This window comes from Callorhinus ursinus, unplaced genomic scaffold, assembly GCF_003265705.2.
Source record: "Callorhinus ursinus isolate GAN/ISIS: 27379988/994484 unplaced genomic scaffold, GSC_fseal_2.0 scaffold40, whole genome shotgun sequence".
Taxonomy (NCBI): domain Eukaryota; kingdom Metazoa; phylum Chordata; class Mammalia; order Carnivora; family Otariidae; genus Callorhinus; species Callorhinus ursinus.
In genome coordinates, this window is record NW_027397102.1 from 11,474,854 (window position 1) to 11,619,032 (window position 144,179).

Below are 144,179 nucleotides of genomic sequence, written 5' to 3' on the forward strand. Positions count from 1 at the left end.
TTTTAACTAGGTGTGCTCTGCTAGTTAAATGAGACCTGATACTACTTCTACTAGAACTGAAACCCTGCAGAACTCTTTGGTTGGTAGATGTGCCGTGGGCAGGGGTTTCTTCTGGTCTTCTGTGGAAGGGGCCCACCACATTAAGATTGAGGCAAGTATAACTGAGAAGGTCAGTCCCACCAGAGAACAGGGGTTTGGGACCTGGTGTAAGCAAGCCAGTCAGCCATTGTCATCACTGCAGTGCTTCCTACGGGTTGCTCTGTGTTTATGTTGAGGAACCAAGGCGGGAGATGGTGCTGGCCAGCTCCTTTGTCCCCAGATAGACATCTCCATGAATGCTGACTCTCAAGGACATGCTCCATGGAAAACGAATAATCTCTCCTCTGTGTGTCCCAGATGTTATTCAAATTGCTGTCACCATCATCTTTCCCCTGCATTGTTTGCCTGCCTTCTCTCCAGGAACAGGACCGTGCCCTTAGGGCTCTATCCCAGCCAAGCCTGCTGACCTTGAGAACCATCCTTATAGATTGGAAGAGAAAATACTGTTAAAATGTCTATACTACCAAAAGCAATGTATACATTTAACACAATTCATATCAAAATACCAGCAACATTTTTCACAGAGCTAGAACAAACAACCCTAAAATTTGTATGGAACAACAAAAGACCCTGAATAGCCAAAGCAGTCTTGAGAAAGAAAAGCAAAGTTGGAGGCATCACAATTCTGAACTTCAAGCTGTATTACAAAGTTGTCATCATCAAGACAACATGGTACTGGCACAAAAACAGACACATAGATCAATGGAATGGAATGGAAAACCCAGAAATGGACCCACAACTGTATGGTCAAGTAACCTTTGACAAAGGAGGAAAGAATATCCAATGGAAAAAAAGACAGCCTTTTCAACAAATGGTGTTGGGAAACCTGGACAGCAACATGCAGAAGAATGAAACTGGACCACTTTCTTACACCATAAACAAAAATAAATTCAAAATGGATGAAAAACTTAAATGTGAGACAGGAAACCATCAAAATCATAGAGGAGAACATAGACAGCAACCTCTTTGGCCTCATAGCAACTTCTCACTAAACGTGTCACTGGAGTCATGAGAAATAAAAGCAAAAATTACTCAGAATTTATTAAGATAAAAAGCTGCACAGCAAAGGAAACAACAGCAAAGTTGAAAATCAGTCTATGGCATGGGAGAAGATATTTTTAAATGACATATCTGATAAAGAGTTAGTATCCAAAATCTATAAAGAACTTATCAAACTCAACACCCAAAAAATAAATAATCCAATTAAGAAATGGGCAGAAGACATGAACAAACATTTTTCCAAAAAAGACATTCAGCTCACTAAAAGACACATGAAAAAATGCTCAACATCACTCATCATCAGGTAAATCCAAATCAAAACTACAATGAGGTATTACCTCACACCTGTCAGAATATCTAAAATTAACAATGCAGGAAACAACAGATGTTGGTGAGGATGCAGAGAAAGGGGAACCCTCTTACACTGTTGGTGGGAATGCAAACTGATGCAGCCACTCTGGAAAACAGTATGGAGTTTCCTCAGAAAGATAAAAATAAAACTACACTATAATCCAGCAATTGAAGTAGTAAGTATTTACCCAAAGGATACAAATTACAGATTTGATGGGGTACATTCACTCCAATGTTTATAGCAGCATTATCAACAAAAGCAAAACAAAAGAAAGACCCCAAGTGTTGACTGACTAATCAATGGATAAAGAAGAAATGGTGTATATATATACAATGGAATGTTACTCAGCCATCAAAAAAAGAAATCTTTCCATTTGCAATGACATGAGTGAACTAAGTGTATTATGCTAAGCAAAATAAGTCAGTCAGAGAAAGACAAAATACCATATGATTTCACTCATATGTGGAATTTAGGAAACAAAACAGATGAACATATGGGAAGAGAAAAAAAGAGAGGGAGATGGAAGCAAAGCATAAGAGACTCAAGGATAGATGACAAAATGAGTGTTGGTGGAGTGAGGTAGGTGGGGGATTGGCTAAAATGGTGTTGGGTATTGAAGAGGGCACTTGTGATAATGAGCACTGTGTGTCATGTATAAGTGATCAATCACTAAATTCTACTCTTGTTACAATATTACACTATATGTTAACTAACTAGAATTTAAATAAAAATTTGGAAAAAAAAGAAATTGTACTATTCCAGATTTTTTTGATAACCATTTGCATGATGGACAATTCTCCATCTCCTCACTTTGAATCCGTAGGTGTTGTTAGGTCTAAAATGAGTCTCTTGTTGGCAGCATATAGTCTGGTCTTATTTTTTATCCATTATGACACCCTATGTCTTCTTTTTTAAAGATTTATTTATTCATTATATAAAGAGAGAGAGCGGGGGAAGGGCAGAGGGAGATAAGAGAGAATCTCAAGCAGACACCCCACTGAGCACAGAGCTGGATGTGGGGCTCCCTCTCAGGACCCTGAGATCATAAGTTGAAATCAAAAGTTGGATGCTTAACCGACTGAGACATCCAGGTGCCCCAGACACCCTATGTCTTTTGTTTGGAGCATTATTCCATTTACATTCAGTGTAATTATTGGTGGATATGTATTTTTGCCATTTTATTACTTGTTTTGTGGTTGTTTCTGGAGATATTCTCTGATTCTTTCTTGTCTTCCTCTCTTTCATGTTTTGCTGACTTTCTTTAGTGATATATTCATATTTTTATCTTCTTATTCTTTGCCTGTTTATTAGAGGTTTTTGATGTATGGTTACCATTAGGTTTATATATAACCTCTTCTGCATATAGTGGTCCATATTAAGTTGAGGGTTGCTGAAGTTTTAACCCATTCTTTACTCTTCTCCCCCTCCCACATTTTAGGTATGTGTTATTATATTTTATATCATTTTATTTTGTTATTTTCTTGACTGATTTTTTACCAAAATATTCATTTTTACTACTTTTGTGTTTCCTACCTTCATACTGTCAATTTTGTTCTGTCCTTTTCACTCAAGTTGTGCTCTTTAATATTTCTTGCAGGGCTGGTTTAGTGGTTATAAACTCCTTTAATTTTTCTTTGTCTAGGAAATCTTTATTTCTCCTTCTATTCTGAATGATAGCCTTGCTGGATAGAGTATTCTTGGGTGCAAATTTTTCTCATTTAGCCCTTTGAATATATCATGCCACTCCTTCTGGCTAGCAAACTTTCTGTTGAAAAATCTGGCAGCTTTGTGGGCTTTTCTTTGTAAATTACTGACTTTTTTTGTCTTGCTGCTTTTAAGGTTTTTTTTTTGCTTTATCACCATATTTTTGGAATTTTAATTACAATATGTCTTGTGGATCTGTTTTTGTTGATTTTCATGGGAGTTCCCTGTGCCTTCTGGATCTGGATATCTCTTTCCTTCTCCAGATTAGGGAAATTTTCAGCTATGATTTCTTCAAATAAATTTTCTGCCTCCCTTTTTTCTCTCTTATTCTTCTAGGACTCCGATAATATGAATGTTATTATGTTTGATAAAGTCACTGAGTTCTCTATGTATATTCTCGTTTTATATAATTCTTTTTTCTCTCTTTTGTTCAGCTTGATTGCTTTCCATTACTCTCTCATCTAAGTCATTAATTTATTCCTCTGCTTCTTCTAGCTTGCTGTTCATTGCCTCAAGCATGTTTCTCATTTCATTTAATGAGCTCTTATCGCTGCTATGTTATTCTTCATCTCTGAGCTCATGGTCTCACTGTCTTTCACTCTTTTCTCAAGTCCAGTGAGTATCCTTATGATCATTACTTTAAATACTCTATCAGGCATGTTATTTATATCTGTTTCACTTAGATCTCTGGCTGTGGTCTTGTCCTCTTCTTTCATCTGTGATCAATTTCTCTGTCTCCTCATTTTTTCTGCCTCTCTGTGTCTATTCCTCTGTGTTAAGAAAGTCACCTATATCTTATATTATTGAAAATAGTGACTCTATGAAGAGTATGTCCTGGACTGATCTACAGAGCTCTGTCTCCTGTTCACCAGAACCTGGCAATTCAGGAGTATTCCATATGAGTTGCTTTTTCCTTTCAATGCATTCTTCTGCACTGACACTCTGCCTTTTTTGATCTGTGCTGGTTCTCTGTGGTGTTAGTGAGACCCAGGCAGGCCAGCTAAGGAGAGAGAGTTCCTACCAGGGAACTTGGGAGTGGGTCAGTGGTGTTAGCAAAATTGCACTGTGCCAGTAGTACTATGCTGGATCCCCCAAAGTGCTGCTGCAGCTGGGGTTGCACACAGGGGTGGCTGGGGACAAGAGGCTGAGTGTGGCATAGGACAGTGGCTGAGAGCATGCAGCTAGGCACTATGCTGTGGCTGGGTGGGGCAAACAGCAGGAGCTGTGCACCTGGTGCACAAACAAAATTTGCTCTGAGTCTTGGACCAAGGCTATAAGTGACTGTGTGCCCTGCTTCCCGCAGGTGGTTCTGTGTTTATGTTGGAACAACTCCCTCATTTTCAGACTCCCAACATGCTCTGAAATCAGTATGAACAGATCTCTCTCCCATTTGCCCCCACTGTTGTATAAACTGACATTTTTATGTTGACATTCCATGCAGGCTGGAGTTTCTTTAAGAGCAGCAACTCACTATCTCTTGTCTTCTTTGGCGAAGTGTCTGTTCATGTTTTCTGCCCATTTCTTGACTGTTTTTTGTTTGTTTGTTTGTTTGTTTTTTGGGTGTTGAGTTTGATAAGTTCTTTGTAGATCTTGGATACTAGCCCTTTATTTGATATGTTATTTGCAAATATCTTCTCCCATTCTCCCAGTTGCCTTTTGATTTTGCTGACTGTTTCCTTTGCTGTGCAAAAGCTTTTTATATTGATGAAGTCCCAATAGTTCATTATTTGTTTTTCTTTCCCTTGCCTTTAGAGGGAAAGATTTGTCTAGCAAGACAAATCAGAACAAGATTTGCTGCAGGCAAGGTCAAAGAAGTTGCTGCCTGTGTTCGTCTCTAGGATTTTGATGGATTTCTGTTTCACATTTTGGTATTACATCCATTTGGAGTTTATCTTTGTGTATGGTATAAGAAAATAGTCCAGTTTCATTCTTCTACATGTGGCTGTCCAATTTTCCCAACACCATTTGTAGAAGAGACTATTTCCATTGGATATTCTTTCCTGTTTTGTTGAAGATTAGTTGACTACAGAATTGACAGTCTAGATGTGCTTGGGTGGCTCAGTCAGTTAAGCATCTGCCTTTGGCTCAGGTCATAATCTTGGGGTCTTACGATCGAGCCCTGCAATGGGGTCCCAGCTCAGCAGGGTGTGAGGGTCCATTGCTGGGTTCTCTATTCTATTCCATTTATCTAAGTGTCTGTTTTTTTTGCCATTACCATAATGTCTTGATGATTACAGCTTTGTAATATAGCTTGGATGCCACAAGCTTTGATTTTCTTTTTTAACATTTCTCTGGTTATCCGGGGTCTTTTCTTGTTCCATACAAATTTTAGGATTATTTGTTCCAGCTCTGTGAAACATATGATGCTATTTTGATAGAGATTGCACTGAATGTGTAGATTGTTCTAGGCAGCACAAACATTTTAACAATATTTAGTCTTCCAATCCATGAGCATGGAGTGTTTTTCCATCTCTTTGTGTCTTCCTCATTTTATTTCATAAGTGTTCTGTAGTTTTTAGTGTACAGATCCTTTTCCTCTTTGATTAGGTTTATTCCTAGGTATCTTATGGTTTGGGTGCAATTGTAAATGGTTCAATTGTAAATTCTTTAATTTCTCTTTCTTCTGTCTCATTGTTAGTGTATAGAAATGCAACTGATTTCTGTGCATTGATTTTGTATCCTGCCATGTTCCTGAATTGCTGTATGAGTTCTAGTTATTTATGGGTGGAGTCTTTTTGGGTTTTCCACATAAACTATCTTATCATCTGTGAAGAGCGAGGATTTGACTTCCTTGCCAATTTGAATGACTTTTATTTCTTTTTGTTATCTGATTGCTAAGGCTAGGACTTGAGTACTATGTTGAACAACAGTGGTGAGAGTGGGCATCCCTGTTCTGTTCCTGACCTTAGGGAAAAGCTCTCACTGTTTTCCTATTGAGAATGATATTCACTGTGAGATTATCATAGATGGCTTTTATGATATTGAGATATGTTACCTCTATCCCTACACTGTGGAGTGTTTTAATCAAGAAAAGATGCTGTATTTTGCCAATGATTTTTCTGCACCAATTGAGTGGATCATATGCTTCTTGTCATTTCTTTTATTAATTTGATGTATCTTATTATTGATTTGTGGATGTTGAACAACCTTTGTAGCCCAGGAATAAGTCCCACTTGGTCGTGGTGATTGATTCTTTTAATGTATTGTTGGATCCTATTGGCTAGTATCTTGATAAGAATTTTGGCATTCATGTTCATCAAGGATGTTGGTCTGTAATACTCTTTTTTGGTGGCATCTTTGTCTGGTTTGGGGATCAAAGTACACTGGCCTCATAGAATGAATTTGGAAGTTTTCCTTCCATTTCTATTTTTTGAAACAGCTTCACAAGAATAGGTATTATTTCTTCTTTAAATGTTTGGTAGAACTTCCCTGGGAACCCATCTGGCCCTGGACTCTTGTTTTTTGGAGATTTTTGATTACTTCTTCAATTTCCTTGCCGGTTTTAGGTCTGTTTGGTTTTCTATTTCTTCCTGCTTCAGTTTTAGTAGTTTATAACTTTCTGGGAATACATCACTTTCTTCCAGATTGCCTAAGTTGTTGGCATGTAGTTGCTCATAATATTTTCTTAAAATTGTCTGTATTTCCTTGGTGTTGGTTGTGATCTCTCCTCTTTCTTTCATGATTTTATTTATTTGGGTCATTTCTCTTTTCTTTTTCATAAGTCTGGCTATGGGTTTATAAATCTTATTAATTCTATCAAAGAATCAGCTTCTAGTTTCATTGATGTCTTCTACTGTTCTTTTGGTTTCTGTTTCATTGATTTCTGCTCTAATCTTTATTATTTCTCTTCTCCTGCTTGGTTTAAGCTTATTTCCTCTTCTTTCTCCAGCTCCTTTAGGTGTAGTGTTAACTTGTGTCTCTGAGACTTTTCTAATTTCATGAGAAAGGCTTGTATTGCTATGTACTTTCCTTTTAGGACCACCTTTGCTACATCCCACAGGTTTTTTGAACAGTCGTGTTTTCATTTTCATTTGCTTCCATGACATTTTTAAAATTCCTCTTTAATTTCCTAGTGGACCCATTCATTCTTTAGTTGGATGGTCTTTAACCTCCAAGTATTTGAATTTCTTCCAAATTTCCTCTTGTGATTGAGTTCAGGATTCCCTGAGAATATGCAAGGAATAAACCCAATCTTTTGGTACTGGTGGAGACCTGATTTCTGACGCAGCATGTGATCTCTTCTGGAGAATGTTCCATGTGCACTCGAGAAAGATGTGTGTTCTGTTCCTTTAGGATGGAATGCTCTGAATGTCTGTGAAATCCATCTGGTCCAGCATGTCATTCAAAGCCTTGTTTCCTTGTTGATCTCAGATGATCTGTCCATTGCTGTGAGTGGGTTGTTAAAGTCCACCACTATTATTGTATTATTATCAATGTGTTTATTCAATTTTGTTATTAATTAATTGAAATAATTAGTTGCTCCCAAGGTAAGGGCATAAATACTTTTAATTGTTAGATCTTCTTCTTGGACAGACGCTTTAAGTATGATATAGTGTCCCTCTTCATCTCTTACTACAGGCTGTGGTTTAAAATATAATTTGTAGGGATAGAGGAACATTCCTCAATTTCATAAAAACCATCTTTGAAAAGCCCACAGTGAATATCGTTCTCAATGGGGAAAAGCTGAGAGCATTTCCCTTAAGATCGGGAACAGGACAAGGATGCCCACTCTCAAGACTATTGTTCAACATAGTACTAGAAGTCTTAGCAACAGCAAACAGACAACAAAAAGAAATAAACTGTATTCAAATTGGCCAAGAAGTCAAACTCTCTCTTTGCAGGTGACATGATACTTTATGTGGAATACCCAAAAGACTCCACCCCCAAGTTACTAGAACTCATACAGCAATTCAGGAATGTGGCAGGATATAAAAGCAATGCACAGAAATCAGTTGCTTTCCTATACACTAACAATGTAACTGTAGAAAGAGAAATTAGAGAATTGATTCCATTTACAATAGCACCAAAAACCATAAGACACCTTGGAATAAACCTAACCATAGAGGTAAAGGATCTGTACTCTAAAAACTACAGAACAGTTATGAAAGAAATTGAAGAAGACACAAAAAGATGGAAAAACATTCCATGCTCATGGATCGGAAGAATAAATATTGTTAAAATGTCTATGCTGGGGGGTCGGAGCAAAATGGCAGAGGAGTAGGAGACCTAGATTTCGTCTGGTCTCAGGATTTCAGCTGAATAGGAATCAAACCATTCTGAACACCTACGAACTCAACAGGAGATCGAAGAGGAGAGTAGCAACAACTCTCTGAACAGAGAAGCGACCACTTACTGGAAGATAGGATGTGCGGAGAAGTGAATCTGAGGTGATATTCGGGAGAATAGACGGCGGGGGAGGGAGCCTCCGTCGGCCGCTTCTGGCAAGTGATAGAGCCGGGGAGCACAAAATCGGACCTTTTAGAATTTGGCTCCGCTGAGCGACGTCACTGCAGTGGCTAAGCGGAGGGTGGAATCCTCCCGGGACAGTGTGGTCTCAGGACCCTTGGGGTCACAGAAAGACCAGGGGTGCCTGAGTGCAGCAGAGCTCCCAGGTATTGGAGCGGGGAAGCCGGCTGCAGAAACAGAGCTGACGCGCGGGCTCTCAGCTCGGGGTTGCCATAAACTATGATCCGTGGCCCAGTCGGGCCACTGCTCCTCCAGCAGGGACACAACAAGCGGCAGAGCTGGGAAGACTCCCCTTTTTCCCCCGGGAGGAGCAGTGCGGGAACGCACCACAGGGATCTGGGTTTGGAGACTACAAACAGGGTTGGGTGCCAGAGATACAAACACTCAGTCACAGGCCGGGTGAGCATGGAGTGCGGCCAGAGACCAGGGAGACGGGAGTGACTGCTTTTCTCTGGGGGCGCACTGAGGATCGGGGCCCCGAGTTCTCAGCTCCTCCCGGTGGAGATTGGGAGGCCACCATTTTCGCCCTGGTCCTCCAAAGCTGTACCAAGAGCTTGCAGGGAACAAAAGCTCCTGAGAGCAAACCCCAGCAGCTTGCTTAGCCCAGACCGACAAGGGCGGGGCAATTCAGCCTCCGGCAAAGACATTTGGAAACCACAGCAAAAGGCCCCTCCCCCAGAAGATCAGCACGAACAGCCAGCAAGCCAAGACCAAGTTTACCGATCAAGGAGAACGGGAGAACTCCAGCGCTAGGGGAATACTGCACATAGAATTCATGGCTTTTTTTTACCGTGATTCAATAGTTCATCAAAGTTAATTTTTTAACCGTTTTTTTTTAATTTTTCTTTTTCTCTTTTTCAACCAACATCTTATCAATCCCTTTTTAAAAAGAAACATTTTTTATTTCTCATTTTTAGAGTCATATTTTATCCCTTCAGAGTAGTTGCCCTTATTTTTGGCATATATATATAAGTTGTTATCTCTTTAAAATTTTGAGATACAGTTTCTTCTAACAGATCAAAATATACCCTAAATCACTAGTGTATGGCTTTGTTCTAGTCTCCTGCCTGATCACATTCTCTCCCTTTTTTTAAAAAATCTTCTTTCTTTTTTCAAAAAACTTATCAATTCCTTTTATAAAATCTTTTATAATTTTCATCTTTACAGTCATCTTCCATCCCTTCATTGTATCAACCTTTATTTTGTACATATATGTCTTTCTTCCTTTAAAATTTTAGGAGGCACGTTTTACTAACAGACCAAAATACGACCAAAATCTAGTCTGTGGCACTGATCTATGCACTAATCTGATCATATGTGATCATAATCTGCTTTCTTTGTATTGTTCTGTTTTTGTTTTTATCTTTTTTTTTTCTCTTTCTTTTTTCTTTCCTTCCCTTTCTTTTCCACCGGTTTCAGGTCTTTTCTGATTTGTATACAGTATATTTGCTGGGGACGTTGTTAACCTGTTAGCATTTTGTTCTCTCATTCATCTATTCTTCTCTGGACAAAATGACAAGACGAAAAAAATCACCTCAGCAAAAAGAACAAGAGGTAGTACCGTCAGCCAGGGACCTACTCAATACGGACATTAGTACGATGTCGGACCTAGAGTTCAGAATCATGACTTTAAAGATACTAGCTGGGCTGGAAAAAAGCATGGAAGTTATTAAAGAAACCCTTTCTGGAGAAATAAAAGAACTAAAATCTAACCAACTCGAAATCAAAGAGGCTATTGATGAGGTGCAATCAAAAATGGGGACACTAACTGCTAGGATAAATGAGGCAGAAGAGAGAATCAGCGATATAGAAGACCAAATGATGGAAAATAAAGAGGCTGAGGAAAAGAGAGATAAACAACCACAAGTTCATGAGGGCAGAATTCAAGAGATAAGTGATACGATAAGACGAAACAACATTAGAATAATTGGGATCCCAGAAGAAGAAGAGAGAGAGGGGCAGAAGGTATATTGGAGCGAATAATAGCAGAGAACTTCCCTAATGTGAGGAAGGAAACAGGCATCAAAATCCAGGAGGCACAGAGAACCCCTCTCAAAATCAATAATAATAGGTCAACACCCCAACATCGAATAGTAAAACTTACGAGTCTCAGAGACAAAGAGAAAATCCTGAAGGCAGCTCAGGAGAAGAGATATGTAACCCACAATGGTACAAATATTAGATTGGCAACAGCCCGATCCACAGGGACCTGGCAGGCCAGAAAGGACTGGCAAGATATCTTCAGAGCACTAAACGAGAAAAATATGCAGCCAAGAATACTATATCCGGCTAGGCTCTCATTGAAAATTGAAGGAGAGATAAAAAGCTCCAGGACAAACGAAAACTAAAGGAATTTGCAAACACGAAACCAGCCCTCCAAGAAATATTGAAAGGGGTCCTCTAAGCAAAAAGAGAGTCTATAAGCAGCATAGATCAGAAAGGAACACAGACAATATACAGTAACAGTCACCTTACAGGCGATACAATGGCACTAAATTCATACCTTTCAATAGTTACCCTGAATGTAAATGGGCTAAATGCCCCAATCAAAAGACACAGGCTATCAGATTGGATTAAAAAACAAGACCCATCGATATGCTGTCTGCAAGAGACTCATTTTAGACCCAAAGACAGTCCCAGATTGAAAGTGAGGGGGTGGAAAACCATTTACCATGGGAATGGACACCAAAAGAAAGCTGGGGTGGCAATCCTTATATCAGACAAATTAGATTTTAAAACAAAGACTGTAATAAGAGATGAGGAAGGACACTATATGCTACTTAAAGGGTCTATCCAACAAGAAGATCTAACAATTGTAAATATCTATGCCCCTAACATGGGAGCAGCCAATTATATAAGGCAATTAATAACAAAAGCGACGAAACACATTAACAACAATACAATAATAGTGGGGGACTTTAACACCCCCTGACTGAAATGGACAGATCATCTAAGCAAAAGATCAACAAGGAAATAAAGACTTTAAATGACACACTGGACCAAATGGACTTCACAGACATATTCAGAACATTCCATCCCAAAGCAACAGAATACACATTCTTCTCTAGTGCCCATGGAACATTCTCCAGAATTGATCACATCCTAGGTCACAAATCAGGTCTCAACCGGTACCAAAAGACTGGGATTATTCCCTGCATATTTTTAGACCACAAAGCTTTGAAACTAGAACTCAATCACAAGAGGAAAGTCGGAAAGAACTGAAATACATGGAGGCTAAAGAGCATCCTACTAAAGAATGAATGGGTCAACCAGGAAATTAAAGAAGAATTAAAAATATTCATGGAAAACAATGAAAATGAAAACACAACTGTTCAAAATCTTTGGGATACAGCAAAGGCAGTCCTGAGAGGAAAGTATATAGTAATACAAGCCTTTCTCAAGAAACAAGAAAGGTCTCAAATACACAACCTAACACTACACCTAAAGGAGCTGGAGAAAGAACAGCAAATAGGCCTAAACATAGCAGGAGAAGAGAAATAATAAAGATCAGAGCAGAAATCAATGAACTAGAAACCAAAAAACAGTAGAACAGAACAACGAAACTAGGAGCTGATTCTTTGAAAGAATTAACAAGATTAATAAACCCCTGGCCAGACATATCAAAAAGAAAAGAGAAATGACCCAAATCAACAAAATCATGAATGAAAGAGGAGAGATCACAACCAACACCAAAGAAATAAAAACAATTATAAGAACATATTATGAGCAACTCTATGCCAGCAAATTAGATAACCTGGAAGAAACGGATGCATTCCTAGAGATGTATCAACTACCAAAATTGAACGAGGAAGAAATAGAAAACCTGAACAGACCTATAGCCACTAAGGAAATTGAAGCAGTCATCAAAAATCTCCCAAGAAACAAAAGCCCAGGGCCAGATGGCTTCCCAGGGGATTTCTATCAGACATTTAAAGAAGAATTAATACCTATTCTCCTGAAACTGTTCCAAAAAATAGAAATGGAAGGAAAACTTCCAAACTCATTTTATGAGGCCAGGATTACCTTGATCCCAAAACCAGACAAAGACCCCATCAAAAAGGAGAATTACAGATCAAAATCCTTGATGAACATAGATGCAAAAATTCTCACCAAAATACTAGCCAATAGGATCCAACAGTACATTAAAAGGATTATTCACCACGACCAAGTGGGATTTATCCGTGGGCTGCAAGGATGGTTCAACATCCGCAAATCAATCAACGTGATACCATATATTAAGAAAAGAAAGAACAAGAATCATATGATCCTCTCAATAGATGCAGAAAAAGCATTTGACAAAGTACAGCATCCTTTCTTGATCAAAACTCTTCAGAGTATAGGGATAGAGGGTACATACCTCAATATCATAAAAGCCATCTATGAAAAACCCACAGCGAATATCATTCTCAACGGGGAAAAGCTGAGAGCTTTTCCCCTAAGGTCAGGAACGCGGCAGGGATGTCCACTATCACCACTGCTATTCAACATAGTATTAGAAGTCCTAGCCACAGCAATCAGACAACAAAAAGAAATCAAAGGCATCCAAATCGGCAAAGAGGAAGTCAAACTCTCACTCTTTGCAGATGATATGATACTGTACGTGGAAAACCGAAAGGACCCCACCCCAATACTGCTAGGACTCATACAGGAATTCAGTAAAGTAGCAGGATATAAAATCAATGCACAGAAATCAGTGGCATTCCTATACACCAACAACAAGACAGAAGAGAGACAAATCAAGGAGTCGATCCCATTTACAATTGCACCCAAAACCATAAGATACCTAGGAATAAATTTAACCAAAGAGGCAAAGGATCTGTACTCAGAAAACTATAAAATACTCATGAAAGAAATTGAAGAAGACACAAAGAAATGGAAAAACGTTCCATGCTCATGGATTGGGAGAATCAACATTGTGAAGATGTCAATGCTACCTAGAGCAATCTACACATTCAATGCAATCCCCATCAAAATACCATCCACTTTTTTCAAAGAAATGGAACAAATAATCCTAAAATTTGTATGGAACCAGAAGAGACCCCGAATAGCCAGAGGAATATTGAAAAAGAAAAGCAAAGCTGGCGGCATCACAATTCCGGACTTCCAGCTCTATTACAAAGCTGTCATCATCAAGACAGTATGGTACTGGCACAAAAACAGACGCATAGATCAATGGAACAGAATCGAGAGCCCAGAAATGGACCCTCAACTCTATGGTCAACTTATTTTTGACAAAGCAGGAAAGAATATCCAATGGCAAAAAGACAGTTTCTTCAACAAATGGTGTTGGGAAAATTGGACAGCCACATGCAGAAGAATGAAAGTGGACCATTTCCTTACACCACACACAAAAATAAACTCCAAATGGTTGAAAGACCTAAACGTGAGACAGGAGTCCATCAAAATCCTAAAGGAGAACACAGGTAGCAACCTTTTCGACCTTAGCCACAGCAACTTCTTCTTAGAAACATCGCCAAAGGCACGGGAAGCCCGGGCAAAAATGAACTATTGGGATTTCATCAAGATAAAAAGCTTTTGCACAGCAAAAGAAACAGTCCACAAAACCAAAAGACAACCGACAGAATGGGAGAAAATATTTGCAAATGACATATCAGATAAAGGGATAGTATCCAAAATCTATAAAGAACTTATCAAACTCAACACCCAAAGAACAAATAATCCAATCAAGAAATGGGCAGAAGACATGAACAGACATTTTTCCAAAGAAGACATCCAAATGGCCAACAGACACATGAAAAAGTGCTTAACGTCGCTCGGCATCAGGAAAATCCAAATCAAAACCTCAATGAGATACCACCTCACACCAGTCAGAATGGCTAAAATTAACAAGTCAGGAAAAGACAGATGTTGGCGGGGATGTGGAGAAAGGGGAACCCCCTACACTGTTGGTGGGAATGCAAGCTGGTGCAACCCCTCTGGAAAACAGTATGGAGGTTCCTCAAACAGTTGAAAATAGAGCTACCATACGATCCAGCAATTGCACTACTGGGTATTTACCACAAAGATACAAATGTAGTGATCCGAAGGGGCATGTGCACCCCAATGTTTATAGCAGCAATTTCCACAATAGCCAAAGTGTGGAAAGAGCCAAGATGTCCATCGACAGATGAATGGATAAAGAAGATGTGGTATATATACACAATGGAATATTATGCAGCCATCAAAAGGAATGAGATCTTGCCATTTGCAATGACGTGGATGGAAATGGAGGGTGTTATGCTGAGTGAAATAAGTCAATCTGAGAGAGACATGTATCATATGACCTCACTAATATGAGGAATTCTTAATCTCAGGAAACAAACTGAGTGTTACTGGAGTGTTTGGGGGTTGGAGGGATGGGGTGGCTGGGTGATAGACATTGGGTAGGGTATGTGTTATGGTGAACGCTGTGAATTGTGCAAGACTGTTGAATCACAGATCTGTACTTCTGAAACAAATAACGCAACATATGTTAAGAAAAAAGAAAAAGAAGATAGCAGGAGGGGAAGAATGAAGGGGAGTAAGTCGGAGGGGGAGACGAACGATGAGAGACGATGGACTCTGAAAAACAAACTGAGGGTTCTAGAGGGGAGGAGGGTAGGGGGATGGGCTAGCCTGGTGATGGGTATTAAAGAGCGCACATTCTGCATGGAGCACTGTGTGTTATGCAGAAACAATGAATCATGGAACACTACATCAAAAACTAATGATGTAATAATGGTGATTAACATAACAATAAAAAAATAAAAAATAAAGAAAAATAACATGTCTATGCTGCCCAGAGCAATCTATACTTTCAATTCCATCCCAATCATAATTTGTCTGATATAAGGATTGTTACCCCAGCTTTCTTTTGATGTCCATTAGCATGATAGATGTTTCTCCCCCAGCTTTCTTTTGATGTCCATTAGCATGATAGATGTTTCTCCACCCCCTCTCTTTCAGTCTGGAGGTGGCTTTTGGTCTAAAATGAGTCTCCCGTAGACAGCATGTGGTTGGGTCTTGCTTTTTTGTCCAATCTGATACATTGTGTCTTTTGATTAGAGCATTTAACCCATTTACATTCAGAGTAACTATTGAAAGATATGAATTTAGTGCCATTATATTACCTGTAAAATCACTCTTTCTGTGTATTGTCTCTGTTCCTTTCTGGTCTATGTTACTTTTGGATTCTCTCTTTGCTTACAGGATCCCCTTTAATATTTCTCGCAGTGCTGTTTTAGTGATCACAAATTCTTTTAGTTTTTGTTCGTCCTGGAAGCTCTTTATCTCTCCTTCATTCTGAATGACAGTCTTGCTGGATAAAGTATTCTTGGCTGCATGTTTTTCTCATTTGGTACCCTGAATATATCATGCCAGCCCTTTCTGACCTGCCAGGTCCCTGTGGATAGGTCTGCTGCCAGTCAAATGTTCCTGTTTTTGTAGGTCAAGGACCTTTTGTCTTGAGCTGCTTTCAAGATTTTCTCTTTATTTCTGAAATTTGCAGGATCCACTATTATATGTCAGAGTTTTGATCTATTTTTATTGATTTTGATGGGGGTTCTCTGTGCTTCCTGGACTTGAATGCCTATTTCCTTCCCCAGATTAGGGAAGTTCTCAGCTATAATTTGCTCAAATATACCTTCTGCCCCTCTCTCTCTTTCTTCTTCCTCTGCAACCCCAATAATTCTAATACGGTTTTGCTTTTTGGTATTGCTGATCTCTCAAATCATCCTCTCATGGTCCAATAATTGATTATCTCTCTTTTGCTCACTTCTTTATTCTCCATAATTTTATCTTTTATATCACTTATTCTCTCTTCTGCATCATTTATCCTAGCAGTAAGAACTTTCATTGTTGATTGCATCTCAGCAATACCCTTTTTGATTTTAACCTGATTAGATCTTAGTTCTTTTATTTCTCAAGAAAGTGATTCTCTAGTGTCTTCTATGCTTTTTTTGACCCCAGCTAGTGTCTTTATAATTGTTTTTCTGAATTCTAGCTCTGACATTTCACCAATGTCCATATTTATTAAGTCTCTGGCAGTGATTACTGTCTGTTGTCCTTTTTTCTGGGAATTTTTCCTTCTGGTTTTGTCCAGAGAAGAATAGATGAACAAGAGAACAAAAAGAAATAAAAAATAAAAATATCAACCATGACCCCAGCAAAATGTATATTAGGCAAATCAGAAGAGATCAGAAACCAAAAAAGAAAAACGAAGTAGGGGGGTAGGGAGACTATAATGAAAGAGGTAGACAGAACAGGGTGATACACGTGGTCCTGGGTGTATTTTGGTCTGTTTGTTAGAAGACACTTGATCTCAAAAGTGTAAATAAAGAAAAACTTATATATATACAAAATAAAATTGAATACAGTGAAAGGAAGCCAAAAATAAAGAATATATCTATAAATGTAAATATAAAAATGAAAATTCAAAAAAGACTTTAAAAAAGAGTTGATAAAATAAGAAATTAGTCAAAAAGGAAAAAAGAAAGAGAAAATTTTAAACTGGAAGACTAAAGAATCATGAGAAAAAAAAACAAATTCTGTATACTATTTTCCCATAGTGCAGAAAATTTTCAGTTCTGTGTGATCAATAGACTTGGTATCAGCCTGATGTTACTGTTAGTCTTCTTGGGAAGGAGACTGTTGCACGGATTCTCAGGTGTCTTTGCCTAGGTGGAGTTGCCTTGCCCCTTCCCAGGGGGCCAGGCTCCAGTGTAAGCTGATTGGGGTTGTTCTATGTGGCTTTTGTTCGCTGAAGGCTTTTTGTGTTGCTTTAGAAGATGAAAAAAAAAAATGGATATGCCCCGATCTCCAGCCCTGGAGCCAACTGATCACAGCCTGCACTCTTCAGTGCCCCCTCAGGGAAAAGCTGTTAAGCACATTTGTGTGCGCCAAACTCTGTAGACTCCTGCGGTGCACACCACACCAATCTTCCCAGGGGAGGGACAGGTGTCTCACCATGGTCAGCTGCTTCCTGGGTCCCTGCTCCGGGACTGGTTGCCTGATCCTGCATGAAACTGACCTGCTCTTCCCGGGGGGGGAGGGGGGTCTCACAGAGGGGATCTCACAGAGCTTTTGCTGCTTGCTGGGCCCCTGTTTGGAGAGCTGTGGCCTGTTCCTCCTGTGGTTTGCGGTGTATGGCAACACCTCACTTAAAGCTCACTCCTGGGCTCACTGATTGCAGCAGGCTTTCCCACTCTGATGCTTGGGAACTCTGCTGCACTCAGTCACCCCTGTTCTTTCTGTGACTCTGAGGATCCTGAGACCACCCTGTCCTACCTAGAATTCTGCCCCAATTTGCCACCTGAGCATCCTTCAGGCAGGGATATCCTTCACAGGAGCAGACTTCTAAAAGTTCCAATTTTGCAGTCCACTGCTATATGACTTTCCAGTAGCCAGCTTTCAAAGGCTCCCTCCCCTCATGTTTTATCTTCTGATATATCCCTTCAGATTCACTTCTTCACACCTCCTACCTTGCAAAAAGTGGTCAATTTTCTATTTGTAGAATTACAGCAATTCTTTTCTTAGATCTCATGTTGAATTCACAGGTATTCAGAATGATTTGATAGATATCTAGCTCAATTCAAGGGACCAGATGATATGAGGGTCCCCTACTCTTCCACCATCTTCCCTCCTTCCCAGCCACTATTGCTTTAAATATGCTTTCTGTCCCTTTCTCTGTCTTTTCTCTTCTGGAAGTCCCATAATGCAAATATTGCTTCTTCTCAGTGTGCTCTGTAAGTCTCATAAGCTTTCTTCACTCTTTTTTCATTCTTTTTTCTTTTTGATCTTCTGATCAGGTAATGTCTAATGCCCTATTTTCCAGGTCACTGATTCTCACTTCTGCATGGTCCAAATATACTTGTGAACTTTTTCTTAATTCTTCAGTTCAGTTATTGTATGTTTTCAATTCTAGGATTTGTTTGTTTTTGATGACTTCTATTGTATTGTTGAACTAATTTTGTTCATACAGTTTTCCTAATTTCATTTAGTTGTCTATGTTCTTGTAGTTCCCTAAAATTCTTTAAGAGGATTCTGAGTTCTTTGTGTCAGTTCATATATCTTTATTTCTTTAGGATCATTTATTAAAGCTTTATTATTTTCCTTTGGTGCTGTTATATTTACTTGGTTCTTCATGATCCTTCATTCCATATTGTAGTCTGTGCATTTGAGTAATTGAACTCCTCTTAAGGACTTTACAGGCTTGCTTTAGCAGAAAGAGATCTTCATCAGTCAGCTCAACTTGGATTTCTTGGTATGTCTGCTGGTAATGTACTTGTGCACATGGGACCTGCTATTAGGGTGTATTTTTGGTGAGGCCACCGTTCAAACTCTGAGGTCAGGGATGGGGGCATGTGCCACTGGCTGAGAATAGTTATATAAGATGCTGGCTGTGTTCCCAACCCAAGTGAGTCTGTAGGATTGTCTCCATGGTTGCCTGGATTTTCTGCTCAGGCTTACTGGATGGTCAGAACTAGATACTGTATTTATTAGTAAATGGGACTATGAATTCCCTGCCAAGGGAAGCCAGGGCTTGTATGGCTTATTGTTTTGGGACCTGGATCTGGCAAAAGTGTGCACTGGACTCCCTGGTCAAGTGAGGCCATCATTTGTGCTCAGCAGATGGGGAAAGACTTTGTCCACACTCTCTGATCAAGTGCTACTCTAAGCATACTGTGGGATGGGCTGTGTAGCTTCTCATGCTTAAGTTCCCTGGTTGAAGAGCCTGCAGGCTGCATTCAGCAATAAGTGGGGCTATGAATTAGTTTCTTTGCTTGAGTGTAGTGGGAGAAGCAGCTCTAAAGCTGGTAAAGCTTTTTTTTTTTTTTTTGCCTTAATACCAGCTGACCCATGTCCCAAGTTTCCCAACCAGACAGGTCCACTGGCTTTCTATGCAAGCTCTTAGCTCTGCTTGCCCTTCTCTTGGCTTGATTGCCACTTGGCCACACAGTTTCCAAGTGTTCTTTCCAGCCCTTCTGGTCAGATGGGACTAGGAGCCTCTGCCAGTGGGATTATGTCTCAACTCTCTTGTTTGGGCAGGAAAGAGAGGGGTCATTCTAGGTAACTCTCAATTAACCAAAAAGCATCTGTTGGGAGGGGTCAGGAGCTACCTTCAGCTCTGGTTATGAATTAATTTCCCTGCCCCTGCATAGCCAGGGAACCCTCCATGCCCAACACTGGCTTTGCTCTGGAGGTGATAAGCTCTCTCTACCCACCTCTTGACCTCAGCATTGCTGGTCTACACAGCTTTCAGGTATTCTTACCAGCGCCTTTGTTTAGATGTGTCTGAGAGACACTCTTTACAACAGGTGGGGCTGTGGATCAGCCCCTTGCCTGGGCTTGGACAAACCAGGCTCTAGGGTCAGCAAATCTCCTGATTTGAGGATCCAAATCAGGCAGATATGCACCCTGCCAAGTTCTCTGATCACAGTGCACCACTGACAGGCACTGAAGGTATGAACTTTGTCTGCCAAGATCCATATGCTGATTGTTGCAAGCCCCTGTCCTGCTTCTCCATCACAGTCAGATTCCTAGTGGTTGAGCCCTGCAGATACTCTTGCAATCCCTGTGGGGCAGGATCAGAGTAGGGACTCCCACAAAGCAACCTAAACTGCTGGGGAGCACCGGTTGTCCACCCCCCAGGTACTTTTTGTTTTAAATAAAAAACCAGAGTTTCAGGGGAGACCTGTCTGCATGGTGCTCTGCTCACATGGAAGAAGGATATTGCAGTCAACATGTAGCTGTTTCTCTTATCCCCTAATGCAGTCTGTTTTGGTCTCAACGCTGCAGGGGGAGAGCTTTAGCCTCACTCCTGTGTTCTAGGATTCTCTCAATGGTTTATTGTTCTTAAATAGCTGTTAGTTCTTGTAGGGAGGGGGTAAAATCAGGAACAACCATTGTCACCATCTTGGTGACATTACTCCCCTTAAATTAGTATGTCTTGTTCTGTGAAGTCATAAAGACTCCATTTATTTTTATTTTCATGTTCCATCATCTTTAGGATGCTCTCCTCATCCATATAGTCCAAAATGACCCAACTTACATCTGCATTCCATCTAGTACCTGCTTGAAAGGGATAAAGGAAGGTAAAGTCATACCTTTTCTCTTTAAAGACGCAACTTGGAATTTGTGTGCATCACTTCTGTTCACATTTCAGTCAGAACAGTCATGTGGCCATACCTTGTTGTTTTATTCTAAGTATCCATGTATCAAGTTAAAATCATGGGTTCTATTACTGTAGAAAAAGGGGAGAGTGGGTATTGGGGGAACACCAGCACCCTCTGCCACACTAATTTCAAGTTGTGGATGATGCTTACCATTCACTTTTACTTCTTAGGCACAGAGCTTTGGTGAAAAAGTTGCTAAACCATGATGATTATGTGATTTGACCTCAGCTAGGTTTTTGCTGCTGATTACCAGTCCCTTTAAGTATCTTTAATAACTCTTTATGGTCTTCTCCATTGTAATTGTCCCAAACTTTCTTAATTTTATTCAAAATGTTCAACCCTAGCCTTATTCTTTTCTTGGCTCTTTATTTTTGAAAATAAATATTTCCAACATGAAATCTCTCTCAATATTCATTCTATCCACCTTAAAAATTATTTTGCATCCCTGATTTGTTTATTCTGTCTTTAATAAGGTGTACTTTCTTTGCCAAGGCTACAACTCTACTCATCCACCCCTACCTTCATCCTCTATACTTTATTCCAACAATGAGTTATTGATTCTGAAATTTGACCTTCAATCTTTGTTTTTTTAATCCCTTGCAAATATTCTCAGGTTTCTCCCTCTCCCCAAACATACTTCCTGGACCAACGAATTCTATCAAGTTACTATCATCCTCTATCCTTTACTTAATGTCAGTTTTTAAAAGCACTATTTTTTGCCTGCACATTTAGCCATTTTATTTATCTAAAAACTTCCTTTTCTCTTCACAAATAGGATTCTTTCTTTCTTATTTTTTTTATTTGAGTACAGTTGACACACAATGTTCCATTACTTTCAGGGGTATGATGTAGTGATTCAACAAGTTTACACATTATGCTAAGTTCACCACAAGTATAGCTACCATCTGTCCCCACACATTGCTATGATAATATCATTGACCATATTCCTTATGCTGTGACTTTTATTCCTGTGACTTATTCATTCCATAAGAAGTCTGTATCTCCCAATCTCCTTCACCCATTTTGTCCACCCTCCACCTACCTTCCCTCTGGCAATCATCAGTTTGTTCTATTTATAGGTCTGATTCTGCATTTTGTTTCTTTATTCATTTGTTTTTATTTTAGATTCCACATATGAGTGAGATAATATGGTATTTCTCTTTCTCAGTCTGAATTATTTCACTTAGCATTATACCTTCTAGGTCCAACTATGTTCTCTCAAATGGCACAATTTCATCTTTTTTTATGCCTGCATAATATTCCATTGACTATATACACCACATCTTTCTTATCCATTTGTATATTGATGAATACAGGTTGTTTTCATATCTTGACAGTGGCATATAATGTTGCAATAAACATAGGGGTGCATATTTCTTTTCAAAATGGTGGGTTTTTTTCCCCTTTGGGTAAATACCCAATAGTGGAGTTATTGGATCATATGGTATTTCTATTTTTAATTTTTGCAGGAATATTGTATTGCTTTCCCCATTGCCTATACCAGCTAACATTCCCACCAACAGTGTACAAGGGTTCCTTTTCCTCCACACCCTCACAAACGCTTGTTGTTTCTTCTGCTTTTGATTTTGATTTTAGCCATTTACAGGTGTAAAGTGATAATCTCTTTCTGATTTTGATTTGTTTTCCCCTAATGATGAGTGACATTGAGCATCTTTTCATGTGTCTGTTGGCCATCTCTATGTCTTCTTTGGAAAGACATCTATTCAGGTCTTCTGCCCATTTTTAATCAGATTATTTGGGTTTTGTTGTTATTGTTGTTGAGTTGTATCAGTTCTTTATATATTTTGGATATTAACCTTTTATGAGATACATCATTTGCAAATATCTTCTCCCATTCAGTAGGTTGCCTTTTTTTTTGTTTTGTTTATGGTTTCCTTTGCGGTAAAAAGCTTTTTAGTTTGAGGTAGTCCCAATAGTTTATTTTTGCTTTTGTTTCCTTTGTCTTATCTACAAAAATGTCAAAACTACAAATATCAGAGAAATTACTGCCTGCGTCCTCTTCTAACATTGTTATAGCTTCAGGTCTCACATTTAGGTCTTTAATCCATTCTGAGTTTATTTTTGTGTATGGTTTTAAAAAGTGGTGCAGTTTCATTCTTAAACAGGTAGCTGTACAATTTTCCAGTACCATTTACAGAAGACTGCCTTTTCCCCATTGTATATTCTTGCCTCCTTTGTCTTAGGTTAATTGACCATGTAATTGTCAGTTTATTTTTAGGTTCTCTATCTGTTCTATTGATCTATGTGTCTATTTTTGCACCAGTACCATACTGTTTTGATAATTACAGCTGTGCAGTAATAAATTTTGAAATCTGGAATTGTGATACCTCCAACATTGTTTTCATTTCTCAAGATTGTTTTGGCTATTCAAGGTCTTTTGTGGCTCTCTACAAATTTTAGTATTATTTGTTCTAGTTTTGTAAAACATTCTGCTGGTATTTTAATAGGGATTGCATTGAATCTGTAGATTGTTTTGGTTAATGTGGACATTTAAAAAATATTAATTCTTCCAATCCATGAGCATGGAATATTTTTCCATTTGTTTGTGTCATCTTCAGTCTATTTCATCAGTGTTTTATAGTTTTCATAGTACAGGTCTTTCACCCCTTTGCTTAGTTAAAAGCACATTTCTTGCAATTAACTTTCCTAAACACATCCTGTGTTTGTCATCTCCTTGCCCATTACTCCACATTCACCTGTGGAAACCTCACCCTTTCTTCTGATCTTCTCAAATGCTACCTTCCTTATCTCTGCAACTAAATAAAATTATTTCTCTTCTGACTTATTAACTCTATGACTGAAACAGCTATTATCAAAAGTCTACTATCTGGCAGAGGCTTCATGTTTATTATTCACATAATCTTCACAGCAACTCTGTGAAGTAGATATTATTGCTCCAATAAAATGAATTTTGTTCATGCTACAAAAGTAAAAAAAAGTGAAAAACATAAGCAACCATTATCCATAACTTAGAGAAAATCACTATAGTATTATGCTGTTTGTTCTAATTTTTAAAGACATTACTAAGTAATTTTTTAATTACAAAATTAATGTGTGATCATTATAATATGTATCAAAAATATAAACAATAAAGAATAATTGTCCCCAACTCCTCTCTATGTGTGCTCCACTGAGATAACTAATGTCTTCTGTCTTATATTTATATCTAATCTTTTCCATACCCTTGTCTTTAAAACATGAGATAATGTTATACACATTGTTGTTTAAATTGCATTTGCAATTAATAAAGTATCTCAGATAACCATCTAGGTCAAGATATAAAGATATAATGCACTCCTTTTACTAGAAAAACAAAAATCTGTAGTTTGTATACATGATGATGTATTCTTCTATTGATGATTATTCAGATCACTTCCAATTTTTGTACTATTAGAAGTCATGCTGCATATAACATCCTGATATAGGCATCCTTATGTAGTAGTACTCTTTCTCTATACTAACAAGTTAGTAATTTAATTGAGTTCCAGTCATAATCCAAATGTGAATGTCCTTAGGACTGAACTAAATGAGTTTTAAAATTCATATGGAAGAGAAGGTATCTGGGTATAACCACAGTTTCCTTATCTGTAAACTGAGTGTAATAAGGATAAATGATATTCTGACATCATAGGGCTATCAGGAAAATTAAATGTTATACTAATGTGATCACATTTACTGATCACTTGCTTTCTTACTATAATAAAATATATTAAATAGTTCCTTCCTTTTAAGGATTTTCAACAAACTCATTATACTTCTGACCTTATCATGGTTCTTTGCTTGCTTTCTCTTCATATCCTGCTCCATGCTGGTCTAAAGTATAGCTATTTTAGAAGAGTATTACTAGTAAGAAAATGGAATTTTATAGAAGATTATTACCTAAAAAGATGATAGAGCCCTGGAAGCAAGAAGAAATACGATTAGTTTATTTGGAATTGAGAGAAAGAGATACAGAAAACATTCTATATATATTCAAAAATTGCTATTAAATTACATTAATTTGGGATAACAAGCTTAGTCAAGTGACAAAGTGCTTAAATATTATATAATTAATTTGTAAAATTTGTTGGTGTATAGTCAACTTTTTGTTGGTGTAATAATGTCCTGAATTTTTTTTATGTTTCTGAATTTATTCATGCTCTGAAGAATCTCACTTCACAATAATCTTTAAATGGTATGCTCAGCCCAGTTTGCATTGAAATGATGTATTTGTTCTTGCTTAAAAAAAAGTGTCCAAATTAAATATTTGACATATTTAATGTTGACAAGTTGACATATATGGCATAAAATGAATCATTCTTGAATAACTTTTGTGTCCAAAGTAATCAAATACATAAATTTTCTCACGCATGTCATGACACAATTAAAATTTCTACTTGGAAATCAAAAGAAGGATGAATTTACTACAAATACCTATACTTTCATATATTTACACTGGAGGTTAACTTGAGCATTTTTAACAGCTATCCTGTTAAGTTTGAAAGAGTTATCTCCTGGTCTGTTCAAACTAATACCCATATATGAATATCAATTACAGTGATGGTTTCTATGGAGATGGTCTTTCCAAAGCTGTCAAATAAAGAATGAACATTTTATGGATTTCAGTATGGATTTAAATAGAAATAGAGAGTGTGGTTTTGTCTGTGTGAGCTGTGAAATGAACATATGTTCCTGCCATTATCTAGCTACTTAAAATAGTGCCTGTCTTTTGAAAGGACACAACACAGCAGTTAGACTAAATTGAATGAAAGTGAAGTCCTAAACCCAACTTTTTGACTGGTTCCTAGTATGCTACCCTGGGAAGACTGAGTGATATGGACTCTTAATGCTGAAAATAAATATGATTCATTCTGAGACACAAAACCCACTGGTATATTATTTGTGTGCTGCCAAGTGATTCACTGAGGGAGCCAAAAATTTGCACTTTTCAGGATTAATTTCATTTCCAGGGCTGGAGATGATGGATGTAATTTTTCATGGTTAGCATAGGATTTTATTCTTTCCTGCTACAGTGACATAGTAAAGAAAAAGTAAATTATTTTTGATCCCCCTGGGGTGTGCAAACATTGGAACTTATAAATCTTTGCTACCAAACACCATGAGGTTAATGGACATCCTCTAAAACCTGGTGATTCTCACACCAATGTCTTTTCAGTCCACATTGCTAAAATCCAAAATGATTCATAGCCTCCAAAACCACCAAAGACCATTTAAACCCTGAACAGTTGGGATCTGGGAGACTTACTCTAAGAAAGCCCTTCAGGAACCAGTCAGAGATCCTGAAGAAATGCTAAATGTCTGCTCAATTTTTTTCTAAACACTTGAAACCCCAGTACTCTCATTTTATAATGAACTACATGATCTCTATCCCTTCCAGTGCCAATGAAACCATAGCTATATGACTTTACACTCATAATATCTATAATAACTAATAGTTGTATAACACACTCATCATTTCTAACAAAAGGGGATATCAAAACACAAGGCCTCCTTGAGGCAATTATTAACCTTGCCAGGAGACTTTTCTCCTTAGAACATTCAGGCCGCTGCTAGAAATCTTCACCAAACTTAATAACAAACAGCCTAATTGTACAATTTTTAATCATGAAAGCATATATAGAAATATCACAAATTACTTAAATATTTTTACTGATTTTTTATTTACATTCTAGTAAGTAAACATATAGTGTAATATTGGTTTCAGGAGTGGAGTTTAGTGATTCTTCACTAAATATTTAATACATAATATATATACTCATCACTAAATATATAGTACATTATATATTATATTAATATATTAATATATCTTAATATATCATATGTTAATATAATATGTAATTCATCCGTAAATATGTAATAAATATAATTTTACATATTATATATAATGTCCAGTGCTCTTCACAAGTTTCCTCCTTAATACCCATCACCCATTTAGCTCATCTCCCTTCTATCAATCTTCTGTTTGTTCCCTATACTTAAAGTGTATTATGGTTTGCCTCCCTCTATTTTTTTCTATCCCTTATGTTCAGCTGTTTTGTTTCTTAAATTCTACATATGAGTGAAATCATATGGTATTTTTCTTTCTCTGACCGACTTATTTTGCTTAGCATAAGACTCTCTAGTTCCATCCATGCTGTTGCAAATGGCAGGATTAAATTCTTTTTTATGGCTAATACTCCATTGTTTATATATACTACTTCTTCTTCATCCATTCATCAATCTATGGACATTTGGGCTCTTTCCATAATTAGGTTACTATTGATAATGCTGCTATAAATCAGGGTGCATGTACCTCTTTGAATCAGTATGTTTGTATCCTTTGGGTAAATACCTAGTAGTGCAAACTGGATCATAGGGTAGTTCTATTTTTAGCTTTTGAGGAACTTACATACTGTTTTCCAGAGTGGTGGCACCAATTTACATTCCCACCAACAGTGTAAGAGGGTTTTCCTTTCTCTGCATCCCGGTCAACACCTGTGATTTCCTGCGTTGTTCATTTTAGCCATTCTGACTGGTATGAGTTGATATCTAATCATGGTTTTTATTTGTATTCTCCTGATAATGAGTGATATTGAGCATCTTTTCATGTGTCTGTTAGCCATCCATATGTCTTCTTTGAAAAAAAAAATCTTTATTCATGTCTTCTGCCCATTTCTTAACTGAATTATTTGTTTTGGGGTGTTGAGTTTGATAAGTATTTTATAGATTTTGGATACTAACCCTGTATCAGATATGTCACTGCAAATATCTTCTCCCACTCTGAAGGTTGCCTTTTAGCTTTATTGTTTCCTTCACTATACAGAAGCTTTTTATCTTGATGAAGTCCCAATAGTTTATTTTTGCTTTTGTTTCCCTTGCCTCCAGAGATGTGCCTAGTAAGAAGTTGCTATGGCTGATTTCAAAGAGGTTGCTGCCATATGTGTTTTCTTCTATAATTTTGGTGGTTTCCTGTCTCACATTTAGATTTTTCATTCATTTTGAATTTATTTCTGCGTATGGTGTAAGAATATGGTCCAGTACCATTATTTTTCATGTTGCTGTCCAGTTTTCCCAACATCATTTGTTGAAGAGATTGTCTTTTTTATATTGGATATTCTTTTCTGCTTTGTCAGAGATTATTTGACCATATGGTTATAGGTCCATTTCTGGGTTTTCTATTCTAGTCCATTGATCTTTTTGTTTGTTTTTGTGCCAGTACCATACTGTCTTCCTGACTACAGTTTTTCAATATAGCTTGAAGTCCAGATATGTGATGCCTCCAGCCTTGGTTTTCTGTTTTAAGATTGCTTTGATAATTCGGGGTCTTTTTTGGTTCCATACAAATTTCAGGATTGTTTGTTAGAGCTCTATCAAAAATGCTGGTCGTATTTTGATAGAAATTGCCTTATATGTGTGGATTGCTTTGGGCAGTATAGACATTTTAACAATATTTTTTCTTCCAATTCATGAGCATGGAATGTTTTTCCATTTATTTGTGTCATCACCAGTTTCTTTCATGGATTCTATAATTTTCAGAGTACAGATATTTTACCTCTTTGGTTAGGTTTATTCCTAAGTATCTTTTGGTTTTAGGTGCAATTGTAAATGGGATTGATTTCTTCATTTCCTTTTCTGCTTCTTCATTATTGCTGTATAGAAATGCAAACATTTCTGTACATTGATTATACATCCTGTGACTTTGTTGAATTTGTGTATCAGTTCTAGCTATTTTCTGGTGGAGTCTTTCAGGTTTTCTACACAGAGTATCATGGTGTCTGTGAATAGTGAAAGTTTGACTTCTTCCTTGCCTATTTGGATGCATTTTATTTCTTTTTGTTGTTTGATTATTGAGGCTAAGATTTTCAGTACTATGTTAAAAAACATTGGTGAGAGTTGACATCCTTTTCTTGTTCCTGACCTTAGAGGAAAAGCTTTCACTGTTTCACCATTGAGGATGATATTAGCTGTGGGTCTTTTGTATATGGCCTTTATGATGTTTAGGGATGTTTCCTCAATCCCTACTTTATTGAGGATTTTTTTTTATTAAGAATGGATGTTGTACTCTGTCAAATGATTTTTCTGCATTTATTGAAAGGATCATACGGTTCTTATCCTTTCTTTTATTAACGTGGTGTATCATATTGATTGATTTGTGAGTATTGAACCACTCTTGCAGGAATAAATCCTACTTGATCTTGAATAATTTTTTTAATGTACTGTTGGGTTTGATTTTCTAGTATCTTCTTGAGAATTTTTTGCATCCATGTTCATCAGGGAAATTGGCCTCTAATTCTCTTTTTTAGGGGGTCTTTGTCTGGTTTTGGAATCAAGGTAATGCTGACCTTGTAGAATTAGTTTGGACGTTTTCCTTCCATTTCTATTCTTTGGGACATTTTGAGAAGAATAGGTATTAACTCTTCTTCAACTGTTTGGTAAAATTCCCTTGGAAAACCAACTGGCCCTGAACTTTTATTTGTTGGGAGATCTTTGATTACCAATTCAATTTCATAGCTGGTTATCGGTCTATTCAAATTTTCTATTCTTGTTTCAGTTTTGGTAGTTTATATGTTTCTAAGAATTTGTCAGTTTCTTCCAGGTTGCCCAACTTGTTGGCATACAATTTGTTATAATATTCTCTTATAATTATATTTCTGTTGGTTGGTTTGTATTTCTGTGGTGTATGTCTCCTCTTTCATTCATGATTTTATTTGTTTGGGTCCTTTCTCTTTTGTTTTTGATAAGTCTGGCTAGGGTGTTATCAATTTTATTAATTATTACAGAGAACAACCTCCTAGTTTCACTGATCTGTTCTTCTGGGTTTTTATTTCTTGTTTCTATGTCATTTATTTCTGCTCTGATCTTTATTATTTCCCTTCTTCTGCTGGCTGTAGGCTTTATTTACTCTTCTTTTTCTAGCTCCCCTCAGTGTAAGGTTGGGTTGTATATCTGAGACTTTTCTTGCTTCTTGAGGTAGGCATGTATTGCTACATACTTCCCTCTTATGAGCACTTTTTCTGCATCCCAAAAGTTTTGGACTGTCATTTTTTTTTTCATTTTCATTTGCATCCATCTATTTTTAAAATTTATTTCTAATTTCCTGGTTCTTTCGTAGGATGTTCTTTAAATTCCAAGTGTTTGTGGTCTTTCCACATTTTTTCTTGTAGCTGACTTCAAGGTTTGTAGGGTTGTGATCTGAAAATATGCATGGTATGATCTCAATCTTTTTCTACTTGTTGAGGCTTGATTTGTGACCTGGTATGTGATCTGTTCTGGGTAATGTGCCATGTGTACTAAAAAAAATGTATATTCATCTGCTTTAGGATGAAGTATTCTGAATATATCTGTTAAGTCCATCTGGTCCAGTTTTCATTCAAAACCATTGTTTCCTTATTGATTTTCTGCTTAGATGATCCATTGCTGTAAGTGGAGTCTTAAAATCCCCTGATATTATTGTATTATTATCAATGACTTTATTTATGTTTGTTATTAATTGTTTTATATATTTGGGTGCTCCTGAGTTGGCGGCATGAATATTTACAATTGTTTGATCTTCTTGTTAGATAGACCCCTTTATTATTATATAGTGCCTTTCCTCACCTCTTGTTACAGTCTTTGGTTTAAAATTTAGTTTGTCTGATATAAGTATGGCTACTCTGGCTTTCTTTTGGTGTCCATTAGCATGGTTCTCCATCCCCTCACTTTCAATTGGCAGATGTCTTTAGGTCTAAAATGAGTCTCTTGTAGGAAGCATACACGTGGGTCTTGTTTTTGTTTGTTTGTTTGTTTTGTTTATCCATTGTGATACCCTATGTCTTTTCATTGGAACATTTAGTCCATTTACACCCAGAGTGATTTTTGATAGATATGTATTTAGTGTCATTGTATTACCTGTAAAATCAGTATTTCTGGAGTTTTTCTCTGTTCCTTTCTAGTCTTTGTTGCTTTTGTTTTTTCTTTCCCACTCAAAGAGTCTTCTTTAATATTTTTTTTGCAGGGCTGGTTTAGTGGTCATGACCTCCTTTAGTTTTTGTTTGTCTGGGAAACTCTTTACCTTTCCTTCTATTCTGAATGACAGCCTTGTTGGATAAAGTATTCTTGGCTGCATATTTTTCCCATTGCACATGTTGAATATATCATACCATTCTCTTTTGGCCTGTCACGTTTCTGTTGACAGATCTGCTGCTAACGTTTTTTGTGTTTTCTTGTAAGTTTAGGGATTTCTTTTCCATAGATGTTTCCAGGATTCTTTCCTTATCTCTGTATTTTGCAAATTTTTTAATGATGTATCTTGGTGTTGGACTGCTTTTGTTGATTTTGATGGGAGTTCTCTGTCCCTCTTGTATTTGTATGTCTGTTTCCTTCCCAAGATTAGGGATGTTTTCAGCTATAATTTGCTCAAATAATCCTTCTACCCCTTTATCCCTCTCTTCTTCTTCTGGGAGTCCTGTGATATGAATGTTATTGTGTTTTATGGAGTCACTGAGTTCACTAAGTCTACATAACTTGATCTTCTATATCACTTATTTGATCCTCTGTTTCTTCCATCCTTGTGGTCACTACATCCAGTCCATTTGCACCTGTTATAGCATTTTTTATTTTGGACTGACTAGTTTTAAGTCTTTATCTCTGTGGTAAAGGACTCCCTGGTGTTTTCTATGCTTTTTTCTCAAGCTCAGCTAGTATCCTTATGATTGTCATTTGAAAATCTGGTTCAGGCATATTACTTATATCTTTTTAAATTAGATCCCTGGCCATGACCTCTTCTTATTCTTTCTTTCAGGATGAATTCCTCCATCTTGGAATTTTGTCTATGCATCTGCCTTCTGTCTGTTAGAAAAGCCTGTTATATTTCCTGTTCCTGAGAGTAATGCCAGTATTAAGAGGTTCTATACTGTCCAAGGCACGCTGCTTCATGACGTGTTTCTGGTGTATGCTGTGTGCACTCTGTTGTTTTGTTTTGGCTGGTCTTTCCCTCAGGTGAGTCCTCTGCAGAGTTTCACCTTGACTGCAGTGGGGATTGTTTGAAACTTGTCTTCTGTGTGGCAAGTTTTAACTAGGTGCATTTTGGTCTGCTTGTTAAAAGATGCTAGGTCTTATTTCCCCTAGACCTGAAGCTTTGAAGCATTCTATGGTCAGTAGACTTGGTGCAAGTGGGGGTTTGTACTGGTCTTCTGGGGGGGATGGGCCTGCTGCTGCTTTGACTCTCAGGCACACTTGTCCTACTTTAAAAGCACCTACAGAGCACAAGTGGGGCAGGGCTGGTGTAAGCAGCTCAAGCTTCCATTGTGAGCACTGCACTGCTCACTGAAGTCCATCAGTGCTGATGGGCAGGGGTAAAAATGCCATCAGCTGGCTTTCTTGGCCCCAGAGAGGGGAGTTTTTGCCTGCTGCTATTCAGGAAGCCTTCACATAAGAGGAAACAATCTGCCCTCCTTTTCCCCAAGAATCCCTCAGATTCCTGCTTTCATCCTGTCTGTGACCACTCACCAGGACAGTGCTCCTGTGTTTTATTTCAGGAACATTGTCTGGGTTTCAAAACTCCAAGTTTTAGGGACTGGGAACAGCACAGACCACACTGAACCTCTGGGAGAGGGTCTCACTGCACTGTGGCTCGTGCTGTTTGTCCCAGAAGGGCAGTCATATGAACACGCAGGGGCTTAGAGTTTTGGGTAAAGTACAGCAAAAAGCCAGCATCCAGGGTAGCTGCTCTCAGCAGGCATCTCTGCTTGTTTGCTAATGAATGGGGCAGCTCAATGGCGCTTGCCTGCTCTTTCGTCCCTGGAGAGGCAGTGCCACCTCTCCCAAGTGTCAAAGAAGGGGAAGTGTTTCTCGCAGTGTCACCCAGGGGATCCTCAGCCTGCACTGTCTGCTCCTGGGCCTCTGCCCTCCTTCTCCACATGAGAACCTCTATGCCCACCAGGCTCCACCTGGTTATGGTGTGGACTTCTAAAACGTCAGACTTTGAGCTCCACTCCTTGTAAAACTTGCAACAATCATCCCCCTTTTTTTCCCCATCAGTGGTTTTGGGGAAGTATTTTTCTTGTACAATGCCCTGCACTCTGTTCTCTCTTTCTCTCTCTTTCTCCTCTGTCCCTGATTAGAACTCCCTTCCCTCTGCAGCACCAGTGATTTTTTTCTTCCCCAGATCATATCTCCACACATCCTACCTTCCATGATGAGTTCTCTTTTCTCCCTCTAATTCTGAAGTTTGTTCTCTCAGTCCTCAGAAAGATTTCCTGGGTGTTCCGAATGATTTGATATTTATTTAGCTGTGTTTAAGGGACAAGGCAAACATAGGGTCCTCCTACTACTCCATCTTAACTCCTCCCCATCATTCATCAATGTTTTATAGTTTTCAGTATACAGGCCTTTCACCTCTTTGGTTAAGTTTATTCCTAGTTATTTTATGGTTTTTCATGTAATTGTAAATGGGATTGATTCCTTAATTTATTTTTCTAATGCATCATTATTAGTGTTAGAAAAGCAATAGATTTCTGTACGTTGATTTTGTATCCTGCAACTTAACTGAATTCATGTATCGGTTCTAGCAAATTTTTGGTGGAGTCTATCAGGTGTTCTATAGAGAGTATCATGTCATTTGTAAATGGTGAAAGTTTGACTTCTTCCTTGCTGATTAGAATTCCTTCTATTTCTTTTTGTTGTCCGATTATTGTAGCTAGAACTTCCAGTACTATGTTAAATAACAGTAGTGACTGCACATCCCTGTCTTGCTCTTGGGGTTAAAGAAAAAGCTCTCAGTTTTTCCTCTTTGATGATGACATTAGCTGTCATTTTTTTTTATATGTCCCTGGTGGTCTAGTGGTTAGGATTCGGTGCTCTCTATATGCCCTTTATGATGTTGAAATATATTCCCCTCAGACCTTAATTTGTTGAGGATTTTTATCGTGAATGGATGTTATACTTTGTCATATGTTTTTTCTTCATCTATTGGAAAGATCATATGGCTCTTATCCTTTCTGTTATTAATGTGATGTGTCATGTTGATTGATTTGCAAATATTGAACCACCCTTGGAGCCCAGGAATAAATCCCATTTGATTGTGCTGAATGATTCTTTTAATGTACTGTTGGATTCGGTTTGGTAAAATCTCTTTGAGAACTTTTGCATCCATGTTTATAAGGGATATTGTCCTGTAGTTTTCTTTTTTAGTGGAGTCTTTATCTGATTTTTGGTATCAGGGTATTTCTGACCTCGTATAATGAGTTCAGAAGTTTTCTTTCCTTTTCTATTTTTTGGAATAGTTTGAGAATAGGTATTAACTCTTCTTTAAATGTTTGCTAGAAATCACCTCTGAAGCCATTTGGTCCTGGACTTTTGTTTGTTAGGAGATTTTTTTATTACCAATTCCATTTCTTTACTAGTTATAAGTTTGTTAAAGTTTTCTATTTCTCCCTTTTTGAGTTTTGCTGGTTTATATGTTTCTAAGAATTTATTCATTTCTTCCAGGCTGTCCAATTTGTTGGCATATAATTTTTCATAATATTCTTTCATAATTGTGTCTCTGTGGTGTTGATTGTTATTTCTGCATTCTCATTTTTTTAAATTTTACTTACTTTGGTCCTCTCTCTTTTCTTTTTGATAAGTCTGACTGAGGATTTATCAACTTTATTAATTTATCAGTGAACCAGCTCCTGGTTTCGTTGATCTGTTCTATTGTTTTAAAAGTTTCTGTATCATTTATTTCTGCTTTAATCTTTATTTCCTTCCTCCTGCTGGCTTTAGGCTTCATTCATTGTTCTTTCCTATCTCCTTTTGGTGTAAGGTTAGGTTATTTGTTTGAGATTTTTCTTGCTTCTTAAGGTAGACCTGTAATGTTATATATTTCCCTCTTTGGGCCAATTTTGCTGCAACCCAAAGGTTTTAGATCACTGTGTTTTCATTTACATTTGTTTCCATGTATTTTTTTTTTATTTCTTCTTTGATTTCCTGGTTAATCCATTCATTGCTTAGTAGCATGCTGCTTAACCTCAATCTATTTGTGTTCTTTCCAGATTTTTTTCTTGTGGTTGACATCTAGTTTCACAATGTTGTGGTCAGAAAAAGTGCATAGTAAGACTTCAATTTTTTTCTATTTTTTGAGGCCTGATTTGTGACCCAGTATGTGATCTATTCTGGAGAATGTGCCATGTGCTCTCAAGTAAAAATGTATATTCAGCTGCTTTAGGGTGAAATGTTCTGAATATATCTGCTAAGTCCATCTAGTCCAGTGTGTCATTCAAAGCTATTGTTTCCTTGTTGATTTTCTGTTTAGATGATCAGTCTATTGAGGTAAGTATGGTGTTAAAGTCCTCTACTATTATTGTATTGCTATCAATTAATTCCTTTATCTTTGCCATTAACTGCTCTATGTATTGGGTGTTCACATGCTGGGTGCATAAATATTTACAATTGTTAGATCTCCTTGTTGGATTGTCCCCTTTATTATTATATAATGCCCTTCTATGTCCCTTGTTACAGTCTTTGTTTTAAAGTTTAGCTTGTCCGATATATGTATTGCCACTCAGCTTTCTTTTGACGTTCATTTGTTTGATAAACATTTCTCTATCTCCTCACTTTCAGTCTGCAGGGTTCCTTAGGTCCAAAATGTGTCTCTTGTAAACAGCATATAGATGGGTCTTTTTTTTTTTAAAGATTTTATTTATGTATTTTATTTATTTATTTGAGTGTGTATGTTGGGGGAGGTGCAGAGGGAGACGGAGAGACAGAATCTCAAGCAGACTCTGTGCTGAGTGTGGAGCCCAACACAGGGCTTGATTCTATGACTCTGAGATCATGAACTGAGCCAAAATCAGGAGTTGGATGCATTACCAACTGAGCCACTCAGGTGCCCCAGGTCTTGTTTTTTATCCATTATGATACCCTATATCTTTTTATTGGTGTGTTTAGTGCATTTACATTCATAGTAATTATTGATAGATAGAAATTGATTGCCAAGTCATTACTTGTTTTGTTGTTCTTTCTGGAGATTTTCTCTGATATTTTCTTGTCTTTGTAACTTTTGGTCTGCCCCTTCCACTCAAACTGTCCCCTTTAATATTTCTTGCAGGGCTGGATTAGTGGTCATGGAATCCTTTCATTTCTGTTTATCTGGGAAATTTTATCTCTCCTATTCTGAACAATACCTTGGCTGAATAGAGTAACCTTGGATGCAAATTTTTCTCATTCAGCACATTGAATATGTCATACCACTCACTTGTGGTTTGCCAGATTTCACTTGTGATGAGCACTGGGTGTTATATGTTGTACTGATCAATCACTAAATTCTACTCCTGAACCTAATATTACACTATATGTTAACTAACTGGAAATTAAATAAAAACTTGAAACTAAAAAGAATTAATTAATTAATTAAAATTTTTCTCTATTTAAAAAAGAAAGAAAGAAAAATCTCCACCTAACCTTATGGGTTTTCCCTTGTAATTTAAGGACATCTTCCAAAGTGGCTGTACCAACTTGCATTCCCACCAACAGTGTAAGAGGGTTCCCCTTTCTCCACAACCTCTCCAACATTTGTTGTTTCTTGCCTTGTCAATTTTTGCCATTCTAACTGGTGTAAGGTGATATCTCAATATGGTTTTAATTTGAATTTCCCTGATGGAAAACAGTCTGGAGTTTCCTCAAAAAATTAAAAATACAGCTACATTATGACCCAGCAATTACACTACTGGGTATTTACCCCAAAGACACAGATGTAGTGAAAAGAAGGGCCATATGCACCCTAATGTTCATAGCAGCAATGTCCACAGTAGCCAAACTGTAGAAAGAGCTGAGATGCCCTTCAACAGATGAGTGGATAAAGAAGGTGTGGTCCATATATACAATGTAATATTAGTCAGCCATCAGAAGGAATGAATACCCACCATTTGCATTGACATGGGAGGGACTGGAGATTATGCTATGTGAAATAAGTAAAGCAGAGAAAGTCAATTATCATATCTTTTCACTTATTTGTGGAACATAAGGAATAGCATGGAGGACATTAGGAAAAGGAAGGGAAAATGAAGGGGAGGAAATTGGAGGGGGAGACAGAACCATGAGAGACTGTGGACTCTGAGAAACAAACTGAGGGTTTTAGATGGGAGAAGGGTGGGGGAATGGGTGAGCCCAGTGATGGGTATTAAGGAGGACCTGTATTTCATGGAGCACTGGGTGTTATACACAATGAATCATGGAACACTACATCAAAAACTAATGATGTATTTATGGTGACTAACATAACATAATAATAAAAAAAATTAAGGACATCTTTTGTGTTGCTGCATTTGGGACTTTTTCTTTATCACTCTATTGCACAAATTTAATTTGGTATTGGTATTGGCCCGCTTTTTTTCATTTTGATGAGATTTCTTTAAGCCTCCTGTATCTGGAGCCTCTGTTTCTTTCCCCAAATCAAGGAAGTTTTGAGCTATTATTTCTTCAAATAAATTTTTGCCCCCTTTTCCCTCTTCTTCTTCTGGAACTCCTATAATATGGATGCTATTACATTTGATGGAGTCACTGAGTTTCCTGCATCTATTCCCATGTTCTGTAATTCTTCTTTCTCTCTTTTGTTCAGCTTTATTAATTTCAATTACTTTGTCTTCTAGGTCACTAATTCATTCCTCTGTTTTTTCCAGCCTGCTGTTTATTGCATCAAACCTCTTTCTAATCTCGTTTATTGCAATCATTATCTCTGACTGCATCTTTTTAAACTCTTTTATCTCTGTGGTGAGAGTCTCACTGATGTCTTCTATTCTTTTCTCAAGGCCAGTGAAAATCTTTATGATTGTTACTTCAACTTCTCAATCAGGCATGTTACTTGTATTCATTTCACTTAGACCTCTGGCCATGGCTTTATCCCATTCTTTCACTTGGGATAAATTACCCTGTCATTGCATTTTCTCTATGTCCCTGCCTTCTTCTCTGTGTTAGAAAAGACAGTTATGTCTCCTGTTCCTGAAGGTAATTGCCATCTGAAGAGGTCATATAGTGCCCAGGGCTTTGTGATTCAAGAAGTGTCTCCAGTGTATGCTGCATGTGCTCTGCTATTGTGTTTTGGCTGCTTGGTCCTTCAGGTCCGTTATCTACAGAGGCCCTACTTGCCTGTTGTGAGCAGTGTTTGGTCCCTGGTCTTAATGTGGTGATTTTCAAGTAGGTGTGCTCTGATCTGCTTGTGAAATGATATCTGTCACCACTGCCACCAGAACTGAGGCCCTGCAGAACTCTCTGGTTAAGAAATGTGCTATAGGCAAGGGTTTGTGCTGGTCTTCTGCAGGAGTAGCCCACTTCACTGGGACTGCAACATTTATGACTGAGAAAGGTAGATCCACTATAGCACAGGGTGGTGGGACTTGGTGTAACCAAGTTAGGAAGCGAGTATTGGCACTGCACTGCTTCCAGCAGGTGGCTCTGTTTTTATGTTGAGAGGCAGGGGACTGAAAATGGTGTCACCAGCTCCTTTGTTCCCAGAGAGGTGTCTCCACTAATGCTTGCCTCTGGGGTATGCACTCCAAAAGAACAAATAATCTCTCCACTGTTTTTCCCAGGCACTCTTCAGATGGCTGTTTCCACACTGTCTGCCTCCGAGTTGTTTGCCTACCTTCTCTCCAGGAGCAACACAGTGCCCTCCAGGCCTTATCTTAGCCAAGCCCACTGACCTTTAAAACCCCAGGCTTTAAGCCTTATTGATTGGTTGCAAGAATTCTTGTTTTCCAATTCATAAGTTTTGGGTAGATGTTCTCCTTTTGTGCTCCCCTGTGTGCTCCTGTCTCTCTTTCTCTTCTCTGAGTCAATGCCTTCCTCCCCTCTGCAGCACCCATGATCCATTTCTCCCCTAAACCCTGTCTCTTCACTTCCTACCTCTTCAGTGTGGCCTCTTCTCTCCTTTAGTTGTGGAGTTTGTTCTATCAGTTTTATGTCTCTTTCTGGGGTATTTAGAATGATCTGATCATTATCTAATTTTGTTTGTGTAATGAGGCCAGTCTAGGGTCCTCCTGCTCCACTGCCATCTTCCTCTACTACCTCATAGGCTAATTCTAAAAAATATTTAACTAAGAGTTAATATCTATTCTTCTCAAACCATTCCAAAGCACAGGAAAGAAGGAAAAATTCCCAATTAATTCTATGAGGCTAGCATTACCCTGATACCAAAACCAGATAAAGACGCCCCCAAAAAGAGAACTACTGGCCAATATCCATGATGAACATAGTTTCAAAAATCCTCAAAAAAATACTAACAAACTGAATTCAACAATACATTAAAAAAATTATTTCCCACAATCAAGTGGGATTTATTCCTGGGCTGCAAATGTGGTTCAATATTTACAAATCAATCAATATGATACATCACATCAATAAGAAAAAGGATAAGAACCATACGATCCCTTCAATAGATAAAGAAAAAGTATTTGCCAAAGTATATGTCCATAAAATAAACATCCATTAATTTTAACACCCTCAACAAAGTAGATTTAGGGGAACATGCCTCAACATAATAAATGATATATGAAAAACCCACAGCTAATACTATCTTCAATGGGGAAAAAGAGCCTTTTCCCTAAGGTCAAGAACATGACAGACATGCCCATCTTACCACTTTTATTCAACATAGGTCTGGAATTCCTAGCCAAAGAAATCAGACAATGAAAAGAAATAAAATGCAGGGGCGCCTGGCTGGCTCAGTTGGTTAGGCGACTGCCTTTGGCTCAGGTCATGATCCTGGAGTCCTGGGATCGAGTCCCGCATCGGGCTCCCTGCTCGGCAGGGAGTCTGCTTCTCCCTCTGACCCTCTCTCTCTCTCATTCTCTCTCTCAAATAAATAAATAAAATCTTTAAAAAAAAGAAAAGAAATAAAATGCATCCAAATTGATAAGGTAGAAGTAAAATTTTCGCTATTTGTATATGACATAACATTACAGATAGAAAACCCAAAAGATTCCACCAAAAATCTGCTAAGATTGATAAACAAATTCATAAATTTGCAGGATACAAAATAATTGTATAGAAATCTATAGCATTTCTATAAACCAATAATGGTGCAGTAGAAAAAGAAATTAAGAAAATAATCCCATTTACAATTGCATCCCAAATAATAAGATACCTAGGAATAGAGGTAACCAAAGATGTGAATACTTGTGCTCCAAAAACTATAAAACACTGATGAAAGATATTCAAGATTGTGCAAAGAAATGGGAAGACATTCCATGCTCATGGATTAGAATAAAAAATATTGTTGAAATGTTTATACTACCCAAAGCAATCTACACAATTAATGCAATCCCAGTCAAAATACCAACATTTTTTTCAGAGCTGGAACTAACAATACTAAAATTTGTATGGAACCATAAAAGACCTCAAATAGCCAAAGCAATGTTGAAAAAGAAGAACAGAGCTGTAGGCTCAGTTGGTTAAGCATCTGCCTTCAGCCCAGGTCATGATCCTAAGGTCATGGGAGCCTGCTTTACTCAGCAGGGAGCTTGCTTCTCCCTCTGCCTACTTCTCCTTCTGTTTGTGCTCTCTCTCTCTGACAACCAAATATATAAAATCTTTTTTAACAAAAGAACAAAACTTTAGATATAACAATTCCAGATTTTAAGTTATATTGCAAAGCAGTAGTAATTAAAACAGTACGGTATTGGCATAAAAATAGACACATAAATCAGTAGAATAGAACAGGAAACCCAGAAAGAAGCCCACAATTATATGGTCAGTTCATCTTTGACAAAGCTGGAAAGAATATCCAATGAGAAAAAGACAGTCTCTTCAACAAATGGTGTTGAGAAAACTCGACAGTCATATGCAAAAGAATGAACCTGGATCACTTTCTTTCACCATACACAAAAATAAACTCAAAATGGATTAAAGACATAAATGTGAGACATGAAGCCATAAAAATCCTTGAAGAGAGCACAGGCAGTAATCCTGATCAGCCATAGCAACATTTTTCCAGATGTCTCCTGAGGCAAGGGAAATAAAAGTAAAAATGAACTATTGGGACTATATCAAAATAAAAAGTTTCTGCACAGCAAAGGGAACAATCAACACAATTAAAAGGAAACTTACAGAATAGGAGAAGATATTTGCAAATGAAATATCCAACTTATATCCAAAATATATAAAGACTTGATACACCTCAATATCCCAAAACCAAATAACCCAATTAAAAATAGGCAGATGTGAAGGGATATTTCTCCAAGGAAGACCCACAGATGACCAACAGAAACATAAAAGGATGTTTGACATCACTGATTATCAGGGAAATGCAAATCAAAACTACAATTACATATGTACCTCACACCTATCAGAATGGCTAAAATCAGCAACACAAGAAACAACAGGTGTCGGTGAAGATGTGGAGAAAAAGGAACCCTCTTGCACAGTTGGGAATGCAAACTGGTGTAGCCACTCCAGAAAACAGTATGGAGATTTCTCAAAAGTTAAAGAAAAAACTACCCTATGATCCAGCAATTGCAATACTGGGTATTTACCTAAATAAAACAAAAACACTAAATTAAAGGGATACATGCACCCCTATATTTAGAGTAACATTATTACAATAGCCAAGATATGGAAGCAGTCCAAGTGTCCATGAATTGATGAATGGGTAAAGAAGATATGGTATATATATTCAATGGAATATTATCCAGCCATATAAAAGAATGAAATCTTGCCATTTGCAAAGACATGGATAGAGCCTGAGAGTGTAATGCAAAGTGAAATAAGTCAGTCAGTGATAGACAAATACCATATGATTCCATTCATATGTGATACTTAAGAAACAAAAGAGATGAGCAAAGGGATAAAAAGTGTGAGAGAAGCAAGAAAGAACTATAAAGAACAAATTGAGAAAAAAAAAGAACTATAAAGAACAATTTGATGGTTACCAGAAGGGAGTTGTGTAGGGGATGGGTGAAATAGGTGATGAGGATTATGGAGTACATTACTGGGTGATTAAAATAAAACTTAAAAAAATCATTTCATATATCCATCAATTATATATTATCCATGAAAAGCAAAACTAAAATTAAAGCTCCACCAAGATTACAGTTTTACCATCCCTACTTATTCTAATGTCACCGTTCCCTAATATAACTTGTACAATCTGCAAATTAGGCCTGGGCCTTGTGGGGAGGGGAGGTTGTCAAAATTTCCTGTACCTCCATAGTGACTTCATGGAAAAATAAAATTTCTTTTAAATTGGGGTAAAAATGGAACATAAAATTTACTATCTAACCATTTTTAAGTGCATAATTCAGCAATGTTAAGTATATTCACATTGTTTTGAAATAAATCTCCATGTATTTTCTATCTCACAAAACTGAAAGTCTGTACCCATTAAAAAAGAACTCCCCATTTCCCACTCCCCACAGCCTCTGGAAAAAAACCAGGGACTTTTGTTTACTTTATTTCTGTGAATTTGACTACTTTACATGTCTCACATAAGTGATATCATACAGTATTTTTCTTTTCATGAGGATTATTGCACTTAGCATAATGTCTTCAAGGTTCATCCATATTGTACATATGACAAGATTTCTGTTTTCTTGAAAGATTGAATGATATTCCATTGCATATATATAATATATTTTTCTTATATATTCATCTGCCAGTGGACTTTTGGGAGGCTTCCACCTCTTAGCTATAACATTGCAATGATCATGGATGTCCAAGTACCTCTTTGAGATCCTGCTTTCAATTATTTTGTTTAAATACCCGAACATGTGATTGATGTATCATATGGCAGTTTTACTTTTATTTTTATTACATATTTTATTAATTTTTAATTTTGTTGGATTATATGGCAGTTTTATTTTTTTAAGATTTTATTTATTTATTTGAGAGAAAGAGAGAGCACAAGCAGGAGGAAGGGCAGAGGGAGAGGGAGAAGCAGGATCCCCAGTGAGCAGGGAGCCTGATGCAGGGCTTGATCACAGAACCCTGAGATTATGACCTGAGCTAAAGGCAAATGCTTAAACAACTGAGGCACCCAGGTGTCCCTGCAGTTTTAATTTTAATTTATTTTTTAATAGCAGCTGCACCATTTTACATTCCCATCAATAGTCTACAAAGTTTCCAATTTCTCTATATCCTTGCCAACGCTTGTTATTTTTTTATTTGTTTGTTTGGTTTTGGTAGTGACCATTCTAATGAGATGATATCTCATTGTGATTTTAATTTGCATTTTATATGATTAGTGATGTTGAATATTTTTTCATATGTTTATTGGACATATGAATATCTTTAGAAAAATGTGTATTTTAAATCGATTGTTTGTTGTTGAGTCACAGGTGTTCTGCATAGTACTAACTAGTACTATTCTAGATACTAACCATTTATCAGATATATGATTTACAAATATGTTCTTCCATTCCACATTTTGCCTTTTCATTCTGTTGTTTCCTTTAATAAGCACTCTTTAAGGTTGATGTAGTCCCATTTGTCTATTTTTTCTTTTGTTTTTCATGCTTTTGGTGTCACATCTAAGAAATAACTCCCATATCCAATATCACGAAGTATACCCCTATGTTTTCTTATAGGAGTTTTATATTTTTAGGTCTTGTGCTTAGTTTTTTAAACAATTTTGAGTTATATTTTTTGTGTATAATGCAAGGTAAGTGTTCAACTTCATTCTTTTGCATGTGCATATCCAGTTTCCCAACACCATTTGTTGAAAACATTGTACATTACCCATTGTATCTTGACACTCTTGTCAAAGACCATTTTTTTTATTAACATATACTGTATTATTTGTTTCAGGGGTACAAGTCTGTGATACTTCAGTCTTACACAATTCACAGCACTCACCATAGCACATACCCTCCCCAATGTCCATCACCCAGCCACCCCATCCCTCCCACCCCATAACTTTCCAGCAACCTTCAGTTTGTTTCCTGAGATTAAAAGTCTCTTATGATTTGTCTCCTTCTCTGGTTTCATCTTGTTTCATTTTTCATCCCTTCCCTCATGATCCTCTGCCTTGTTTCTCAAATTTCTCATATTGGTGAGATCATATGATACTTATCTTTTTCTGATTGACTTATTTCACTTAGCATAATACACTCCAGCTCCAACCACGTTGTTGCAAATAGCAAGATTTCATTTTGTGATGGTTGCATAATATTCTATTGTGTATATATGCCACACTTTCTTTATTCATTCATCTGTTGATAGACATCTAGACTCTTTCCATAGTTTGGCTATTGTAGAAATTGCTGCTATAAATATTGGCGGGCACGTGCCCCTTCAGATCACTACATTTGTATCTTTTGGGTAAATACCCAACAATTGCTGGGTCATAGCATAGCTCTGTTTTCAACTTTTTGAGGAACTTCCATACTGTTTTCCAGAGTGTCTCCATCAGCTTGCACTCCCAACAAGAGTGTAGGAGGGTTCCCCTTTCTCCGCATCCCTGCCAACATCTGTCATTTCCTGACTTGTTAATTTTAGCCATTCCAACATCATTGAAGTTTGATTTGTATTTCCTTGATGCCAAGTGATGTTGAGCCCGTTTTCATGTTTCTGTTGGCCATTTGGATGTCTTTTTTTTTTAAGATTTTTTATTTATTTGACACACAGAGAGAGAGAGCTAGAGAGGGAAAACAAGCAGGGGGAGTGGGAGAGGGAGAAGCAGGCTCCCAGATGAGGAAGGAGCCCGATGAGGGGCTCAATCCCAGGACCCTGGGATCACGACCTGGACTGAAGGAAGATGCTTAACGACTGAGCCACTCAGACGCCCCCACTTGGATGTCTTCTTTGCAGAAAGGTCTCTTCATGTCTTCTGTCCATTTCTTGATTGGATTAGTTGTTCTTTGGGTATTGAGTTTGATAAGTATTTTATAGATGTTGGATACTAGCCCTTTATCTGATATGTCATTTGCAAATATCTTCTCCCATTCTGTCGGTTGTCTTTTGGTTTTCTTGACTGTCTTGATGAAGTCCCAATAGTTCATTTTTGCCCTTGCTTCCCTTGCCTTTGGTGATGATTCTAGGAAGAACTTGCTGTCGCTGAGGTGGAAGAGGTTGCTGCTCTGTTCTCTTCAAGGATTTTGATGGATTCTTGTCTCACCTTTAGGTCTTTCATCCATTTTGAGTCTATTTTTGTGTGTGGTGAAAGGAAATGGCCCGGTTTCATTCTTCTGCATGTGGCTATCCAATTTTCCCAACACCATTTGTTGAAAAGACTGTCTTTTTTCCACTGGACATTCTTTCCTGCTTTGTTGAAGATTAGTTGACCATAGAGTTGAGGATCCATTTCTGGGCTCTCTATTCTTTTCCACTGATCTAAGTGTCTGTTTTTGTGCTAGTACCATACTGTCTTGATGATTACAACTTTATAATAGAGCTTGAAGTCCGAAATTGTGTGTGATGCTGCCAGCTTTGCTTTTCTTTTTCAACATTCCTCTGGCTATTTGGGGTCTTTTCTGGTTCCATACAAATTTTAGGATTATTTGTTCCATTTCTTTGAAACAAGTAGATGGTATTTTGATACCATCAAAATTAAAAATTAAATGTGTAGATTGCTCTAGGTGATATAGATGATTTCACAATATTTGTTCTTCCAATCCATGAGCATGGAACATAGGTATCTTATAGTTTTGGGTGCAATTGTAAATGGGATCGACTCCTTAATTTCTCTTTCTTCTGTCTTGGTTGGTGTATAGAAATGCCACGGATTTCTGTGCATGGATTTTATATCCTGCCACTTTACTGAATTCCTGCATGAGTTCTAGCAGTTTTGGGATGGAGTCTTTTGGGTTTTCCACATAAAGTATCATGTCATCTGTGAAGAAAGAGAGTCCGACTTCTTTGCCAATCTGAACACATTTTATTTGTTTTTGTTGTCTGATTGCTGAGGCTAGGACTTCTAGTACTCTGTTGAATAACAGTGGTGATAGTGGATATCCCTGCCGTGTTACTGACCTTAGGGGAAAAGCTCTCAGTTTTCCCCCATGGAGAATGATATTCGCTGTGGGTTTTTCATAGATGGCTTTATGATATTGAGGTATGTGCCCTCTATCCTTACACTCTGAATAGTTTTAATCAAGAAAGGATGCTGTACGTTGTCAAATGCTTTTTCTGTACCTATTGAGAGTATCATATGGTTCTTATGCTTTCTTTTATTAATGTATTGTATCACATTGATTGATTTGCGGATGTTGAACCAAACCTGCAACCCAGGAATAAATCCCACTTGGTCATGGTGAATAATCCTTTTAATGTACTGTTGGATCCTATTGGCTAGTATTTTGGTGAGGATTTTTGCATCCATGTTCATCAGGGATATTGGTCTGTAATTCTCCTTTTTGATAGGATCTTTGTGTGGTTTTAGAATCAAAGTAATGCTGGCCTCATAAAATTTGGAAGTTTTCATTCCATTACTATTTTTTGGAACAGTTTCAGAAGAAAAGCTATTAATTCTTCTTTAAATGTTTGGTAGAATTCCCCTGGGAAACCATGTGCCCTGGGCTCTTGTTTGTTGGGAGATTTTTGATGACCGCCTCAATTTCCTTGCTGGTTATGGGTCTGTTTATGTTTTCTATTTCTTCTTAGTTCAGTTTTGGTAGTTGATACATCTCTAGGAATGCATCTCTTTCAGATTATCTAATTTGCTGGCATATCGTTGCTCATCATATGTTCTTATATTTGTTTGTATTACTTTTGTGTTGGTTCTGATCTCTCCTCTTTCTTCATCATTTTATTTGTTTGGGTCCCTTCTCTTTTCTTTTTGATAAGTCTCGCCAGGGGTTTATCAATCTTACTAATTCTTTCTAAGAGCCAGAAATCTATTTCATTGATTTCTCCTCTAATCTTTATTATTTCTCTTCTCCTGCTGAGTTTAGGCTTTATTTACTGTTCTTTCTCCAGCTCCTTTAGGTGTAGGGCTCGGTTGTGTATTTGAGAACTTTCTTGTTTCTTGAGAAAAGCTTGTATTGCTATACCCTCCTAGGACTGTCTTTGCTGCATCCCAAAGATTTTGAACATCATTTTCATTTGTTTCCTTGAATTTTTGAAATTGTTCTTTAATTTAGTAGGATGCTCTTTAACCTCTATGTATTTGAGTCTTTCCGACTTTCCCCTTATGACTGAGTTCTAGTTTCAAAGCACTGTGGTCCAAAAATATGCGAAGAATGATCCCAATCTTCTGGTACCAGTTGAGACCTGATTTGTCACCAAGGATGTGATCAATTCTGTAGAATATTCCACTAGAGAAGAATGTGTATTCTGTTGCTTTGGGAAGGAATGTTCTGAATATATCTGTGAGGTCCATCTTGTCCAGTTTGTCATTTAAAGCCTTTATTTCCTTTTTGAACATTTGCTTAGATGATCTGTCCATTTCAGTGAGGGGGGTGTTAAAGTCCCCTACTATTATTGTATTATTGTCAATGTGTTTTTTTATCTTATTATTAATTGGCTTATATAATTGGCTGCTCTCTTGTTAGGGGCACAGGTATTTAAAATTGTTAGAGCTTGATGGATACTTTAAGTATGATATAGTGTCCTTCCTCATCTCTTATTATAGTCTTTGGTTTAAATCTAATTTGTCTTATATAAAGATTGCCACCGAACTTTCTTTTGATGTCCATTAGCATGGTAAATGGTTTTCCACCCCCTCACTTTAAATCTGGATGTGTCTTTGGGTCTCAAATGAGTCTCTTGCAGACAGGATGTCAGTGGATCTTTTTTTTTTTTAATCCAATCTGATATCCTGTGTCTTTTGATTGGGGCATTTAGCCCATTTACATTCAGGGTAACTATTGCAAGATATTAATTCAGTGCCATTGTATTGCCTATAAGGTGACTGTTACTGTATATTGCCTCTGTTCCTTTCTGGTCTATGTTACTTGGAGGCTCTCTTTGCTTAGAGGACCCCTTTCAGTATTTCTTGTAGGGCTGGTTTGGTGTTCACAAATTCTTTTAGTTTTTTTTGTTTGTTTGTTTGTTTGTTTGTTTTTTGTCGTGGAAGCTTTTTATCAATCCTTTTATTTTCAGTGACAGCCTAGCTGGATATAATATTCTTGCCTGCATATTTTTCTCGTTTAGTGCTCTGAACATATCATGCCCATCCTTTCTGGCCTGCCAGGTCTCAGTGGATGGGTCTGCTGCCAATCTAATGTTTCTACCCTTGTAGGTTACAGATCTCTTTTCCCGAGCTGCTCTCAGGATTTTCTCTTTGTCTCTGAGACTCGTAAGTTTTACTATTAGATGTCGGGGTGTTGACCTATTTTTATTAATTTTGAGGAGGGTTCTCTGTGCCTCCTGGATTTTGATGAGTGTTTCCTTCCTCAAATTAGGGACGTTCTCCACTATAATTTGCTCCAATATACCTTCTGTCCCTATCTCTCTTCTTCTTCTGGGATCCCAATTATTCTAATATTGTTTCATGTATGGTATTATTTATCTCTCGAATTCTCCTTTTGTGATCCAGTAGTTGTTTATCTCTTTTTCTCAGCTTCTTTATTCTCCATAATTTGGTCTTCTATATCACTAACTCTCTCTTCTGCCTCATTTATCCTAACAGTTACAGCCTCCATTTTCGATTGCACCTCACTAATAGCCTTTTTGATTTCAACTTGGTTAGATTTAAGTTATTTTTATTTCTCCAGAAAGGGGTTCTCTAGTATCTTCTATGCTTTTTTCAATCCCAGTTGGATCTTTATAATCGTCATTCTGAACTCTAGTTCTGACATCTTACTAATGTCCATATTGATTGTTCCCTGGCAGTCGGTACTGCCTCTTGTGCTTTTTTTTTTTTTTTTTTGAGGTGGGTTTTTCTGTTTGGTCATTTTATCCATAGAATAGATTAATGGGAGAACAAAATGCTAAAAGGGTAACAATGACCCCAGAAAAATATACACTAAAAAAATCAGAAGAGACCCAATACCATGGGGAAAAGAAAGGGAAAAAATAGATTATAATAAGGCTAGTGTATAGAACAGAGACACACACTAGATTTTGGGTGTATTTTGATCTGTTAGCAGAAACTGCATCCCAAATTTTTTAAAAAAGAAAAACATATATATACAAAAATAAGGGTAAATATGATGAAGAGATGGGATATGACTCTAAAGAATAACATTTAAAAAGATTTTTAAAAAGAATTGATAAGAAGTTGGTTGAAAAGAGAAAGAAGAAAATTAAAAAAAGAAAAGGAGAGAATATGATCAGGCAGGAGACTAGAACAAAGCCATACACTAGATTTATGGTATATTTTAGTCTGTTAGAAGTACCTGTATCACAGAATTTTATTTTTTTAATTTTTTTATTATGTGATGTTAGTCACCATACAATACATCATTAAATTTGATGGATTTATTGTTTTTGTTTAACTCCCAGTGCTCCATGCAGTACATGCCCTGCTTAATACCTATAACTGGGCTAAACCATCTCCCCACCCTCCTCCCCTCAAAAACCCTCAGTTTATTTCTCAGACTACATAGTCTCTCATGGTTCATCTCTCCCTCCCATTTCCCCCCCTTCATTTTTCCCTTCCTTCTCCTAATGTCCTCCATGCTATTCCTTATGTTCCACAAATAAGTAAAAGGATATGATAATTGCCTTTCTCTGCTTTACTTATTTCGCTTAGCATAATCTTCTCCAGTCCCACCAATGTCAATGCAAAAGGTGGGTATTCATTCCTTCTGATGGTTGACTAATATTCCATTGTATATATGGACCACATCTTCTTTATCCATTCATCTGTTGAAGGGCATCTCAGCTCTTTCCACAGTTTGGCTACTGTGGGTATTGCTGCTATGAACATTGGGGTACATATGGCCCTTCTTCTCACTACATCTGTGTCTTTGGAGTAAATACCCAGGAGTGCAATTCCTGGGTCATAAGGTAGCTCTATTTTTAATTTTCTGAGGCACCTCCACACTGTTTTCCAAAGTGGCTGTACCAAGAAACATTCCCACCAACAGTGTAAGAGGGTTTCCCTTTCTCCACAACCTCTCCAACATTTGTTGTTTTTTCCCTTGTCAATTTTTGCCATCCTAACTGGTGTAAGGTGGTATCTCAATGTGGTTTTGATTTGAATTTCCCTGATGGCTAATGATGATGAACATTTTCTCATGTGTCAGTTAGCCATTTATATGTCTTCTTCAGAGAAGTGTCTGTTCATGTCTTCTGCCCATTTTTTGACTTGATTATTTGTTTTTTGGGGGTTGAGTTTGTGAAGTTCTTTATAGATTTTGGAAATCAGAGCTTTCTCTCCAGTGTCATTTGCAAATATCTTCTCCCATTCTGTGGTTTGCCTCTTTGTTTTGTTGACTGTTTCCTTTGCTGTGCAGAAGCTTCTTATCTTGATGAAGTCCCAAAAGTTAATTTTCCCTTTTGTTTCACTAGCCTTTGGAAATATATCTTGAAAGAAGTGGCTGTGGCTGATGTCAAAGAAGTTACTGCCTAAGTTCTCCTCTAGGATTTTGATGGATTCCTGTCTCACATTGAGGTCTTTCATCCATTTTGAGTTTATCTTTGTGTATAGTGTTAGAGAATGTTTGAGTTTCATTCTTCTGCATTTGGCTGACTAACTTTCCCAGGATCATTTATTGAAGAGACTGTCTTTTTCCCATTGTATATATTTTCCTGCTTTGTCGAAGGTTATTTAACCATAGCATTGAGGGTCCATATCTGGGCTCTCTATTCTGCTCCATTGGTTTATATGTCCCTTCCTGTGCCAATACCACACTCTCTTGGTGATCACTGCTTTGTAATAAAGCTTTAAATCGGGCAACGTGATGCCCCCAACTTTGTTTTTCTTTTTCAACACTTCCTTGGAGATTCGGGGTCTTTTCTTATTCCATACAAATTTTAGGATTGTTTGTTCCAGCACTTTGTCATTGGAATTTTGATCAGGATGGCATTGAAGGTGTACATTGCTCTGAGTAGCATAGACATTTTAACAATGTTTATTCTTCCGATTCATGAGCATGGAATGTTTTTCCATCTTTTTGTGTCTTCTTCAATTTCTTTCATGAGTGTTCTGTATTTCCTAGAGTATAGATCCTTTACCTCTTTGGTTCGGTTTATTCCAAGGTATCCTATGGTTTTTGGTGCTATTGTAAATGGAATCATTTCTCTAATTTCTCTTTCTACAGCTGCATTTTTAGTGTATAAGAAAGCAACTAATTTCTGTGCATTGATTTTGTATCCTGCCACATTACTGAATTGCTGTATGAGTTCTATAATTTGGGGGTGGAGTCTTTTGGGTTTTCCACATAAAGTGTCATGTCATCCATGAAGAGAGAGAGTTTGACTTCTTCTCTGCCAATTTGAATAACTTTTATTTCTTTTTGTTGTCTGATATCTGTTGTAGGATTTCTAGTACTATGTTGAACAATAGTGGCAAGAGTGGGCATCCTTGACATGTTCCTGATCTTAAGAGAAAAGCTCTCAGCTTTTCCCCATTGTGGATGATATTTGCTGTGGGTTTTTCATAGATGGATTTTATGAACTTGAGGAATGTTCCCTATATCCCTGTACTCTGAAGAGTTTTAATCAGGAAAGGATGCTGTATTTTGTCAAATGCTTTCTCTGCATTAGTGAGAGGAACGTATGGTTCTTCTCTCTCCTCTTATTAATGTGTCTGTCACATCCATTGATTTGCAAATGTTGAACCACCCTTGCATCCGGGGGATAATTCCCACTTGGTCGTGGATGATGATCCTTTTAATTTATTGTTGGCTCCTATTAGCTAGGATTTTGTTGAGAATTTTGGAATCCATATTCATGAGGGATATCAGTCTGAAATCCTCCTTTTTGATGTGGCTTTGCCTGGTTTGGGGATTAAGGTAATGCTGGCCTCAAAGAATGAGTCTGGAAGATTTCCTTCTTTTTCTATTTTTTGAAAGAGCTTCAGGAGAATAGATATTATTTCTTCTTTGAATGTGTGGTAGAATTCCCCAGGGAATCCATCAGACCCTGGACTCTTGTTTTTTGGGAGGTTTTGATCACTGTTTCAATCTCGATACTGCTTATTGGCCTATTCAGGTTGTCAATTTCTTCCTGTTTCAGTCTTAGCAGTTTATATGTTGCCAGGAAGGCATCCCTTTCTTCCAGGTTTTTCAATTTACTGGCATATAGTTGCTGATAATGATTTCTAATAATTGTTCCCATTTCCTTGGTGTTAGTCATGATCTCTCCCCTTTCATTCATAATTTTATTAATTTGGGTCCTTTCTCTTCTGCCTCGCTTACCCTAGCTGTTAGATTATCTAGATTAGATTAGATTAGATCTCATTGACAGTATTTTTAGGTTCTGCCAATTCAGCTTTCATTTCTGCTTAGAGGCTCTATGTTGCCATTAATTGATTTCTCCATTCTAGCGATTGTCTTCACAATTGTTAACCTGAATTCCATCTCCATCTCCAACATCTTGGTTATATCTGAATCCATTTGTAAATCTGTGGCATAAGTCATAGTCTCTGAGTCTTTCCTATTTTGGGGGTTACTCCTCCCAGTCATTCTGTTGAGGGGTGGCTGAGAGGATATATAGAGTCCAAATGATTAAACACAACCAAGCAAGATGCACCTGTTTTCTAGGGACCTTAGGGTTGTTGGCCTCTTGTTCTCCCAGCCTGTCTTCTGAGTGGAGGGGCCTGCTGCACTGTTACTCAGGCAACCCTGTTTGGGCAGAGTTGCCCTGACCCTTGTGGTGGGTGGTTGGCTCAGTGAAAACCAGATTTTGGGGACTTTTGTTCTCTGGTGGCTCTCCCTGGTAGCTTTTTGCATCTCTTCCAAGAGTCAGAGCTGAAGAGATCGTTTCCAACCCTCTGCCTCAGAGCAGAGAGATTGCAGTCTGTTCTTCAGTGAGCTCTCCAGACCACACTATCACCATTTCTATCCATGCTGCTATAAACTGTAGTCTCCTGGGTTGTGCACCCTTCAGCAATGCTCCCAGTCCTCACCTCCAGGTAGGGGCACATCTTTGCCCTTTGTGCTTCTAAAACCACCAGCTGCCCCCAGTTCACACATGTGGACCCGCTGCTCAGGTTTCCGTTTGGGGGCTGCTCTAAAGTCCTTTCTCCACCACTACTGGTCTATGAGTCTGTGCCCCATCCCCAGCACAGGAGGCTCTCACTCACCAGTGGTGTAGGATCCCGATGGTTGGCTCCCTCCCCCTTCCATTTATCCTCTGATATCTGCCCGTGAAATCACAGCTCCCTGCTTTGTACCTCAAAACCAACCGCCTGCGATTTTCTGTTTGTAGAGATCCAGATCTATCTTCTTACATCTCAGGCTGATTTCATGGGTGTTAGAGTGGTCTGGTAGATATCCAGTTCAATAACGGGGACCAGTTGGAATAGGGTCCCCTACTCCTCCGCCATCTTCCCCCCTTCCTGTTTCCCAAAATTTTAAAGAAAGAAAGAAAATATATATATATATGAAATAAGGTTAAATACAATGGAGAGATAAAATATGACTGTAAAAGTTAAAAATAAAAAAGATTTTAAAAAAGGAATTGATAAAATAATATGTTGGTTGAAAAAGGAAAGAAGAAAAATTAAAAAATAGAAAATGAAAAAAAAGAAAATTTAAAAAATTCACTTTGAAAGACTAAAGAATCATGGGAAAAAGGCCATGAATTCTATGTGCTATATTCCCCTAGCACTGGAGTTTTGTATGTCTCATTGATCAGTAAACTTGTTCTTGGCTGACTGTTCTTGCTGATCTTCTGGGAGAGGGGCCTGTTGCTGTGATTCTCAAATGTCTTTGCCCGAGGCAGAACTGCACTGCCCTTGCCAAGGGCCAGGCTAAGTAATCTGCTTGGGTTGCTCTCCATAGCTTTTCTTCCCTGATAGCTTTCCATACAGCTTTAGAGGACGAGAATGAAAATGGCAGCCTCCCAATCTCTAGCCCCAGAGGAGTAAAGAACTCAGGGCCCCACTCCTCAGTGTGCCTTCAAAGAAAAGCAGTCAATCACTCCTATCCCCCTGGTCTCTGGCCGACTCCATGCTCACCCAGCCTATGAACAAGCATTTCTATCTCTGGCACACAACCCCGTTTGGAGTTTCCAAACCCAGCAGATTCCTGCAGTGTACTCCCGTGCCACTCCTCCCGAAGGAAAAAGGGGAGTATCCCCAGATCTGCCACTTGTTGGGTCCCTGCTCGAAGAGTAGTGGCCCGACTTTCCCGCAGATCACGGTTTATGGCAACCCTGAGCTGAGAGCCCACTCCTCGGCTCTGTCTTGGCAGCCAGCTTCCCCATTCTGATATCTGGGAGCTCTGCCACTCTCTGTGTTTTTCTGTGACCCTGAGGGTCCTGAGACCATACTGTCCCAGGGAGGGTTCCACCCCCCGCTTAGCTACTGGAGCAACATCCCTCAGCAGAGCAGATTTTAAAAGTTCTGATTTTGTGCTTCTCTGTTCTATCACTTGCTGGTAGCTGGCTGACGGAGGTTCCTTCCCCCTGAGGTCTATCTTCCCAAATGTTGCCTTGGATTCACTTCTCCACACATTCTACCTTCCATAAATTGGTCGCTTTTCTGTTCATAGGATTGCTGCTATTCATTTTTTTGATCTCCTGTTGAGTTTGTAGGTGTTCAGAGTGGTTTGATAACTATCTAGTTGAATTCCTGGGACCAGACAAAATTTAGGTTTCCTACTCCTCTGCCATCTTCCTCCTCCCACGCTAAGTCCATTTGATTATGTATATGAAAATTTATTTCTGAGCTCTTAGCTCTCTATTCTGTTTCACTGGTGTGTATGTCTGTCTCTGTGCCAATAAAACACTGTTTTGATTACTGTAGTTTTGTAGTATGTTTTGAAATCAAGAATTGTGAGTCCTCCAACTTTCTTCTTTTTTCAATTTGTTTTGGCCATCTTGGATCCACTGAGATTCCATATGTATTTTAGGAGTTTCTCTATATTTGCATAAAATGTCATTGAGATTTCGGTAAGGATGGTATTAAATTTATAGATTTATTTGTGTAGTGTGATGGTTATTATTGCGTGTCAGCTTGACTCGGCCTCAGGTGCTCAGATATTTGATTTTTACCCATTATTCTGGGTGCATCTTTGAAGTTGTTTGTGGATGACATTAACATTTGAATTGGTAGACTGAGTAGAGCAGATTGCCCTCCCTAATGTGGAAGGGCCTCACCCAATCTGTTGAAGACCTGAATAGAACAAAAGCCCGAGTAAGAAAGAACTCCTCCTCCTTGAATCCCTTTGAGCTAAGGCTTTTTTTTTCCCTCTACCTTCAGACTCTAACTAAAATTTTGGTTCTTTTTGGGTCTAGATCTTGTTGGACTCAAGTTTCCAGCTTGTTGATTATAAATCTTGGGACTTGTCAGTCTCTACAATCACATAAGCCAATTTCTTATAATGATTTTTTTAAGTATCTATCATCTATATCTATCTACATCTATACAGATAGGTAAATATAGAGATGAAAATGATAGATAGATACAGATATATATATCTTATTGGTTCTGCTTTCCTGAAGAACCCTGACTAATACAGGTAGTATGGACATTTCAACAATATGAAGTCTACCAATACATGAACACAAGATATCTTTCCATTTATTTGTGTCTTATTTACTTTTTTGCAGCAATGTTTTTTAGTTTTCAGTACACAAGTCTTATGCCTCCTTGGTTAATTTTATTTCTAAACATTTTATTCTTTTTTATGCTGTTATAAATGGGATTTTTTTAAATGTCTTTTTTGAATGTTCGTTGTTAGTGAATAGAAATGCAACTGATTTTTATGTGTCAATTTTGTATACTGTAACTTTGCTGAATTCACTTATTAGTTCAAACAGGGTTTTTTTGTGGAATCTTTAGGGTTATCTACAGTATAAGTTTCTTTTGAACTTATATTACCTACTAATTTTGGGATAATTGGAGCTGCTCTTGGTGTTCATACCATCCAACAGCAAAGTAGAATTATTAAAGCCAATGAAGAAATGTCCAAATCCTCTATTAAAATCATTCAATAAATGAAAGAAAAATTAAAGTAGTCAACAAAATTTACTAGGATATTTAAACAAATGTCATGGTCTCCACTGAGTTATTTTCTTGGTTATCTCATTTAACCTGAGGTGATTTGACTAGAAATTGATTTCAAGTTTTATTCATATTAATTATAATATGATATTTAGTTATCAGGCTCTTATAATGCTTAATCAATTAAATCCAATTAAATAAAACTTGGAACATTTCAGTCATTGGTTAACGATCACAGATGAATTTTGACAAATCAGAAGACTGCAACTTAGATATTTGACCAATGACAGCTTTCAAGTCCCTAACCCTCCCTTTCCCATTTTGCCCCACATCTAAGCAGTCTGATAAGCCTGCCTACACTCTCTGTCCCTTAGCACTGGCAGAAATTTCAAACCTGGTCCTTCTGCAGTCTCACTCCCTAACCACAATAAAAACCCAAAGATACCTGTTTCACTCCTTGCTTTTGTTTCATTCCACATTGAACCTCAACCCTTCTCTTTGGAGAATCTTCTTGCTTTTTACTATGTGAGTAATAACCATTTCATATTCATAGATGCCTATGTGTCACTTGTCCTGCCAAACATAATTCCTGGACAGGGGCTGCCCAGAATCCAACACTGGATGGTAGACACCAAAATATAACAGATAGATTCAGACTTCCTGTGTGGTAATAAAGCCTCCTTAGAGTCCTCTGAAAGAGTAGATTTACATCTCTTCAGATTCTTCAGACATCCTTAGAGCAAAACATTCTCTCTCTAATATTGATCATGTCTCAAGCTTAATTTTTTGTGCAAGTTTAATACGCTCATTCTTTACTTATTGATGAGGATGGGGAATAGCTAAATGAATGGAGGAAACAGAATCTTATTCTGACACACCAAGAAGACCATCCTGTGAATCTCTTGTGAAATAGTTTTGCTGGTCTTTCTTCCCAGAGGCAATACCTTAATATCACCATGTAATATAGAGAGCATGATCTATATTTCTGTGGGGAATTTTTTGGGGGGATTTCATAATATTTTATCATCCTCTGAGTTTTGTGGGGTATAAAGGGAGTGGGTATCAACTTAAGAGCATGGGGCACAAGAGTAGGTTAGTATGAAATTTATATTTGGGAGAGGTATTTATTCACAGATAAAGTGGTAATACCTGAGCCAATTTGATGACAATGGGGACTAAAAGCATGAGTTGAGTTTTTAAGACACTATAAAGGAAGAATCCCCAGAATGTGTATCTGAGCTTGTGGTTTAAAGAAGAGTCAAAGATGACACTGAAATGTTGAAGCTCATAAACTCAGGAGTAGTTCAGAAGAATAAGTATGCTTTAGTAGGAAGATGAGTTCATTTTTGGACTTACTGAGTATGAGGTATCTGAGGAACATCCAAATGGAGACACTCAGCAGGTAAGTGGAAATGCTGTGGGGCCTGAAAACACAGTCTGTGGTTATGAAATGTTAGTTCACAAAATAGGTGTCTATAAATCCCACCATGTAAGACTTGCTTTCTTTTATGCCAATTCCTAAGGCAGATCCTAACTAAGACATGGTTGCTTAATTAATGCTCCAAGGAAGAAAATGATGAGGGTAAAGATTTGCTGTCCTGAACAAAAAGATTTATTATGGAAATTAACATAGAATATAGCTTTCATATGAAGCTCACAGAGCCAGCTACTAGATTTCTATGATTATTCAGGACCTATGTAGTAGGTGCTATGTCACAGTCTGATATCCTAGCTAATGCTGAAGTTATTCTTTAGATTTGGTTTGCACATGGTATAACTTCTTAGATTTGAAGTTGCTTTAAGAGATATTGCTGTCTTTCATAGGTCAAAGGCAGATGCTGGTACCAAAAAAAATAACACTATCAAATGTTGCAGGGTTTTTTTCTATGAATTTCATCTAGCATTGTTTTACACAAGAAGTCCTGAACCAAAAAAAGGGAAATTAATAGTGAAAATATTCTTAGCTAGATGGCAATAGTCTTTTTTGATTGAATCAAGAACTCTACTATACAGCTAAATTCATCCCTTGAAATTTTCATTTTCTGTGAATGACACTGCACTCCTCCCCAAGATTAGAGAGGGCTGGCTGCAGCTAGAGCATACATCAGCGTGCATGCAACTTTCAAACATTCCCTTTTTCATTGCTTTCTGAATAGCCTGGCTGTTCTCTTCCAAGACAGAGAAAAATGATTCCTTAGAAGTGGAACCTCCTCATCTCTATGTGGCAAAGAGCTCATATTCATCTTCTCAGCTTCTTTAGCTTCAGAAAAGATAGTTATTGTTAGCATGGACTATTCTTGGAGCCAAAAATGCTATGGTTGGGGCATTTCATCAACCAAATCACAGTTGTTCTGCCTTCCCATAAGTGATGCACTGTCATCCTCACCTTCTATTAGATTGCCCCAGGAAAAAAGCGTTTGCCATAACTAAATGGTTTCATATAGAATCTTTACTTGTCTAGGGCTTTGACTTGTAACAAGTCTTTCTCTTCCAGTATGGTGATGCACAATACACCTGAAGCCCCAGGCAGTACCACAAAACATCCAGGTTATGTATATATGTTTGTATGTAAGAGTTGCACTAAATCTTTTTAAACATTGAAAATTACACTTTTCCTGCAATGACGTGGATGGAGGTAGAAAGTATAATGCTAAGTGAAATAAGTAAGTCAGAGAAAGACAAATACATGATTTCTCTCATATGTGGAATTAAAAAAAATGAGCAAAGAAAGAGTGAGAGAGAAGCCAAGAAACAGACTCTTAACTATTGAGAACAAAATGATGGTTACCAGAGGGAAGGGGATAGGTGGATGGGTTAAATAGGTGATGGGAATTAAGGAATGCACTTGTGATTAGCACTAACTGATGTATGGAACTGTTGAATCATTATATTGTACACCTGAAACTAGTATAACACTGTATGTTAATTATACTGGAATTGAAAAAAAATTGATGAGTTCAGTCTCCTGCTCCTACAGAGTGGTTTTTTTTTTTCAAGTGACACATAGTCCAGTGTTCTATATTGTGTCCTTTAAATGATCAAGGGCATAAATTTGATACTTCTAATGAGTTTAATAAACCTCCTGTCTGGGACATTCTTCCTAATAGCTAGGCTAAATGTGTCATTAAAAAAAAAAAAGACATAGTAAGTTTGAATAAGTGTAGCTATTTCTTTGTTAGTCATAATAAATTTTATTTTTAAAAATTTATAATAGTAAGTCTTTCTAACAGTGGTTAAGAGTTGTACATAGTCAAGAAGGTCTCAGTTAAAATTTCATTCTGCCACTTACCAGTTCTGAAACCTTGGACAAATCTTTAACTACACCTAAGCTTCATTTTGCTCAATTATAAGTAGGAACAACTGCCACAATAACAAAACATCACATCTTTTAAAGAGGTTCATTTTGAGAATTAAATGAGAAAATAAAATAAGTACCAGTACAGCACCTGGAATAAACACTAAATAAATGGTAGTTATTTTTGTGGCAATGTAAAATTTTGTGATAACTAAAGTTTTCCTTTCCTGCATTTTTCTGCTTCTGTGAAACCCTCCACCCACTGAATTGTTGGCTTTCAAAAAATTTGTAGACATTTTTCACCCAAAGGAATGAGAACACAAAGGAATCCCACCAAAATAGTCATTTGAATGTCTAAATAATTTTTTAAAGATTTTATTTATTTATTATTTATTTATTTATTTATTTATTTATTTATTTATTTATTAGAGAGAGAAAGAGCACACGATAGAGAGAGATAGAGAGCAAGAGCAGGGGAGGAGGGAGAAGCAAACTCCCTGCTGAGCAGATGTGGGGCCCGATCCCAGGACTCTGGGATCATGACCTGAGCTGAAGGCAGATGCTTAACTGACAGAGCCACACAGGTGTTCTTGAGTTTCTAAATAATATTTTAAAAACTTAGCAGAGGAGCACCTGGCTTCTTAGTAAGACGAGTGTGCAACTCTTGACCTCACGGTCATGAGTTCAAGCCCCATGTTGGGTGTAGAGATTACTTAAATAAATAAAACTTAAAAAATAAAAACTCCTAGCAGAGATTATAGCTTTGAAAATCAAGGCACTTTTGAATTGCAAAAGCTAAGCCTTCTGATGAACAAGAGTTTCCTTATTTTGTTTGTTTTACTCTCAAAAGCTTGATTTTCAATCAAGAGTCTGGCAGAAGACATGAACAGACACTTTTCCAAAAAAGACATACACATGGCTAACAGACACATGAAAAATGCTCAACATCACTAACTATCAGGGAAATACAAATCAAAACCACAATGAGATACCACCTTACACCAGTTATAATGGTAAAAATTAACAAAACAAGAAACAGCAAATGTTGGAGAGGATGTGGAGAAAGGGTAACCCTCTTACACCGTTGGTGGGAATGCAAGTTGATACACTTGGAAAACAGTATGGAGGTTCCTCAAGATGTTAAGAATAGAGTTACCCTATGACCCAGTAATTGCACTACTAGGTATTTATCCCAAAAATACAGATGTAGTGAAAATAAGGCACATGCACCCCAATGTTCATAGCAGCAATGTCCACAATAGCCAAACTGTGGAAGAAGCTGAGGTGCCCTTCAACAGATGAATGGATAAAGAATATGTGGTCCATATACACAATGGAATATTATTCAGCCATCAGAAAGGATGACTATCCACCATTTGCATTGACATGGATGGAACTAGAGGGGATTATGTTAAGTGAATTAAGTCAAACAGAGAAAGACAATTATCATATGGTTTTACTCAAATGTGGAATATAAGGAATAGCACGGAGGACCATAGGGGAAAGGAGGGAAATCCTAAAGGGGAGAAATCAAAGAGGGAGATGAACCACGAGAGACTGTGGACCCCGAGAAACAATCTAGGGGTTTGAGTGGGAAGGGAAGTGGGGGTAGGGGATAGCAGGGTGATGGGTATTGAGGAGCGCACATGCTGTGATGAGCACTGTTATACTTAACTAATGAATCATTGAACACTGCATCAAGGACTAATTATGTACTATACAGTGGCTAACTGAACATAATAAAAAAAAAGAGGCTAAGGACTTTTGCAGTCTAAAGGACTGCTATTAAAGTTTATCTTAAAGTGTAAGTGTTTATACAATAATATATTGTAGTTTACAGCCATGGTTCTGAGAGTGCCCTGGACCAGCAGTAACAACATCATTTCGGGACTTGTTATAAGTATAAAGCCTTGGGACCCATTGCAGACCTACTGAATCAGAAATTCTGGGGTGCAAACAAGCACTGTGTTTTAAGAAGCCCTCCAAGTAATTCTGATTCATGCTCAAGTTTGAGATGCTGGCATATAGTATTTGTATGGATTAGGGAAGCTTACATGATGAAGTTAGAAGTAGCTTTCCCACGCAAAATAAGCCAAAACCAATGGGCAAGGAACAAAAAGAGAATTGGGTTGCCATAACAAAATATCACGGACTGTGTGGCATACCCAACAGAAAGTTATTTTCTCACAGTTCTAGAGGCTGTAAAGTCTAAGATAAGGTTCCACAGGGTTTGGTTTTTGGTGAGGACTCTTCCTGGATATTAGAAAGAATTCCCCAGCCAGGAGATCTTTTGAAACCTTGTTTAATTTCATGCCCTTGATCATTGAAAGTGAACAATATAGAACATTGGACTATGTGTCACTTGAAAAAAAAAGAAAACTCTGTATGTGTAGGAAATTGAACTCATCAGTTTTTTTAAAATTCCAGTATAATTAACATACAATTTATATTAGTTCCAGGTGTACAATATGATTTATACATTACTCAGTGCTCATCACAATAACTGTACTCTTAATCCCCTTCACCTATTTCACCCATCTACCAACCCACCTCCCCTCTGGCAACCATTAGTTTGTTATCTATATTAAGAGTCTGGTTTTTGTGTGCCTCTTTGTTCATTTGTTTTGTTTCTCAAATTCCACATATGAGTTAAATCATATATTTATCTTTCTCTAAATGATTTATTTCAGTTAGTATTATACCCTCTAGATCCATCTATGTTGTTACAAATGGCAAAATTTCATTCTCTTTCATGCCTGAGTAATGCATTATATACATATATACCACATCTTCATAATCCATTCATCTATCAATAAATGATTGGTTTGCTTCCACATCTTGACTATTATAAATAATGCTATAATAAATATAGGGGTGCATATATCTTTTTGAATTAGAGTTTTTTCCCTTTGGATAAATACCCAGTAGTAGAATTACTAGATCATATGGCAATTCCAATCTTAATTATTTTTTCAATTTTATTTTAATTCCAGTATAGTTAACATACAGTGCTATATGAGTTTCAGGTATACAATATAGTGATTCAATAATTAAATATATTACACAGTACTCATCAAGATAGGTGTACTTTTAATCTTTTTCACTTATTTCACCCCTTCCCCCCTCCACCTCCTTTCTGGTTACCATCTGTTTGGTCTCTATAGTTAAGTCTATTTTTTGGTTTGTCTTTTTTTTTCCTTTGTTCATTTATTTCTTAAATTCCACATATGAGTGAAATCATAAAGCATTTGTCTTTCTCTGACTTATTTAGCTTAGCATTACAGTCCATTCATGTTGCTGCAAATGGCAAGATTTCATTCTTTTTTATGCCTGAATAATATTTCATTATTCATTTATATATATATATATATATATATACACCATATATTCTTCATCCATTCATCTATCAAAGGACATTTGGGCTGTTTCCATAATTGGCTATTGTAAATAATGCTGCAATAAGCATAGGGGTACATATATCCTTTAAAATTTGTGTCTTTATATTCTATGGGTAAATACCCAGTAGTGCAATTACTGGATCATATATGGCAGTTCTATCTTTAATTGTTTGAGGAACCTCCATACTGTGGCTGCACCACCTTGCATTCCCACCAAAAGTGCATGAGGGTTCCTCTTTCTCCAGATGCTCACTAACACTTGTTATTTCTTGTCTTTTTGATTTTAGACATTCTGACAGGTGAGAGGTGACATGTCAATGTGGGTTTGACTTGCATTTCCTTGATGATTAGAGATGTTGAGCATCTTTTCATGTGTGTTCTGGCCATCTGTATGTCTTTGGAAAAATGTCTATTCAGGTCCTCTGCCCATTTTTAATTGGATTTTTTAATTGGTGTTGAGTTGTATAAGTTCTTTATATATTTTGAGTATTAACCCCTTATCAGATATATCAATTGCAAGTATCTTCTACCATTCAGTACATTGCCTTTTTGTTTTGTTGATGATTTCCTTTTCTGGGAAAAGCTTTTTATTTTGGTGTGGTCCCAATCGTTTAATTTTGTTTTTGTTTCCATTGAGAAAGGAGACATATCTAAAAAAATATTTTCATGGCTGATGTCAAGGAGATTACTTCTTATAATTTTTTAAGGAATTTTATGGATTCAGGTCTCACATTTAGGCCTTTAATCCATTTTGAGTTTATTTTTGTGTATAGTGTAAGAAAATGGTGCATTCTTTTGCATGAAGCTGTCCAGTTTTCCCAACACCATTTGTTGAAAAGATTGTCTTTCCCCATTGCATATTATTGCTCCCTTTGTCATAGATTAATTGATCATAAAAGTATAGGTTTATTTCAGGTGTCCTTATTTTGCTCTATTGATGTATATGTCTATTTTTGTGTCAGTACCATGTTGTTTGGATTATTATAGCTTTGTAGTTTATTTTGGAATCTGGGACTGTGATACCTCCAGATTTGTTCTTCTTTCTCAAGATTGCTTTGGCTGTTCAGGATCTTTTATGGTTACATACAAGTTTCAGGTTATTTGCTCTAGTTCTGTCAAAAATGCTATTGGTGTTTTGATAGGGATTGTATTAAATCTATAGATTTCTTTGGGTATTATGGACATTTTAACAATATTGGCTTTCCCGATCCATGAGCATAGATAACTTTCCATTTGTGTCATCTTCAATTTCTTTCATCAGTGTTTTATATTTTTCAGAGTACAGGTCTTTCACCTCTTTGGTTAAATTTATTCTTAAGTATTTTACTCTTTTTGGTGCAATCGTAAATGGGATTGTTTTTGTAATTCAGTTTATGCTACTTTATTATTAGTGTATAAAATGCAACTGATTTATATACATTAATTTTGTATCCTATGACTTTGCTGAATTAATTTATCATTTCTACTAGGTTTTTTGTGGAGTTATTAGGGGTTTCTATATATGGTAACATGTCATCTGCAAATAGTAACAGTTTTACTTCTTCCTTACCAATTTGGATGCCTTTTATTTTTTTCTTGCTTGATTGCTGTGGCTAAGTCTACCAATAGTAAGTGGAAACAAAGTGGTGAGAGTGGATATCCTTGTCTTGTTCCTGATCATAGAGGGAAAGCTGTCATTTTTCACCATTTAGTATGATGTTAGTTATGGGTGTTTCATATATGGCCTTTATTATGTTGAGTTATTTCCTCTAAACCTACTTTGTTGGGGGTTTATATTATGAACGGATGTTGTATTTTGTAAAGTGCTTTTTGTGCATCTATTGAGATGATCATATGTTTTGTATATTTTTCTCTGATTATTGTGATATATCAAGTGATTGATTTGCAAATATTGAACCACACTATATCTCTGGAACAAGTCCCATGTGATTGTTGTGAGTGTTTTATTTTTATTTTTTTATTTAAATTCAATTTAATTAACATATACTGTATTATTAGTTTCAGAGGTAGAATTCAGTGAATCATCAGTTGCATATGACACCCAGTGCTCATTACTTAAAGTGCCCTCCCTAATACCCATCACCCAGTTATCCCATCCCCTCATGTGAATGACTTTTTAAAAGTATTATTAGATTTGGCTTGTTAATATTTTGTTGAGGATTTTTGCATCTATGTTCATCAAAGATATTGGCCTGTAGTTTTCTTTTTCTTTTCTTTTCTTTTTTTTTTTTTTTTTTTTTTTTGGTAGTGCCTTTATCTGTTTTTGGTGTCAGGGTGATATTGGCCTTGCAGAATGAATTTGGAAGCTTTCTTTTATCTTCTGCTTTTTGGAATAGTTTGAGAAGAGTAAGTACTGACTCTTCTTTATTCACTTGCGAAGCCAGATGGTCCTGGACTTTTGTTCATTGGGAGTTTTTTGATTACTGATTCAATTTCCTTGTTAGTAATCAGTCTGTTTAGATCTTCTATTTCTTCCTGATTAAGTTTTGGCAGGTTATGCATTCCTAGAAATGTATTCATTTCCTTGAGGTTCCCCAGTTAGTTGGCATATAATTTTTCACAATATTTTCTTATCATCTTTTGTATTTCTGTGGTGTCAGTTGTTATCTTTCTTCTTTCATTTCTGATTTTATTTATTTTAGTCCTCTCTCCTTTTTTTATCAGTCCAGTTAAAGGTTTATCAATTTTGTTGATATTTCCAAAGAACTAGCTCCTGGTTTTATTGATCTGTTCTATTGTTATTTTAGTCTATTTCATATATTTCTGTTGTTTTTTTAGAGAGAGGGAGGGGCAAAGGGAGAGAGAGAATCTTAAGCAGCCTCCATGCTGAGCATGGAGGTCTCAACTGAGGGCTCAATCTCAATCTCATGACCTTGAGGTCATGATCTGAGCCCAAACCAAAAGTCAGACAGTTAACTAACTGCACCACACAGGAACCTCTCATATATTTCTTTTCTAATCCTTATTTCCTTCCTTCCACTGACTTTTGGTTTTGTTTTTTTCCTTTTCTTTCAAATTCAAGTTGTTTATTTGAGATTATTCTAGTGCTTTGTGTGTGTGTGTGTGTGTTTGAGGTAGGCCTGTATTGCTATAAACTCTTCTTGTAGAACAGCTTTTACTGCATTCCCCAAATTTTGGTTCATTATGTTTTCATGTCCATATGTCTCCAACTGTTTTTTTTTTATTTCCTCTTTGATTTTTGGTTGACTTGTTTATTTTTTAGTAGCATGCTATTTAATTTCCATATATTTTTGTACTTGTCAGATTTTTTTCTTGTAATTGATTTCTAGTTTTATACCATCATGGTCAGAAAAGATGCATGATTCAATTTAAATCTTTTTGAATTTTTTCAGACTTGTTTTGTGGCCTAACATGTGATTTATTCTGGAGAATGTTCCATGTGCACTTGAAAAGAATGTGTATTCTGATGTTTGGGGAATGGAATGTTCTGTATATATCTGTAAGGTCTATCTGAGCTAATGTTTTGTTCAAAACCAGTGTTTCCTTGTTAACCTTCTGTCTGGATGGTTTATCCATTGATGTAAGTGGGGTGTTAAAGTCCCCTAGTATTATTGTATTACTATAAATTTTTTTCTTTATGTCTGTTAATAGTTGCTTTATGCATTTGGGTACTCCCATGTTGGGTGCATAAATATTTACAATTATTGCAGCTACTTGTTGAATTGTTCCCTTTATAATTATATAGTGTCCCTCTTTGTCTCTTGTTACACTCTTGGCTTTAAAGACTTTTTTGTCCAGTATAAGTATTACTACACCAGGTGTCTTTTCACTTCTATTTGCATGATACATGTTTTTCCATCCCTTCACTTTCAATCTGCCTGTGTCTTTAGGTCTAAAATGAGCCTCTTGTAGGCAGCATAAAATTAGTCTTTCATTTTTATCCAATCACCCTATGTATTTTGATTGGAGCATTTAGTTCTTTCAATGTAATTATTGATAGGTATGTATATACTGCCATTTATTGATAGGTATGTATATACTGTCATTTGCCAGTATGTATATACTGCCAAAACATGCTTGTTTTACCATTGTTTTTGCCATTCTTCTCTGTTCCTTTCCTCGTTTGCTCTCTTCCCTTGTGGTTTGATGGCTTTCTTTTGTGATGTTTGGATTCCTTTCTCTTTATTTTTGCATATCTATTATAGTGTTTTGATTTGTGGTTTCCATTATGTTTCTATATAACATCCTTGGCATGTAGCAAATTATATTAACACCTACAGCAGTTGATGGTTTCTTAAGTTTGAATCCATTGTAAAAGCATTAAATTTTTACTTCATGCCCCATGTTTTACGTGCATAATGTCATACTTTATATTCTTTTATTTTGGGAATACCTTGACTAATTTTTATAGATATACTTAATTTTACTGCTTTAGTGTTTTAACCTCTATACTTGCTTTATAAGTGATTAATTTACTATTTTATTATGTTTATATTTACCTGTGAATTTTTCCCTTTCCTAATTGTCTTATTTCTGATTATAGCCTTCTCTTTCCATTCAAAGAATTGTCTTCAACTTTTATTTTTTCATGGCTAGTTTAGTTGTGATGAACTCCTTTAACTTTAGTTTGATAGGAAACTCTATCACCGTCTATTCTAAATGACAGCCTTGTTTGGTAGAGTGTTGTTGGTTGCAGGTTTTTTTCCTTTCAGCTTTTTGAATATATCATGCTGTTCCATTTCCACCTGTATGTTATTTTTTAAATCTTTTTTTTTTATTTTAATTCCAGCTAGTAAACATAGTGTTGTATTAGTTTCAGGTACACAGTATAGTAATTCAACACTTCCATACATCATCCTGTCCTCATATGACAAGCTGCACTGCTTCTGCTGAAAAATTTCAGCCGATAACCTTATGGGGTTTCCCTTGTATGCAACTCTTTTCTCTTGCTATTTTTAAAATTCTCTTTATTACTACTTTTGCCATTTTCATTATGTATCTTGGTTTGGACCACTTTGGGTCAATTTTGTTGGAAGCTCTCTGTGCCTCCTGGATGTTGGTTTCCTTTCCCAGATTAGAGAAGATTTCAGCTATTATTTCTTTAAAAACTTTTTCTGTCCCCTTTCTCTCTGTTCTCTTTCCGGGATCCCTATAATGTGAATATTATTACATTTGACAATGTCACTGTATTCCTTTAACCTGTTCTCATTTCTTTTGTTTTTGTTTTATTTTTTCTTTTTCCTGTTCAGGCTTGGTTGATTGTCATTACTCTGTCTTCCATCTCACTGGTCCATTCTTCTGCTTCCTCTAGTCCACTACTTATTCTCATGTATTTAATTTTAGTTATTGAGTTCTTCATCTCTAATTGCTTCTTTTTTATATTTTCTATCTCTTTGTTGAATGTCTCACTGAAATCCTCCACTCTTTTCTCAAGTCCAATAGGTATTTTTATGACTGCTACTTTGAATTCTTTATCAGGCACATTACTTATTTCCATTTCATTTGACTCTTTTGCTGTGATTTTGTTTCATTCTTTGATTTGAGACCTATTCCTCTTTCTCTCCTCATTTTACCTAACTGTCTGTGTTGGTATTTATGTTAAAAAAGTGAGGTACATATCCTGATCTTGAAAGTAGTGGCCTTATTAAGAAGAGGTCCTGTAATGAATGCCCTGTCACACAATGTCCCCTATTCACCAGAACGAGGTACTTCAGGGGTATCTCCTATGTGTGTTGTGTATGCCCTACACATGTGGTTAAGCCATGTTTGGCCTCAGTCCAGTTAGCTGTAATAGTTCTCTTTGCCTGTTGTGTACAGGATTTGGTTCCTGGCCAAGTCTGGAGCCACCTGGTCTTGTAATTGGGTCAGATTAGATGCCTCTCCTCAGCCCATTTTTTGAGACTATGACAGCACTGAAATGCAGGACACTGTCCCTGCATTGTCCCTTGAGAGGCTTTCATTGCAGGTTAGGCCTGCAGTCAGACCAGATTTCTGACCCCAGTCTGTCTGTTATAGTTGCAGTGAGCCAGAACTACAGGGATCTCTTCTTGTGCTGCTCCTTATAAAATTTTTGTTGGTGGGTGGGGCCATCAGATCAGATGTCTGCCCCCAGCCCATTACCTGGGCTGCAATTGAACTGTGTGTGTGGTTTTCTTCCCCTCTTCCCAGAACAAGAATCACTTTGGAATAGTGGTGGTCATTTTTGGGACTGCTTGCCGAATGAGATGTGTGAGACACTGCTTTGGAAGGACTCCTGCTGGGTGGGGTGGGGTGGATGGGGTAGTCCACAGAAGAATGTGGGGATGGGGTGCAGGGTTCCTGCAGGTGTCTGTGTATCTGGGCTGAAAGTGGAAGGGAAATGGCACCTACCAGTTCTTTTTGTTCTTGGAGAAGTCTCCTAAAGATGCCAGCCCAGCTGGTGCAAATTCTGAGGTTAGTAAATAAATCTCTTTCATGTACACCCCAGACGTTTTTCAAACTGCTACTCTATGTTGTATCTTCCTGGGATTGTTATGCTGGCTCTTTAAAGGCAATGATTCAGTTTCCTGTTGCCTTCCAGTTCTCCCAGAGCCAAGCCCACACTAATTTTTAAAGTTCCTGGTATTAAGCCCTGATGATTTTACAAACTCCCAAAGTTAAGCCAATCTGGTTCTCAAAACCAAACGTCTTGGGGACTCATCTTCCCACTGCAGGTCTCCTGTGTCTGGGGTGTCTTGGTGTGGGGTTTATTCCTCTCCATTGTTCATGGTCATGGTGTCCCTCCCATTTGTGGTTAGTCTCACTAGATAATTTGGTTCTGGACGGGGTCTCTGCCCTTCCTACCATTTTCAGTGTGTCCTCCATTTTACATTTAGCTGCAGAGTCTGGTCTGCTACTCTTCAGGTCATCTTCTGAGTTAGTTGCACTAATGTGGCTTTTATCTAGGTGTATCTGTGGGTCAAGATGAACTTAGGATCTTTCTACTCTGCCATCTTCACAGACTCCTTCTGAATTCATCAGTTTTTTAAGTTTTTAAATTTTTTAATAATGTACCTTGAAATCTAGTCCTCATGTTTTTTTAATCAAGTTACTCATTTATTTGGGCACTGCACAGGATTTTTTCAAAGGGGGAAAAGATGCTTACTTCAGTCTGACCCATTATTCATGGGCGATTCACACTAGTAAGTGGGGTTATCTGAGCCCCACCCAGATGCCAATATTATGTAGCTGTGTATCTTTCTCATTCTCCTTGATGAGCACTATGCACACAACAGCCATCTGGCAGTGGGGATAGAAACAGTGTAAAATTGAGATATGCGTGTGTAAATTAAATATTGATGAATGAAACTCTGAGAGCTGAGATAAAAGTGAAGTAGAACAGGTAAATCATTCTGATACTTGTGTTAGTGCTGAAATTATATTCTTCACTTTCTATTTTTTTTCTGCTGACAGCAGTGCAGGTGACAAAAAATACTTTCAATGTTGCTGCTGACACAGTTCTGAAGCACAAGAAGCAGTTTCTATTTTGCTGCTGAGAAAGCAAACTGCCCTCCACAGAAAGAGAAAGATATAATGTTATTGGTCTATTTATGGTGTAATATCTAATTTATGCACAAACTAGAGTAAGGTGCTGTGGAAAGCAACTGGATATAAATGCAATTAGTAAAATGTGGGTACTGTGAACTTTATTCCATTCTTTTGTTGAATTTTCTATCCCTTTACACTGATTTTGATCCCTAAATTGAGTGTAAGGATGGGAGAAGAATATGCTTGAACTTCTTGTTACTAACCTTCATTAATATATATATAGCTAATAACTATTGAGTTATTTACCACATACCAAACACTGTGCTGTTTTCTGATTATTTCTCATAACCATCTTATGAAACAGATATCAGTATTGTCTCCACTTTTACATATAAAGACACAGGCTTAGGGAAGTTTAGTGACTTAGGTCACACAGCCAGTACATTTTGGAACTAGGATTCAAGCAGATAATCTTATTTCAGAGCCTATGCATTTTTTTCAGTATCACTTTTTCCAGCTTTGTGGAAGTGTAATTGAAAATGTTTAATTGCACCTATTTAATATGTACAGCTTGATGATTTGATATATGTATACATATATCAAATATATGTATTGATCAAGCCAATTAACATATCCATCACCTCACATAGTTACGATTTACTATTGTGTATGTGTGTGATGAGAACTCTTAAGATCTACTCTCAGAAAATTTCAAATACACAAAATGGTATTGCTAACTATAGTCACAATGTTGTATGTTAGATCTCTAGAATTTATTTATTTGAAGAAGTGAAATTTTTTTTAAAGATTTTATTTATTTATTTGAGAGAGAATGAGAGACAGAGAGCACGAGAGGGAAGAGGGTCAGAGAGAGAAGCAGACGCCCCACTGAGCAGGGAGCCCAATGTGGGACTCGATCCCAGGACTCCAGGATCACGACCTGAGCCGAAGGCAGTCGCTCAACCAACTGAGCCACCCAGGCACCCTGAAGAAGTGAAATTTTGTACTTCTTGACCAACATCTCCCAATTTCCTCCACCCCTAGTCCATGGCAACCACTATTCTATTCCCTGTTTCTATGATTTGGACTATTTTAGATTCCACATATAAGTGAGATTGTGCAATATTTCTCTTTTTGTATCTGGCTTATTTCAGTAAACATACTGCCCCTTAGTTTCATGTTGTCACAAATGGCAGAATTTCTTTCTTTTTTAAGGCTGAATAATATAATATTCCATTTTTTATATATGCATATATTATGCATGTTATGGTGGATAGATAAAGATTTTACATATATATATAATATATATATATGTAAAGTCTTTATCCACCCATCCATTGGATGAGCAATTATATTGTTTCCTTATCCTGGCTACTATGAATAATTCTGCAGTGAATATAAGTGGACAGATATCTCTTTGAAAGAACATTGATTTAAAAAAATTATCTTCCCATGAGAGAGCCTTTATGGGAGCCCAAGAATCCAGCAGCAGAGGAGTTACAGAATATCATGGGTATAAAAGAATGTGATATAAAGTGCTTTGGAAAGGGTAAGAAAAAGAGTTTGACTTTACCTATATCACCCCTCCCCCAAGGCAACACAGAACACAGCTCAGTACCAAGAGAGTCAATATCAACCTGTGACTTCTCCCACAGGAAAATATGACAACATGCAAGTAAAGTGAGGGCTTGGCTTCTCCAGGTGTGTGGAATCCTGTCAAAGGGGTCCATTTCTCTTCTGCCATATCCAGAATACAAAGTTATGAGCTACAAGAATACAGGGTTTCTACTAGGTGGGAGAACAGCAGCCAGGGCTCAGAATGGAACATATCAAAGGGACACCAACTTTTACTAACCATATAACAGACTCTATCAGAAGGCCTCCCACAAGACACCAAGGATGCTTTGCCTATGGATCCTTCCAACTAACTCACAGGCAACCCCAGTGTTACAGGTGCCTCACTCACACACTCACAAACCCATAGCCAGCTATGTACATGGTTCCAACAGTAAGAGTGAGCTTTGGAAGACAGGCAATGAGTACACACAAAAATCCAGCCCAAATCTATGAGCAAGAGAGAAGCTGTTAGCACTTGATTTGGTTTTGCAGGATAAACAGAAAACACACAAGCTCAAGAATCCTGTTGCAAGAGGGAGCAAAAAGTATAGAGCAGGTATATCCATAGAAAAGGTCTGAGAAAGCCTCAGAATTCCTAGCAGGACTAATGGAAGTTATTTCTCTCCCAAAGTCAGTCAGTAAAGACTGGAGGAGGTAACCCTACATCAAATGCAAACACATAAAGGCAAGATTTCAAGGAACAAGAAAAATCAAGTAAACATGACACCACCAAAAGAACACAATAATTTTCTATTAATTGAACCCAAAGATATGAAGATGTGTGATTTACCCAATGAAAAATTCAGAACTGATGTTCTAAGGAAGTTCAATGAGCTACAAGAAACAAAGAAAGACAAAGCAACAAATCAGAAAAACCATACACACGCAAAATGAAGTTTAACATAGAGATAAAAATCAAATAAAAAAAAAGCCAAACTGAAATTCTGGAGATGAGGAATACAATGAATGAAATGAAAAATGCAATAGAGACTTTCAGTAATAGGATGGATCAGGTGGAAGAAAGAATCTATGAAGCAGAAGACAGGACCTTTGAAATTATCTGGTCAGGGGAAAACAAAGAGAAAGGACTTTTAAAAAGTAAAGAAAGTCTATATGAATTATAGGATCCTATTTTAAAAATCCGCAAACTTAGGTGTCCCAGAAAAAGAGAGGGTAAAAAACGCAGAAAGCTTATTTAAAGAAATGTCTGAGAACTATCCAAATATGGGGATATTTAGGCATTCAAATTCATGAAGAAAACAAGTCACACCAAAATTTCAAATGAAAGAGATTTCATCCAAGACACATAATAAAACTGTCTAAAATCAGATGAAAACTTTTACAAGCAGAAAGAGGAAAAAGATGAATCACAGCTTTCAGCAGATTTCTTAGCAGAAGTCTTGTGGGCCAGGAGAAAGTGGGATGATAAATTGAAAGTGCCAAAAAGAAAAAAGTGTCAACCAAGAATACTATATTGGGCAAAGGTGTCCATCAGAAATCAAGACAAGATAAAGACTTTCCCACACAAATAAAAACTGAAAGAATTCGGGGCACCTGGGTGGCTCAGTCATTAGGCATCTGCCTTCAGCTCAGGTCGTGATTCTGGGGTCCTGGGATCGAGCCCTGCATCGGGCTCCCTGCTCAGTGGGAACCCTGCTTCTCCCTCTCCCACTCCCCCTGCTTATGTTCTCTCTCTTGTTGTGTCTCTCTCTGCCAAATAAATAAATTAAAAAAAAAACTGAGAGAATTCATCACCACTAGACCTACTTTGCAAGGAATGTTGAAAGGAGCTTTTCAAGTTGAAACAAAAGTTTACTAGTTAATAACATGAAGACATCTTAAAATAACCACACTAGTGAAAGTAAGTAAAGTAAGTATACAGTCAAATTCAGAACACTTTAATACGGAATATAGTGATGTGTTAAACACAACACTAATGCAATGATTAGGGAATAAAAATATTAAAAATAACTATAGCTACAATAATTTGTTAATGAGTACACAATATAAAAAGAGGCATATTGTGACATTAAAAACATAAAAGGAAAGGGGAGTAAAATGGTAAAGAATTTATATGCGGTAGAAGTGAAATTGTAATCAGTGTAAAATTGTTATATCTAAAAGATGCTTTATATAAGCTGCCTGATAAAGAACAAAAACCTGTGGTAGATACACAAAAGATAAAGAGAAGGAAATTAAAGCATACTGCTATGAAAAATTATCATTCACAGAGGAAGCCAGAACAAGAAGAAGGATAAGGGAACAAAAGAGCCAGATAATAAGATGGCATTAGTAACATCTTTCCAATCAATAATTACTTTAAATATAAATGGGTTGAAATCTCCAATCAAAAGACATAGAGTGACTAGATGGATTTTTAAAAACAGGACCCAACTATTTGCTGCCTCCAAGAGACTCATTTCAACACGAAACACACATAAAAACTCAAATTGAAGGGATATAAAAAGGTATTCCAAGGTGCCTGGGTGGCTCAGTCGTTAAATGGCTTCCTTCAGCTCAGGTCATGATCCCAGAGTCTTGGGATTGAGCCCTGCATCAGGCATCCTTCTCAGCGGGGAGCCTGCTTCTCCCTCTCCCTCTGCCTGCTGTTTCCCCTACTTGTGCTCCCTCTCTCTGTGTCAAATAAATAAATAAAATCTTAAAAAATAAATAAAAATAAAAAGGTATTCCATTCAAGTGGAAACCAGAAGAGAACAGGATTAAATATATCAGACAAAATAGACTTTAAGCCAAAAATGATAATAAGAGAAAAAGAAGGTCTTTATATAATAATAAAGGGGTAAATACTTCAAAAAATATAACAACTGTAAGTATATATACACCCAACATTAAAGAAGCTAAATATGTTAATCAAATACTAAGAGATCTGAAGGGAGAAACAGACAGCAATACAAGAATCATAAGGGACTTCAAAACCCATTTTCAGCAATGGATAGATAATCCAAACAGAAAATTAATTAAGAAACACTGGACTTGAGCTATACCTTAGACTGAAGGGACCTAACAAACACACACAGAAATTCCATCCAACAGTTGCATCATACACATTCATCTCAAGAGCATGGAATATTCGCCAGGATAGATATTACTTATTAAGTCACAAAAAAAGCTTAACAAATTGAAGAGAATTGAGATGATATCAAATATCTTTTCTGACCACAAAGATAGTAAATTAGAAATAAATAATAGGAGGAAAGCTGGAAAATTCACAAAAATGTGAAAAGTAAGCAACATACTCCTGAACAACCAATGGGCCAAAGAAGAAATTAAAGGGCAAACCAAAAATATTTTGAGTCAAACAAAAATGAAAACATAACATACCAAAACTTATGGAATGCAGCAAAAAGTTTTAAGAGAGGGATGTTAATAATTATGAATGGCTACATTTAAAAAAAGACATCCCTCTAATGAACAATTTAACTTTACACCTCACAGAATTAGAGGAAAGAGAACAAACTAAACCCAAAGTTAGCAGAAAGGAAGAAATAACTAAGATCAGAGCAGAAAAAAAAATAACCTAGAGACCAGGAAATCTATAGGACAGATCAGTGAAACCAAAAGCTGATTTTTTTGAAAAGATAAATAAAATTGACAAATCTTTAGATAAACTAATTAGGAAAAAAGAGAAAAGAGTCAAGTAAATTAAATCAAAATGAAAAAGGAGACATTACAACTATTACTGAAGAAATACAAAATATCATAAGATTGCCATGATCTACCAATACACTAGCAATTTGGGTAATTTAATAGAGATGAGCAAATACCTCAAAACACACAACCTACCAAGACTGAAGAATGAATGTTGGAGAGCTTGTGGAGAAAGGGGAACCCTCTTACACTGTTGGTGGGAAAGCAGATTGGTACAGCCACTTTGGAAAACAGTGTGAAGATTCCTCAAAAAGTTAAAAATAGAGCTACCTTATGACCCAACAATTGCACTATTGGGTATTTACCCCAAAGATAGAGATATAGTGAAAAGAAGGGCCACATGAACCCCAATGTTCATAGCAGCAATGTCCCCAATAGCCAAACTGTAGAAAGAGCAAAGATGCCCTTCAACAGACGAATGGATAAAGAAGATGTGGTCCATATATACAATGGAATATTACTCAGCCATCAGAAAAGATGAATACCCAACTTTTGCATCAACACGGATAAACTGGAGGAGAGATTATGCTAAGTGAAATAAGTCAAGCAGAGAAAGTCAATTATCATATGGTTTCACTTATTTGTGGAACATAAGGAATAACATGGAGGACATTAGAAGAAGGAAAGGAAAAATGAAGGGGGGATATCAGAGGGGGAGATGAACCATGAGAGACTATGGACTTTGAGAAACAAACTGAGGGTTTTAGAGGGAGGGGGGAAGGGAGATGGGTTAGCCCAGTGATAGGTATTAATGAGGGCATGTATTGCATGGAGCACTGGGTGTTATACACAAACAATGAATCATGGAACACTATATCAAAAACTAATGATGTACTGTATGGTGACTAACATAACATAAAAAAAAAGACTGAAGAATGAAGAAACAAAAAATCTAAATAGACCAATAATGAGTAAGGCGATTTCATCATTTATCAAAACTTTCAACACAGAAAAGCCTAGAAGAAGATGTTTTAATTGGTGGATTCTACCAAACATTTAAGAATTAATGCCAATCTTCTTCAAACTCTTCCAAAAAATTAAAGAGGAGGGAATACTCCAAAACTCATTAACAAAACCCTGATACTAAAACCAAATAAGAACACTACAAGAAAATAAAATTACAGGCCAATATACCTAATAAATACAGATGTAAAATTTTTCAACATTAATACTTAAACTGAATTCAACAGTACAGTGAAATGATCATACACAACGGTCAAATAGGATTTATTCCTAGGATGCAAGAATGGTTCAACATATGCAAATCAATACACACGATAAACCATATTAATAGAATGAAACATTTAAAAATACGATTATCTAAATAGACGCTGAAAAAGCATTTGACAAAATACAAGTCCCTCATGATAAAATTGTGTACTGAAGAAATCTACCTGAATATAATAAAGACCAGATGATAAAGCCATAGCTAATATCATACTCAATAGTCAAAAATTGAGATTTTCCTCTAAAATTAGGAACAAAATAAGTATGCCCATTCTCACCACTCCTATTCAACATAGTACTGGACCTCATAGTCAGAGTAATTAGGCAAGACAAGGAAATAAAAAGCATCCAAATCAGAAAAGAAAAAGGGGGGTACCTCTTTTTGTTGAGTATCTGATTATTTGTTTCAGCTCAGTTCATGATCTCAGGGCCTTGATCTCAGGGTCTGGGGTTGAGCCTCATGTTGCGCTCCATGCTTGGCATGTAGTCTGCTTCGGATTGTTTCTACCTCTCCCTCTACCCCTCCCTCTCTCTCTCTCAAAAAAATAAAATTAAATAAATAAATAAATAAATAAATAAATAAATAGAAATTTAAAAAAGAAAAATTAAAATTGTCTGTTCCCAGATGATGTGATCATTCACATATATAAAAAATCCAAAAACTCACATCAAAAAGTTGTTGGAACTAATTAATGAATTCAGTTACATTGCAGGATACAAGATTAACATGCAGAAATTAGCTGCATATCTATATATTAATAAATACCTGAAAAAGAGATATAAAATACTATCCCATTCACAATAGTATCAAAAGCAATGAAATATGTAGTAATAAATCTAACCAAGGAAGTGAAAGATCTGTACATTAGAAACTACAGATTTTTATGAAAGAAAATCGAAAAAGACATAAATAAATGGAAATATCCAATGTTCATGGATTGGATGAATTATTATTGTTAAAATTTCCATATTATCCAAAGCTGTCTATAGATTCAATGAAACTACAACAAAAGAAACAATCAACAAAAAGAAAAGGCAGCATATAGAATGGTAGAAAATACATGCAAGCCATCTATTATAAGGGACCAATATCTAAAATATAAAAGGAACTCATATAACTTATTAGCAAATAAATATTCTGATTTTCAAAAAAATGGGCAGAGGAACTGAGCAGGCATTTCTCCAAGGAAGATATATAAATTGCCAAAAGGCACATGACAGGATGCTCAAAATTATTAATCATCAGGGAAATAGATATATAAAAGTGAGCTATCACCTCATACATGTTAGATTGGCTATTATAACAAGTCACAAAATAAGTTTTGGTAAGAATGTGGAGAAAAAAGAACACACTGCCTTTTTGGTGGGAATGTAAATTAGTGCAGCCACTGTGAAAACCAGTATGAAGATCCCTCTAAGAGAAAAAAAATTGAACTACCATATCATCTAGCATTCCCACTTCTCAATATATATATATAACCAAAGGAAATAAAATCAGGATTTTTAAGAGATGCCTGCACTCACATGTTTATTACAACATAAACACATATTCACAACAGCCAAGATACAAACACCACCTAAGTATCCATCTATGAATGAAGAAAGAAGATTAATTATATATGTACAATGAAATACTATTCATAGATGAGAAAGAGGGAAATCTTGCCATTTGTGACAACAAGGATGGAACTTGGGGGCATTATGCTAATTGAAATCAGTAAGACAGAACAAAACCAAACACTCATAGATGGAATCTTAAAAAACCCAATTCATAGAAATAGAGTAGAATGATGGTTGCCAGATTTCGTGGGACTGGGGAAATGGGAAGGTGTAGGTCAAAGGTTACAGACTTCCACCCAGAGTAGTAATACTTATATCAGACACACTAAACATTACAACAAAGACTGAAACAAGAATAAAGAAAGGCAAATATAAAAATAAATTGAACAATCCAACAAGAAGATGAAATATTTGTAAATATTTATGCACCCAACATGAGAGCACCCAAATGTATATAAAACAATTACTAACAAACATAAAGGAACAAATGTATAATAATACAGTAACAGTATTGGACTTTAACACCACTTACACCAATGAACAGATCATCCAAACAGATAGATTCAACAGATATATTCAGAGCGTTCCATCCTAAAACAGCAGAATACACATTCTTTTCAAGTGTACATGGAATATCCTCCAGATTGGATTACATATTAGGTCACAAAACAGAGCTCAACAAATACAAAAAGATTGAAATCATACCATGCATCCTTTCTGACAACAACACTATAAAACTAGAAGTGAACCACAAGAAAAAGTTTTAAAAGAACACAAATAAATGGAGGTTGAAAAACATGCTACTAAATAATAAATGGGTCAACCAAGAAATCAAAAAAGAAATAAAAAAATGCATGCAAACAAATGAAAACACAATGGTCCAAAACACTTGAGATACAGCAAAAGCTGTTCTAAAAGGAAAGTGTATGGCAATACATGCCTACCTTAAGAAGCAAAAAAAAAAAAAAAAAAAAAACCCTCAAATAAACAACCTAAACTTACACCTAAAGGAGCTACAAAAAGAACAACAAACAAAATTTAAAACCAGCAGTAGAGAAAATTAAAAAAAAAAAAAAGAACAGAAAGGAAGGATACAGAAACTAAAAAAGAACAATAGAGCAAATTAGTGAAACAAGGAGTGGGTTCTTTGAAAAGATCCAAATAAACAATAAACTTGCAGCCAAACTCATCAAAAAAAGGGGGGACAGACAGAACCCAAATAAATAAAATCACAAGTGAGAGAGGAGAAATAACAACTAACACCACAGAAATACAAAAAAATTATAGAGAATATTATGAAAAAGTATACGCCCACAAATTAGACAACCTGGAAGAAATGGATAAATTTCTAGAGACACGTTAACTACCAAAACTAAGACAGGAAGAAATCAAAAACTTGAATAGACCAATAATCAGCAAAGAAATTTAATCAGGAATTTAAAAACACCCAACAAATGAAACCCTGGGCCAGATGCATTCACAAGTGAATTCTACCAAACATTTAAAGAAGAAAAACGCAATTCATTCTATGAAGCCAGCATTACCCTGATACCAAAACCAGATAAAATCTCTACTAAAAAAAAAAAGAGAGAGAAATACACGCCAGGAGACGCCTGGGTGGATCAGTTGGTTAAGTGTCTGACTCTCAATTTCAGCTCAGGTCATGATCTCAGGGTATGAGATTGAGCCCCACATTGGGCTCTGTGCTCAGCAGGGAGTCTCCTTGAGCATTTCTCCCTCTCCCACTGCTCCCTGCCCCCACACTCTCTCTGTCTCTCAAATAAAAAAATAAAGACAGGAGAGAACTGCAGGCCAATATCCCTGATGAAATGAAAAAAAAATTCTCAAGAAAATACTAGTAAATGGAATATATTTTAAAAATCACACACAGTTAATATCATCCTCAATGGGAAAAAATTGAGAGCTTTTCCTCTAGTTCAGGAATAAGACAGGAATGTCCGCTCTCATTACTGTTATTTCACATAGTACTGGAAGACCTAGCCGCAGCAATCACACAACACAAAGACATAAAAGGCATCCATATCATCAAGGAATAAGTAAAACTTCCACTATTTACAGATGACATGATACTCTATAAAGAAAATGAAAAAGACTACACCAAAAAATTGCTAGAACTGAAACACAAATTCAGTAATGTTGCAGGATACAGAATCAACAAAAAAAATTCTATTGCAGTTCTTTACACCAGTGAAGCAGCAGAAAGAGCAATTAAGGAATCCATCACATTTCCATTTGCACCAAAAGCAATAAGATACCTAGGAACAAACCTAACCAAAGAGGTGAAAGACCTGTACTCTGAAAATTAAAAAAAAAAAAAACAGGGATGAAAGAAATTGAAAATGAAACACAAAAGAATGGAAAGACATTCTATGCTCATGGATGAGAAGAATAAATATTGTTAAAATGTCTATACTACAGAGGGATCTACACATTTAATTCAATCCCTATCAAAATACCAATAGCACTTTTCACAGAGGTAGAACAAACAGTCCTAAAATTTGTATGGAACCACAAAAGACCCTGAACACTCAAAGAAACCTTGAAAGAAAAAAGCAAAGCTGGAGGCATCACATTTCCAGACTTCAAGTAATATTACAAAGCCATAGGTATCAAAAAAGCATGGTGCTGGCACAGAAACAGACATATAGATCAATAGAACAGAATAGAAAACCCAGAAATAAGCCCACAACTATATAATCAATTAATATTTGAGAAAGTAGGAAAAAAATATCTAATGGGAAAAAAGTCTCTTCAACAAATGGTGTTGGGACAATTGGACAGCAACATGCAAAAGAATGATACTGAACCAGAAGGCCTGGGTGGCTCAATCGGTTAAGCATTTGCCTTCAGCTCAGGTCATGATCCCAGGGTCCTGGGATCAAGTCCCACATCAGGCTCCTTGCTCAGCAGGGAGCCTGCTTCTCCTTCTCCCTGCTGCTCCCCCTGCTTGTGCTCTCATTCTTTCTTTCTCTCTCTCTGACAAATAAATAAGTAAAGTATTTTTTAAAAATGAATGATACTGGACCACTGGAAAATAAATTCAAAATGGATGAAAAGACCTAAATGTGAGATAGAAAACCATCAAAATCCAAGAAACGAACACTGGCAGTAACCTCTCTGATATCAGCCACAGCAACTTCTTTCTAGATATATCTCCTGAGGCAAGAGAAACAAAGCAAAGATAAACTATTGGGACTTTATCAAAATAAAAACTGTCTGCAAAGTGAAGGAAACAATGAAGAAAATTAAAGGCAACCTTCACAATGGAAGAAGATGTTTGCAAATAGCATATCTGATAAAGGATTAGTATCCAAAATATATAAATAACATGTAAAACTAAACACTCAAAAATGAATAATCCAATTTAAAAATGGGAAGAAGACATGAACAGACATTTTTCCAAAGAAGACATACAGACGGCCAACAGACACGTCAGAAAAGTGACTCAACATCACTCATCATCAGGGAAATACTAATCAAAGCTACAATGAGATACCACCTTACACATGTCACAATGACTAACAAAAATATCACAAAAAACACAGGTGTTGTCGAGAGTGTGGAGAAAGGGGAACCCTCTTGCAATGTTAGTGGGAATGTAAACTGTTGCAGGCACTCTGGAAAAGAGTTTGAAGGCCCCTCAAATAGCTAAAAATGGAACTACCTATGATCCAGTAATTGCACTAAAAGGTATTTACCCAAAGAATAAAAAAAAATGCTAATTCAGAGGAATACATGCACCCTGATGTTTATTGCAGCATTATCTACAGTAGCCAAACTATGAAAACAGCCCAAGTGTCCACTGACTGATAAATGGTTAAAGATTTGGGGTGTGTGTGTGTGTGTGTGTGTGTGTGTGTGTGTGTACACAATGGAATATTAACCATAAAAAAGAAAGAAAGATTGTTATTTGCACTGACATGGATGGAACTAGAGAATATTATGCAAAGTGAAATGTCAGTCAGAGAAAAACAAATACCATATAATTTCACTCATATGTGGAATTTAAGAAACAAAACAAACAACAGAGAAAAAGAGAGAGAGAGGCCAACCATGAAATACATTCTTAACTATAGAGAGCAAGACGATGGCTACCAGAGGGGAGGTGGGTGGGTGGATGGGTTAAATAGGTGATGGGAATTAAGGAGTGCACTTGTGATGAGCACTGGGTATGAAAGTTTGGAATCATTATTGTACATCTATTGTACATCTAAAACTAATATATTACACTGGATGTTAACAAACTGGAGTTTACATAAAAGCTTAAAACTATAAAAGCATATATGAATACTAAATAAAATATCATGTGATCATCTGAATAGGTGCATAAAAACATCTGGCAAAGTACAATATCTATTCATAATAAAAACTCAACAAAATGGACTTAAAGGGAATATACCTCAAGATACTAAAAGCCTTATGTGAAAACCTCACAACTAACATCATACTCAATGGTGAACACCTAAGAGCATTTCCTCTAAGGTTAGGAAAAAGAGAAGGAAGTCCACTATCAACACTATTATTCAACATAAAACTGGAAGTCCTAGTCACAGCAATCAGAAAATAAAAAGAAATAAGAGGCACTTATATAGGTAAAGAAGTTAAACTCTCACTAATTATAGATGAAATGATACTCTACATAGAAAATCCTAGATACTCCAGCAAAAAGTTACTAGAATTAATAAGTAAATATCATACTCAACTGGGAAAAAAATGAGAGCTCTTCCCCTAAGGTCAGGAACACAGCAGGAAGTCCACTATGACCACTGCTATTCAACATAGTACTAGAAGTCCTAGCCTCAGCAATCAGAAAACAAAAAGAAATAAAAGGCATCTGAATCAGCAAAGAAGTCAAACTCTCATTCTTTGCAGATGACATGATACTTTATGTGGAAAACCCAAAAGACTCCACCCCAAAACTGCTAGAACTCATACAGGAATTCAGTTAAGTGGCAAGATATAAAATCAATGTACAGAAATCAGTTGCATTTCTATACACCAACAAGACAGAAGAAAGAGAAATTAAGGAGTCAATCTCATTTACAATTGCACCCAAAACTATAAGATACCTAGAAATAAATCTAACCAAAGAGGCAAAGAATCTGTACTCAGAAAACTATACAATACTCATGAAAGAAATTGAGGAAGACACAAAGAAATGGAAAAACGTTCCATGCTCATGGATTGGGAGAACAAATATTGTGAAAATGTCTATGCCACCTAGAGCAATCTACACATTTAATGCAATCCCCATCAAAATATCATCAAATTTTTTCAGAGAAATGGATCAAATAATCCTAAAATTTGTATGGAACAACCAGAAAGACCCCGAATAGTCAGAGGAATGTTGAAAAAGAAAAGCAAAGCTGGTGGCATCACACACAATTTCGGACTTCAAGCTCTATTATAAAGTTGTAATCATCAAGACAGTATGGTGCTAGCACAAAAACAGACACATAGATCAATGGAAGAGAATAGAGAGCCCAGAAATGGATCCTCAACTCTATGGTCAACTAATCTTCAACAAAGCAGGAAAGAATGTCCAATGGAAAAAAGACAGTCTCTTCAACAAATGGTGTTGGGAAAATTGGACAGCCACATGCAGAAGAATGAAACTGGACCATTTCCTTACACCACACACCAAAAAAGACATAAAATGGATGAAAGACATAAATGTGAGATAGGAATCCAACAAAATCCTAGAGGAGAACACAGGCAGCAACCTCTTCGACCTCAGCCACAGCAACTTCATCCTAGACACATCGCCAAAAGCAATGGAAGCCAGGGCAAAAATGAACTATTGGGACTTCATCAAGATAAAAAGCTTTTGCACAGCAAAGGAAACATCAACAAAATCAAAAGACAACCGACAGAATGGGAGAAGATATTTGCAAATGACATATCAGATAAAGGGCTAGTATCCAAAATCCATAAAGAACTCATCAAACTCAGCACCCAAAGAACAAATAATCCAATCAAGAAATGGGCAGAAGACATGAACAGACATACCTGCAAAGAAGACATGTGGCCAACAGACACATGAAAAAATGCTCAACATCACTCGGCATCAGGGAAATCCAAATCAAAACCTCAATGAGATACCATCTCACACCAGTCAGAATGGCTAAAATTAATAAGTCAGGAAATGACAGATGTTGGCAAAGATGCAGAGAAAGGAGAACTCTCCTACACTGTTGGTGGGAATGCAGCTGGTGAAGCCACTCTGGAAAACAGTATGGAGGTTCCTCAAAAAGTTGAAAATAGAGCTACCGTATGACCCAGCAATTGCACTACTGAGTATTTACCCCAAAGATACAAATGTAGTGATCCGAAGGGGCATGTGCACCCCAATGTTTATAGTAGCAATGTCCACAATAGCCAAACTATGGCAAGAGCCTAGATGTCCATCAACAGATGAATGGATAAAGAAGAAGTGGTATATATATAAAATGGAATATTATGCAGCTATCAAAAAATGAAATCTTGCCATTTGCAATGACGTGGATGGAATTAGAGAGTATTATGCTAAGTGAAATAAGTCAATCAGAGAAATATAAGTATCATATGATCTTACTGATCTGAGGAATTTGAGAAACAAGACAGAGGATCATAGGGGAAGGGAGGGAAAAAATGAAACAAGATGAAACCAAAGAGGTAGACAAACCATAAGAGACTCTTAATCTCAGGAAACAAACTGAGGGTTGCTGGAGTGAAGGGGGGTGGGAAGGATGGGGTGGCTGGGTGGTGGACATTGGGGAGCATATGTGCTATGGGGAGCATATGTGCTATAATGAGCACTGTGAATTGTGCAAGACTGATGAATTGCAGACCTGTACCCCTGAAACAAATAATATATTATATGTTAAAAAAAGAAAGAAATAAAAATAAATAAATAAATGTGATGTGAAAACTAAGATAGCATATAAATCAGGAGATGCCATTAGGAATATATAGACTGATTCTTTCATGACTATATGTTAGTGTGCTAAATCTCAAGTCACTGCAAGTAGAGACATGATAAGGCTGCTCTTATGAATCAAAAGTAGTAAGCAAATCAGCTAAAATACAAAAGCCACTTCTGGCAACATATTTTTGTTTTGTTTTGTTTATATTTATTTGGCTGAAGTCATCTCTATAAAAACACTTGAGAGGATTCCAAACAGTGTAATTAATGGGGAAAGTTGAAACTTAACTAAGGAAGATGTTGTGTAAATGCAGAATATAATGAAATAAAGTTCTGTGATCTACCCCCCAAAAAAGGATTCAATAAAATGATGGGATACAAAATGAACACTCAGAAATAGGTAGTGTTTGTACACTAAGAACAAATTCACAGAAAAAGAAATTTTAAGAAAACAACATTATTTAAAATTCCATGAAAAAGAATAAAACCTTAATGAAAGAGGTGAAACTCTTGTACTCTGAAAACTGTAAAACACCGATGAAACAATGTGAAGATGATATTATCAAGTGGAAAGATATTCCATGCTCTTGGATTGGAAGAATTAATATTGTCAAAATGTCCATACTACCCAAAACAATCTACACATTCAGTGCAATCTTTATCAAAATATAAACAGCTTTTTTTCACAAAACTATATTAAATAATACCAAAATTTGAATGCAACCTCAGAAGACCCCCAAGTAGCTAAAGCATTCCTGAGAAAGAAGAACAAAGCTGAAGTTATCACAATTCCAGATTTCAAGATATATTACAAAGGTATAATAATCAAAACAGTATGGTATGGTACATAAACAGATGCATAGATCAATGGAACAGAATAGAAGCCCCAGAAATAAATGCACAAGTATATGATCAATTAATCTATGACAAAGCAGTCAAGAATAAAAAGGGAAAAAACAGTCTTTTAAATAAATGGTTTTGGGAATACTAGACTGCTACATGTAAAAGAATGAAACTGGACTACATTAAGCACCATACACAAAAGTACACTCAAAATAAATTAAAGACCTAAATATGAAATGCATAACCATAAAAATCGTAGAAAAGAACACAGGCAGTAATTTTTCTGGCATGAGTCATAAAAGCATTTTTCTAGATCTGTCCCTAAGGCAAGGGAAACAAAAGGAAAAATAAACTATTGGGAACTTTTATCAAAATAAAAAGCTTCTGGTTTTGCTGGAAGATGGCAGAAGTGTAGGGGACCCTCATTTCATCTGGTCCTTTGAATTCAGCTAGATACCTATCAAATCATTCTGAACACCTGTGAATTCAACCTAAGATCTAAGAAAAGAATTGCTGCGATTTTACAAATAGAAAAGCAACAACTTTTTGCAAGTAGGACGTTCAGAGAAGTGAATCTGAGGGGATATATTGGAAAATAACCCATAGAGGGAGGGAACCTCTGTAAGCCAGCTACCAGAGAGTGATATAGCAGCGGAGTGCAAAATTGGAACTTTTAGAAGTCTGCTCCTGTGGGGGATGTCCCTGTTTGAAATGTGCTAATGTGAACCGGGGCAGAAGCCTACATGGGAATGTGGTCTCAGGATCCCTAGGGTCACAGAAAGAATGGGGGTGCCTGAGTGCAGCAGAGATCCCAAGCATTGGAGTGGGGAAGCTGGCTACAATTAGTGAGCCCTGGAGTGGCCTCTCAGGTAGGTGTTGCCATAAACTGTGAAATGCAGCATGATCCAGCAGCCACTCGCAGAGCAGGGGCCCAACAAGCGGCAGAACCACAGCAACCCTCCAACCCTGGGAATATTGCCATGGGTGTGCACCGCAAAAGTCTAAGGAGTTTGGCACACACAAATGTGATTGACTACTTTTCTCTAAGGGTGCACTGAAGAGTGGTGGCTGCTATTAATCAGCTCCGGGGCTGGAGATCAGGGCACCACCATTTTTATTTAATTTGTTCCATCCTCTCAAGCAGCACGGAAAGCCTTCAGGAACAAAAGCCACATAGAGCAAACTGAAGCAGCTTACACTGAGCCTGGCCCCCTGGCAAGAGGCAATGTAACTCCACCCAGGCAAAGACACCTGAGAATAAGTACATCAGGACCCTCCTCCAGAAGGCCAGCAGGAACAACAGGCTAATACCAAATTTATGGATCACACAGAACTGAAAAACTCCTGCACTAGGGGAAAATAGCATATAGAATTTGAGGTTTTTTGATTATGAGTCTGTAATCTTTCAATTTAAAATTTCCTTTTTCTGGGGCCCCAGGGTGGCTCAGTCAGTTAGGTGTCTGCCTTTGACTCAGGTCATGATCCCAGGGTGCTGGAATCAAGCCCTGCATCAGGCTCCCTGCTCGGTGGGGAGCCTGCTTCTCCCTCTCCCTGATGCTTGTGCTTTTTCTCCCTCAAATAAATAAATAAAATCTTTAAAAAAATTTACTTTTTCTTTTTTTCCTTTACAACTAGTTTTTTATTTTATCAACTCTTTGCTTTTAAGTATTTTTTAAATTTCATTTTTACATTTTATAGATATAGTCTTCATTTTGGATTCCTTTCACTGTATTCAATTTTATAGATAGGTGATAGATGATAGATTCATAGATGATAGATAGATGATAGATAATAGATAGTTTTTTCTTGTTACAATTTTGGGATTTAGTGTCGTCTAACAAACAGACCAAAATACACACAGGACCAAGTGGATCACCATGTTTTGTTCAGCTATGAGATTATATTCTCTCTTTTTTCCTTTTTTTCTTTTCTTCTTTTTTTTTGGTTTCAGATCTCTTTGGATTTGTCTAGTGTGCATTTTGCTGGGATCATGGTTGATTTTTTTATTTTATTTTCATATTTATCTATTCTTCTCTGGACAAAATGACTGATAGGAGAAATTCACAACAAAAGGAAGAACCAGAGGTAATACTCTCTGCTATAGATTAAATTGATATGGATATAAGTAAAATGTCAGACCTAGAATTCAGGATAATGTTTATAAAGATACTAACGAGGGTTAAAAAAAAAAGCATAAAAGACACTAGAGAATCCCTTAGTGCAGAAATAAAAGAACAAATCTAATCAGGCCTAACTTAAAAATGCTTTAATTGAGATGCAGTCTAAAATGCACATTCTATCAGCTAGGGTAAATGAAGGAGATGAGAGAGTCAGTGACATAGAAGACAAAATGATGGAAAGTAAAGAAGCTGAGGAAAATAGAGAAAAACAGCTAATGGATCATGAGGATAGGTTTTGAGAAATCAGTGATACTATAAAGTGAAACAGTATCAGAATTATTGGGGTTCCAGAGGAAGAAGAAAGAGGGGGACAGAAGGTATATTTGAACAAATTATAGCTGAGAAGTTCCCTAACCTGGGGAAGGAAATAGGCATTCAAGTCCAGAAGGCAAAGAGAAACACCATCAAAATCAATAAAAATAAACCAACACTGCAACATATAATAGTGAAGTTTGCAAATCTCACAGATAAAGAGCAAATCCTGAAAGTAGTGTGAGACAAGAGGTCCTTAGCCTACAAGTGCATGAACATTACACTGGCAGAAGACCTATCCACAGAGACCTGGCAGACCAGAATGGGCTGGCATGATATATTCATGAATTACCTTACACCAGCATTACCTTGATCCCAAAAATCAAAGACCCTACCAAAATGGAGAATTACAGATGAATATCCCTGATGAACATGAATGCCAAAATTCTAAGATACTAACCAATAGGATCTAACAGTACATTAAAAACGTTATTCACTTAAACCAGGTGGGATTATTTCCTGGGCTGCAAGAAACATATGCAAATCAATCAATGTGGTACATCACATTAATAAAAGAAAGGAGAAGAACCATATGATCCTCTCAATTGGTGCAAAAAAATAATTTGACAAAAAGAACATCCTTTCTTGATTAAAACTCTCCACAGTGTAGGGGTAGAGGGAACATACCACAAAATCATAAAAGCCATCTATGAAAAGCCCACAGCAAATATCATTCTCAGTGGATAAAAACTGAGAGCTTTTCCCATAAGGGCTGGAACACAACATGGATATCCATCCACTCTCACTATTGTTATTTAACAAAGTATTGGAAGTCCTTCTCTCAACAATCACACAACAAAAAGAAATAAAAGGCATTCAAATTGGCAAAGAAGTCAAACTTTCACTATTCACAGACAATGATATTTTGTGTGGAAAACCCAAAAGACTCCATCCCTAAATTGCTAGAACTCATACAGCAATTCAGCAACATAGCAGGATACAAAATCATTGCACAGAAATTAATTGCATTTCTATACACTAACACAATGAGACAGAAGAAAGAGAAATTAAGGAATTGATCCCATTTGAAATTGCACCAAAAACCATAAGATACCTAGGAATAAACCTAACTGAAGAGGTAAAGGATCTGTACTCTAAAAACTACAGAACTCCTATGAAAAAATTTGAGGAAGACAGAAAGAAATGGAACAACATTCCATATTCATGAATTGGAAGAATAAATATTCTTCAGATGTCTATGCTACCCAGAGCAATCTACATATTTAATGCAACCCCTATCACAATACCATTGACATTTTTCACAAAGCTAGAACAAATAATCCTAAAATGTATATGGAACCAAAAAAGAACCCCCCTAATAGCCAGAGGAATGTTGAAAAAGAAAACCAAAGCTTGTGGCATCACAATGCCAAACTCCAAGCTATATTACAAAGCTGTAATCATCAAAACGGTATGGTATTGGCACAAAAACAGACACATAGGGTGCCTGGGTGGCTTAGTTGGTTAAGCGACTGCCTTCGGCTCAGATCATGATCCTGGAGTCCCGGGATCGAGTCCCACATCGGGCTCCTTGCTCAGCAGGGAGTCTGCTTCTCCCTCTGACCCTCTTCCCTCTCGTGTTCTCTATCTCTCATTCTGCCTCTCTCGAATAAATAAAATCTTTTAAAAAAAACCCAGACACATAGATCAGAATATAGAACCCAGAAATGGACCCTCAGCTCTATGGTTAATAACTTTCAACAAAGCAGGAAAGAATAGCCAAGGAAAAAAGGATAGGCTCTTCAACAAATGGTGCTGGGAAAAATGGACAATCACATGTAGAAGAATGAAACTGTATCATTTTCTTACACCATACACAAAGATAAATTCAAAATGGATGAAAGAGCTAAATGTGAGACAGGAATCCATCAAGGTCCTAGAAGAGAACCCAGGCATCAACTTCTTTGATCTCACCTGCAGCAACTTCTTGCTAGACACATCTCCAATGGCAAAGGAAACAAATGCAAAACTTAACCATTGGGACTTCATCAAGATAAAAAAGTTTCTGCATAGCAAAGAAAACAGTCAACAAAACTAAAAGGTAACCTATAGAATTGGAGAAAATATTTTCAAATGATATATCAGATAAAGGACTAGTATCCAAGATCTATAAGGAACATATCAAACTCAACACCCAAAAAACAAATAATCCAGTCAAGAAATGAACAGATATTTCTCCAAGGAAGACCTACTAATGGCCAAGAGACACATGAAAAAAAGCTCCAGATCCCTTGGCATCAGGGAAATACAAATCAAAACCACAATGAGATACCACCTCACACCAGTCAGAATGGCTAAAATTAACAAGACAGCAAACATCGAATTTGGTGAGGATGTGGAGAAAGGGGAACCCTCTTAAACTGTTGATGAGAATGCAAGTTGGTATAGCCACTCTGGAAAACAACATGAAGGTTCCTTAAAAAGTTCAAAATAGAGCTACTCTATGACCCAGCCATTGCACTACTGAGTATTTACCCCAAATATATAAATGTAGTGATCTGAAGGGGCAGATGCACCCCAATGTTTATAGCAGTAATGTCCACAATAGCCAAACTATGGAAAGAGACAATATGTCCATTAACAGATGAATGGATAAAGAAGATGTGAGATATATATATATATATATATGTATACATATATATATACATATATATATAATATATATGTAATAATGTAGTATTACTCAGCCATCAGAAAGGATGAATCCTTACCACTTACATCGACCTGGGTAGAACTGGAGGGTATTATGCTGAGCAAAATAAGTCAATCAGAGAAAGACAATTATCATATGGTTTCACTCATATGTGGAATATAGGAAGCAGTGCAGAGGATCATAGGGGAAGGGAGGGAAAACTGAATGGGAAGTAATCAGAGAGGGAGACAAATCATGAGAGACTCAACTATAGGAAACAACTGAGGGTTGCTGGAGGGAAGGTGGGTGGGGAAATGGGGTAATTGGGTGATGGGAATTAAGGATGACACGTGATGTGATGAGCACTGACTGTTGTTTTTTTAATATTTTATTTATTTATTTGACAGAGAGAGAGAGAGAGAGACAGAGAGAGAGGGAACACAAGCTAGGGGGAGTGGGAGAGGGAGAAGCAGGTTTCCCCGTGAGCAGGGAGCCTGATGCGGGGCTTGATCTCAGGACCCTGGGATCATGACCTGAGCCAAAGGCAGATGCTTAACCAACTGAGCCACCCAGGCGCCCCAGAGCACTGGCTGTTAAATGCAACTCTTGAATTATTGAACTCCACATCTTAAACTAATGATGTACTATATGCAGGCTAATTGAATCTAAATTAAAAAAATAAAAATAAATAAATATATGCTTATGTACAGTGAAGAAACCATCAACAAACAAAAAGACAACCTGCTGAATGGGAGAAGACACTTGCAAATGATATATCAAATAAGGGGTTAATATCCAAAATATATAAAGAACTTGTACAACTCGACACTAATAAAACTATCCCTTTAAGAAATGGACAGAAGACCTGAATAGTTATTTCTCCAAAGAAGACATATAGATGGTTAAGTGACACATGAAAAATGCTCAACATCATTAATCATCAGTGAAGTGCCCATCAAAACCACAATGATGTGTCACCTCACACCTGTCAGATTGTCTAAAATCAAGAAGACAAAAAACAAGTGTTGGTGAGGATGTGGAGGAAAAGGAACACCCATGCCCTGTTAGTAGGAATGCAAACTGGTACACTCACTGTGGGAAACATTATGGAGGGTCCTGAATAAGTTAAAATAGAACTACTCTATGATCTAGTAATCACATTATTGGGTATTTGAACCCAAAAAATGACCATGGGGATATATTCTTTGGAGAAATGTCTGTTCAAGTCTTCTGCCCATTTTTAATTGGATTATTTGTGTTTTCATTGTTGAGTTGTATAAGTTCGTTATACATTGTGGATACTGATTATTGGATAAGTCATTTGCAAATATCCTCTCCCATTCAGTAGATTGCCTTTGAGATATGTTGATTATTTCCTTTGCTGTGCAGGTTTGTTTTTTATTTAGCTAGTTAGTTAGTTAGATAGTTTTAAGAAGTTTTTTTTTATTTTATTGTAGTCCCAATAGTGTATTTTTGCTTTTGTTTGCCTTACATCAGGAGACATAACTAGAAAGATGATACTATCACTAATATCAGAGAAATAACTGCCTATGCTCTCTTCTAGGACATTTATGGTTTCAGGTCTGAAATTTAGGTCTTTAATCCATTTTAAATTTGTTTTTGAGTATAATTTAAGAAAGTGGTCCAGTTTCATTCTTTTGAATGCAGCTATCCAGTTTTCCCCACATAATCTGTTGAAGACACTGTCTTTTTCCCATTGGATATTCTTTCTACTTTTGTCAATGATTAATTGACCATATAATTGTGGGTTTATTTATGAGTATTCTATTCTGTTCCATTGATCTATGTGTCTATTTTTGTGCCAGTACCATACTGGTTTCTTTCAAAATTTTATTTAAATTCTAGTTTTTTAACATATAGTGTAATATTGTTTTCAGCAGTAGAATTTATGGATTCATCACTTATGTATAACACCCACTTCTCAATACAACAAATACTCCTTAAAACCCATCACCCAGGGTATCTAGGTGGCTCAGTCATTTAATTATCTGCCTTTGGCTCAGATCCCGGGGTCCTGGGATCGACCCCCATATGGGACTCCTTAGGCTCCCTCCTGAGCAGGGAGCCTGCTTCTTCCTCTCCCTCACCACCTTCCTTGTGCTGTCTCTTGCTCTCTCTCTCAAATAAATAAATAAAATCTTTAAAAAAAAATTCCCATCACCCATTTACCCATCCACCACCCACCTCCTGTCCAGAAACCCTTATTTTGCTCTATGTAGTTAAGGGTCTTTTATGGTGGGGTGCCTGGGTGTCTCAGTCAATTAAGTGTCTGCCTTTGGCTCAGGTCATGATCCCAGGGTCCTGGGGTGTAGCGCCACATCGGGCTCCCTGCTCAGCGAGGAGACTGCCTCTCCCTCTGCCTGTTGCTCCCCTTGTTTGTGCTCTCTCTGTCTCAAATAAATAAAATCTTAAAAATATATATATATATTTTAAAAGGTCTCTTATGATTTGTTTCCCTCTCTTTTTTTTCCTTTCCCTATGTTCATCTTGTTTTGTTTCTTATATTCCACATATGAGTGGTGTTTGTCTTTGACTGACTTATTTCACTTAGCATAATACTCTCTAGCTCTATGCACGTCCTTGCAATTGCCAAGATTTCATTCTTTTTGATGGCTAATATTCCATTATATATCATATATTTCATTAAATATTATATATTCCATTATATAATTAACATATTATTAATAATAAATAATATAATAATTAATTTATATTATAATTTTGATATATAAGATTTTTAAAATACTATATATGTATATATATCTTTAACCGTTCATTAGTTAGTGGACATTTGGGCTCTTTCCATAATTTGGCTATTGTTGATAATGCTACTATAAACATTAGGGGGCATGTGCCCCCTTCAAATCTGTATTTTTATATCCTTTGGGTAAATACCAGTACTGCAATTACTCAGTCATAGGGTACTTCTATTTTTAACTATTTGAGGAAACTGACCTGTTTTCCAGAGTGGTTGCAACAGTTTGCATTCCCACCAACAGTGAAAGAAGATTCCCCTTTCTCCACACCCTCACCAACACCTGTGTTTCTTGTGTTGTTGATTTTAGTCATTCTGACACATGTGAGGTGAAATTTCATCATGGTTTTGATTTGTTTTTCCTGATGATGAGTGATATTGAGCAACTTTTCATAAGGCTGTTAGCCATCTGGATGTCTTTGGAAAAATGTCTATTCATATGTCCTGCCCATTTCTTAACTGCATTATTTGTGTTTTGGGTGTTGAGTTTGAAAAGTTCTTCATAGATTTTGGATACTAATCCTTTATCAGATATGCCATTTGCAAATATCTTCTCCCATTCAGTAGGTTGCCTTTTAGTTTGTTGATTTTTTTCCTATTCTGTGAGGGAGGTTTTTAACTTGATGAAGTCCCAAGAGTTCATTTTTGCTTTTGTTTCCCGTGCCTCCGGTGACATATCTAATAAGAACTTGTTAGGGCTGAGGTCAAAAAGGATTCTTCCTGTGTTTTCCTCTAGAATTTTGATGGTTTCCTGTCTCACATTTAGGTATTTCATTCATTTTGAGTTTTTCTTTGTGTATGGTGGGAGAGAATGGTTCATTCCTGATGGTCCTCTGCATGTGGCTGTCCAATTTTCCCAACACCGTTTGTTGAAGGCATTGCCTTTTTTCCATTGGATATTCTTTCCTGCTTTGTTGAAGATTAGCTGACCATATAGTTGTGTGCATTTCTGGGTTTTTTATTCTGTTCCATTGATCAATGTGTCTATTTTTCTGCGAGTACCATACTGCCTTGATGACTACAGATTTGCAATATAGCTTGAAGTCTGGACATGTAATGGCTCCAGCTTTGCTTTTCTTTTTCAAAGTTCCTTTGGCTATTCAGGGTCTTTTGTGGTTCCATAGAAATTTTAGGCTTGTTTGCTCTTCCTCTGTGAAAAATGCTGGTGGTATTTTGATAAGGTTTGCATTAAATATGTTGATTGCTTTGGGTAGTATAGACATTTTAACAATGTTTGCTCTTCCAATTCATGAGCATGGAATGTTTTTCCATTTCTTTGTGTCTTCTCCAATTTTTTTCATAAATGTTGTATACATTTCAGAGTACAAAATGTTTACCTCTGGTTAGGTTTATTCCTAGCTATATTATGGTTTTTGTGCAATTGTAAATGGGATCAATTCCTCAATTTCTCTTTCTACTTCTTCCTTAATTGTAAATAGAAACACAACAGATTTCTGTGTGTTGATTTTACCTTGTGTGACTTTGCTGAATTTGTGAATCAATTTTAGCATTTTTTGGTGGCATCTTTTGGGTTTTCTACATGAAGTATCATGTCATCTGTGAATAATGGACATTAGACTTCTTCCTTGCTGATTTGGATGCTTTTTATTTCTTTTTGTTGTCTGACTGCTGAGAGAAGGACTTCCAATACTTTGTTAAATAACACTGGTGAGAGTGGACATCCCTGTCTTGTTCCTGACCTTAGAGGAAAAGCTCTCAGTTTTTCCCCATTGAGGATGAGATTAGCTGTGGATCTTTTGTATATGGCCTTTATGATGTTGAGGTATGTTCCCTCTATCTCAACTTTGCTGTGGGTTTTTTATCAAGAATGGATGCAGTGTTTTGTCAAATGCTTTTTTTGCATCTATTGAAAAGATTATATGGTTCTCATTCTTTTATCAATGAGATGTATCATGTTGATTGATTTGTAAATACTGAACCACTCCTGCAGCCCAGGAAGTAATCCCACTTGATTGAGGTGAATAGTTCTTTAATGTACTGTTGCATTTGATTTCCTAGTATTTTGTTGAGAATTTTTGCATACATGATCATCAGGGATATTGGCCTGTAATTCTCCTTTTTAGTGGGGTCTTTGTCTGGTTTTATAATCAAGGTAATGCTGGCCTTGTGGACTGAGTTTGTAAGTTTTCCTTCCATTTCCTTTTTTTGGAACATTTTGAGAAGAATTATTAACTTTTCTTCAAATGTCTGGTAGAATTCCCCTGGGATGCCATCTGGCCCTGGACTTGTTTGTTGGGAAATTTTTCTATTACTTACTCAATTTCTTTGCTGGCTATAGGACTCTTCAAAATTTCTACTTCTTTTTATTTCAGTTTTGGTAGTTTGTATGTTTCTAAGAATTTGTCCATTTTTTCCAGATTGCCCGCTTTGTTGACATATAATTTTTCGTAATATTCTTATTTTCTTTTTGTATTTCTGTGACGTTGGTTGTGATCTCTCCTCTTTATTTGTGATGTTATTTATTTGGATCCTCCTTCTTTTCTTTTTGATAAGTCTAGTTAGGGGTTTATCAATGTTATTAATTCTTTCAAAGAACCAGCTTTTACTTTCCTTGATCTGTTCTATGTTTTCTGTTGTTGTTGTTGTTGTTGTTTTCTGTTTCAATATCATTTATTTCTGCTCTAATCTTTATTATTTCCTTTCTTCTACCGGCTTTAATCTTTATTTGGTGTTCCTTTTCTAGCTCCTTTAGGTGTAATACTAGGCTGTGTATTTGAGACTGTTTTTGCTTCTTGAGGTAGACCGGTATTACAATACTTTCCTCTTAGTATCAGCTTTGCTGTATCCCAAAGGTTTTGGACTGTTATGTTTTCATTTTCATTTGCTTCCATGTATTTTTTTTGTTTTTCCTCTTTTCTTAAGAGGGGGAGGCAGAAGGAGAGGGATTGAGAATCTCAAACAAGCTCCATGTGCATGGAGCCTGATGTGGGACTTGAACTCACAACCCTGAGATCATGACCCGAAATGAAATCAAGAATCATACTGTTTAAATGACTGAGCCACTCAGGTGCCCCTAGTTTTCCTCTTTAATTTCCTGGTTAATCCATTCATTATTTAGTAGGATGTTCTTTATCCTCCATATATTTGTGGTTTTTCCAAATTTTTTCTTGTGGTTGACTTCAAGTTTCATAGCGTTGTGGTCTGAAAATATGCATGGTATGATCTCAATCGTTTTCTATTTGTTGAGGCCTAATTTATGACCCAGTGTGTGATTTATTCTGGAGAGTGTTCCATGTGCACTCAAAAAGAATGTGCTTTATTTTGTTTCAGGCTGAAATGTTCTGAATATATCTCTTAAGTCCATCTGGTCCAGTGTGTCATTCAAAGTCATTGTTTCCTTATTGATTTTCTGATTAGATGATGTGTCCATTACTGTAAGTGGGTTGTTAACGTCCCCTGCTATTATTGTATTATTATCAATGAGTTTCTTTATGTTTGCTATTAATTGATTTATATATTTGGGTGCTCTTGCGTTGGGGACATAAATATTTACAATTGTTCAATTTTCGTGATAGAGAGACCCTTAATTATGATATAGTGTCCTTCATCTCTTGTTACAGTCTTTGGATTAAAACTTAGTGTGTCTGATATAAGTATGGCTACTCTGGCTTTCCTTTGCTATCTGTAAACATGATAGATGGTTCTCCATCCCCTCATTTTCAGTCGGCTGTTAGTTCTAAAATTAGTCTCTTTTAGGCAGCATATGCATGGGTCTTGTTTTTTTCATCCATTCTGATACCCTATATCTTTTGATTAGAGCATTTATCCCAATTATATTCAGAGTGATTATTGAGAGATATGAATTTAGTGGTATTGTGTTACTTGTAAAGTTGTTGTTTTTTGGTTATGTTGTCTGTTCCTTTCCAGTCTTTGTTGCTTTTGGTCTTTCTTGCCTACTTAAATACTATTTCTTAATATTTCTTGCAGGGCTGGTTTAGTGGTCATGATCTCCTTTAGTTTTTCTTTGTCTGGGAAACTATCTCTCCTTATATTCTGAATGACAGCCTTGCTGGATAAAGTATCTTGGCTGCATATTTTTCCCATTTAGCACGTTGAATAGATCATGCCACTGTGTTCTGGCCTGCAAAATTTCTGTGCACAGATTGGTAACCTGATTCATCTTCCCTTGTAGGTTAGAGATTTCTTTTCCCTGGTTGCTTTCAGAATTCTTTCCTTTTCTATTTTATTTCATCATAGTATTTTTCACCACTTGATACTTCGTTGTTTATTTTTATATATGATACTTTGTTGTTTATTTTTACATAGGTTTATTTCCGATGTAATCACAACTCCTACAAGAGTAGGGACCTTGTCTATTTTTTAACACTTTTTCTCAACACATGAAACTATCTAGCACATATAATATACTTAGTTTTTTTATTTTTGTTGATGAAAGGACTGACTGACTACCATGTAAATGTATGAATGAATACTTCACACAGAAAAAAATCATTTTTGCAGAGTAATCTTACTCCTACCAATTGCAGTTTTCCTGAGCTACATACTTTTGAGTGTACAACAAAATTCTGGAAAATATCCACTTAACATATAGCAGAAATCTTCTAGAAAAGATTCATATGTCTTATATTGGGTTGGCTTATATTAGAGTGTTTGGGGAAGAGACAACAAAAAGTACCTCTTCCCTTTCCCACAGGTTTCTAAATCTATTGAGGCATAAGTCAAAAGACAGGAATCTAAAATATTGCCTGCACCACTGATAAGCTGATCCCGAAGCATGTGACTACTATGTATCTATGGACAAGTTGGTTTCTTAATACTCACACTAGAAAGAAAATTAGCAGTCCATTCACTAACAACAAGCATGAGGAAGATTTCCTCTAATAGAGGAACCTGTAAATTTTAGAGAATGAATTTGCAGGGCAGGACACAGTGGTTCTCAAAGTATACCTTCCTACCTCTTCACATGAGCAAAAGAATCATCAGCAACACTTGAGAATCTGTTACAAATGCTAATTCTCAGACCTCACCCCAAAATTAATCAATCAGAAACTCTGGGGCTGGGGCCCAGCAATCTGTTTCAACACTCCCTCCAGTGATTCTGATGCACACATAAGTTGAGAATCACTGGCCTAGGACTTAGGGGAAAGGAATGTTTCCTTTCTCTTAGAGCTAAGCTTACTTCATGGTCAATGCCAGAGCCAATACTAAGATGGAGCAATCATGGTGCCTGGTGCACAAAATTTTAAAAAGCAGTTATTTTTGTGGTGTTCAAATACTCCAATACATTTGCTTGTTGAATGAGTAAACTATATTGTTTTATTTAACAAAGTGATAGTTAATTTCAATTGAATTAATTGCAAATACATTGATAATATAGAACTTTGGATGTATTTTAAATGTGGTTTTATTGAAATATGTTTAAATTGGCACAAAATTGGCAAAAATCAAACAACTAAGATTGTGATTGGCTTAATCTTTTATGTTAAAATCTTGTTTACAGATGTGGTATCTCTATGATGGAATTAGGAATCAAGACAAAGTTAGAACTGGATGGTACATTAGAGATCATCTAATCAACAGCCAGCTTTTGAAGGCAAAGAGTTACCAATAAACAGAATAAGAGTTTGTCTAATGAATTTAAAATATGCTGAGAACATAACCCTTAGGGTACTTGTATCTATCTCACATCGTTTGATTTATTTACATTAATTTGTCATTTAAATCCCTGGAGATTCGTCTCTGAATTTTTAAAGTCTTCTTTTAAATGCAATTCATTTAGAGGATTAAAAGATGATGTATCATTGATTATTTACACATTAGTGTGATTTGGTTAGTCAGATTGTTTTCCTTCTGAAACATAGTCACAAATATAAGCGATTTGAAATAAACCAGTATTTATGGAGCACATTGTAATAGATGCTATACTATAAATGGTAATTGTGAAATCAGGAGGAAACATGTTCCTATCAATCATGGATCAATTAAGGGAAGGAAATGAAGGACTTAGAGCATCCAGAGAGCCGCAAGAAGGCATTGAATACCTTAGGGTCCAAGAAGATGGAAGCAGAAAAGTAAAGTCTCTACAATATGACTTTTTTGAATGAAGCTTAGCTATTTATCATTAAAGGCACTGGTTAAATAAATTGTAATAGATCCATACAATGAAATATCATGCAACCATAAAAAAATTGAAGCAGCTCTCTACCAATATTGAACAATCCTCATGGTAGTTTAAGGTAAACAAGTGAGGTTTTATATTATCTTGTAATTTGTATGAAAAAATTATATATAGGACATGTAGGGAAATATATTCAAGAGAGGAGGAGTTAAAATAGTAGAGGAGTAGTGGGACCTTATGCTTGCCTCATCACTTGAACACAGCTAGATAATTATCAAATAATTATAAATATCCAGGAAATTGATCTGAGGACTGAGAGAACAAACTGCACAACTAGAAGGAGAAAAGAGACCACATCATGGAAGGTAAGATGTGCAGAGACATGATTAGGGAGAGAAAAGAATTATAGGTGCTGCACAGGGGAGGAGCCCTGATCACAGAGAGAGGGGGGAGAGAGAGAGTGAGATAAGGCAGCATGCAGTAGATTGTATAAGGAAAAAAAAAGAAAAAAGAAAAACACTTCCCTAAAACCATTGACGGGGAAAATGAGAGGGGCTGATTATGGCAAGTTTTTACAAGCAGCAAAGCTAAAAGCCTGAAGGTTTAGAAGTCTGTGCCATCATCTAGGTAGAGCATGGTGGGCATACCAGTGCTCCTGTGGAAAAGGAGGGCAGAGGCCTGGGAACAAACAGCATGTTCTGGGTATCTCCCTGGTCATGCTGGAAGAGATAGTTCCCCTTCTTGGAGTACATTTGCGAGAGGTGGTACTGCCTCTCAGGGGACAAAAGAGCCAGGAGATTCCACTGAGCTGCCCTGTTCATTAGCATAGGAGCAGAGATGCCTGCTGAGGGCAGCTAACATGGATGCCAGCCTTTTGCTATGATTTACCATAAACTCAAAGCCTTGCATGTTCATGTGACTGCTTTTCTGGAACAAACCAGTACCAGTCACAGTACAGTGAGACCCTCCCCCAGAGGATCAGTGTGGATCTGTACCATACTAGGTATCTAAATTTGGAGTTTTGAACCCAGCTGTTCACCTGAGATAAAACACAGGAGCTCTGCACTGTCAGGTGGGTGGACAGGTTGGACACAGACAGCGTGAAGGCAAGGATCTGATGGAAGACTGAGACACAAAAGGGGAGATTGTTTGCTCTTTTATGAGGGCTTCCTGAATAGCAGTGGGCATAAACTCCCCCTCTCTGGGGAAGAGAGCAGGGTGGTGCCATTTTTACCCCCCCAACAGCACAGACTAACTTCAGCCAGTGGCACAACACCCCACAGTGGAGGTTTGAGCTGCTTACACAAAGCCCTGCTCCCCAGCACTCTGCAGGTGTCTTCTTTTTTTCATCAGGACAAGTGTGATTGAAAACCAGAGCAGCAGCAAGCTCCTCCTCCAGAAGACCAGCACAAACACCCCACATGCACCAGGTATTCTGATATAAAGTGCTGCAAAGCTTCGGCTCTAGTGGAAATAGGACCAGGCACAGGTTTTCCTAACACACAGAAGACACAGTCCTAGATAAAATACCAAGTCGGTGGAATTCATCCCAAAAGAAAGAACAAGAAGAGGTCATGGCCAAGGAGATAATCAAAATAGATATAAGTAATATGCCTGAATGAGAATTTAAAACAACAATCATAAGGATACTCGCTGGGTTTGAGGAAAGCCTAGAAGATACCAGAGAGTCCCTAAGCATAGAGATAAATGACTTATAAATGAGTCAGGTTGAAATAAAAAATGCTATAACTAAAATGCAAAACTGACTGGTGTAATGAACACAAGGATGGAAAAAGCAGAGTAACAAATAAGTGATATAGAAGATAAAATTGTGGGGGAAAATGAAATTGAAAAGAAGAGGAGAAGAAAAATACTGGATCACGAATGTAGACTTAGGCAACTCAGCAACTCCATAAAGTGTAATAACACTTGTGTCATAAGAATCCCAGAAAAAGGAGAGGAAAAAAGGTACTGAAGGTCTGTTTGACAAAAGCAAGCCAACACCAAGACATATTGTAGTAAAATTTTCAAAATACAGAAATAAGGAAAGAATCCTGAAAGCAGCCAGGGAAAAGAAATCCCTGACATACAAGGGAAGATGAATCAGGTTAGCAGCAGATCCGTCCACAGAAACTTGGCAAGCCAGAAGAAAGGGGCATGATCTATTCAACATGCTGAACAGGAAAAATATGCAGCCAAGGATATTTCATCCAGCAAGGTTGTCATTCGGAATAGGAGAGATAGTTTCCCAGACAAGGAAAAACTAAAGGAGTTTATGACCACTAAACCAGTCCTGCAAGAAATATTAAGGGGACTATTCGAGTGGGGAAAAAAAGACCAAAATCACCAAAGACTGGATGGAAACAGAGAAAACCTCCAGAAACAATGACTTTACAGGTAATAGATTGCCACTAAATTCATATCTATCAATAATCACCTGAAAGAGCCCAAATGTCCATTGACTGATGAATGGATTAAAAAGCTGTGGTATATACATGGTATGTAATGGAATATTACTTAATCATCAAAAAGAATGAAATCTTGCCATTTGCAATGATGTCAATGGAGCTATAGTGTATTATGTTAAGTGAAACCAAGTCAGTGAGAGAAAGACAAATGCCATATGATTTCACTCATATGTGGAATTCAAAAAACAAAACAGATGAACATAGGGGAAGCGGGGAAAAAGAGAGGGAAGCAAACCATACACTCTTAACTATAGAGAACAAACTAAGGGTTGATGGAGGGGAGGTGGGCAGAAGATGGGCTAAATGGGTGATGGGTATTAAGGAGGGCACTTGTGATGAGCACTGGGTGTAAGTGATGAATCACTGAATTCTACTCCTGAAACCAATATTACACTATATGTTAAGTAGAATTTAAATAAAAATTTGAAACCAAAAAACAAAAACAAAAACAAAAATCTATGGTATAGCCATATGGTCTCAACCCAAATTGAGGAATGTTTACTTTTTTCCATTTGGTTTGCAGGCCATGACATGCATTTTCTTTTTTTTAATCATGAGGTAATTAAAAGCTCAGCTTCTTAGTCTCAAGTAATGGACTCAGCTCTCTAGGTTTTCTTCTTTCAGCTCTTATATCAATAATTCAGATAAAGTAAATTTTGTCAATATCTGAAACATGAATGAAAGGTTATTGCTTTTTTAAAATTTTTGAACCAAACTTTAACAAATATCCTCATAATTTTCAATAACTTTACTGAGATAGAATTCCAGTAACACAAAAGTTACCCTTTCAAAGTACACAATTCAATGTGTCTTTTTGTTTTGTTTTTCAGAAACTTAATTTTCACTGTACACCCATTTGTTTATTTTGGATTTTGTACTATGTATACATTTCACCTATTTCAAATAAACTAATGGAATTTAGTTTTTAAAAATGTATCCTAGTTGGGGGGCACCTGGGTGGCTCAGTTAAGTATCCAACTCTTGGTTTGTACTCAGATTATGATCTCAGGGCCTTGGGATCAAGCCCTGGGATGGGCTCCACACTCAGTGGGGAGTCTGCTTGAGGACTCTCAATCTCCCTCTGCCCCTCCCCTTGCCCACTCTCTCTCTCTCTCTCTCTCTCTCTCTCTCACAAATAAATAAATAAATAAATCTTTTTTAAAGTATCTTAGTTAATAATTTTATACTGTATACATAAAATTTGTTAAGAGAATAAATCCCAAGCATTTTCATTTAAAAAAAGTAACAATGTGAAGTGATGGATGGATTATTAACTTAATTGTAAGAATTCTTTCACAATGTACACATATATCAAATAATCATATTGTACACTTTAAATATATTGCAAATTTATTTGTCATTTATACCTCAATAAAGTTGGAAAACAATGTATTCCAGGCTAGGCCTTGTTGTTTTGAGTAGAAAGAAGATATTGACTCTCTGTGAGTGGGTCTTCATCTGAACTATTTTTTTTTCCATTAGTGAAGTTGTACTTGAATAGAAGGATGAGCTTTTTGTCACATTTGTCATCCCATTGATCAGTAGGATCAATCTAGCAAACCCATTTCCCTCAGCCTTTTCTTCTCCCAAAGTTGCTTTCAGCCAAAGAAGATGATTTTTCCAGAGAGGAGAACTATCAAAGGTATCAAAATCATTGATCTAGCTTCTGGCTAGAACTTTCAAATGAGTCCACATGGAGAAGCTGATATTTGTTATCTTTATCTTAATAGAAAGGCAGTTAGAGAATGTGCAATCAATAAGAGATCAAAATAAAATATAAGTGAGGACAGAAAATATGGTGTAAGGTGTATAAATTATCAGGGTGTTATACAAAGGTCACCAAAGCCATCATGTATTGTATGAAAAACATGAATGCTTTTGGGAATCCAGGGCAATATTGGAGCTCAATGAAGAGTATTTTCCACAATTCTTGGCTGTGCTACACCCAGCCTCTCAGACGCTATTCAATAACACTTTCCAGGATGCCAGAGCTTTTATTTGGAAAGATTCTGGAATTATAGGCCTAACGAGAAAGTTTTATTACAACAGAACCAGAGGTTAAAAAAAAAAAAAGGAGAGGCAATCATTGGCTTTTACGTTGTAAGATGGACTTTTGAAACTCAGGGCAGATACAAATAACTTGATATAAAAAAGGTTTGGGGGATTTGAAAGCCTAGAAATCAGGGCATAGGATTTATGTCATCATACACAATAATTTCAGAAGACTGCATGATAAGTTAGAGTTACTTGTCCTATTTTAGAGGACTTATGGAGTCCCTTGGCTGGGAAAAAAGAAGATTCAGAAAGGAGAAGAAGGGAGTTAGAAACGGGTAGGTCTTTGAGAAGGAGCCCTGTGTCCCGAACCCTGGTCCAAGTCCTGAGGAGTAGGGATAACAAGATATTCACATAAGTTTGGGTGATTTAAGCCCTGTGCCATTTTTCCAAGAGAGTATTTCCTCATTCTCTGGCATTGCATAGGAAGCATGGAGCAGAACTAATTACCTACAGAATTTTTGCAGAGATGAGACTATCCTCATGGAGTTATTCTGCACCTAGCATGGTACAGAAGCAGTAGAGTGGAAATGGCTTGTGATGTGATTTGGCAAAGAGGCCCAGCAAGAGTCTCACAGCACAGCCTGTACGCTACCATAACACAGAAGCAGAAAAAAATTCTGGTGCATCCCAGAGGGTTGCGAAATTACCTGAAGGAAAGCCAGACCTAAAGAGACTGTGTTATATGAAGCAAGGGAAAAGCAGCATGACCTGTGGGGATTGACAACCAAAAATGAGAGAAAATAATAAACATCTCACTGGATAGAGCATGAATAGATGATAATGACTCAAGCCATATTTCCCTCCACTCTGCCTTGGACTGCCATGATTTAGAAATAACTTTGGGAAAGGGGGTGGGAAAAGGATGCCAGTACTAATATATAACTTGAATTTACCCTGGTCCTGAGTTCAGCTTTCAAGTTCAGAAACTAAGTATTCAAAGATAACTAGGATCTTGAAGAATATTTCACATTTCCCAAATTCATACACATACCAAAAAAAAAGAAAAAAAAACCCAAATCTGAGATACAAAGCAAATACTGATTTACCAATTTACTTTTAAAATATAACTGTTACATGGGCTAGAATACTTAGATTCAATCATTGCATTCTTTTCTCTGTAGGAAAGTTTATATGGGATTATAATCAGAGGTGATTAAATAAGCCTGAGAATAGAGCAAGGGGAATGAGCTGGATGGTTTTCATGCTATTGTCATCTACCTGGAGGAGTAATGCATGCATCTTCACTGAAGGAGTAGAGCTACTGAGCAAACATTTATGGCACTTCACTGGCGCAATTTCTCCTGGATTGTGCCACTATATTACCCTTTCCTGATACTATTCTTTCAAAATTGACCACTTTCCTTCTGTTATCAGAATCTTTAGCCTTCTCAATACCATTGATTAGGCTGCAGTCTATCTAGTACACTCTTTCACATTTTGGCCCAGAAAACCCTCTTTCTTTCTGATGTTTGAATATATCTAAACTCATCCATTGTGTGTTGCCTTTATTAGTGTAACTCAGAATTGTGAAGGGGTCTCACTGACATTTCTAAGACCACCTGCATTATAGTATCTGTGGTGGTTTATACTTAAAAATGCATACATTTTAAATATATTAATTTATATTTCAATAAGGACTTGCTGTATGCCTGGCACTGTGCTGAGCACTTCATATGTATTATGTCACACCAAACTATGTGGCAAGCAGTTATTTATTCCATTTATCATAGATGAAGAAACAGAAGCACAGCAAGTTAAGAAACTTCCTCAAGTTTGCACACAGGTAAATTTAGGTGTTAGAACTCCAACTGATGCCTTTCTGACTCTAAACACTGCAATATCATTCCTCTTTTCATTCTTACATATATGTGTATCCCTTAACACATTACACAGCCTTTGATACAAAGTCTTTCTTTACCAGTTTTTCTAAAGGAAATGATACAAGATGGATTGAATGATTTACTTAGGAGACTGTTCACCACAGTGTTGATTTTGATAGCAAAAAATAAAAATCAACTAAACATACAACAATGAGGTTAAATTATGGTACTTTCATACAATAGAGTACTATTATACTTTAAAAGTAATAACGTAACCATGTATCTATTGACTCGGGGATATATTCAAAATTTTGTGTTAAGTGAAAAATTCAATTTTATGTATTTTTAAGTATTTATTTATTCATTTATATTAATTCCATTATAATTAACATACAGTGTTATATTCGTTTCAGGTGCACGATATAATGATTCAACAATTCTATACATTACTCAGTGCTCATCACAATAAGTGTAGTCTTAATCTCCTTCACATATTTCTCTCATCTACCCACTCACCAGCCTCCCCTCTGACAACCACTAGTTTGTTTTCTATATTTAAGAGTTTGTCTTTTTGTTTGCCTCTTTTTCCTTTGTTCATTTGTTTTGTTTCTCAAATTCAACATATGATTGAAATCATATGGTATTTATATTTCACTTACCATTATACACTCTAGGTCCATCCATGTTGTTGGAAATGACAAGATTTCATTCTTTGTATAGCTGAATAATATTCCATTGTGTGTGTATGTGTGTGTGTGTGTGTGTGTGTGTGTGTATACATTCCACTGTGTGTGTATACACACCATATCTTCTTTATCCATTTATCTACCAATAAACAATTGGGTTGCTTCCACATCTTGGCTATTGTAAATAATGCTGCAATAAATTTGGGGATGCATATATTTTTGAATTAGATTTTTGTTTTCTTTGGGTAAGTGTCCAGTAATAGAATTACTGGATCACATGGTAATTTTATTTTTAATTTTTTAAGGAACCTCCATACTGTGTTCCATGGTGACTGCACCAGCTTGCATTCTTACCAACAGGGCATAATGATTCTACTTTCTCCACATGCTCGACAAGACTTGTTATTTCTTCTTTTTTTGATTTTCGCCATTCTCACAGGTGTGAGGTAATATCTCATTCCGTTTCTGATTTGCATTTCCCTGATGATTAGTGGTGTTGAGCATCTTTTCATGTGTCTATTGCTCATCTGTATGTTTTCTTTGGAAAAATGTCTATTCAGATCCTCTGCCCATTTTATAATCAAATTGTTTGGGGTTTTTTGGTGTTGAGTTGTGTAAGTTTTTTATATATTTTGGATATTAACATTTTATCAGATATATCATTTGCAGAGGAGTTAAGATGTTGGAGTAGTAGGGGGACCCTGAACTTGCCTGGTCCTTTTGATGTGGGAAACAAAGGCAGAAGAAAAACTTTTAAATTTCCTTACTACCTACAGTCCATTGACAAGTCCTTGAAATAGGCTGAGTGACATTCCTCAAGGGACTCAACTGCCTTGATGTTAATACTTTGCCAAGGGCAAAAGGCAATCCTAGCCCGAATCTCCCCCCCACCCCCCCACCCCAGGATCCTGTAAATCTACTTTAACATATAAAAATTCTTTTGGAAACTTCCTTTATCTCTAAACCCCCTAAGTTATGTGTTGGTAATCATCCCCCAAGCATATGGCTCACTGATATACATCTGAAGGGTCTCATGACTAAGGTTTTATTAGATGGTAATAAATGACATTTTCCCAACAATAGCTATCTCCCTTAAGGTCCTGGAAACCTTGCTTCCAAAATTCCTTAGAGACTTACGCTATCCCTAACCCCCTGTCAACTTGAAAGTATTTAACAGGCCACTCCTCATGACCCCATTGCAGCTCTTTCTGCTCCCAGGTCCTGTCCCCATGCTTTAATAAAAACCACCTTTTTGCACCAAAGACATTTCAAGTATTCTTTCTTAGCCATCCGCTTTGAACCCTAACGTCTTTCCTACATCACTGTGAATACAGCTAGATCAACAGTCAACTATTTTGAACAGCTGGGAAGATGATCTGAAGATTAAGGAAAAAAATCTGCGCAGTTGGAGGGAGAGAACCTGGCAGATTCGAGGTTCAGAGCCATGAATTGGGGGAGAGGAAAGCCACGTGGTGGCAAAGGATAGGGAACCCTTTCACAGAGCAAATTCAGGAAGAAGGAGAAAGTGGAAAAGAGTCCAGTGGGTAAGGACTGCACAATAAGCTGCAGTGAGGAGATCCCCTGGGTCACACAGAGAGATTGCTCCCCTTCCTGGAGGGCATTTGGAAAAGTGTATTTTGCCTCTCCAAGGACAAAAGGCCAGCCATTGAGGGGTGCTCATCGGCAGGGTCAGAGGTGTGCACCTAGGGCAGAAAACCTCTTAACAACTTTTCACGGTGAGCCACAATAGGCTTAAACCTCTGTGTGTGCACTGAGCAGCTGCTTTTCTGTGGCAGAACTAAGCAGAAAGCAGAGACTGGAGCAGTTTGCTGATAAACTGGCCACCACTTTTCACTGTCTGCCACAATAGATTCAAACCTCTGTGATGGCTTTTCTGGGATAGAAGGGAGTAGGGGACAGATCTGAGTGCAGACAGCTGATATTCTGGTTCCAACTTTTTGTTGAGCATTACAATAAACTCTTACTTCAGCGTGCTCACTATGCAATGGCTTTTTGGGGACAAGATGGTGCTGGATATGCCCTGAACCTCTCCTCCAGGGGATGGGAGTGGGCCATCAACTTACCAGGCCCTTTAAAACTTTTGAATCCCAGCCACTGGCCAGAGACAAAATACAGGAGATCTATGGCCCTAGGCATGCCAATGGCCTGGGCACAGACAGGTTAAGGACAGGGAACTGAAGAAAGCCTGGGACATGAGATTGTTTGCTTTTTTTTTTTTTTCCAGTGGTAGTACTCTTCACCTCAATTTACTTTTTTTAAATAAAGTTCAATTACTCAACATAAAGTACATCATTAGTTTTTAATGTAGGATTGTTCAATTTTTAAGAGGAACTCTTGAATAGTGGTGGCCGGGAGTTCCGCTTCCCAGGGACAAATGGGCAGGAAGATGCCATATTCTACCTCCACCACACCTCCTTCCTCGTGCTCACCAGCACAGTCAGACTTCAGAGAGAAACAATGCATTCAGTGGAGGCTGGAGTTCCCTACACTAAACCCCGCTCCACCACACCTGGCAGGAGGATTTTTACAAGGGCAAATCAGCTTGTAAGCCAGCCCAGCAGGCCTCCCTTCAGAAGACCAACACAGGAATCCGTATCTGCCAAGTCTACTGATTAAAGAAAGCCCCGGGGCGCCTGAGTGGCTCAGTCATTAAGCATCTGCCTTTGGCTCAGTTCATGATCCCAGGGTCCTAGGATTGAGCCCCGCATCGCATCGGGCTCCCTGCTCAGCAGGGAGCCTGCTTCTCCCTCTCCCACTCCCCTCTGCTTGTGTTCCATCTCTCGCTGTGTCTCTCTCTGTCAAATAAATAAATAAAATCTTTAAAAATAAATAGATAAAATAAAGAAAGCTCCAAAACATCAGCTCCAGTGGAAATAGAACGAGACTTCCTTCTTTTTTTTCTTTTCTTACTTTATTTTTTTTCTATTTATTTTTTATTCTTTATCCTTTATTTTATATATATCTTTTTCTTTTTTTCTCTTTATCTATTTTTTGTATTGGGCTTATTATAATCTTCTGTTAATTTGTTGGTTTGTTTGTTTCCTTCTCTTATTTTTTGGATGAGGCTTCTTATTTTTTATTCTGTTTTCTTCTTTCCCTACACTTTTTTCTTCTTTCTTAATTTTTTAGAATCAAGAATATAGTTTATTGTTTGTCTGTTTGTTTGCATTTTTGTTCCATTTCATTTTCTCTTGTCTTGGATCAGGCTTTGCTTTTGTTTTTTTGTTTTTCTTTTTTTAATTTATTCTTTTCTTTTCTCTTATACAGGCTTATCATGACAAGAAATCAAAGCACTCCTATTTAAAGGTCAAAACACTTGGGCGTCTGGGTGGCTCAGGCGGTTAAGCATCTGCCTTTGGCTCAGGTCATGATCCCAGGGTCCTGGGATCGAGTCCTGCATTGGGCTCCCTGCTCTGTGGGGAGCCTGCTTCTCCCTCTCCTCCCCACTTGTGCTCTCTCTCTCACTATCTCTGTTTCTCTACCTCAAATAAATAAAATCTAAAAAAAAAATTGATCAAAACACTTGCCACTACAACAAGGAGGAACTTCATAGAGGAAGGACCACTGGAAAAGGGCAGCCAAAACACAACAGCAGAGTGTATGCAGCATAGACCAGAAAAACTTCCTGAAGTTTTTGTTTTTGTGTTGTTGCTGTTGTTATCCCTGTATTTGCTGAGGTTTTTCCTTTTTTTTCCCTTTCCTCTTTTCTTTTCAATAACTAGATGGAGACACCCACCCCAAAAGAAAGAACAAGAGGTAATACTCACTGCCATCAATTTAATCAACACAGATATAAATAAAATGTCTGAACTAGAATTTAAAACAGTGGTTATAAAGATACTAACTGGGCTTGAAAAAAACATTGAAGACACTAGAGAATCCCTTCCTGTAGCAATAAAAGAACTAAAATCTAATCAGGCCCAAATTAAAAATGCTATTACTAAGATGAAGTAAAAAATGGGGGCTTTAATAGTGAGCATAAATGAGGCAGAAGAGAGAGCCACTGATAAAGAAGACAAAATGATGGAGAATAAGGAAGCTGAGAAGAAGAGAGAAATACAACTACTGGATGATGAAGGGAGACTTCAAGAAATCAGCGATTCCATAAAGCAAAACAATATCCAGATAATACGTGTCCCAGAAGATGAAGAGCAGGAGAGAAGGACGAAAGGTTTATTTAAACAAATTATGGTGAAGAACTTCTGTAATCTGGGGAAGGAACCAGGCATTCAAGTCCAGAAGACAGAGAAAACCACCCTCAAAATCAATAAAAATAGATAACACCTCTACATATAATAGTAACACTTATACTTACTTATATTCAATATGCTAAATGGGAAAAATATGCAGCCAAGAATACTTTATTCAGCAATGCTGTCATTCAGAATACAAAGAGAGATAAAGCATTTCTAGGACAAACAAAACCTAAAGGAATTTGTAAACACTAAAACAGCCCTGCAAAAAATATTAAAGAGTATCCTTTGAATGAAGACAGAGCCAAAAGTAACAAAGACCACAAAGGAACAGAGACAATCTACAGGAGCAGTGACTTTATAAGTAATATGCAAAGGCACTAACTTCATATCCATCAATAATTATTCTGAATTTAAACAGACTGCTCCAGTCGAAAGCCAGAGTATCAGAATAGACTAAAAAACCAGGCTCATCAATATGCTCCTTACAGGAGATTAGTTTTAGACCCAAAGATATATCCAGATTGAAAGTGAGGGATGGAAAACATTTTATAATGCCAATGGATATCAAAAGAAAGCCACGGTAGCCATCCTTATATCAGACAAGCTAGATTTTAAACCAAAGACTGTAATAAGAGATGAAGAAGGACACTATATCATAATAGAAGGGTCCATCCAAGAAGATCTAATAATTGTAAATATCTACACCACTAAATTAGAAGCAGCCAAATATATAAACCAATTAATAACAAAATTAAAGAAACACATTGATAATAATACATTAATGATAGGAGAATTTAACCCACCATTCACAGACATGGATAGATCATCTAAGCAGAAGAAAAACAGGGAAACAGGGGCTTAGAATGACACACTGGACCAGGTGAATTTCACAGATATATTCAGAGCACTTCACCTAAAGCAGCAGAATACACATTCTTCTCAAGTGCATACGGAACATTCTCCAGAATAAATCACATAGAGGATCACAAATCTGATCTCAACTGGTAAAAAAAAAAAGATTGAGATATTCCATCCATATTTTTATTTTATTTTACTATGTTATATTAATCACCATACATCACATCATTAGTTTTTGATGTAGTGTTCCATGATTCATTGTTTGCTATAACACCCAGTGCTCCATTCAATATGTGCCCTCTTTAATACCCATCACCAGGCTTAACCATCCCTCCATCCCCCACCCCTCTAGAACCCTCAGTTTGTTTCTCAGAGTCCATAGTCTCTCATGGTTCGTCTCTCCCTCCAGTCTCCCCCGCTTCAATTTTCCCTTCCTACTATCTTTTTCTTTTTTTTTTTTAACATATAATGTATTATTTGTTTCAGAGGTACAGGTCTGTGATTCATCAGTCTTAATCAATTCACAACACTCTCCATAGAACATAACCTCACCAATGTCTATCACCCAGTCACCCCATCCCTCAAAACCCCCACCACTCCAGCAACCCTCAGTTTGTTTCCTGAGATTTAAGAATTCCTCATATCAGTGAGATCATATGATACATGTCTTTCTCGGATTGACTTACTTCGCTTAGCATAATACCCTCTAGTTCCATCCACGTCATTGCAAATGGCAAGATTTCGGATTTTTTGATGGCTGCATAATATTCCATTGTATAAATATACCACTTCATTTTTTTTTAAATATACCACTTCTTTATCCATTCATCTGTTGATGGACATCTTGGCTCTTTCCATAGTTTGGCTATTGTGGACATTGCTGCTATAAACATAGGGGAGTACGTGCCCCTTTGGATCACTACATTAGTATCTTTGGGGTAAATACTCAGTAGTAATATTGCTGGGTCATACGGTAGCTCTATTTTTAACTCTTTGAGGAACCTCCATAATGCTTTGCAAAGTGGCTGCACCAAATTGTATTCCCACCAAGAGTGTAGGAGGGTTGCCATTTCTCTGCATCCTCGCCAACATCTGTCATTTCCTGACTTGTTAATTTTAGCCATTCTGAATAGTGTGAGGTGGTATCTCATTGAGGTTTTGATTTAGATTTCCCTGAGACCAAGTGATGTTGAGCACTTTTTCATGTGTCTGTTGGCCATTTGGATATCTTCTTTGAAGAAAAGTCTGTTCATGTTTTCTGCCCATTTTGATTGGATTATTTGTTCTTTGGGTGTTGAGTTTGATAAGTTCTTTATAGATTTTGGAGACTAACCCTTTATCTGTTATGTCATTTGCAAATATCTTCTCCCATTCTTTTGGCTGTCTTTTGGTTTTGTTGACTGTTTCCTTTGCTGTGCAAAAGCTTTTTATCTTGATGAAGTCCCAATAGTTCATTTTTGCCCTTGCTTCCCTTGCCTTTGGCGATGTGTCTAGGAAGAAGCTGCTGCAGCTGAGGTCAAAGAGGTTGCTTCCTGGGTTCTCCTCTAGGATTTTGATGGATTCCTGTCTCACATTAAGGTCTTTCATATATTTTGAGTCTATTTTTGTGTGTGGTGTAAGGAAATGGTCCAGTTTCATTCTTCTGCATGTGGCCGTCCAATTTTCCCAACACCATTTGTTGAAGAGACTGTCTTTATTCCATTAGACATTCTTTCTTGCTTTATCAAAGATTAGTTGACCATAGAGTTGAGGGTCCATTTCTGGGTTCTCTATTCTCTTCCATTGATCTTTGTGTCTGTTTTTGTACCAGTACCATGCTGTCTTTATGATTATTGCTTTGTAATAGAGCTTAAAGTCTGGAATTGTGATGCCACCAGCTTTTTCAACATTCCTCTGGCTATTCGGGGTCTTTTCTGGTTCCATACAACTTTTAGGATTATTTGTTCCATTTCTTTGAAAAAAGTGGATGGTATTTTGATAGGGATTGCATTAAATGTGTAGATTGCTCTAGGTAACATGGACATCTTCACAATATTTGTTCTTCCAATCCATGAGATCGGAATATTTTTCCATTTCTTTGTGTCTTCCTCCATTTCTTTCATTAGTATTTTATAGTTTTCTGAGTACAGATTCTTTGCCTCTTTGGTTAGATTTATTCCTAGGTATCTTATGGTTTTCGGTGCAATTGAAAATGGGATTGATTCCTTAAATGCTCTTTCTTCTGTCTTGTTGCTGGTGTATAGAAATACAACTGATTTCTGTGCATTGATTTTATATCCTGTCACTTTACTGAATTCCTGTATGAGTTCCAGAAGTTTGGGGGTGGTCTTTTGGGTTTTCCACATAAAGTATCATGTCATCTGCAAAGAATGAGAGTTTGAATTCTTCTTTGCTAATTCGGGTGTCTTTTATTTCTTTTTCTTGTCTGATTGCTGTGGCTAGGACTTCTAGTACTATGTCGAATAGCAGTGGTGATAATGGACATCCCTGCCATGTTCCTGACCTTAGGGGGAAAGTTCTCAGTTTTTCCCCATTGAGAATGATATTTGGTGTGGGTTTTTCATGAAAGGCTTTTATGATATTGAGGTATGTACACTATATCCCTACACTCTGCAGAGTTTTAACCAAGAAAGGAAGCTGTACATTTTCAAATGCATTTTCTGCATCTATTCAGAAGAACATATGGTTCCTGTTCTTTCTTTTTTTAATGTATTGTGTCACATTGATTGATTTGTGGATGTTGAACCAACCTTGTAGCCCAGGAGTAAATCCCACTTGGTCGTGGTGAATAATCCTTTTAATGCACTGTTGGATCCTATTAGCTAGTATTTTGGTGAGAATTGTTGCATCCATGTTCATCAGGGATATTGGTCTGTAATTCTCCTTTTTGATGGGGTCTTTGTCTGGTTTGGGGATCAAGGTAATGTTGGCCTCATCAAATGAGTTTGGAAGCTTTCCTTCCATTTCTGTTTTTTGAAACACTTTCAGAAGAATAGATAGTAATTCTTCTTTAAATGTTTGATAGAATTCCCCTGGGAAGCCATCTGGCCCTGGGCTCTTGTGTGTTGGGAGACTTTTGATTATTGCTTTAATTTCCTTAGTGGTAATGGGTCTGTTCAGGTTTTCTATTTCTTTCTGGTTCAGTATTGACAGTTTATACTTCAATAGAAATGCATCCATTTTTTTCAGATTGTATAATTTGCTGGCTTACAGTAGCTCATTATATATTCTTATAGTTGTTTGTATTTCCTTGGTATTTGTTGTGCTCTCTCCTCTTTCATTCATGATTTTATTTATTTGGGTCAATTTCTTTTTCTTTTTGATAAGTCTGGCCAGGGGTTTATCAGTCTTATTAATTATTTCAAAGAACAAGCTCCTAGTTTCGTTGATCACTTGTACTGTTCCTTTGGTTTCTATTTCATTGATTTTTTTTTAATTTTATTATGTTATGTTAGTCACCATCCAATACATCATTAAGTTTTGATGTGGTGATCCGTGATTCATTGTTTTTGTATAACACCCAGTGCTCCATGCAGTACATGCCCTCCTTAATAACCATGACCAGGCTAACCAATCCCCCCTCTCCCTTCCCCTCTAAAACCCTGTTTGTTTCTCAGAGTCCATAGTCTCTCATGGTTTATCTCTGCCTCCAATTCCCCCCTCATTTTTCCTTTCCTTCTCCTAATGTCCCCAATGCTATTCCTTATGTTCCATAAATAAGTGAAACCATAGGATAATTGACTTTCTCTGCTTGATTATTTCACTTAGCATAATCTCCTCCAGTCCCAACCATGTTGATGTAAAAGTTGGGTATTCATCCTTTCTGATGACTGAGTCATATTCCATTGTATATATGGACCACATCTTCTTTATCCATTCATCTGTTGAAGGGCATCTCAGCTCTTTCCACAGTTTGGCTACTGTGGACATCAGTGCTATGAACATTGAGGTTCATATGGCCCTTCTTTTCACTACATCTGTGTCTTTGGGGTAAATACCTGGGAGTGCAATTGCTGGGTCATAGGGTAGCTCTATTTTTAAGATTATATTATTTATTTTTGAGGAACCTCCACACTGTTTTCCAAAGTGGCTGTACCAACTTGCATTCCCACCAAGAGTGGAAGAGGGTTCCCCTTTCTCCACAAACCTCTCCAACATTTGCTGTTTCTTTCCCTCTCCATTTTTGCCATTCTAACTAGTGTAAGGTGGTATCTCAATGTGGTTTTGATTTGAATTTCCCTGATGGCTAATGATGATGAACTTTTGTTCATCTGTCTGTTAGCCATTTGTATGTCTTTTTCAGAGAAATGTCTTTTCAGGTCTTCTGTCCATGTTTTGACTTGATTATTTGTTTTTTGGGTGCTGAGTTTGAAAAGTACTTTATACATCTTGGATACCAGCCTTTTATCTGTAGTGTCACTTGCAAATATCTTCTCCCATTCTGTGGGTTGACTCTGTTTTGTTGACGGTTTCCTTTGCTGTGCAGAAGCTTTTTATCTTGAAGAAGTCCCAAAAGTTCATTTTTGCTTTTGTTTCACTGGCTTTTGGACATGTAACTTGAAAGAAGTTGCTGTGGGTGATGTCAAAGAGGTTACTGCCTATGTTTTGCTCTAGGACTTGGATGGACTCCTGTCTCACATTGAGGTCTTTCATCCACTTTGAGTTTACCTTTGTGAATAGTATAGAGAATGGTTGAGTTTCATTCTTCTGCATGTGGCTGTCCAATTTTCCCAGCACCATTCATTGAAGATACTGTCTTTTTTCCATTGCATGTTTTTTCCTGCTTTGTCAAAGATTATTTGACCATAGAGTTGAGAGTCCATATCTGGGCTCTCTATTCTGTTACATTGTTCTATATGTCTGTTTTTGTGCCAGTACCATGCTGTCTTGGTGATCACAGCTTTGTAATAGAGCTTGAAATCAGGCAACGTGATGCCCCCAACATTGTTTTTCTTTTTCAACATTTCCTTGGAGATTCGGGGTCTTTTCTGATTCCATACAAATTTTAGGATTGTTTGTTCCAGCACTTTGAAAAGTGCATTGGAATTTTGATTGGAATGGCATTGAAGGGATAGATTGCTCTGGGTAGCATAGACATTTTAACAATATTTATTCTTCCAATCCATGAGCATGGAATATTCTTCCATCTTTTTGTGTCTTCTTCAATTTCCTTCATGAGTGTTCTGTAGTTCCTAGAGTATAGATCCTTTACCTGTTTGGTTAGGTTTATTCCCAGGTATCTTACAGTTTTTGGTGCTATTGCAAATGGAATTGTTTCTCTAATTTCTCCTTCGGCAGTTGTGTTGTCAGTGTATAAGAAAGCAACTGATTTCTGTGCATTGATTTTGTATCCTGCCACATTACTGAATTGCTGTATGAGTTCTAGTAATTTGGGGTGGAGTTTTTTGAGTTTTCCAAATAAAGTATCATGTCATATATGAAAAGAGAGATTTTGACTTCTTCTTTGCCAATTTCAATACTTTTTATTTCTTTTTGTGGTCTGATTGCTGTTGCTAGGACTTCTAGTATTATGTTGAACAATAGTGGCGAGACTGGGCATCCTTGACATGTTCCTGAACTTAAGGGAAAGGCTCTCAGCTTTTCCCCATTGAGGATGATATTCACCATGGGTTTTTCATAGATGGATTTTATGAACTTGAGGAATGTTCCCTCTATCTCTATACTCTGAAGAGTTTTCATCAGGAAGGGATGTTGTATTTTTTCAAATGCTTTTTCTGCATCAATTGAGAGGACCAGATGGTTTTTCTCTCTCTTATTAATGTGTTATATCACACTGATTGATTTGTGAATGTTGAACCACCCTTGCATCCTGGGGATAAATCCCACTTGGTCGTGGAGGATGATTCTTTAAATGTATTGTTGGATCCTATTAGCTAGGATATTTTTGAGGATTTTGGAATCCACATTCATCAGGGATATCAGTCTGAAATTCTCCATTTTGATGGGGTCTTTGCCTGGCTTGGGGATTAAGGTAATGCTGGCCTCATAGACTGAGTTTGGAAGTTTTCCTTCTATTTCTATTTTTTTAAACAGCTTCAGTAGAATAGGTATTATTTCTTCTTTGAATGTTTGGTAGAATTCCCCAGGGAATCCATCAGGGCCTGGACTCTTGTTTTTTGGGAGGTTTTTGCTCATTGCTTTAATCTCGTTCCTGGTTATTGGCCTATTCAGGTTGTCAATTTCTTCCTGTTTCAGTCTTGGCAGCTTATAGGTTTCCAGGAAGACCTCCATTTCATCCAGACTGCTCAGTTTATTGGCATATAGTTCTTGATAATAATTTCTAATAATTGTTTCTATTTCCTTGGTGTTAGTTGTGATCTCTCCCCTTTCATTCATAATTTTATTAATTAGGGTCCTTTCTCTTTTCCTTTGCATAAGTCTGGCCAGTGGTTTATTGATTTTATTAATTCTTTCAAAGAACCAACTTCTAGTTTCGTTGATCTGACCTACTGTGTTTCTGGTATCTAATTCACTGATTTCTGCTCTAATTTTAAATATTTCTCTTCTAATGTGTGGCTTAGGAATCGTTTATTGCTTTTAACCTAGTTCTTTCAGGTGTGGAGTTAGTTGGTGAATTCAGGATTTTTCAATTTTTTGGAGTGAGGCTTGGATGGCTATGTATTTCCTCCTTAGGACCGTCTTTGCAGAATCCCATAAGTTTTAGACCAATGTGTTTTCATTCTCATTGATTTCCATGAATTGTTTAAGTTCTTTGATTTCCTGGTTGACCCAAATATTCTTGAACAGAGTGGTCTTTAGCTTCCCAGTGTTTGAATTTCTGCCAAATTTTTTCTTGTGATTGAGTTCCAGTTTTAAAGCACTGTGGTCTGAGAATATGCAGGGAATAATCTCAGTCTTTTGGTATTGGTTGAGACCTGATTTGTGACCCAGTATGTGGTCTGTTCTGGAGAATGTTCCATGTGTGCTCGAGAAGAGTGAGTATTCTGTTGTTTTAGGGTGGAATGTTCTGTAAATATCTATGAGGTCCATCTGGTCAAGTGTATCATTCAAAGCTCTTGTTTCCTTGTTGATTTTCTGCTTGGATGGTCTGTCCATTGTTGAGAGTGGAGTATTGAGGTCTCCTACAATTAACGTATTGTTATCAATATGACTCTTTATATTGGTTAACAGTTGGCTTATGTAGATGCCTGCTCCCATGTTGGGGGCATAGATATTTACAATTGTTAGATCTTCTGGTTGCATAGACCCTTTAAGAATGATATAGTGTCCTTCTGAGTCTCTAATTACAGACTTTAGTTTAAAATCTAATTTGTCTGATATAATAATTGCTATCCTAGCTTTCTTTTGAGGTTTGCTGGCATGGAAGATGGATCTCCATCCCTTCACTTTCAGTCTGGATGTATCTTTAGGTTCCAAATGAGTCTCTTGTAGACAGCATATGGATGGGTCCTGTCTTTTTATCCAATCTGCAACCCTGTGTGGTTTTATGGGAGCATTTAGGCCATTCACGTTGAAAGTGATTATTGAAAGATATAAAGTAATTGTCATCATGTTGCCTTTGAAGACGTTGTTTTTATAGATTGTCCCTGTAAATTTCTGTTGTATATCACTCTTGGGTTCTTTCTCCTTTTATAGACCCCCCCTTAATAGTTCTTGAAGAACTGGCTTAGTTGTCACATATTCTTTCACTTGCTGCCGGTCTTGGAAGCTCTGCATCTCTCCATCCATTCGAAATGACAGCCTTGCCGGATAAAGTATTCTTGGCTGCATGTTCTTCTCATTTAGTACCCTGAATATGTCTTGCCAGGTCTTTCTGGCTTGCCAGGTCTCTGTGGATAGGTCTGATGTTATTCTGATGTTCCTCCCTCTGTACGTAAGGAATCTCTTCCCCCTAACTGCCCTTAAGATGGTTTCCTTGGCTCTAAGATTTGCAAGTTTTACTATTACATGCCGGGGTGTTGGCCTGCTTTCCTTGATCTTGGGTGGGGTCCTCTCTGAGTCTAGGACACGATTGTTTGTTTCATTCCCCATTTAGGGAATTTCTCAGTTATGATTTGCTCAAATACATCTTCTAGTCCTCTCTCTCTCTCCACTCCCTCTGGGATTCCAATTATTCTGACATTGGAATTCTTCATGGTGTCATTTATTTCTCTGATTCTATTTTCATGGATTCTGAGTTGTTTTTCCCTGACCTCCTCTTTTCCATTTTTATCTATTATATTGTCTTCCAGGTCGCTTATTCGTTCTTCTGCCTCACTTACCTTAACTGTTAGATTATCTAGATTGGATTGGATCTCATTGATAGCTTTTTTAAGTTCTGCCAATTCAGCTTTCATTTCTGCCCTTAGAGACTCTATGTTGCCGTTAATTGATTTCTCCATTCTAGCCATTGTCTTCACAATTGCTAGCCTGAATTCCATCTCTGACATCTTGGTTATATCTGCATCCATTTGTAAATCTGTGGCATAAGTCATAATCTCCGATTCTTTTCTGTTTTGGGGGTTCCTCCTCCTAGTCATTCTGTTGATGGGTGTTTGAGGGAATGTATAGAGTCCAAATTATTGACCAGAACCCAACCAAGATACACCTTTTTTCTAGGGACCTTAGGGTTGCTGGCCTCTTGTTTTCCTGGCCTGTCTTCTGGGGGAGGGGTCTGCCATGCTGTTACTCAAGCAACCCTGGTTGGGCAGAGTTGCCCTGCCCCCTGTGGCGGGGGATGTGCTCTGTGGGAATCAGTTTTGGGGGGCTTTTGTTCCCTGGCGTCTTTCCCTGGTGCCTTTCTTCATCTCTTCCGCGAGTCAGAGCCAAAGAAATCGTTTCCAATCCTCTGCCTCAGAGCAGAGATTGCAGTCTGTTCTTCAGTGAGCTCTCCAGGCCACACCATCTCCGTTTCTGTCCGTGCTGCTATAAACTGCAATAGCCTGGGTTGTGTGCCCCTCCACAGCGCTCCCAGTGCTGCCTCCAGGTCAGGGCACGTCTCTGCCCTTTGTACTTCTAAAACCTCCACTGCTCCCAGTTCACACGCGCAACCCCGCTGTTCCCGGTTTCCACCACAGGGGGCTGCCCTAAAGTCCTTTTCCTGCTGCTACCGGTCTGCAAGTCTGTGCCCCATCCCCAGAGCAGGAGGCTGTCACTCACCGGTGGTGTAGGATCCCCACATCCAGGTTCCCTCCCACTGCCATTTATCCTCCGATATCTACCCGTGGAATCAGGGCTTCCCACTTCGTACCTCAAAACCAACTGCCTGTGATAGTCTGTTTGTAGAGTTCCAGATCTTCTTACATCACAGGCTGATTTCGTGGGTGCTCAGAGTGGTCTGACTGATATCCAGCTCAATTCCGGTGACCAGTAAAAATAGGGTCCCTACTCCTCTGCCATTTTTCCTTCTTCTGTTTCATTGATTTCTGCTCTGATCCTTATTATTTCTCTTGTCCTGCTGGGTTTAGACTTTATTTGCTCTTTTTTCTCAAGCTCCTTTAGGTGTAGGTTTAGGTTGTGTATTTGAGACCTTTCTTGTTTCTTGAGAATGGCTTGTATTGCTATATACTTTCCTCTTAAGACCGCCTTTGCTGCATCCCAAAGATTTTGAACAGTTGTGGTTTCATTTTCATTTGATTCCATGATTTTTTTTAATTCTTCTTTAATTTCCTGGTTGACCCATTCATTCTTTAGGACGATGCTCTTTAGCCTCCATACATTTGAGTTCTTTCCATATTTCCTCTTGTGATTGAATTCTAATTTCAAAAACGTGGTCCCAAAATATGCAGGAAATAATCCCAAACTTTTGGTACTGGTTGAGACCTGATTTGTGACCTAGGATGTTATCTATTCTGGCGAATGTTCCATGGGCACTGGAGAAGAACTTGTATTCTGTTACTTTAGGATGGAATGTTCTAAATATATCTTTGAAGTCCATTTGGTCTAGTGTGTCATTTAAGGTCTTTATTTCCCTGTTGATCTTCTGCTTAGATGATCTGTCCATTTCAGTGATGGGGGTGTTAAAGTCCCCTACAATTATTGCATTGCTGTCGATGTGTTTCTTTGATTTTGTTATTAATTGGCTTATATAATTGGCTGCTCCCATGTTAGGGGCATAGATATTTACAATTGTTAGATCTTCTTGTTGGATAGACCCTTTAAGTATGATATAGTGTCCTTCCTCATCTCTTATTATAGTCTTTGGTTTAAAATCTAATTTGTCTGATATAAGGATTGCCACCTCAGCTTTCCTTTGATGTCCATTAGCATGGTAAATAGTTTTCCACCCCTTCACTTTCAATCTGGGTGTGTCTTTGGGTCTAAAATGAGTCTCTTGCAGACAGCATATCAATGGTCTTGTTTTTTTTATCCAATCTGTTAGCCTGTGGCTTTGATTGGGACATTTAGCCCATTTTTTTAAAAGATTTTATTTATTTATTTGAGAGAGAGAGAATGAGAGATAGAAAGCACGAGAGGGAAGAGGGTCAGAGGGAGAAGCAGACTCCCTGCTGAGCAGGGAGCCCGATGTGGGACTCGATCCCCGGACTCAAGGATCATGACCTGAGCCTAAGGTTGTCGCTTAACCAACTGAGCCACCCAGGCGCCCAGACATTTAGCCCATCTTCATTCAGGGTAACTATGGAAAGATATTAATTTAGTGCCATTGTATTGCCTGTAAGGTGACTGTTAACTATATATTGTCTGTTTTCCTTTCTGGCCTATGTTACTTTTAGGCTCTCTCTTTGCTTAGAGGACCCCTTTCAATATTTCTTTTAGTGCTGGTTTCATGTTCGCAAATTCTTTTAGTTTTTGTTTGTCTTAAAAGATTTTTATCTCTCCTTTTCTTTTCAATGACAGCCTAGCTGGATATAGTATTCTTGGCTGCATATTTTTCTCATTTAGTGCTCTGAAGATATCATGCCAGTCCTTTCTGGCCTGCCAGGTCTCTGTGGATAGGTCTGTTGCCAATCTAATATTTCTACCATTGTAGGTTAAAAACCTCTTGTCCCTAGCTGCTTTCAAGATTTTCTTTGTCTCTGAGCCTCTTAAGTTTTACTATCAGATGTCGGGGTGTTGACCTATTTTTATTGATTTTGAGGGGTTCTCTGTGTCTCCTGGATTTTGCTGCCTCTTTCCTTCCCCAAATTAGGGAAGTTCTCTGTTATAATATGCTCCAATATACCTTCTGCCCCTTTATCTCTTTCTTCTTTTTCTGGTATCCCAATTATTCTAATATTGTTTCATCTTATGGTATCACTTATCTCTCCAATTCTGCCCTTGAGATCCAGTAGTTGTTTATCTCTCTTTTACTCAGCTTCTTTATTTTCCATCATTTGGTCTTCTATATCACCAATTCTCCCTTCTGCCTCATTTATCTTAGCAGTTAGAACCTCCATTTTTTATTGCACTTTATTAATAACATTTTTAATTTCAACTTGGTTAGATTTTAGTTCTTTTATGTCTCCAGAAAGGTTTTTTCTAGTATCTTCCATGCTTTTTTTAAGCCCAGCTAGTATCTTTAAAATCACCATTCTGCACTCTTGTTCCAACATCTTACTAATGTCTGTATTGATTAGGCCCCTGGCAGTAGGTACTGCCTCTTGTTCTTTTTATTGAGGTGGGTTTTTCTGTCTTGTCATTTTGTCCAGAGGAGAATAGATGAATGAGAGAACAAAATTATAAGAGGGAGAAAACGACTGCAGAAAAATATACTCTAAACAAATCAAAAGAGACCGAAACCAGGGGAAAAGAAAGCAAAAGAAAGAAAAAAAAAAAAGAAGAATATCATCAAATATGATCAGGCTGGTGAATAGATCAGTTGCACACACTAGATTTTCGGCGTATTTTGGTCTGTTAGAAGAAAGTGCCTCCCAAAATTTTAAAGAAAGAAAAACTTATATATGTACAAAAATAAGGGTAAATACGATGAAAGGATGGAATATGACTGTAAAGATGAAAATTATAAAAGATTTTATAAAAGGAATTTAAGATAAGAAGTTGGTTGAAAAAAGAAAGAAGAGAAATTTAAAAAAAGAAAAAGAAAAAAGGGAGAGAATGTGATCAGGCAGGAGACTAGAACAAAGCCATACACTAGAGATTTAGGGTATATTTTGGTCTGTTAGAAGAAACTGTATCCCAAAATTTTAAAGAAAGAAAAACTTATACATATACCAAAAATAAGGTTAACTACAATGAAGGGATAGAATATGAGTCTAAAAATGAAAAATAAAAAAGATTTTTAAAAAAGGGATTGATAAGATGGTCATTGAAAAAGGGAAAAATAAAAATTGGGAAAAATAGAAAAAGGAAAAAAAATTTTAACAATTAAATTTGAAAGACTAAAAATCATGGGCAAAAAAGCCATGAATTCTATGTGTGTATTCCCCTAGTGCTGGCATTCTGCCATTCTTATTGATTGGTAAACTTGGTTTTGGCTGGCTGTTCTTGCTGATCTTCTAATTGAGGAGCCTGGTGCAGTGCTTCTCACATATCTTTGCCTGAGGGGAATTGTCCTGCCCTTGCCAGGGACGGGCTAAGTAATCTGCTCGGGTTTGCTCTCAGTAGCTTTTGTTCCCTGAAAGCTTTCCATACAGGTTTAGAGGATGAGAGTGAAAATGATGGTTATCCAATCTCCACCCCAGATGAGCCGGGAGCTCAGGGCCCCACTCCTCAGTGAGCCCCCGGAGAAAAGTAGTAAATCACTCCTGTCTCCCTGGTCTCTAGCTGCACACTGTGCTCACCCGGCCTGTGATCGAGAGTTTCTATCTTTGGCACCCAACCCCATTTGGAGTCTCCAAACCCAGCAGATTCCTGTGGTGAACTCCCTCACCACTCCTCCCAGGGGAGGAAAGGGAGTCTCCCTGGATCTGCCAGTTGTTGTGTCCCTCCTGGAAGAGTAGTGGCCCGACTGTGCCTCAGATCGTGTTCTAGGGCAACCCTGAGCTGAGAGCCCACTCCCCAGCTCCATCTTTGCAGCCCGCTTCCCTGCTCTGATACTTGGGAGCTCTGTCGCACTCAGGCACCCCTGGTCTTTCTGTGACCCTGAGGGTCCTAGGACCACACTGTCCCAGCTAGGGTTCCACCTCCCACTTAGCCACTGGAGCGACGTCCCTCAGTGGAGCAGACTTCCAAAAGTTCTGATTTTGTGCTCCGCTGCTCTATCACTTGCCAGTAGCTGGCTGATGGAGGCTCCCTCCCCCCAAGGTCTATCTTCCCAAATCTGCCAGGTTCACTATTATATGTTTGGTTGTTTATCTGTTTTTATTGAGTTTGATGGGGCTTCCCTTTGCTTCCTGGACTTGAATGCTTGTTTCCTTCCCTGGATTAGGGACGTTCTCAGCTATAATTTTCTGCAATACTCCTTCTGCCATTCTCTCATTTTCCTCTTCTTCTGGGATCCAAATTATTCTAATATTGTATAGTTTTATGGTATTATTAATCTCTCAAACCCTCCCCTCATGATCCAGTAGGTGTTTATCTCTCTTTTTCTCAACTTCTTTATTCTCAATAATTTTGTCTTCTATATCACTAATTCTCTCTTCTGCCTCATTTATCCTAGCAGTTAGAGCCTCCATTTTTATTACATCTCATGAATAGCCTTTCTGATTTCATCTAGATTAGATTTTAGTTCTTTCATTTCTCCAGAAAGTGATACACTAGTGTCTTCTCTGCCTTTTTTCAAGCCCAGCTAGTATTTTATAATCATTATTCTGAACTCTACTGGACACCTTATTTATGTCCATACTGATTAGGTCCCTGGAAGTGAGTACTGCCTCTTTTTCTCTTTTTTCAGGTGAGATATTTTCTCTTTGTTATTTCTGCAGAAAGTGGTTGCTTTTCTTATTTTTTTTGTCTAAATTCAATTAGCCAACATATACTACATATTTAGTTTATAATGTAGTGTTCAATGATTCTTTAGTTGTGTATAACACACAGTGTTCATCACATTACGTGCCTTCTTTAATGCACATCACACAGTTACCCCAACCACCTACCCACCTCCTTTTTGGAAACCCTCTGTTTTCCTGAGTCAAGAGTCTCTCATGGTTTGTCTCCCTCTCTGATTTCTTCCATTCAGTTTTCCCACACTTCCCCTATCATCTTCTGCTCTATTCCTTATTTTCCACATATGAGTGAAACCATATGATAATTGTCTTCTATGATTAACTTATTTCACTCAGCATAATACCCTCCAAATCCATCCATGTTATTGTAAAGTGTAGGTATTCATCCTTTCTGATGGCTGAGGAATATTCCATTGTGTGTATGAGCCACATCTTCTTTATCCATTCATCAGCTCTTTCCAAAGTTTGGCTATTGTGGACATTGCTGCTATAATATTTGGTGTGCATGTACCCCTTTCTTTCACTACATCTGTATCTTTGGGGTAAATACCCAGTAGTGCAATTGCTGGGTCATAAAGGTCGATCTATTTTTAACATCTTGAGGAACCTCCGTACTGTTTTTCAGAGTGTCTGTACCAGTTTGCATTCTCACCAACAGTGTAAGAGTGTTTCCCTTTCTCTGCATCCTCACCAACATTTGTTGTTTCCTGTCTGGTTAATTTTAGACATTCTAACTGGTGTGAAGTGGTATCTCATTGTTGTTTTGATTTGTATTTCCCTGATGGCTAGTGATGTTGGAGATTTTTTTCATGTATCTGTTAGCCATTTTTATGTCTTCTTTGGAGAAGTGTCTGTTCATGTCTTCTGCCCATTTCTTGACAGGATTATTTATATTTTGGGTGTTGATTTGAGAACTTCTTTTTTAATTTTCTTTTTTTGTTGTTGTTTTTGTGTTTTTTTTAATGAGAAAATACTTTTTATTAGATGGTGTGAAAGAAGTTCTTTATAGATCTTAGATACCAGCCCTTTATCCAAAATGTCATTTGTAAATAACTTCTCCCATTCTGTGGACTCTTAGTTTTCTTGACTGTTTCCTTTGCTGTGCTGAAGCTTTATTATCTTGATGAAGTCCCAAAATTTCATTTTTGCTTTTGTGTCACTAGACTTTAGGGACATGTCTTGAAAGACGTTGTTGTGGCCAATGTTGAAGAGGTTACTGCCTATGTTCTCCTCTAGGATTTTGATGGATTCCTGTCTCACATTGAGGTCTTTCATCCATTTTGAGTTTATCTTTGTGTATGGTGTTAGAGAATGATCGAGTTTTATTCTTCTGCATGTAGTGGTCCAGTTTTCCCAGCACTATTTCCTGAAGAGACTGTCTCTTTTCCACTGGTTGTTCATTACTGCTTTTTTGAAGATTAGTTGACCACAGAGTTAAGGGTCCATTTGTGGGATCTCTATTCTCTTCTATTGATCTATGTGTCTGTTTTTGTGCCAATAGCATACTGTCTTGATGATCACAGCTTTGTAATATAGCTTGAAGTAAGGCATTGTGATGCCCCTAGCTTTGTTTTTTTTTTTTTTTTTCCAACATTCTCCTGGCAATTCAGGGTCTTTTCTGGTTCCATACAAATTTTAGGATTGTGTGTTCCAGCTTTGTGAAAAATGTTGATGGTATTTTGATAAGGATTGCATTGAAAGTGTAAATTGCCCTGGGTAGTATAGACATTTTCACTATGTTTATTCTTCCAATCCATGAACATGGAATATTTTTCCATCTCTTTGGAAAAGAGCTCATTTCCTCAATATCTTTCATGAACGTTCTGTAGTTTCTGGACTATAGATGCTTTACTTCTTTGGTTAGGTTTATTCCTAAGTATGTTACAGTTTTTGGTGCTTTTGTAAATGGGACTGATTCTTTAATTTCTCTTTCTTCAGTTACATTGTTAGTGTATAGAAATGCAACTGATTTCTGTACATTGATTTTATATCCTGCCATGATGCTTAATTGCTGTATGAATTATAATAACTTGGAGGTGGAGTCTTTTGGGTTTTCCACATAAAGTATCATGTCATCTGTGAAGAGAGAGTTTGACTTCTTCTTTGCCAATTTGAATTCCTTTTATTTCTTTTTGTTGCCTGACTACTGAGACTAGGACTTCTAGTACTATGTTGAACAATAGTGGTGAGAGTGGGCATCCCTGTCGTGTTTCCTGCCCTTAGGGGAAAATCTGTCAGTTTTTTTCCCAGAGAATGATATTCGCTGTGGGCTCTTCCTATATGGCTTTTATGATATTGAGGTATGTTCCCTCTATCCTTACACTTAGAAGAGTTTTAATCTAGAAAGGATTCTGTACTTTGTTGAATGCTTTCTCTGCATTAATAGAGAGGATCATATGGCTCTTATCTTTTCTTTTATTAATGTTCTCTACTACATTAATTGATTTGTGAATGTTGAGCCACCCTTGCGTCCCAGGAATATACCCACCTGGTTGTGGTGGATAATCCTTTTAGTGTACTTTTGGAGCCTATTGGCTAGGATTTTGTTTTTTTGGCATCCATATTCTCTGGGATATTGGTCTGTAATTATCCTTTTTGGTGGGGTCTTTGTCTGGTTTGGGGATCAAAGTAATGTTGACTTCATAGAATGAGCTTGGAAATTCTGCTTCCCTTTCTATTTTTTGAAACAGCTTCAGAAGAATAAGTATTATTTCTTGTGTAAATGTTTGGTAGAATTCCCCTGAGAAGCCATCTGACCCTGGACTCTTGTTTTTGGGGAGATTTTTGTTTACTGCTTCAATTTCCTTACTGGTTATGGGTCTGTTCAGATTGTCCATTTCTTCCTTTTTAAGTCTTGGTAGTTTATAAGTTTCCAGGAATGAATCCATTTCTTCCAGGTTGCTTAATGGTTGGCATATAGTTACTGGTAATAATTTCTAATAATTGTTTCTATTTCCTTGGTGTTGGTCAACATCTCTCTACTCTCATTCATGATTTTATTGATTTGTGTCCTTCCCTTTTCTTTTGGATAAGTCTGGCCAGTAGTTTATCAATCTTATTAATTCTATCAAAGAACCAGCTTCTAGCTTTGTTGATCTGTTCTACCGTTTCTCTGCTTTCTAGTTCATTGATTTCTGCTCTAATCTTTATTATTTCTCTTCTCCTGCTTGATTTAGGCCTTAATTGCTGTTCTTTCCCCAGGCCATTTAGGTGTTAAGTTAGCTTGTGCATTTGGGATTTTTCTAATTTTTTTGTGAGAGGCTTGAACAGCTCTGTATTTCCCTCTTAGGATGGCCTTTTCAATATCCCGTGGGTTTTGTACCAATGTGTTTTCATTCTCATTAGTTTCCATGAATTGTTTAAGTTCTTCTTTAATTTCATGGTTGACCCAGTCATTCTTTAGCTGGGTGCTCATTAACTTCCAAGTGTTTGAGTTCCTTCCAAGTTTCTTCTTGTGGTTGAGTTCCAGTTTCATAGCATTGTGGTCTGAAAATATGCAGGGGATAATCTCAATCTTTTTGTATCAGTTGAGACCTGATTTGTGACCCAGAATGTGGTCTATTCTGGAGAAATTCCATGTGCACGAGAGAAGAATGAGTATTCTGTTGTTTTAGGATCAAATATTCTGAATATATGTACAAAGTCCATCTGGTCCAAAGTGTCCTTCAAAGCTCTTGTTTCTTTGTTGATCTTCTGTTTAGATGATCTGTCTATTACTGAGAGCAGAGTGTTGAGGTCTCCTACTAATAATATATTATTATCTATATGTTTCTCTACTTTGTTTATTAGTTGGTTTATATAATTGGCTGCTTCCATTTTGGGGGCATAGATATTTACAATTGTTAGATCTTGTTGGATAGATCCTTTAAGTATGAATTAGTGTCCTTCTACATGTCTTACTATGGTCTTTAGTTTAAAAGCTAATTTGTCTGATATGAGGATTGCTACCCCAACTTTCTTTTCAGGTCCATTGGCATGGTAAATTGTTCTCCATCCCCTTACCTTCAAACTGGACATGGCTTTAGGTTCAAAGTGAGTCTCTTGTAGACAGCATATGGATGAGTCCTGCTTTTTTATCCAATCTGAAACCCTGTGTCTCTTGATGGGAGTAATCATCCCATTCACATTGAGAGTAACTATTGAAAGATATGAATGTAGTGTCATTGTATTGCCTGTAAGGTCCCTGTTACTGTTGGTTTTCTGTTTCTTTCTGGTCTATTTGACTCTTGGGATTGAATAGAGTGAAAAAAGGACTAAAATGAAGCATATATCTATAAAATGTAGATGCAAAAAATGAAAGTTAAAGAGCGACTTAAAAATGTAAGTTGGTAAAATAAGAATCTAGTAGAAATGGGAGAAAGGTAAAAAAATGAAATGGAAAATTTAGCCTGAAAGATAAACAAGTCATGAGAAAACACATGGAGCTCAATATACTATTTTCTCCTGGAACTGGAGTGTTACATTCTTGTGGGATTCATTAAATTTTAGTCCACCTCTTCTTCCAGTCTGTTTTCTGGGGGAGGAGCCTGCTATGCTGCTTCTCATGTGTCTTTTCCTAGGTGGAGTTGCCATACCCCTTGTCAGGGGGCTGGGCTCAGTGCAAACTGGTCCTCTGTGTGGCTTTTGTTCCCTGGATGCTTTCTGCGTCTCCTCAGAGGATCAGAGCAAAGATGGCTGTGCCCGGATCTCCAGCCCAGAGCTGAACGATCTCAGTCCCCGCTATTCAGTAAACCCTCTGAGACAAACAGTTTTCACTTTTCTGTGTGTCAGTCTCTGCAGACTCTTGTGGTGTGCGCCCACTGCAATCCTCCTGGGGGGAGTCCCAGGGACCCATGAGAACCACTGCCCTTTGTGTCCTTGGGTATGCACCCTGCTCCACTGTTCCTGGGCCATGGCTGGATGCCACCTTACTGTCCTTTCCAGCGTTGCCACCACCCTGAGAGTTTTTGCCATTCATGGGTGCAGCCGTTTCACCCCTCCCAGGGGATGGTAAAGGACCTCCATGTTCTAGCCCTTTTCAGTTTGCTCAAAGAGCAATCACCCGACCCGTCCAACTCATGATTTATGGCAACCTGAGCTGAAAGTCCCTCCTGGGCTCATTGACTGTAACCAGTTTTCCTGGTCCCCTGTTTTACAATCTACTGGTTCATGCACCCCCATTTGTTCTGTGTCTCCTGGGATCCTGAGACCACAATGACTCACCTAGAATTCTGCCCTTTTCATACCCTGAGTCCCTTTCAAAAAGGGATGTTTCTCTCTGGAGCAGATTTCTAAAGGTTCCAACTTTGTGCTCCGGTGTTATATCACTTCCTAGTAGCCAGCTTATGGAAGTTCCCTCCCCTCTCCATTTATCTTCCAATATCTCCCTGCAGATTCATGATTCTGCACTTCCTACCTTGCAAAAAGCAGTTGCTCTTCTACTTGTAGACTTCCTGATATATTTTCTTATATCTCAGGCTGAATTCATAGGTATTCAGAATGGTTTGATAGATATCCAGCTATATTCAAGGGACCAGATAAAATGAGATCCCCTACTCTTCCACCATCTTGTTTCTTTTCCTTGCTTTTCTATTTGTAGAGTTGCAGCTATTTTTTCTTAGATAGCTGGTTGAGTTTGTATGTGTTCAGAATGGTGGTATTTGCAAACATCTTATCACATAAAGGACTAGTTTCCAAAATCTATAAAGAACTTATCAAACCCAATACCCAAATAGCAAATAATCCAATCAAGAAGTAGGCAGAAGACATGAACAGACATTTCTCCAAAGAAGACATACAAATGGCCAACACACACAATAAAAAATGCTCAACATCGTTCAGCATCAGGGTAAGGCAAATCAAAACGACAAGGAGATACCACCTCTCACCATTCAAAATGGCTAAAATTAACAAGTCAGAAAATGACAGATGTTGGTGAGGATTCAGAGAAAGGGGAACCCTCTTACACTATTGGTGGGAATGCAAGCTGTTGCAGCCACCCTGGAAAACAATATGGAGGTTCCTCTAAAACTTAAAACTAGAGCTACCCTATGATCCAGCAATTGTACTACTAGGTAGTTATCCAAAGGATACAAACATAGTGACTCAAGGGAGCACATGGACTCCAATGTTTATGGTGGCAATGTCCACAATAGCCAAACTATGAAAAGAACCCAGGTCAACAGACAAATAGATAAAGAAGATAGATATATATATTATTTATATATATATAATATATATATGAGATATCTTATATATATAGAAGATATCATATATATGATATATAGGAATATTATATATTATATATGTAATCAATATAATATAGATATACAATGGAATATTACCCAGTCATCAAAAAGAATGAAATCTTGCCATTTACAACGATGTTTATGGAACTAGAGGGTATTATGCTAAGTGAAATAAGTCATTCAGAGAAAGACAAATATATGATTTCACTCATATATGGAATTTAAGAAACAAAACTGATGATCATAGGGTAAGGGGAGGAAAAATAAAAAGAGAAAAACAGAGTGGGAGGCAAACCTTAAGAGATTCTTAACTCTAGGGAACAAACAAAAGGGCTGGGGTAACTGGGTGATGGGCATTAAGATGGGCACATGAATTAATGAGTACTCAGTGTTGTATGGAATTGATGAATCACTGAATTCTACCTCTGAAACTAATAACACAGTATATGTTAATTAAATTGAATTTAAATACAAAAAACCTAAAAAGAATCTATTAAAAATCATACATCATTTTTAAATATTATCTCTCATTCACTAGGTTGTCTTTTAATTTTTTTGATGGTTTTCTTCATTGTGCAGAAGTTTTTTTTCTGTGTAGTCCCAATAGTTTAATTTTGCTTTTATTTCCTTTGCCTGAGAAGACATATCCAGAAAAATGTTGCTAATGCTGATGTCAAAGAGATTACTGCCTATGTTTTCTTCTAGGAGTTTTATGGTTACAGGTCTCACATTTAGGTCTTTAGTCCAATTTGAGTTTATTTTTGTGTATGGTGTAAGAAAGTGGTCCAGTTTCATTCTTTTGCATGTAGCTGTCCAGTTTTCTCAGGACCATTTGTTGAAGAGACTCTCTTTCCCTTTGGATATCCTTTCTTGCTTTGTCGAAGATTATTTCACCATATTAGTGTGGGTTTTTTTCTAGGTTCTCCATTCTGTTCCTGTGATCTATGTGATTATATCTGTGCCAGTACCATACTGTTTTGATTATCACAACTTTATAGTATATCTTGAATTCTAGAAATATGATACCTCCAACTTTGTTCTTTCTCAATATTGCCTTGGCAATTTTTGTTCTTTTGTGGTTCCATACAAATTTTAGGATTATTTGCTCTGGTCTTTAAAAAATGTTGTTGTTGGTTTTTTTTTTTAAGATCTTATTTATTTATTTATTTGAGAGAGAGAGTGAGTGAAAGAGAGAGAGAGAACACACAAGCAGGGACAGAGGGAGAGGGAGAAGCATACTCCCCTGCTGAGCAGAGAGCCAGATGTGGGGCTTGATCCCAGGACCATGGGATCATGACCTGAGCTGAAGGCAGATGCTTAACTGAGCCACCCAGGTGCCCTGTTGGTGTTTTGATAGGGATTGCATTGAATCTATAGATTTCTTTGGGCATTATCAACATTTTTTTTTAATTTTTAAAAGTGTAGGTTTATTTTTTTCTGTAGCATTAAATTTATTAAATAAAACATATTTGAAAAAGTAACCCAAATAAGGAAACCAAGTACATTTTGAAATTATTTGGTAAATAAAATGTTACAGGTACAGACGTTTTAACAATATTTGCTCTCCCAATCCATAAGCATGGAGTATCTTTCCATTTGTTTGTGTCATCTTCAATTTCTTTCAACAAGTTTTTGGAGTACAGGTCTTTCACCTCCTTGGTTAATTTATTCTTGGGTTTTTATTATTTTTGTTGCAATTGTAAATGGATTGTTTCTTAATTTCTCTTTCTGCTAATTCCTTATTAGTGTATAGAAATGCAACAGATTTCTGTGTATCGATTTTGTGTCCTGCAACTTTACAGAATTCATTTGTCAACTCTAATAGATTTTTTTGTGGAGTCTTCAGGGTGTTCTATACATACTATCATGTTATCTGTAAATGGTGACAGTTTTGCTTCTTCCTTATCAATTTGGATGCCTTCTATTTCTTTTCTGTTGTCTTATTGCTATGCCTAGGACTTCCAGTATCATGTTGAATAAAAGTGATGATAGTGGATATCCTTGTCTTATTCCTGATCTTAGAAGGAAAGTTCTCAGTTTTTCACCATTGAGTATAATGTTAGTTGTGGGTGTTTTATATATGGCCTTAATTATGTTGAGGTATGTTTCCTCTAAACTCACTTTATTGAGAGTTTTTATCATAAATGAATATTGTACTCTATCAAATGTTTTTCCTGCATCTATTGAGATGAACATATGGTTTTTATCTTTTCTTTTGTTAATGTGATGTATGATGTTGATTTATTTGCAAATATTGAACTACCCTTGCATTCCTGGACTAACTCTTATTTGGTCATGGTGAATGACTTTTTAAAAACAATGTTGAATCTTTTGCTAATATTTTGTAGGGGTTGTTTGCATCTATGTTCCTCAGAGATATTGGCCTGTAGGTTTTGTGGATTTTTTTATATGTCTTTGTCTGTTTTTGATATCAGAATAATTCTGGCCTCATAAAACGAATTTAGAAAGTTTTTTTTTTCTCTTCTATGTTTTGGAATAGTTTAGGAAGAATAGGTATTAACTCTTCTTTATATATTTGGCACAATTCACCTGTGGAAGCATCTGCTCCTGGACTTTTGTTTGTTTGTTTGTTTTAAATTACTGATTCAATTTCACTACTAATAATTGGTCTCTTCAAATTTTCTATTTCTTCCTGAGTCAGTTTTGGAAGATTGTATGTTTCTAGAAACTTTTCCATTTCTTCTAGGTTGTCCAATTTGTTGCCATATAGTTTTTCATATTTTCTTATAATCCTTTGTATTTCTGTGGTGTCAATTATTATTTCTCCTCTTCCATTTGTCATTTTATTAACTTAAGTCTTCTCTATTTTTTTCTTGATAAGTCTTACTGTAGGTTTATAAATTTTGTTTATCTCTTCAAAGAACCTGCACTAGCTGCCTCTGCAGAAGCCTGTACTGAAGGTCAGTTGATGTTTCCAACCCTTGAACTAGCAAACCTCTGCACTCCTTACCTGAGATAATGAGCCCAAGACCCAATCCACTTTACACCTGCTCTTGGAGCATGTGCATAGCCCTTTTTCTTTGTCCTAAGATAACCTCCTAAATTCAGGAGTTGAATTTTGCCTCATTCTGATGTCAAGTCTCCAGCCCAAAGTGAACACAAGATGTTTGTTACTATATGTTTGCTCCACGCACATGCTCCCTCTTTCCTCATGGATAGTCAGTCATAAGTTTCCCTGCCCTTTTCACCAATATGTATGGAATTTCAACACCAGTAATTATGAAAAAAAATCTTGTTTTCTCTCTCTTTGGGGAAGCAGATTTTAGTCTTGCCTTCCTGCCTCTTTTTTCAGTTGCCTCTTGAATAAACCCTTTCTTTGCTGCATACCTAATGTTTAGTGATTGGCTTTGCTGGGCATCAGGCAAAAGACATGGGTTTGGTTATAGTTTTCTGAGCTAGTTGCAATACATGTGGTTGTTGACTTGGCGTGTCTATGGGAAAAAAAATGAGCTCAGGATCCTCCTGCTTCATCATCTTCCCCATTATCCAGTCCCAATATGTTTTTTAATTTCTTTTTTTAACATTCCTTTCTCTTTTTCTCTAATTGAAATTTAGATGTCCAATGAAGATACTACTCTCTTTGCAATCCTCTCAAGTAATGAATATTTTCAGTTTCACACTCTTCTAATCTAGAGCCAGGACATAAAATATACATCTTCCATACTCCATGTTGCTACTTCCAAACCATTTCTCCTCCCCATCTCTTCAAATCCCAAGATCCTATGAAGTTTATGCCTATAGCCATGTCATCTCTACACTTTCTTGTTATTGTTAACTACTAAAATTCTGTTCATTTTTCCTCATTCATTTCAACCCTTAGCACCTGACTCATTGTCTTACACTCTCTCCATTATGAATACTATCAGTATTACTGCTGACTACAACATTTATTCAGATAATCCATACAAAACCCCTGCTTTTCAATACTGCTGTATTACCTTTAAAATTTTCTCCCTCCCTATCACTTCATCCACTCATTCCTATGGTTATGCTTTACTTATCACCAATCATTGTATTACCTCCAAAATCCTGGATTCAAGGATCTTACTCTAACCTATAATTTTTATCTTTCCAACTCAATTATTCAAGTACCCCCACACTATTAATTCTTCAAAATCATTGAGTCCTCTAGTCTATGTACCTTACTTTTACTATAATCACTCCCCATGTTTATCATTTCTAAGCACCCTTTTTACATTCGCTGACAAATCTGTAGTCTCTTACTTGTAAATATTTTTAACCCCCACGTAATACCTGGATAAAATAAGAAAGATACCATTCAGGCTACCCATAAAGCATATACTGAGTTTGCTCATGCTGTCAGTAACAAAGCAACTGGTTTTATCGGCAACAAAATGCATTGGCAGTTTTATTAATTTTTTTTTTATGTTTTCTTTTGTTGCCTTGAGGCTTGGTTTATAAAGATCACATAAAAATTCATCTAAGATATGGAAGAGAAAGAATAAATTTGAAAAATAAGAGAGGAAATCTTAAAAGTTCTCTTTTTTTGGGTAAGAGGGAAAGAGAGGGGCAGGGATGTCAAGGCAATATAGTAAATGATGTAGAAGAATTTCTCCCCTAACAAAATCTGCTGGTGAAATGAGAGAGCAGAGGGACTTTTTTCTTTAACCTTGCTCAGTTTTGTTAATACATTTCTGTAATCTGCAAAAAGTGGGGAAGTTTGGTTTCTGTTCCCTTTCCCTTGATTCCTTCAGTTATTATTGCCTCATTATATAGTCATTTGTACAATATTTAAGCAGACATTTACTGTTGCATAAATCAAAGTCATGGAATTTCATTTTGTCTATTGGTCTTTATGAAAATACCAGCAGCATCTTTATTTGAATGTCAACATTTATCAACCATTAAATTGATTGATTTTTCATTATACAATTCAATACAAGAGGCAATCTTCAGTTTGTATGCAACATTGCGCTGAAAAAAAGACATCGTTGGAAAATCCTGCTTATACTTTAAAAATAATATTTCTTTAACAGGAAACTCATGTTTTAAAGCTATCTTTATATGTGAATTGCTCCATTAACATGCCTGGTACAGGTATAGCATGATAATTCACCTTAATGCAGATAAACAGCTTTGTATTTTGTTGTAGGGACACTAGTCTTTTAATTTTATTTTATTTTAAACTCTCTCAGAATGAACCTATTGTTCATACAATGTAGATTACGATCCTCAAGAAAATGATCAAATTAACTGTCTTGGAAAGATAAGAGCCTTTACACAGAACTAACAGGTGTCAGCAGCTGTGTTGTGTTTCCTACACAAATCCTTTAAAATGGATCATGAACTTCTTTTGTAGGCACGCCTGTTGTGAAAATAGTCTAGACTAAATTGTAGGTTCATTTACCTTATGGCTATGCCTCTAAAAATATCAACAAGGATGCCAATCCATGCCAACTGCTGCTGGAGCAGTTGTTGGTTAGTTAGGAATGGGAGAACAACCTTTATATTGGCTTATTTATTTGGAGCAAACAAAGAAAAAATGTAGATTTCCACAGTCACATCCTTGCTTCACTAAGAGAGATGTGTACCTGTTGTTTGTATGTCATATAATCCCAAAACAGTACTAGAAATTAAAATTGCCCTTTGTTTAAAAACCTCCTCACAAATGTCAAAATGAGAAAATTGTCCAGCAGTATGAAACTTCGTAAGGTGATTAAAAAAAACTTTTCCTAAATATTCCAGACATACAACTTCTAAGAAGTCAAAGAAGTCAAAGAAAAAAAAACATACTTTTAATGAAAAGTTAACCTTGAAAAAAATCTTAAAAGCTCAGCTTGTATAATCAATATCTTAAGGTGAGAAATCACAAGTGGAAGAAAGTAAGAAATGACGCCAAACCTTGCTAGTTTAGTAGCCTTGAATGTCTAAAAAACATCTAAAAGAGAGCTCAAACATTGAATTATCTGTATATCTTGAAAAATCTATCAAGATAATAGACATGGTAACTTTCAGATATTGGGGATTGAAGTTCAATGGCAAATTCTAGAGTTAAGACTATGAACTTGCACTGAACGGAACTTTCTGAAATGACCATCCTAAAAAGTGAAAAGGCTGGCTGAAGATGTTCTTGTATGCTTTCAAAGAATATTGGGGGAAATTACAAATGACAGAGACAAATTTTGGATCATTAAAATAAGATCAACAATCACATAACTAATATTTAAAGAAGGATTGTAATAAAAATTACCATCATTTCAGCTATCTGTCGTGTAGAATAAACCAAATCACAAAACTCTAGGTGGTATTCATTTTGACCTGCTTCTCTAAGTTTACACTATGACAAGGTGTTCCCAAGATATATAGATGCCAATAAATATTAATATTTATAAAAAAGATTATATATTTTTTTGTTTTTTAAATTTAATTTAATTTTATTATGTTATGTTAGTCACCATACAATACATCATTAGTTTTTGATGTAGTGATCCACAATTCATTGTTTTCGTATAACATCCAGTGCTTCATGAAGTACATGCCCTCCTTAATACCTATCACTGGACTTACCCCTCTCCCCTTCCCCACTCCCTTCTAAAATCCTCAGTTTGTTTCTCGGAGTCTGTCGTCTCTAATGGTTCATCTCTCCCTCTGATTACCCCCTTCATTTTCCCTACCTTCTCATAATGTCATCCAAGTTATTCCTTATGTTCCACGAATAAGTGAAACCATATGATAATTGACTTTCTCTGCTTGGCTTACTTCACTTACCTTAATCTCCTCCAGTCCCATCCATGTAAACGAAGAAGTTGGGTATTCACGCTTTTTGATGGCTGAGTAGTATTCCATTATATATATGGACTATATCTTCTTTATCCATTCATCTGTTGAAGGGCATCTCGGCACTTTCCAGAGTTTGGCTATTGTAGACATTGCTGCTAAGAACATTGGGGTGCATATGGCCCTTCATTTCACTACACCTGTGTCTTTGGGGTAAATACCCAGAAGTGCAATTGCTGGGTCATAGGGTAGCTCTATTTTTAAGATTATATTATTTATTTTTGAGGAACCTCCACACTGTTTTCCAAAGTGGCTGTACCAACTTGCATTCCCACCAACACTGTAAGAGGGTTTCCCTTTTGCCACAACCTCTCCAACATTTGTTGTTTCTTGCCTTGTCAATTTTTGCCATTCTAACTGGTGTAAGGTGGTATCTCATTGTAGTTTTGATTTGAATTTCCCTGATGGCTAATAATGATGAACATTTTTCATGTGTCTGTTAGCCACTTCTAAGTCTTCTTTGGAGAAATTTCTGTTCATGTCTTCTGCCCATTTTTTGACTTATTTCTTTTTTGGGTGTTGGGTTTGGGAAGTTCTTTATAGATCTTGGATACCAGTCCTTCATCTGTAGTGTCATTTGCAAATATCTTCTCCCATTCTGTGGGTTGCCTCTTTGTTTTCTTGACTGTTTCATTTGCTACGCAGAAGCTTTTAATCTTGATGAAGTCCCAAAAGTTCATTTTTGCTTTTGTTTCACTAGCTTTTGGAGATGTATCTTGAAAGAAGTTGCTGTGGCTGATGTCAAAGTAGTTACTGTCTATGTTATCCTCTAGAATTTTGATGGATTCCTGTCTCACATTGAGGTCTTTGATCCATTTTGAGTTTATCTTTGTGTATGGTATTAGAGAATGGTCAAGTTTCATTCTTCTGCATGTGGCTGTCCAATTTTCCCAGCACCTTTTATTGAAGAGACTGTCTTTTTTCCATTGCATATTTTTTCCTGCTTTATCGAAGATTATTTGATCATAGAGTTGAGGGTCCATATCTGGGTTCTCTATTCTGTTCCATTGGTCTATATGTCCTTTTTTGTGCAAGTACCATGCTGTCTTGGTGATCACTGCTTTGTAATATAGCCTAAAATCAGGCAACGTGATGCCCCCAACTTTGTTTTTCTTTTTCAACATTTCCTTGGAGATTCAGGGTCTTTTCTGACTCCATACAAATTTTAAGACTGTTTGTTCCTGCACGTTGAAAAATGTGATTGGAATTTTGATCGGGATGGCATTGAAGATGTAGATTGCTTTGGGTAGCATAGACATTTTAACAATGTTTATTCTTCCAATCCATGAGCATGGAATGTTTTTCCATCTTTTTGTGTCTTTTTCAATTTCTTTCATGAGTGTTCTGTAGTTCCTAGAGTACACATCCCTTACGTCTTTGGTTAAGTTTATTCCGAGGTGTCTTATGGTTTTTGGTGCTATTGTAAATGGAATCGTTTCTCTAGTTTCTCTTTCTACAGTTGCGTTGTTAGTGTATAAGAAAGCAACTGATTTCTGTGCATTGATTTTGTATCCAGCCACATTACTGAATGGCTGTGTGAGTTCCAGTAATTTGGGGGTGAAGTCTTTTGGAATTTCCACATAAGGTGTCATGTCATTTGTGAAGAGAGAGAGTTTGACTTCTTCTTTGCCAATTTGAATACATTTTATTTCTTTTTGTTGTCTGATTGTTGTTGCTAGCATTTCTAGTACTATGTTGAACAATAGTGGTGAGAGTGGGCATCATTGTAGTGTTCCTGGTCTTAAGGGAAAGGCTCTCAGCTTTTCCCCATTGAGGATGATATTTGCTGTGGGTTTTTCATAGATGGATTTTATGAACTTGAGGAATGTTCCCTCTATCCCTATATTCTGAAGAGTTTTAACAGGAAGGATGCTGTATTTTGTCAAATGTTTTTTCAGCATCAATTGAAAGACGATATAGTTCTTCTCTTATTATTAATGTGTTCTATCACATTGATTGATTTGTGAATGTTGAACCACCCTTGCATCCCAGGCATAAATCCCACTTGGTCGTGGAGGATGATCCTTTTAATGTATTGTTGGATCCTATTAGCTAGAATTTTGTTGAGAATTTTGGAATCCATATTCATCAGGGATATCAGTCTGAAATTCTCCTTTTTGATGGGGTCTTTGCCTGGTTTGGGGATTAAGGTAATGCTGGTCTCAAAGAATGATTCTGGAAGCTTTCCTTCTATTTCTGTTTTTTGAAACAGTTTCAGGAGAATAGGTATTATTTTTTCTTTGAATGTGTGGTAGAATTCCCCAGGGAATCCATCAGGCCCTGAACTTTTGTTTTGGGGGATGTTTTTGATCAGTGCTTCACTCTCGTTACTGGTTAGTTGCCTATTCAAGTTGTCAATTTCTTCCTGTTTCAGTCTTGGCAGTTTATAGGTTTCCAGGAAAGCATCCATTTCTTCTAGGTTGCTCAATTTACTGGCATATAGCTGCTGATAATAATTTCTAATAATTTTTCCCATTTCCTGGTGTTAGTCATGATCTCTCCCCTTTCATTCATAATTTTATTAATTTGGGTCCTTTCTCTTTTCTTTTGGAAAAGTCTAGCCAGTGGATTATTGATCTTATTAATTCTTTCACAGAACCAGCTTCTAGTTTCGTTAATCTGATCTACTGTGTTTCTGGTTTCTAATTCATTGATCTCTGCTCTAATCTTAATTATTTCTCTTCTAATGCATGGCTTAGACATCGTTTGTTGCTTTTTCTCTAGTTCTTTAAGGTGTAGAGTTAGTTGGTGAATTTGGGATGTTTCTGTATTTTTGAGTGAGACTTGGTTGGGTATGTATTTCCCCCTTAGTACTTCCTTTGCAGTATCTCATAGGTTTTGGACCGATGTGTTTTTGTTCTCGTTGGTTTCCATGAATTGTTTAAGTTCTTCTTTGATTTCTTGGTTGACCCAAACATTCTTGAACAGAGTGGTCTTTAGCTTCCAAGTGTTAGAATTTCTGCCAAATTTTTTCTTGTGTTTGAGTTCCAGTTTTAAAGTATTATGGTCTGAGAATATGCAGGGAATAATCTCAATCTTTTGGTATCAGTTGAGACCTGATTTGTGACCCAGTATGTCGTCTGTTGTGGAGAAAGTTCCATGTGCGCTCGAGAAGAGTGAGTATTCTGTTGTTTTAGGGTGGAATGTTATGTATCTATCCATGAGGTCCATCTGGTCCAGTTTATCATTCAAAGCTCTTGTTTCCTTGTTGATTTTCTGCTTAGATGATCTGCCTACTGCTGAGAGTGGATTATTGAGGTCTCCTACAATTAACGTATTGTTATCAATGTGACTCTTTATTTTGGTTAACAGTTGGCTCATGTAGATGGCTGCTCCCATGCTGGGGGCGTAGATATTTACAATTGTTAGATCTTCTTGTTGCATAGACCCTTTAAGGATGATACAGTGTCCTTCTGTGTCTCTAACTACAGTCTTCAGCTTAAAATCTAATCTGTCTGATACAAGAATTGCTGCCCCAGCTTTCTTTTGAGGTCCTTTGGCATGGAACATGGATCTCCATCCCTTCACTTTCAGTCTGGATGTATCTTTAGGTTCAAAATGAGTCTCTTGTAGACAGCATATGGATGGGTCCTGTCTTTTTATCCATTCTGCTACCCCGTGCCATTTTATGGGAACATTTAGGCTGTTCACATTGAGAGTGATTACTGACAGATATGAATTAATTGTCATCATGTTTCCTGTGAAGACCTTGTTTTTGTAGATTGTCTCTGTAAATTTCTGTTCTATATCACTCTTGGAGTCTTTCTCTTTTTATAGAACCTCCCTTAATAGTTCTTGAAGAACTGGCTTAGTGGTCACATATTCTTTCCATTTCTGCCGGTCTTGAAGCTCTTATCTCTCCATCCATCCTAAATGACAACCTTTCTCGATTATGTATTCTTGCCTGCATGTTCTTCTCGTTTAGTAACCTGAATATGTCTTGCCAGGCCTTTCTGGCTTGCCAGGTCTCTGTGGATAGGTCTGACGTTATTCTGATGTTCCTCCCTCTGTACATAAGGAATCTCTTCCCCCTAACTGCCCTTAAGATGGTTTTCTTGGATCTAAGATTTGCGAATTTTACTATTACATGTCGGAGTGTTGGCCTGTTTTCCTTGATCTTGGGAGGGGCCTCTCTGCCTCTAAGACACAAATGTTAGTTTCATTCCCCAGATTAGGGAAATTCTCAGCTACAATTTGTTCAAATATATCTTCTAGTCCTCGCTCTCTCTCCACCCCTCAGGGATCCCAATAATTCTGACATTGGAACATTTCATTGTGTCGCTTACTTCTCTGATTCTATTTTCATGGATTTTGAGTTGTTTTTCCCGGGCTTCCTTTTTTCCTTCTTGTCTATTAATTGGTCTTCTATATCACTATTTCATTCTTCTGCCTCAGTTACCCTAGCTGTTAGATAATCTAGATTAGATTGGATCTCATTGATAGCATTTTTAAATTCTGCCAGTTCAGCTTTCATTTCTGCCCTTAGAGACTCTATGTTGCCATTAATTGATTTCTCCATTCTAACGATTGTCTTCACAACTACCACCCTGAATTTTATCTCCACCATCTTGGATATATCTGTATCCATTTGTAAATCTGTGGCAGAAGTCATAGTCTCTGTGTCTTTCTTATTTTGGGGGTTCCTCCTCCTAGTCATTCTGTTGAGTGGTGGTTGAGGAAATGTACAAGTCCAAATTATTGACCAGAACCCAAGCAAGATACACCTGTTTTCTAGGGACTTTAGGGTTGCTGGCCTCTTGTTCTCCCAGCATGTCTTCTGGGGGAGGGGCCTCCTCTGCTGTTACTCAGGCAACCGTGTTTGGGCAGAGTTGCCTTGGCCCCTGTGGTGGGGGTTGGGCTCAGTGGGAATCAGTTTATTGGGGCTTTTTTTCTCTGGTGGCTTGCCCTGGTGGCTTTCTGCATCTCTTCTGAGAGTCAGATCAGAAGAGATCTTTTCCCATCCTCTGCCTCAGAGCAGAGAATTCGCAGTCTGTTCTTCAATGAACTCTCCAGGCCAAACTATCTCCATTTCTGTCTGTGCTGCTATAAACTGCAGCATCCTGGGTTGCGCATCCCTCAGCAGGGTTCCGAGTCCTTGCCTCCAGGTCGGCACATCTCTGCCCTTTGTGTTTCTAAAACCACCAGCTGCCCCCAGTTCAAACGCACAGCCCTGGTGCTCCGGGTTTCAGTCTGAGGGGTTGCCCTAAAGTCCTTTCCCTACCACTACCAGTCTGCGAGTCTGTGCCTTGTCCCCAGCGTGGGAGGATATTGCTCACTGGCGGTGCAGGATCCCCTCAGCTCCCTCCCCCTTCCATTTATCTTTGGATATGTCCCCGTGGAATCTCGGCTCTCCGCTTCATACCTTGGAAACAACCACTTGCGATATTCTGTTTGTAGAAATCCAGATCTATCTTCTTACTTCTCAGGCTGATTTTGTGGGTGTTCAGAGTGTTCTGGTAGATATCCAGCTCAATTCCAGGGACCCATTGGAATAGGGTCCCTTACT